The sequence below is a fragment of the Epinephelus lanceolatus genome, chromosome 15, assembly GCF_041903045.1.
Source record: "Epinephelus lanceolatus isolate andai-2023 chromosome 15, ASM4190304v1, whole genome shotgun sequence".
Lineage (NCBI taxonomy): Eukaryota > Metazoa > Chordata > Actinopteri > Perciformes > Serranidae > Epinephelus > Epinephelus lanceolatus.
Window position 1 is genome coordinate 39364124 of NC_135748.1, and position 144179 is coordinate 39508302.

General features: G+C 42.0%; 4 protein-coding genes, 2 long non-coding RNA genes and 1 other non-coding gene across 13 annotated transcripts; 3 read left to right on the plus strand and 4 right to left on the minus strand.

The window, feature by feature from the left end:
* Positions 1-795: 795 nt before the first annotated feature.
* mgaa (MAX dimerization protein MGA a) lies at positions 796-45181 on the minus strand. 6 transcript variants are annotated; one of them, XM_078175342.1, is made up of 28 exons: positions 45038-45181; positions 39154-40337; positions 32514-34362; positions 30745-30850; positions 30235-30345; positions 27388-27516; positions 27067-27189; positions 26120-26946; positions 24161-24437; positions 23643-23791; positions 22784-22909; positions 20538-20643; positions 20061-20419; positions 19442-19822; positions 18741-18993; positions 16713-16907; positions 15098-15400; positions 13887-15001; positions 13392-13517; positions 11875-11986; positions 11361-11539; positions 10718-10824; positions 8832-8940; positions 8546-8657; positions 8112-8378; positions 7779-8075; positions 7567-7695; positions 796-4578 (listed from the first exon to the last, which is right to left on the minus strand). In XM_078175342.1, exons 2-28 carry the CDS (start codon positions 40260-40262, stop codon positions 3617-3619), a joined length of 9918 nt encoding a protein of 3305 aa, XP_078031468.1. In that variant the 5' UTR covers positions 40263-40337; positions 45038-45181; the 3' UTR covers positions 796-3616. The 6 variants fall into 6 exon arrangements, with proteins under 6 accessions (XP_078031468.1, XP_078031466.1, XP_078031465.1 ...); XM_078175340.1 differs by having other exon boundaries at positions 7779-8378; positions 32514-34359; XM_078175339.1 differs by having other exon boundaries at positions 7779-8378; positions 30235-30342.
* Positions 45182-49365: 4184 nt separating this feature from the next.
* On the minus strand, positions 49366-90649 carry tyro3 (TYRO3 protein tyrosine kinase). Of its 2 annotated transcripts, none has more exons than XM_033641804.2 (19): positions 90216-90649; positions 82672-82855; positions 73599-73699; positions 73108-73278; positions 68324-68410; positions 68103-68218; positions 67815-67995; positions 66119-66261; positions 65589-65727; positions 65379-65502; positions 65122-65216; positions 62607-62702; positions 61156-61236; positions 60180-60272; positions 59957-60078; positions 58052-58161; positions 57395-57554; positions 56893-57029; positions 49366-55028 (listed from the first exon to the last, which is right to left on the minus strand). In XM_033641804.2, the coding sequence occupies exons 1-19, from the start codon at positions 90277-90279 to the stop codon at positions 54554-54556; spliced, it is 2679 nt and encodes an 892-aa protein (XP_033497695.1). In that variant the 5' UTR covers positions 90280-90649; the 3' UTR covers positions 49366-54553. The 2 variants fall into 2 exon arrangements, with proteins under 2 accessions (XP_033497695.1, XP_078031470.1); XM_078175344.1 differs by having other exon boundaries at positions 66104-66261.
* Positions 70180-71707, plus strand: LOC144467043 (uncharacterized). Its single transcript, XR_013493417.1, has 2 exons — positions 70180-70267; positions 71244-71707. It is a non-coding gene; the product is annotated as an uncharacterized LOC144467043 (long non-coding RNA).
* A 2975-nt stretch (positions 90650-93624) lies between the features above and the next one.
* On the minus strand, positions 93625-100783 carry lrrc57 (leucine rich repeat containing 57). The gene is made up of 6 exons (XM_033643242.2): positions 100625-100783; positions 100030-100330; positions 99147-99282; positions 97508-97776; positions 97187-97372; positions 93625-96594 (listed from the first exon to the last, which is right to left on the minus strand). Exons 2-6 carry the CDS (start codon positions 100111-100113, stop codon positions 96553-96555), a joined length of 717 nt encoding a protein of 238 aa, XP_033499133.1. The 5' UTR covers positions 100114-100330; positions 100625-100783; the 3' UTR covers positions 93625-96552.
* Positions 100784-100927: 144 nt separating this feature from the next.
* On the plus strand, positions 100928-104365 carry haus2 (HAUS augmin like complex subunit 2). Its single transcript, XM_033643243.2, has 7 exons — positions 100928-101142; positions 102232-102318; positions 102702-102800; positions 103032-103101; positions 103446-103578; positions 103841-103949; positions 104059-104365. The coding sequence occupies exons 2-7, from the start codon at positions 102232-102234 to the stop codon at positions 104170-104172; spliced, it is 612 nt and encodes a 203-aa protein (XP_033499134.1). The 5' UTR covers positions 100928-101142; the 3' UTR covers positions 104173-104365.
* A 26660-nt stretch (positions 104366-131025) lies between these two features.
* On the minus strand, positions 131026-132747 carry LOC144467099 (uncharacterized). The gene is made up of 2 exons (XR_013493462.1): positions 132672-132747; positions 131026-131876 (listed from the first exon to the last, which is right to left on the minus strand). It is a non-coding gene; the product is annotated as an uncharacterized LOC144467099 (long non-coding RNA).
* A 4506-nt stretch (positions 132748-137253) lies between these two features.
* On the plus strand, positions 137254-137359 carry LOC117267670 (U6 spliceosomal RNA). Its single transcript, XR_004502598.1, has one exon. It is a non-coding gene; the product is annotated as a U6 spliceosomal RNA (small nuclear RNA).
* Positions 137360-144179: the final 6820 nt, after the last annotated feature.

Genomic DNA, 144179 nt, shown 5'->3' on the forward strand with positions numbered 1-144179 from the left:
TCAGATGGAAGCATGGATCCATCCTGCCTTGTATCAACGCTTCAGGCTGCTGCTGCTGGTGTAATGGTGTGGGGGAGATTTTCTTAGTACCAACTGAGCATGGTTTAAACACCACAGCCTACCTGAGTATTGTTGCTGAGCATGTCCATCCCTTTATGACCACAGTGTACCCATCTTCTGATGGCTACTTCCAGCAGGATAACGCACCATGTCACAAAGCTCACATCATCTCAAACATGACAATGAGTTCACTGTACTCCAATGGCCTCCACAGTCACCAGATCTCAGTCCAATAGAGCACCTTTGGGATGTGCTGGAACGGGAGATTCTCATCATGGATGTGCAGCCGACAAATCTGCAGCAACTGTGTGATGTCATCATGTCAATATGGACCAAAATCTCTGAGGAATGTTTCCAGCACCTTGTTGAATCGATGACACCAAGAATAAAAAAGGGGGTCCAACCTGGTACCAGCAAGGTGTACCTAATAAAGTGGCCGGTGAGTATATTTACTGTATAAAGTCAGTATATAAAAATGAAATGTCAAGAAGTCAACACTGATTCAATTAATTTCAGTTAGGGAATTAATTGCTTTTAAGAAAGTTTTTATTTTACTTTTTTTACTTTTTTTTTTTGCTTCCATACAAAAAATGTCACCATGATGCGTTCAGGGACTATGTATAGGAAAGTTTAATATTTTGGCTCCTCTCTCAGTTGTCTAAGTCTAAAGCTCAAATTATAAGTTAAAACAAAATCTTGTTTTATTTGCGTAATTTAAAAACCAAGTCAAAAGTCAGAAGTTTGTATTTAAACTTTATTTATATTGAGTGTTGCATGTAATGTGAGGTGCCTTCCTTCAGAGAACATTTATTTACATCGGAGGTTCTTTAACGCGTACAAAAATACAAATTTAGGAAAAAAAGGAACCCTCGACCCAACAGAACATCTGTACACTGTACAAACAGCAACACAAGGAGAAGTAGCTTCATCTGATGCTTTTAAACACCAGACTGGTCCTTTAGTCGTCCAGGTGATGCGCCAGCTGTTTCCTGTAAACAGTCTTAGTATTTTTATTGTTTAGATACGAAGAACTGACCTAACCTCAGACTCTTTTTATTCCCCAAAAAAGAAATAAAACGTATTTATTCAGCAGTTTAGCGTTCAGACGATTAATAAAAGTGTTTTCTTTAAAACAACACAATACTTCATCTGAACATGACCGAGGTGTTTCTACTTCCTGTTTGACTTAACTGAAAGCATGTAAATGAAAATCCTTAAAATGAAAGCCCGTACACTCTCTCTCTCTCTCTCTCGCTCTCTCTCACACACACACACACACACATCTGGCAGAAAAACAAATGTAAGATTTAGTTTGAGAAACAGTGAGTCAGTGTTGCTGTAATATGACAACTTTTTAAACAACATCTCAACCTTCAACCCACCTCCTGCCTCAGATGATGCTACCTCTGCAACAAAAAAAGATCATTTTTCTTGTGATGTTGCAGGGTTTCACTGATTTGTGGCGGCCCGTCATGATTAAAACAACTGCCGCCACGTTTCGATTCTCTATCTCGAGCTGGACCATTCATCATAAACAGACAGAGGCAAACAGAAATTGAAACTTAACCGTTCACTGCGCTGGGTTTAAGTTTGCTTCACAAACAACTGCTCCTCTCATCCATTGATCTCATCTGAGCGAATCGACTGATCAATTATCCATTCGCGACTTAAAACTCCACAAACTGCTGCTGAGAAAAAAAAGGACAATTTCTGCCTGTGCTGCGTTCACGGGTACAACGTGATCCCACATCGCATTCCAGTACCAACACTGCAATCAACCAATCACAGCCCTCTGACAGCATCAGTGTGCTGCTCCTGTGCTTCTTCAGAGCTAAGCTGGTTTTCCAAAATAAAATTCATACAACTGAACAAAATCCTCAGAAACATTGAACAAAAACACTGTTAGCTACTGGAGGGTTAGCAAGTTAGCTTGCTAACTAGGTTGGCTATGCTAACAAATAAGCTTGCCTCAAGGCTAAAATATCAGCGAGTTAGCTTGCTAACTAGGAAGGCTATGCTAGCAATTAAGCTAAAATAGGCTAAAATGTTGTTCACTAAGAGTGTGGATAATTTAATATTTCAGTTGCAAATACCTGCGATTGACATTTTCCCTCCTTTTTTAGCCTTTCAAAAAGCCTTTTTTTTCCCTCCAAATTTGCAGAATGCTGTTTAATAAAAATAGCTTTAAATAGGAGGGAAATGTGTCCTTTTCAGGTCTTTGCAACTGAAAAATGACATCATCCTCACTCCTAATGTTAATGAGCAGTATTTTAGGCTATTGTCAAACGGACTTGTTAGCATAGCCAACCTATTTAGCAAGCTAACTTAATTATATTCCAGCCTGTTGGCAAGCTGACTTGTTAGCATAGCCAACCTAGTTAGCAAGCTAACTTGCTAATATTTTATCTAGTTACTGAGGATTTTTTTTCCAGTTGTACTAAGTTTAATTTGTAAAACTAGCTTAACTCTGAAGAAGCATAAAGCAACTTTGACAGAAGTGCAGGAGCAGCACACTGATGATGTCAGAGGGCTGTGATTGGTTGATTGCGATGTTGGGCCAGGAACACGATGTGGGTTGTTGATCCAGGAGCATGTCCTATTTGGCAAAATCACGACTTGTGTGTTCATGAACCCAGAAAAAACTCAGAATTTAGAGAGGGCACACAGGCAAAAAACCCAACAAAAAACAACTGAAAAGTTAAGCCGCCCCGTCAGCTGCCGGCACACATAGATTTTCCTTCTGTGGGAAACACTGATGATTTTTCTCAAAATATTTCCACTTGATTCTCCTAAGTGCTCCTGATACACAACAAACAAAGTAAACAAAAGTAAAAACTGCAGTTTGATTTTCAGAGTCTCTGCTTCAATAGAAAATATGAAAAACATAAAAGTTTAAAATCAACCAGAGCGGAAGCTACTGGGTTTTTACATTACTGAGGTCTGCACACGCGCGCGCACACACACACACACACACAGGTCTTTGGATACCACAGAGGCACTCAATACATCAGCAGTTGTCTGACTGAACGTGGACTCAAATTTCTTCTGGCAACAATCTTCCTATGAGACTAAAGAGCAACATTCATGGCAACTGAGAATCGTCAACGTTTCCCCAGAAAGTTGCCGTGGTTGCACATTGCTTCCTTCAGATGGAGCGTCAACTGAAACCCGAGCGGACGGAGCTAGACTTTAAATTCAGTGAAATGTAAAGACAAAAATAAATAAAACAAAGGTAGTGAACATAATCTCTGATCGTCTGTAAACATCAATAAAGTGTCGTCAAGGCAACAGCCGGCCGTCTGATTGGCCCTCAGGTGCGTCAGGTGTTTCTGCTCTAGAGGAAGTAACTCGACACAAACTGCCGCTGAAATGAAATTCAAAACAGCCAATCAGAGAACAGCTTGCAGGGGACCAATGAAGTCCTAACTCTGCTGTGACATCATCATCAGTCAGTGTGATGTCAGCTGATCCTAACTCTGCTGTGACATCATCATCAGTCAGTGTGATGTCAGCTGATCCTAACTCTGCTGTGACATCATCATCAGTCAGTGTAATGTCAGCTGGGTGGGTTTCCTCTCAGCCCCAGAGGAACCAGCCTTGGCATCGGCCTCCAGGCCACGCCACCCTCCCTCTTCCCCCCTCCTTCTCCTTCTCCTTCCCCTCCTGCTGCTTCATCACAGCTGGCAGGGTCCGCCACCTTGGCCCCGCCCACCTTCATTTGCAGGAGAGGGGGCGGAGCCAGGACACCACCTTTAGCATTGCCATTAACAGGTCCAAGCTGCGGTCCACCAGGTGTCATGTCTGTGTGATCAATAACCGCTGCCGCCCCCATCTCCGTGGCAATGGTTTCATCAGAGTCAGAGTCCAGCTCCAGGAGCCAGGGGCTGTTGGCGCGTCCATACTCCTCATCTTCGTCCATTACATCATCCCCTGGGGATGGTTTCCCTGATAAAGGCGTCTCTGCCGTGGTGACGGTCTGCTGGTTGAGGAAGACGATCTCGTTGAGGAGCGACGTCAGACTCTCGTCATCTCTGGTCTCCTGCTGCGGCTCTGCCCCCACAAGCCCTGCCTCTGTGACCTCAGCCTGACGGTCAGCACTCGCTCCTGGGCAAGGAGTGGAGGAAGGGTCCTGGGTGGAGGGTGGAGCCTCAGATGTAGTGTCAGTGTGGAATGGAGGCTGGTCCTGGTCTGTTATCAGGTCTGATCCAGCAGAGACCACCAGGAGGGGAGCAGGAGGAGAAGGGGGTGGACCCTCTGGGATCTGCTGCTGCTGGGGAGGTGGTGGCGGCGGCTGTTGTTGTTGTGTTTCTTGTGGTGGCTGTAGTATTTGTTGTTGTGGTGTTTGTTGTTGTTGTTGTTGTTGTTGTTGTTGTTGCTGTTGTTGTTGTGGTGGTGGTGGTGTTTGTAGGATTTGTTGTTTAGTTTGTGGTGGTTGTTGGGGTTGTAGTAGTAGCTGTTGTTGTTGTTGTGGTGTAGTTGATGGTTGAACCAGCTGCAGCAGGTTGTTGAGGTCTGTGGCTGTAAACAAAAACAGTGAAGATTAGCCAAGGTCAGAAAATAAAACCAAAAAACATCTAAATGACCTTCAATAAGTTAACGAGTCAATCAGTGAGCTGGTCAGTAATAATCAGTCAGCAGGTCTGTTAGTAAATTTATTTAAGTTAATGAGTTGGTCAAGTTTAGTTAGTTGGTTAGGTTTGGTTAGGTTAGTTAGGTTTAGCTAGGTAGGTTTAATTAGTTGGGTTTAGGTAATTATGTTTAGTAAGGTTAAGTTGATTGGGGTTGGTTAGTTAGCTTTTCGTATGTAAGTTAGCTAGTTAGTCGGTCTGTTATTTAGTTTTTAAGTTACTTAATTAGCTAATTAGTTTTAGTTTGCAAGTTATTTATTTACTTAGTTGTTTTGTTATTTTGTAAGTGTGTTTGTTATATATACTGAACAAAAACATAAACGCAACACTTGTTTTTGCTCCCATTTTTCATGAGCTGAACTCAAAGATCTAAATCATTTTCGATATAAACAAAAGACCATTTCTCACAAATATTGTTCACAAATGTGTCTAAAATCTGTGTTAGTGAGCACTTCTCCTTTGCCGAGATAATCCATCCCACCTCACAGGTGTGGCATATCAAGATGCTGATTAAACAGCATGAATATTGCACAGGTGTGCCTTAGGCTGGCCACAGTAAAAGGCCACTCTGAAATGTGCAGTTTTGCTTTATTGGGGGGGTCTGGGGGGGTCAGAAAACCAGTCAGTATCTGGTGTGACCACCATTTGCCTCACGCAGTGCAACACATCTCCTTCGCATAGAGTTGATCAGGTTGTTGATTGTGGCCTGTGGAATGTTGGTCCACTCCTCTTCAATGGCTGTGCGAAGTTGCTGGATATTGGCAGGAACTGGAACACGCTGTCGTATATGCCGATCCGGAGCATCCCAAACATGCTCAATGGGTGACATGTCCGGTGAGTATGCTGGCCATGCAAGAACTGGGATGTTTTCAGCTTCCAGGAATTGTGTACAGATCCTTGCAACATGGGGCCGTGCATTATCATGCTGCAACATGAGGTGATGGTCGTGGATGAATGGCACAACAATGGGCCTCAGGATCTCATCACGGTATCTCTGTGCATTCAAAATGCCATCAATAAAATGCACCTGTCTTCATTGTCCATAACATATGCCCATACCATAACCCCACCGCCACCATGGGCCACTTGATCCACAACGTTGACATCAGCAAACCGCTCACCCACACGATGCCACACACGCTGTCTGCCATCTGCCCTGAACAGTGAAAACCAGGATTCATCCGTGAAGAGAACACCTCTCCAACATGCCAGACGCCATCGAATGTGAGCATTTGCTCACTCAAGTCGGTTACGACGATGAACTGCAGTCAGGTCGAGACCCCGATGAGGACGACGAGCATGCAGATGAGCTTCCCTGAGACGGTTTCTGACAGTTTGTGCAGAAATTCTTTGGTTATGCAAACCGATTGTTGCAGCAGCTGTCCGGGAGGCTGGTCTCAGACGATCTTGGAGGTGAACATGCTGGATGTGGAGGTCCTAGGCTGGTGTGGTTACACATGGTCTGCGGTTGTGAGGCTGGTTGGATGTACTGCCAAATTGTCTGAAACGCCTTTGGAGACAGCTTATGGTAGAGAAATGAATATTCAATTCACAGGCAACAGCTCTGGTGGACATTCCTGCAGTCAGCATGCCAACTGCACGCTCCCTCAAAACTTGTGACATCTGTGGCATTGTGCTGTGTCATAAAACTGCACATTTTAGAGTGGCCTTTTATTGTGGCCAGCCTAAGGCACACCTGTGCATTATTCATGCTGTCTAATCAGCATCTTGATATGCCACACCTGTGAGGTGGGATGGATTATCTCGGCAAAGGAGAAGTGCTCACTAACACAGATTTAGACAGATTTGTGAACAATATTTGAGGGAAATGGTCTTTTGTGTGTATAGAAAATGTTTTAGATCTTTGAGTTCAGCTCATGAAAAATGGGAGCAAAAACAAAAGTGCTGCGTTTATATTTTTGTTCAATGTAGTTAGTTTGGAAGTTACTTGGTTGTTTTGTTGTCATTTTGTAAGTTTGTGAGTCTGTTTTGTTAGACAGTTAATTAAGTTAGCATATTAGTTTATATAAGTTTGTTCATCAGTCAGTCAGTCAGTCAGTCGGTCAGTTAGTTACGTAGTTAGTTAAAGTAGTTAAGTTAAATAGCTTTTTGAAAGTTAGTTAGCTGGTCTCTCACTTAGTTTGTAAGTTACTATTGGTTAGTTGTTTTGTTTGTCAATTTGTAAGTTTGTGTTTGAGTCAGCTAGTTTTGTTAGTAAGCTAATTAGTTTTTTTTGTTTATTTGATATGTTTGTGAGTTAGTTGGTTAGTTTGTCTGTTATTTAGAGTGTACATTAGTTAATAAGTTAGGTGATTGTAAGTTTGTTTGTGAGTGTGTTAGGTAGTTAATCTATAAGTTAGTTATCTGTAAAGATTGTTAGTTGGTTACCTGTGAGGGTAGATAATTAATTGAAGACGTCTCAATGATCTTCAGTTAGTTCATAAGTCGATTAGTTAGTGACATAGTTGATAGTAATCAGTTAGTAAATTAATTTAATTTTAAATACATTTAAAAAATGTATTTTTGTGTTGGTTAAGTCAGTTGGTTGGTTAGGTTTAGTTAGTAATTTAGTTGGCTTGTTAGTTGAGTCACCTGTAAGGTTAATTAGTTCGCAAGTTAATCAGTTAATAAGTTAATTAGTTGGTTATTCAGTAAGTTGGTTAGTTAGTATCTTGAGTTAGTACATCTGTCAATTAGTAAGGTTAGTATGTCAATCACTAAGTTATTTCAGTTACCTGTAAGGTTAATTTGTTGATTAATTCGTTGAGTAAGTAAGTTAGTTAGTTGAGTTACCTGTACATATAGTTAGTTAGTGGGTTGGTTGGTTGGTTGGTTGGTTAGTTAGTTAGTTAGTTAATTAGTTGGTCAGTTGAGTTACCTGTTAGGTTAGTGATGGTGAGGGGGGCAGAGCTGCTGTAGATCTTACCGGTTGGGGGGTGGGGCAGTGAGGTGAGGTGGATCTGCTGATTGGCCAGATTGGAGATGTTGAGGGTGACTGAGGCCACGCCTACAGACAGGAAAAGGATGTGTGTAACTACAAAATAAAAGCTTATTGAGGCAGAGAGCAGAATGACTGTGAGGGATCAGTACCTGGTGTAGAAGAAGTCTGCAGTAATGTAGGTGCCGTCATCATTTGGCTGAGGGTCAGGACTGGTTGCCCCGGCAACGCAGTACCGACCAGGGACAGAACTTCTGCTGGTACCACGGCCTTAATGGATTGTGATGCAGCTGGATTCTTACTGCGAGACAGGATGTTGGGGACCGTCCTCGGCCTGTCCCTCACCACCGATACACTGTGGGACACACCAGGAGGAGCGAGGATGGGCCTTGACACTTGCAGGACCCTCTGAGGCTGCTGGACAGGTGCTTGGACAGGTGTTTGGACAGGTGCTTGGACAGGTGTTTGGACAGATGTTTGGACAGGCGTTTGGACAGGTGTGGATGAAGGTGTGCTGGTAGGTGGGACAGAAACAAAAGTGGGAGGAGCCTGTGGAATGCACTGTTGCTGCAGGCTGGAGGATGTGATTATGATGACGTCATCAGTCGAGTCTTCTGTTGGAGAATAACAGGCTCCACCCCCTACTGCTGCTTGCAGCTGATTGGCCGCTTGGAGTCTCTCCTGCATCTCCATCTCCTTCTGTTTGGACGACAGGCGCTGAAGCATGCTCCGGATTCTCTCCTTGCTTTTACCTGCAGCCACAAACACACACGCACAGGTTACAGCTTCACCTTCTGACAACACGTCACACAGGAGTCATTTCTAACAGAAAAAAAGATCCAACAGACAGCGCTGTCCAAGACTTAGGAGGCATCATCACTATCATCTTCATCAACCTCCCCATCACCTGAATCCTCACCTGATCTCTGGGAGACCTCTCTGATGTAGGCGTCTCTCTGCTGGTTCAGACAGATCTTCAGACTCCGCAGTCTCCCATTCTCACTCTGGAGAGTCTGAATCTCCTGATTAGCCTGAAACACAGAAAAAACAAAAAGAGTCTGCTGTGAGGACGCTGTCAGTGTTTGAAAGAACTTTCGTCTCCTGCTGATATTCTGTGTTGAATCAGTTTCCCACCGTGAACTGAGGAAGATATTTATTGAGTGTATTCACAGCCTGAAGCTGCTCGTCTGGTTTCTGTCTCGTACCTGCTCCAGCAGAAAGCTCCTTGAAGTGTTGTTGGTGTTCATGACTGATTGGAGAGCTTTGAAGGCGTCTGCGAGGCTCCGAACATAGGCCAGCTTCTTCACGCTGCTTCTGTTGAGAGAAAACAATCATACACAACATGTCAGCTGATAATCACCTGTTTATTCTAGAAGGCTCACTCTTCTTGTGTGTCTTAAATATTTACTGAGATACATTATGTTGTCTTTACTACAACTAGAAAGCACTCTGTAAAGTTTTAGTTGTTGTCAAAGAAAATACAGCAAACAACATTCTTAAGAAAAGCTTTTAATTTCTAACTGTAACAAACACCTAGAGGAGGTCTGCTACTCTCATCAATACTCCGCATCAGTCCAGTGCTTTATTGATTCACATGGTAGTTCTTTATAACAGTGCATAGAAATAATTTATTATAATTTTATAAAATAAATATTAAAGTTTCCTGAGTAGTAAACAGAATAACATCTCCCTTAAAAACAAATCTAAGTAAAAATTAAGGATGTTCCTGACATCAAAACAGTGAGTCGAGTTTTAAAAGCAGGAGGCAGCATCACAGCTGCAATTAATAATTACAGTATGTTGGTTACTGATTTAATCTGTAGATTATTTTCTCAGTTAATAACAGAACAGTTATGACAGTGAGAAAAGCCCGTTTGAATATCCTGGAGCTTAAAGTGACGTCATCAAATGTCTTCTTTTGTCCAACCAGCATTTCCAAACCCAAAATATTATACTGACTTTAATGTAAGACCAAAGAAAGCAAACACATTTCTCTCATGTCAGAATATGAAATTATCACAGTTGTTGATATAACAGCTTAATGAACAACTTAAATCTTCAATTGATTAATCAAAATAGTTGCTGATTAATTTTCTGTTGATCAAATTAACAATTACTTGACTAATCATTGCAGCTGTAAAACGAATGTAAGGTATGTATCACCTATTCCTAAAATTAAAACTTACCACCACACTAATTCAGTTTCTGGGGTGAAATATTATTTTTAAAGGATTTAAATATATGAAATTAATATGATTTCTAAAAATTTTTGACCTGTTTTCAGTTCAACTTCTAAACAGCCTTGTTTCAGACAAAAAAATCTCAACTTTACACAATTTAAAAATGTGTTAAAAGCCTTCAAAATCTAAAACTTACTGCAGTACTGATAAAATCTGTGTAAAAATGTACTGATAAAATCATCTTTTTTTCATTTTTTTTTGTGTGTGAAATTTTGGTTCTCTAAAGACATGTCCCAGATTTTTGTCAACAACAAAAACATAATTCAATCAGACATAAAAGGCGTCAGCTACATCACAAGGACTCCTGCTTCACTTCCTGGTTTCCTTAAAGGCAGAAAAGTTGCTGCTCAAGTTGAGGTGAGCTTTTTATTTTTTGATAAGTTCATTACATTATATTGTTGTCAGATGTGTCTCAATCATAACACGTCAACTCTGTAGCCCTTCTAAATCCAAACTAAATAAGAATTATGGTTTGAAAATGAGTATTTTGATCAGCAGTAAGAGAACTCTTAGCAACTTTGAAAAATAAAATGGCTCCTCACTACTGCTGTGACATTATATAACTTTTTGTCACCTCCGTCAGATCTCACCTCTGAAATCCATCATGAGTGCTATTCAAGAAAAGACTAAATCACTGGAGGGTCGGCCTGTTACAAGGTTTAACAGTCAAGACTTTGATCTTTTAAAAGTATATTAAATTTACTTTAAGTCTGTCCCTCTACTGTTTTAAAATGTAAGAAAAGGATGATGATCATAACTGTGGTGGCAGCTGGAAACTGGATCACGAAGGAAGTGTGTAAAAAATGTGTCAAAGTGTCAGCTGATCAGACAGGAAGTGCATCAGTTCTTACTCTGAGTCCTCCTTCCTCAGGATCCTCGCCAGCTTCTTCTGAGCTGCATTCAGCCGACTGCTCTCCTCCACCGTCTCCACGGTAACGATCTGAACCTCATCCTCCGCCTGACACACACACACACACACACACACACACACACAAACACAACATTATCAATAATCTGTGTAATCAAAAATATATAAATGTGACAATAATGTGAAGAAATAAAACACAGCTCATTATCATGAAATGTTACTCCATCAGCTTTATTTTCATAATAATACAATTTTTATTGGGGGCAGAATTATTATTTTTAGCTGTGATCAGCAGCTCTGTCAGACGATCAACAAAACTTTCCCTGCCATTTGGCGAACACAGGTTTTGCCTGGAGGCTGAAATTTGACACGAAGGTCACAGCTCCTCAAAATTCACATTTCTTTAGACATTTTTATTTAAAAATGTCCTTTTGCAAAAGTCATACATCATAAGTCATAAGACTTTTTTCAGCAACATTGTGAAATAAAACCAGACTTAAAAAAACAGACTAAATACTGATAAAACTAAGCACACTGAGTTTTAATTATTTCCCCAACATTTCATTATTCATATATTTTCCAGTTTATCTCTGTCTATCTCAGTAGAGAATATAACCAATTTGTACCTCTGAGACGGTGACTGCGTTGGTCGTCTTGGTAACAGGTCTCTCCTCCTCAGACGAGTTCTCCGGCTCGTCCGTGTCGTCCAACAGATCCACCACTTCTATGTCCTTACTTCCTGTCCCTCCTCCCTCTGACAGCTCAGGTGATGTCTGACGTGTGCTGCTCACCTGTTTGCTCTCCTCTGAACACAAACACAAAGCTGATGTCAGACGAGGAGGAGGCTTCAAACTAAATATGACCAAATCTACTCCTCAAACAGACTTCGTGAGACATAAAAGTCCGTCTCTGATAAAAGCCTTCTTTAAACAAAGCTGGTCTCTCTGCAGCTGAGCTTAAAAAAAAAAAAAAAAAGGACACTACCTGAGATTTTACAGTGTCTCGGTCTCAGGTATAATTGTTGATGTGTTCGGTGCCTCTGCACAGACAATTTTAAAGCTAAATCTTCCTGCTGTTCCTGAGTCACTGACTAATGACAGTGAACAGAGCGTTTCTGGTGACACAGTTCAGTATTCATACCTGTTATTGGAGCGATGATGGCGAGGTAATTATCTCTCCTCTTGAGTAGTTTCTCCTTCTTCTTCTCTAGTTTTTTCTCAGTCCTCCACAGCTCCTGGATCACCTCCACCGACTGCAAAAAACACAACACCTGTTTGTCTCCACACTGTGATAACAACATCAACTAACTTAAACTAACACACTAAGTGACTAACTTAAAAGCTAACTTGCAAAAAATCAACTTTAAAACGAACTCACTAACAGAGTTGATAAGTAACTAACTTACAAACTAGCTTAGAAACGAACTTACTTACTAATAATTTACAAACTGACATAAACTAACATACAAACTAACAAACTAAGTGACTAGATTACAAACCTAACCACTAACTAAATTACCACTTTATTAATTTTCAAACTAACTTACAAACTAAAAAGTTAACTTGCAAAAAAACGTACTTAAAAATCTAACTCACTAACAGACTAAGTAACTAGATTACAAACTAACTCAATTACAAGCTAACTTCCAAACTTAACTAACGAATTAACCAACTTACAAATTTACAAACTAACAAACTAACTTAAACACTAACAGACTCACTAAGTAACTGACTTGCAAACTAACAAGCGGAGTAGCAACTTAGCAACTTATTTATTTACAAACGAGCTAACAAACTTACAAACCAATAAACTAACAAAGAAGCAACTTAAAACAAACTAACTTACAAACTAACAAACCTACTTGCTATTAATTTACAAACTGACATAAACTAATTCACAAGATAACTTACAAACTTAACTAACTCACTAACTTATTTACCAACTTACTAATTTACAAACTAACTTACTCATGTACTAATAATTTACGAACTAACATAAACTAATGTACAAACTAACAAACTTACCAAGTAACTACATTACAAACTAATTTACAAGCTAACTTACAGACTTAACAACTAACTTATTTACCAACTTACTGATTTACAAACTAATTAACTAACAATCTTACTAAGTAACTAGATTAGAAACTAACTTACAAGCTAACAAACTTACTAATTAACTAACGTAAAAGCTAACTTGCACACAAGTAATTTCAAAACAAACTTATTTACAGACTTCGTAAGTAACCAACTTACAAACTAACTTACTAATAATTTACAAACTTACAAGCTAACTTACAAACGTATCAACTAACTTATTTACCAATTTACTAATTTACAAACGAACTTATAAACTAACAATCTCACTAAGTAACTACATTACAAACTAACTTACAAACTTAACAACTAACTTAACAACTTACTAACTCAAAAACTAGCTTATAAACTCAAAAACGTACTAAGTAACCAACTTAAAAACAAACAAATTAACCAACTAAGAAACTGGTAACTGGTACAATGTGTAAAAAGAAGGAAAAACTTGAGAAGAGAAATGAGGACTCAGATAAAAGAAGGGAAAGAGGCAGCGGAACAAATGAACGTAGGAGAGGTGGAAACTTTTAGTATTAACATGTGTTTGTGTTTGTTGAAGAGTTGAACCTTCTTCAGCGTGGAGACCTTTGACGTCCTCTCTTTGCTCAGTCCCACTTCTCTCCTCAGAGCTTCGAACAGCTGCCATAACTTCCTCCGACGCTGCTTCTCCAACATGTTGTGATTGAAACGCAGCTGACAAACACATCAAAGATAAACTTAATATATTCACATCTGTCTGACCAACTTAAAAACATGATGAATCTCAGGCAACTTCTGCAGTCTCTTTTTTTTATGATTTCAAAGTGGATTTATGGACGTTTATTCTGGACTGACATCAGATATTAAAAGGACACTGGTGTTCACTAACTGTAAGAGAAACATTGCCAATTCTTAAATATATATGTTCCTTATTTTTATTTATGATTTTATTTCTATCTATTACAATTTTATTGTATTTTTATTTGTCTCTTGTATGTTTGTATAGTGTTATAATTAAGTACTGTTTATTTTTCTTGAAAATCTGATAAAGTGTGTCAAATGTTTTTAACCTACATCTCTTACCTGGATGGGAGTCGGCTCTTTCTCTTCTTCGACCGCCGACTCATCACTGAAATCTGACGAGTTCTCCGTCTCGCTGCTCGAATCCTTCACCTCCACCACATCCGGTGGCTGCTTCACCTCGCCCCCTGTTTCTGTGGCGTCAAGCTCTTCCTCGTAGTCCACACAGATTATGTCCAGGTCCAACAGGTTGCAGGCCGGCTCCGGCTTTGGTGGGGGGGCAGGTGTCACCTCTGACTCTGGTGGTGCTGGAGGAGGAGGTCTGTAAGGGATCTGGACGGCAGGTTTCTGGTGGACTATCACCCCATCAGGACCCACTGGGACCGCAGATACCCCACCAGGACCCACTGGGACCGCAGACACGCCACCAGGACCCACTGGAACAGCTGATAATCCACCAGGACCCACTGGGACCGCTGATACCCCACCAGGACCCACTGGGACAGCTGATAACCCACCAGGACCCACTGGGACCGCTGATACCCCACCAGGACCCACTGGGACAGCAGATACCCCACCAGGACCCACTGGGACAGCAGATAACCCACCAGGACCCACTGGGACCGCTGATACCCCACCAGGACGCACTGGGATAGCAGATACCCCACCAGGACGCACTGGGACAGCAGATACCCCACCAGGACCCACTGGGACCGCTGGTACCCCACCAGGACCCACTGGGACAGCAGATAACCCACCAGGACCCACTGGGACCGCGGACACAGTCACTGTTTTGACCCCGAGCTCAGCCCCCTGACCTGTGGAGGGTTTGAGGGAGATGAGGTTCACTGGGGTCGCGTTGGGGGGTTGAGGTTGGAGCACAGTGAAGGAGCCTGGAGCCGACACCACCTTTGGAGGAACTTTAGGACAAGTGATGATCATTGGCTCCATGTTGTTGTTAGCGGGGAGGATTTTAAAGGTGCACGTCCCCTTCTGAGACAGGAAACCAGAGGCAGGGCGGAGCTGGGAGGTGAGGGGGGACACCTTGAAAGACTGGAGGCCAGACAAAGGGGAGAGGGAGGTGAGGGTGGAGGTGGCTGTGGCCGGAGGTGGTTTTTGGTTACCAGCAGTGACGACTGGAGGTTGAAGGGATGCAGCAGGGAGGACTGAGGGCGAGGCTGGAGGAGGAAGGAGACAGTAAACCATTAAAATGAAACCACCTGATTGGTCGAACACAGACCCAGCTGCCCCCCCTGTCAGTCCTGCAGACTCACCTCGTGGAGTGGACTGGTTCAAGTTGACTGATCTCAGCTGGCTGAGGGGAACCAGTCGGACCAATTTACCGTCTGGTTTGCGGTAGTACTGGAGTCCTGACGCCATCTGGACCGGCTGCAGGACGATCCTCTGACCAGAGGAGTAGGCAATGGAGGAGGAGGAGGGGGGTGGTGGGCCGGGTGGCTGGGCCGGTACAGGTAGTTTCCCAGGAGCAGGAGGAGGCGGGACCTGAACCATGAACACCTGAGAGCCTTTAGGAGCTGTTGTCACAGGTGGAGCCGCAGAGCTGCTGACCTGAGAGTCTGAAATACACCAGAGACCAGCAGGGACAGTTAGTTACAGATCTACATATCATGGCGAGTTCAGTCAGTCAAATGACTTCTTCTCTGTTTGGGCCCAGCTCTACAGGATGTAAAACAGGAAATGCAAAATAATCCACAACAACTATAACAACAGTAATAATAATACAATAATAGTAATAATAATAACAATAACAACTTTCTATGTCCACTATGTGGCGCTAAAGAACACACATACTAATTATACGTCATGTTGCTGTATATCATGTGTAGACCACACCACAGCTCCACAATACAAAAAAGCTACGCAATTAGCATCGTGAAGGCCTTGAGATTCTGCTGCCCAACTTTAAGATGGATCTGTTGAATCCTCTAAGAATAGTTGTTTCATGACTGTGAAGTACCTAAAATGGCTTGTTCTCACATGACCTATGACATCATTGTTCAAGCTATTGACTTTTCCTTCATAGTTTACCATCAAATTAGTCTGAAAGTTATACCACCCAAATTTGAAAAGAATCTGATAAACCCTCCAAGAAAATTTTGTAAAGGCTATAATAAAATACACAAAAAATGCATAAAATTCAAAATGGCCGACTTTCAGGTACGCAGAGCCGAATGTGCACGCCAAATTTTGTGAATATCGGAGTAACATTGAGGCCTTCCAAACGTTAAGGAGCGTTATGGAGACCAATCGCTGCATGTTCACGTAAAGTTCATAGGTGTCGATGAGTACGCCAAGTTTCTTGAGTTTTCGAGCAAAGCAAGACGTCAAAAATGGTTTCAAAGGCAGAGAATACATAATGGGTGCTACAGAGCTGAAATGCCAGGCACAAGCCCAATTACACCGCCAAATAGAAGTAACTGCTAGTTCAAACACGCATGCAAAGTTTTGTGAGTTTCTGTGCATCCTAAAGTTGCACAAACAAACAAATTTCCCACTTAGGAGAGTAAAATTTATCTTATCTTATCTTATCTTAGCTTAAGTCCCCAAATGTTCATGAAATGAAATTTAACACACAAAATCAAAGGTGGATGACTTACTAGCAGGTGAAAAAAAACAAAAGATGGGAACAATGATCCACTAGTAATGAGAAAGAAAACAATGATCCACTGAAATTTCGTGAAAATCACAGGAACTTTGTCTAAACCCTTGCTAGTGTTTGGGGTGCTAGCGAGCCCGCTGGGCACACGTGCCAGTTTTCATGAGTGTTTGAGCATCCTAAGTCTCTAAAAAATGCATCTGCACACTTTCACTTCTTTCATGCTCGGGCCTTAATACCTCTAATGATGATTTTGTCCTCATTAAACTGACCTTTAATATTACCCGACGCGGGGGCGGAGCTTCCAGAAGCTGGGGGTATCACTCTGAACTGAGTGCCTCCTCCCCTTGAACGCGGGTACACCTTCAAAGTGACGACCCGGGTCCCCACCCCCTCAGGTGCTTCACCTGCACTCTGGTCAGAGCAGGCAGCTGATTGGTCGAGCTTCACTGCTGCAGGCTGAAGAACTGTGACAGATAGACGCCCAGTTTAAGATTTTAAAGCTGTAACTTCTGTTATGTACCAATGTATTACTGTCGTTAGAGCTTAAGTATTAAGGTATTTCTGTTGTTACAGTTCACTGGAGCATTCATTAATAAAAGTATTACTGCAGTTAGAGTTGAATTCAACATATCAAACACCAACAACCTCCTCAGTGGATGTTTACCTGTCCTGTTATAGATTTAATTTTCACTGCCATGCTTCTATGAAACTGTGTTAATTGATCTAATGCTAGCACTCCAATGCTAATAACTCCTGTCCCTTATTGACGCAGTAAACTCACTAGCTGACTATCATTAGCTTGCTACCAGACATGTTAGAAAATGGACTTAACCTGTCATATTGCTATAGTAATAAGTTGTTATAAAATAAGTTTTGTGTGTAGCCGTAACTGTTAATTTCTCATGAAAAAAGTACAAAGTTTTGCAGTAATGATGTGTTTTTTACTGGCTGACCAAGATGTTACCATCACCCTGGTTCCCTCGACAAAAAGCCTATGGTATTTTACCACTGGATTTTGGATTACTGCAAAAACAACAACAACAACAAAAAAACATTCTTTATGATACTTGTTTTGTTTATCAAGATAATCCTCACAAATTAATACCACTTTAATGATGTCTGAAGCATAAATAATATTTGAGTTACTAGGCTAGCTACTTGGCTAATGCACAGAGAGCCAAATCTGCTAGTCAACTTCCATAATGTGGTTTGGGTTTTCTGTCTGTACAATCTTGTGGTATAATGCTGTTTCACCTAACTAATGCTAGCTCCCTAATGCTAACTAACTCAAAGTAAAAGTGCCTAACCTACTTTTCCAAACAAATAAACTCAATAACTGACTATTGTTAGCTTGTTAACCGTTAGCTACTAAGTTATCTGTGTAAGCCCATGAACTACCAATAGCTATTGTTAGCTAGTTAACCGTTAGCCACTAGGCTATCTGTGTTATCCTGTGAGCTAACCAACTAATAATTAATCCTGCTAGCTGTTTGTATTTTATACAGAAACATATTATGTATAGTTTCCATCATTGATCTTTATAAAAAGCAAAAACATTTGTCAGTATGATCTGTACAGAAGCATTCTCCTGAGGCAAAAAAGCTCTGTTTTTCTGAATTAGTGAGATTTCTATGTTGTAAATTCTTTGTTCTGAATAAGCAAGATTATTATCTCTTTAATTCAGAAGAACAGAATTTTTTCTTCACGTTAATGCATTATTTCAGTTGATTTAAAAGTATAAAAGTAGCTATAATGCTAACAAACTCATTAGCAAGTCAACGTAACTTAAAGAGCAGGTAAACTCACTAACTAAGCTAACTGCTGTTAGCTTGTTGGCATGGAATAAAAGAAAGCTGTTTTGTTCCTGTTTTTAATAAAATGTTTGTGTGGCAGTTAATGTTAGTTTGACAATCTACGACCTGCTATAGCTAACATTTGCATAGCTTGTCTACATTGTTTTTATTATTATTGCCCGTTAGCTAGCTTATTAACACTGCAAATAATTGATAAATTATTAATTCAGAATAATTACAGTATCTTACTAACATTTTTTTGGTTATAGTTGCTGAATGCAATAATATTTTTGTTAAAAAAATGTTTAGATGTTTTTAACAAGAATACTTAAATATTTAAACACTGCGTCTTTCTTGAAAACAGCTTCAGTGAAATGATGCTGGTTTACTTGATCTATCTAACACATTATTTGGGTAGAGTCTGTTGGAAAATACAGTACATCTGCTGTACGTCCACTGAATGGCAGATACAGGTTGTACAATAAAAATGTTAAGTATGTTTACCTGTCAGGGAGGTTGGGATGGTGGCTGACGGCTGAGATTTGGGTGTCGGGGTGGGAACCACAGAGGAAGATGAGGAGACGGTTGGGGCTGAACTCTGGTTCTGAGGAGGTTTAGATGGTGAAAAAGAGGAACTTTGTGGCTTCTTGTTTAACGCCACCCGACCAGTGAGATACGCTGCCAGGCGGTTCGCCGGATGGAGCGCACCCATCCTCCCCAGCTGGATCTTAGCCAGAGGATAGAGCTTCCCATTCACCTGTTCAAACAAAAAATAATGTCAGAATATCACAAAACATCATTTATTTATTCCAATGTCCCAAGCTTTAACAGTCTGATGACAAATTATTGATTGATTGATTGATTTGATTGACTGAAGTTTATTTTGAACATATTAAAAATAAAAAGAAAAAATAAAAGAGGTAAAGAATACAACAACAAATGATAACAAGTTATCCATGTTCAAAAAGGAGTGGGAAGAAGTCGAAACTTATCTAGTCCCACCCCTTCTCCTACACTAATGATTTACATATATATCATATCTATCCTACTTCCCCAATATTGCTACCACTGATAATAATATTAATCATCATAAAACAATGAACTAAAAAAACATAACTTAGTCACATTATTTTAATTTTTTTAAAACCTTCACACTGTGATTAACACATGTAGACTGCAGTAAAAACCATACGTGGTGTTCTTACCTGGACCAGGTGGTCTGTTCCTCCCTGCTGCTTCTTATTGGCCGAGAGAAAGCCGGCGGGGGAGATTCCTGTCAGGAACGGCAGAGCCATGCTGACCATCATCCTCTTCGTCTTCTTTGACGTCATATTCGTTTCCTCTCCGCCACTCTCTCTCCCATCATGCAGCTGGTGATCTGTTGGCTCCGCCTCCTCCTCGATATCGTCTTCCTCCACCTCTCTCTGCCAATCTTCAAGTGGCTCTGCCTCTTCCTCTTCCTCCATCACCTCTCGCTGCCAGTCTTCAAGTGGCTCTGCCTCTTCCACCTCTTCTTTGTCCTCTGCCACCTCCTGCTGCCAATTATCAACAGGCTCCGCCTTCATGACAACCTGTTCCAGGTGTTCCTGCTCAAAGACACAGGGACGTTTAAAACATCACACAGGAGCTGTGATCAAATAACACCCATCACTCATCATCACGCTATGTCATCACTGACAGCTGTGGAGTCAAATGACCTCTGTATGATGTGACACAGTGCATTGTGGGGTAGCAGACTGTTGAGGACGTGTTGGACTCTACTTTCTTTATACAGAATAAATGAACACTCAGATAAAATGGAGGACGGTAGTTAACGTGACCAACCTGCTGTTGTGTTGTCTCCCTCTGTTTCCTCTGTTGTGGTGGCTTCACTGGTTTCACTGGTTTCTCCGGCTCCAGCAGGGGTCTGGAGATGTGGATCTTGTACTGGATGCAGCGGTTGCCACCACTGTCCTCCACAGTCTGACTAATGGGACTGATGAGATAATTTTTGATCCAGAAAGGTTCGTCCAGTCGGTCCCACGCCATCGCCTCGCACAGATTCTTCAGCACCAGGCTGCGGTCGCTGTCGTTCTCCCACTTACACTCCGCCAGGATGATCAGACGCTTCGACGGCTTCGGAGGCGGCTCGGACGGAGGACTTGGAGACCGGGTGGAGGGATCCAGAGGCAGCAGATCAGCTGCTGATGATAAACACAGAAACCTTAATCATCACTTCTGCCAAGTCTGCAGAGACGGGTTTCATAAAGACTTCACAGATTACTGCGGTGAGTCGGGACGAGCTGACGTCTGTAAACCCACCTGGTGGAGGACTGGAGGGTTTGATCTCTGTGCTCTTCAGTGTCAGGTCTCTCTGTTTCAAAGGCTTCAGCCGAACCTTTTTAGACTTTTCATCTTTAGACGTCTCCTGGAGGACAAATATCAGACTGTCAGATAACAGCATGGTATTAAAACTGTTAAAGGCTGAGTGATACAGATCTTTGGGACATTGAGTTTGTTTCGATTATTTCCAGTTTCTGTATTAATCATCTCTGGTTCTGTTAATCCTGCAACAGCAGCAGCAACTTCCCACCTGTTTGTTCCTCTCCTCCCACCTCAAAAAAACAAATCAATTCTTAGCTGCATCGTAATTCTCTCTTGTAAGACTATGCCACGATGCAGAAAAGTCAGAAACTGATCATTTAAAACCTGATTCTTGACATTATGATCACCTGTAACAACTCTTTAAGACTGGCTCTATGTTCATTAGTGATGAACCAACTGGATCGATAAATGTAACAGACGTAAACATGTCCGCTACTTTTTAGTTCTACTTATAACTGATTGTATTAATAAAAGATAATGGAAGTAAACTCAAATACACAGTTTTAAAAGTAGTCGTACAAGGAGAGAAAACAAATCCGGTATAGATATCAAAAATTTTGACGCATCAAGATGCAACAATGATCGTTATAATCACCTCATCAGCATGGATGTATAAAGAGAACTGGATACGGCATCGGAGGGCGGGAGGGCCCTGTTTTTTCCTATGAAAGTTGCTCAAAAAAACTCAATTTCCACAGTATGAAATTACCCAAATTGTCCACTGGCCAAGCAGCTAACTTGTTTAGTGCTACACTAACTTAAATGGGGATACAATAATTTATCTGCTCAGCTCTTCTAGACTTTCTAAATGTTATCAGATTCAATGGATCAAATTCTGATAGTGAAAGAGTCATTTCAAAGGCACTGTGATGCACTAAATGACCATCTCTGTGAGCCACTCTCTTCCTGCTCTCTCTGTCCGGTTATCACCAACTAACAGCAGCAGTGGCTAACATCTAACATGAGCTGTTTAAAGGCCTCAACAAACTCCCATCAACATCGAAATGGCTTGACTCTGTCCCAGACACAGAGCTCACACTCTCTCAGCAGTAGTCTCATAATAAACAGAGAGGGAGGCTGAGGGAATCAATACACTGCATGCAGCTCTACAATGAAAATTAAATTAGATTTTACCCGCCCTTCCATGCGCATACAAGGAAGGCCTGAGGCAGAGAGAGCAGCAGCAAAGACCCCCCAGAAACAGAACAGGGCAGCATCAATGAGAAACAGAAATGACATTGATAAGTTAGACGCAGCATGACAAGGAGGAGCTGGGGTGGAGGCAGGTTGCAAAGCGACTTGCAGAGGAAGCAGCAACAGTTGACTGAGCTGTTTGAGATCAGCTGATGCCGCTGAGATGTTAGCTGAGCTTGACATCGTGTCCTGCCTGAACCATTCTCGGAACCCATTGGCTGTATTCAGCGTCTGACTTCCGACAGACAGCGATACAGCCTCTGGGGGCAGACCCCCGATTTTCTGGCATTCCGGTTTGAGGAGGTGAATTTCTGTTTCCGACTTCCGTTTATATATAAGTAAATATGCTGAACCATTGCGATGGATTCAGAGTTTGCAGTGATGCCAATTATGTTCCACCTCGTTAGTTCACCGCACGGACCGTTTAACCTGGCAACAACTGCAGCCGGCTCAAACGTGATTGATCAATATCACGCGGACTTCAAACAGCCTAGCACCGGAAACCAGGGCTCTTCTGCTCTTCTCCCGGAGGCAAGATCTCCGGGGTTTGCCTACAGACTCTACATTCACTGAATGTAGAGTCTGTATATAGAGACTATGCCTGAAATAACACTAGGCTCAATTTGTGACGATCGATTTGTGACAAATATCACAGACGCCGACCTTTTCAAGAAGGTGGTTGAAGGGATGGAAGAGTGAGGCTGTGTTCACACAATCCAACAAATCTGTCAATGGTGGAAAAAAATCGTATTTTGATGCTCCAGTTCTTCCACTTTTCAATAGTATGCACGGTTGCATGTGAACAGAAATAATAGTGGAATATTCATTTTCATTATTTAACCGCTTAACTGGAACATTGTCTTCTATGAAGTAAGGGCAAAAACTGGAATATGTTTGTGCAAGTGAACATAGTCAGTCTCCTTCCTAACAGCTGACCTGACATCAGCTCTCATGACTTGTGAATGTGACACACAGACTGAAGGTGTTACCGGTGGATCGTCCTGACTCTGCAGTTGATCCTTTGTCTTCTGTTTCCTGCTGCTCGTCTTCTTCCCTCTGTAAGCTCTGACTCTGGCACAGCTGCTGCCGCTGCTGCTGCTGTCCTGTCGTCTCTCCTGCAGACAGACACAGAGACAACACTGTTATCAAACTTCACTACAATGGAAAAGGCTGTTTGTGTTGGTTAGAAAGAAAAATGCTGTGTTTCATACTGAAGTAAATCTGCAGAGATACTTCATGACTTTACAGGTAGTCACCAGAGGGTCATTTAATTACAGAGAAATTAAACAACAGTGGGGTCGTGGAGTTCATTGACACAGAGAAGAAAAACATAAAATGTTCAGACTGTACTGACTGACTCAGGACATGCACAAGTTCAACATGGTGCTGGTTTCTGGCTGGAACATTTTGAATCCAGAGTATTTCTACATTGTGGTATTACTACTGTTACTGAAGTAAAATATCTGTTATAACTCATTTAACTTTTTTAATTCATGTTTTGGACTGTTGGTCAATACACGAGGCATCAGAAGAAGTAAAACTTGGACTCTAAAAGACCGTGAGGGAAATTTATTCTCTCAGTATCTGATGGCATTTTAGAGTCTGTTCAGTTCTGCTCCAAACATCCACAAGATTAAAAGATTTTATGCGTCACATGTTTTCATGTTACTTCAGGGAAGTAAAAAGGCCAGTGTGCAATAATTATGAGTAAAATGAGAGTAAAACGTGAGGATTAGAAAAATAAAACAATACAATGTATTTCGAGCTGTTGTTGGAGATGTTACAGGTGTGATATTAACATGTCACATAAATGTCAGAGAGCTGTGAGGCTGTGTATCAGTATCATACCTGAGGCCTTACAGTTTTCACAGGGGGGCGGGACAGGGCTGCTGGTTTAGGGACGTTGATCGGGTCTGGATCCAAGTCTCCGCTGTCCCTCTTCCAAAGCACCCGGACCCGCTCTGCAGGCTGGGAAACACTGTCCGCCTCCTTCAGGACTACAAGTTCAACACAGCAGAGACAAACAGCAGCTGATCAACATGGAGGCTTTTTTATTTCACATGATGTCACATGATGACAGAGTGAATCAGGGATGCAGTTCCCTAAAGCCAACTGTAAAATTCTGGGCCAGTGCAGATGTTTTTATATTGTCCATTTTGTTTTTGTTTTACTTCTCCCTGCTGACAAGAATTTCAGTGCATGACCTCCTGAGCAGCAGCACCCATGAGCCTCAGCAGCCATCTGTGACTGCAGTCAGAACAAACTCAGCACCACAGCCGCCGAATGGATCAAAACATGTTCAGAGTGAGCCTGAAGCTCTCTGATTGGATGAATCATTAATGAGGCTGAGCAGGTGATGGACTTACTGTAGGCCATCTTCATCCTCCTCTTCCTCTTCTTCTTCTTGACGTTCCCCTGCTGGGAGGGACTGGAGTCAGAGGCATCCAGGTTCTTGAGGAGGACCACCTTCTGTTTGAGGCAGCTGCAGCCCAGCATGCACTGGGGCCGGCCACAGTGACTAATCCTGACGCAGTGGGACAGACTGGAGCACACGCAGCCCAGCCGGCAGAACTCGTTCAGGCAGAGAGGGGCTTGTCTCCGCACCAGCTGGATGGGAGCGGTTGGGTTCTCACTGACAAAACCCTGAGGGGGAACCACAGAAACAAAAGAACCACATTAACAAGAGGAATCACATTCATCGGAGTAACCAAAGGAACCAACTCAACCAGAGGAACCACATTAATCAAAAGAACCACAAGAACCAGAAAAATCACATGAACCACAGGAACAAAAGGAAGCACATTAACCTTACAAATACAAATAAACCACATGATCAAGAGGAACCTGAAAACCCACATAACCAGAGGAACTACAGGAACCACATTAACCAGGGGAACCACAAGAACCAGAAAAACACATTAACCATAGGAACCACATTAACTACAGGAACCACTTTAACCAGAGGAATCACATTACCAGGGGAACCACATTAACCACAGGAACCACATTAACCTGAAGAACCAGGAACCAGAAAAACCACATTAATCAGGGGATCCACAGGAACCAGAAAAAACACATCAACCAAAGTAACTAACTTCACCAGAAGAACCAAAAGAACCAGAAAAACCACATTAAACCTGAGGAACCACATTAACCACAGGAACCACATTAGCCATAGAAACCACATTAACCTGACAAACCACAGGAACCAGAAAAAACACATAAATCTGAGGAACCACGGGCACCACATTAACCATAGAAACCACATTAGCCCGAGGAACCAAAGGGTCCACACTAAACAGAGGAACAAAAGGAACCAGAAAAACCACATTAAACCTGAGGAACCACGTGAACAAGAGGAACCACATTAACCACAGGAACGACATTAACTACAGGAACTACATTAGCCATAGAAACCACATTAACTTGAGGAACCACGTGAACAAGAGGAACCACATTAACCACAGGAACCACATTAACCTGACAAACCACAGGAACCACATTAACCTGACAAACCACAGGAGCTACAAAAAACACATAAACCTGAGGAACCACGGGAACAAGAGGAAACACAGGAACCACATTAACCACAGGAACCACATTAACTACAGGAACCACATTAGCCATAGAAACCACATTAACCTGAGGAACCACGTGAACAAGGGGAACCACATTAACTACAGGAACCACATTAACCATAGAAACCACAGGAACCAGAAAAACCTACGGGAACAAGAGGAACCACAGGAACCAGAAAAACCTACGGGAACAAGAGGAACCACAGGAACCAGAAAAACCTATGGGAACAAGAGGAACCACAGGAACCACATTAACCATAGAAACTACATTAGCCTGAGGAACCAAAGGGTCCACACTAAACAGAGGAACAAAAGGAACCAGAAAAAACACATTAACCACAGGAGCCACATTAATCAAATTAACCAGAGGAACCACATACCTTAAACCATACTTAAGTACAGTACTTGTGTAAAAGTACGTAATTACTTTCTATAATTGCATTTGTGTGCGTCTGACTGATCATGTGCAGTACGCAGATCGTATTGCAGCTCTGGAACATTCATTCAATTGATAAGTCAATCAACAAAAATAAAATGAAAACAAAAGTTACTTATTTTGGTCATTTATGAAGAGAGAATGGATCTTATCTAGTTAATTATATCCTTCCGACTTTTAAAATAAATCTATTTTTAATTTTCTGTGTGTCTTTATTTTAAACTGAAAATGAGAACAGCAGCTTTATATTTCTTAAAGTAAACACACTCAGGTTGTTGTCAGCGTGGACACCTGCAGCTGTGATCTCTTACCATCAATGTAAAAAGTGATGTCAGAGCAACAGTGGCCCTCTCCTCTGTGATGCTGGTCCTAGGTCGCCCTCCCCACACAACCTCGTCCTCCAGGTCCTTCTGCTTCAGCATAGCTCGGGTCATCGGCGGCCCGTTCTTCTGCCTGCTGCTCTCTGTGTTCTGATCGACAGCGGTCCCCAGTTCAGAGTCAGACTCCAGCGGAGCCATGTCCTCTGACACGCCACGCTGGGGGAGGGTGGACTTGAGGGGACTGAGGGTCTGGGACAAGGTCTTGGGTTTGAGCTTCTTCCTCTTCTTGGGTTGAGAAGAGAGAGTAAACGGTTCTGTGTTGTCCAATTGGACTTTCAGGCGGTGTTTCTTTGGTGTGTGAGGTTCAGTGACGGGGGATGTGTGTTCTGATGAGAGAGTGGCTGTTGGGACTGTGGATTGTTTAGTGAACAGGTTTGATTCAGCTGGACTGAGTGCAGCTGTTAAGCCTGGTTCTGCACTGTGTTTGTGGTGTTTCGGACCTTTCTGCCTCATGTTTCCTTTCCTTGATGTTTTGGTCTCTCTGACGGGGAGTTTAGGTCTCTTGGACGGGGGGACAAACCCAGATATGAGGTCTGAGGTGGGGAAGCTGCTGGGCTGTTTCTTCAGGACACTGTTGAGGGTTCGAACGTAGCTGGTGCTCCTGGTAGGCAGCTCATACACTACCGGTTCCACCTGAGGCTGAGAGAAGCTGGCGGCTCGCTCATCAATCAGCTTCCCTTCATTCTCAAGATACTCATCCAACATGTCGCTGCAGAACGCAGACAGGTTCTTCTTTGGCGGATCTGAACTGGGACCAGCTACAGGACACAATACAAAAACATGAACTCAAAGTAAGTATTTATACCATGTATGTTGAAGTGTTCCACTATCTGTGTTCTTGATAAATCCTTTTTAATGTTGTCAAAGCTGTGAGGCACCTTCAGGTTTGGTTGCTGTTGGAGGGGGAGGAGCCTCTGATGGAGTGAATTTCCCTCTCCAACCTTTAATCTGAGTCACATCTGTTGTTTTTCCTGTCCGTGACACAAAAGCTGCAGAAACACCTGGAGACAAAAAACAGAACGTTACTGAGAGTCAATGAGAGGAATACTTCTATAGTATGATACTGCACTACACGTTATGACAGAATCAAGAACTCAAGCTTCACTTTCTATGAAATCTGTAAATATGTAAGCTGCCAATCAGCGGCAGGAGCTCCATCTTTCTCTAAACCTGAGTGGGGTAAGTTTGACAGTAGTGACCTTGAGACGGCGGCAGCTCCTGGGTCAGTGGCTCCAGAGAGACTCCAGGAGGGGGGATGGGCAGACGGACTCCCAGGTACTGCAGGTCTATGGCCAGAGTCGGATCCAGCAGGCTCAGCTTCAGACCAACTGAGTTTACAGAGAAAAACAGACTGAAATCAGTTTGGGTCTGTGGGACATCAATCTGTGAACCTATCCGCTATCAGTTTGATGATGATTTGGCATCAGAGGGCAATCGCCAATATTTTGGGGGTTCTAGATAAAAGATATCCGAGCCAAGACATCCTCTTCTGAGCATCAGTCTTTGTTTACAGCCTAATTAGCATCTTGAGATGCTACAGAGTTATGAACACTGAGCTAAGAAAATGCAGGGGTACTTGTGGTTCCTTGAGTCTCCAAAGTTTAATGTGGGCCAGAGCATTCAGCTATCAGGCTCATCTTCTCTGGAACCATCTTCCAGTTTCAGTTCGAAAGGCAGACAAGAATAGACACACCAAACCAACTTCAGAAAGCTATCGGCAACAAAGGCCTCCTGTTGCGTCACCTGATGACACTGTGTCTCAGCCAAAAAAGCTGCACATTAACACACTGCAAAGACTACAGCCGACGGTTGACCATCACGTACGTTCCGTGCGTGCATGAGAGGAAATAACCCTCTACACCAGCCGACAGCAGTTGTCTGTAATTGTCATTCAAGACCGTGCACGTTAGCAAGCATACTAACAACAAATTTCCAAAGTTGAAAGACCAGAGCACAATACTGTGTGCTACTGAACAGTAACACAAACCATCATAAAATGTTTTTGCTAAAGAGCTCAGTGGCAAAAGAAAAATAATCTTACCCAAGTAACAAGTTTGTTTTAGTCTCACTCCCCCTGGACTTTAGCTCTTTGTTTACTTTCCTCAATTCTGTTTGTCTTCTTGTGCACTGAGCTGAACTGCCAGTCAGAGTATTCCTTTGGCCAACATGCTGCGTTGCCAATTCAACATGCTAAATGGGCCATAAAAAGCTGATGAGGGGTGACAAGGTGATACAATACTGAACAAACCACACTGACGTGGCCGGCAGACGCTCACCAGCAGCCCAACTTTGACCAACAACCAACTGTCAGCTTAGTGTATCAGGCCCTTAAGACTTTCCTCTTTGATAAAGGTTATAGTCAGGGCTGGCTCAGGCTTACCATTGACCAGCCCCTAGTAAGGCTGGTATAGGCCTATTTTGCTGGGGGACTACCTATGACACAACAAGCTCCATTCTCCTGCTCACTCTCTCTTTATCTGCAAACATTCACGTTCTATTAATGCACGTTACTAATTTTTTCTCGGCTCCTTTGTGCCCCCTTGTCTCGCAAGTTCTTATGGATCACAGTTGCACTTAGATCATGGGTCGTGGTTACGCTGCTGCCGGGCTCCTGCCTGATGCCTAATACTGCTGCTATCATTATTAGACATACTCCCACTATTAGTATACACTTTTAATTAATAATGTCATGCACATAAACCATCACATTGGTTCCCAACTTGTAGGTCGCAGTCCAAATGTGGGTAGCAGGTCCATTCTGAATGGGCTGAAAGGGACTCAGTTCCTTACATTTGTGCTTATCCAAGGACAGAGGGATGTAGTGTGCTGTAAAGTGTCCAAAGTCAGAGTACAACTTCATATTTTGTAGTTAAGTTCTATGGCAGCTGCTGAAATAATCAGTTAAAACTGAGGACCGAATTCACAAAGAATGAACTGCGGCCGCTGATAGCAACTTGAATTGCACTTCACTTGCACCCGCAGTTTGCTCCGTCTTAACGTCCTATTCACAAAGGATATTGCGCTAATGATATACCAGCGCAAACACGCCCACAAAGTTTGCCAGCTGAGTGCAGTTTGCCCCTGATTTGGCTTTGCGCCAAGAACACCATGGCAGAACAATGGCAGACTTTGTTTGGCAAAGTACTGAATACTGTATACCCTCATGTAGTGATGTCTGCTGGTGAGTCAGTCTAACAGTGTCGGATGGGTTGAGGCTGTGGATTTGACCAAGTTTGACCACTTTATCACTATTCCCTCTCACTTGTAGCTGTTTTTTCATTATCTTTTGAATTTAATATGAATTATGGAACCGTTTTTGTTCACGTTTGTTTCCCCCATTTCGTAAAATAAATTATCTAAAGATCCTTTTGAAGTGCGTGACAGAAGTGCATTTTGAGAACGACCGCAGACTATCACCTGTTCAACGCATCAGTATCTTCGGATGCCATTAAAGTAATAATGATTATAATAATAATAATAACGTCAAAATATTATTTACAGACTGATTTAACAGACGATTACTGCTGCCACAATCACTGGAAAGTCTGGGCGAGAGGCTTCCACAGAGGAGCACCCAGTTTGCACCAGCTTTCTAAAGATGTTATTTACTTCACTCAAACTGCGTGTGGCTATTAGCGCTGGTGTTAGTGAATTAGACGTTGTTTATCAATGAGGCTCATTTGCATAGAAAGAGGCAATTTTTGCGCCAAATATATGCATATTACCTCATTTAAATACAGGCAAATAACACCGGAGCACCGAGACGCAATCTGCTTGGCAGCGCAGTTAGTGGAGCATTTCACCCTCAGCGCATGCTTTGTGAATTAGACGGTATCTGTTTGCTCCATTTTTACCGGTTTAGCGGCCGCAAAAGCCACGCAATCCTTTTGTGAATTCAGCCCTGAATGTATTACAACATGTCAACAACCTGTCTGAACCTTGAAATAACTTTACTGTCTGTACTTTCTGCTCTCTGCCCTTAACGTGGAATACGAACATTAAAATGATGGTATTTTCAGCATTTCTCTGACTACAGTTGAACATACCTTCCTGCAGCACAGGATGGATCACTTGTCTGTGTCTCATCAGCTTCAAGTCTCTCAGAAGAATCTTCTCGTATGCAGCGATCTTCTCCTCCAAACTCTCTGCTGTCTCTACTGAAGACAAACAACCTCATCACATCCACTCTCCATTAAACATCACATCACACCGGTTTGAGCTTGCTGCATTGTCCAGGATGTGGTTAGCTTAGCTTAGCTCAAACAGTGAGGGCAGGCTGAAGAGTGCTTCCAGGTCGGGCCAAAAGGGCGCTACATCATCAGTGTTGTATTAGGTTTTTAGCTATTGACTTAATATCTGCTACAAAAAAATTAGCATATCTTATAATAGGCTACACTAGCTGTTTGATTCTAGTTCATGTCACGGTAGCTAAAAATGCTAGGTGATGATATTAGTAGTTATCTGTGGCTAACCAGTGTGAGTTAATATAAGAACAACATCCTGCTAACTAAGCATTAGCCTCTTCTTCCTGTTAACTGTACTAGCATGACCGTTACCATTCTCAGATGCGTCAGCAGTTTCTTGCAGTTGACATTCAGGTGTCGTCTGAGGCTGTGAGACCGTTCCAACAGAGGAGTCCGCAATGTGAAGTTTGAGGGCCTCCTGAAATATGAGTTTTGGATTTTCTGTATGAGTACATTGAGTAAGATGCTTTATTAGAAACAAGACTATCAGTCAAAAGCTCTGATGTTCGTAACACCTCACAAAAGGAAATGCCTAGACAGAATGAAAAATATGTTGACCATAAAGCTGCGGTATTTACAATTAGACAATTTATTAATCTTTCAGACTTCCTGCAGAAGATGAAAAAATTCTGACTCTTAGCCTTGTTAGCATTACTTTCATTTCTTTACAGTTCCTAGATAAATAATGATTCACGGCAGACGTTGGTTCGTGTTCTCACAGCAGCATTTACAAGCGGACCAGATCAAATGCCTTGAGCGAGAAAGCTGCTCTTGATTGGTCAGAATTTCCATGTTGGAAAAATCCAGGAAGTAAACAAAACGTTGAAAAAGAGTACACTTGGAAGATAAATGCAACACTTTTTAATTTCACAATGGAGGGACAACTACGCAGGTTGATTTTAGTGCTGCTCATCGTGGACTATATTGCTGTCATTGTTCATTTTAGTCAAACCATACAGTTTGAAAACGAGGCGCGGCTCCAACTAGAAAACAATGTTTTGATGCATTGGATGTGCTGAATGTGCATATTAAGGCAGTACAGGAGGAGGTGCACATTAATAATCCTCCAGGACTGTAACATGCTCATGTTTATCCCAAACAATGTGTCATGTGACTGCAGTTGGTTCAGATCCAGGTCGGAACACCTTCTCACCACAAACGAACCGCACCAGAGTTCATTTGTAACCAGACTGAGACCACCTCTTCAAGAAGGTCTCAGTCTGGTTGTTTTGGTGCACACCTGAGTGTGATTGCCGTGTTCACACCTGCCCAAGCAAACCGCACTGAGGGGGCAAACAAACTTGAGTTTGACTGAATCAAACCAAACAGAGCAGGTGTGAAAGCACCCTTAGATTCATAAAATATCTTGGACGAAGGGAACTTCAGCTGCAGGGGCATATCCATTGGGATAGAGCTTTATTGCATCTAATGATGGAGCAGATGATAAGCGGACGTAATATTATGTTTTGCCCAGGATATAGGAGTGGCTGCAGCAAACCGACAACTGGATGTCCACCACCATTGAAAAAGAAATATTTTGAAATTTTGGCACACGCAGTCCAGAGAGAAACTGTCTGAGGAAAGAGTGCGCACATTCCTGTAGCTCCTCATCATAATTGCCAGAATAAATGATCAAATTGTTCATATCTGCAAAGCACAGATATTTGACATTTTTACCTCATTAATGAATATGTTGAAACTTTACCTTTCAACAATGCTGGGGTTAATGATAGGAAAAGATTGGTTTGGCTTAAAATACCCACTTTTGGTGGTACAATCATGGCTGATAATGCCCCCGATATCCTGCTTTAAAAAAAACAGTGTAGTTGCTTGTTGGTCTTGAACAGTGGTCTGCAGCTGGCAGCCGCCTTAAACATATATAGTGATGTGCGCACATTTATACTGTGCAGAACCCCTAAGCAAAAATTTGTTCCTGTGGGTATGATCATAAACTGAGAGAGTACTTTTTATGTGTTAATATATAGTTTTTTAGGATAATCCTGCGTAGTATGCCTTTACTAATGTGCTACAGATAAATTATTGTGTCACATGAAAACAGATTATATTTTATTTCATTTTACCTTTGAGGTGAATGAGATAAATAACTGTTCCTCAACTTCCTCCAAGTTAGGCCTCATGTTAGTGTAGGTGGCAACATCCATGTTCTGATCTACATCTGTCTTGGCAAGCTTTTGCCGCTGGGACTTCTTTTTGCCCTTGCAGGGTTTTTTGGCTGGTTGCACCTGCTGAGAAGGCTTGCGTGTATTTGCCTCTACTGCACTTGGAGGTGGGCAGGGAGCAGCTACTGCCTCTGTGTTTGAAAACTCCACCTCCATCCCAAAGTCATCTTCGGTGGAGAAAAAGTGCACAAGGTCTGCGATTGAAGGCGTGGGTGACAATGCATCTCCATCTAATGAAGAAAAGGTTGGAGACAGCGGCAAGTGAAGTGCAAGGGGGGACAGCTCTGCAGGGAAGGGCAGGGATTCATTTTCTTGAAATGATGGAGCAGAATCAGGGGGAGGTGTGGATGTGGATGTGGAGGTGTCGAGAGTCTGTGGTTCAGAGTGGGAAGGAGACTGGGAAGGCAACAAAGGTGACGGAACAGACTCTAAAGGAAGAGTCTGTGTTGTAGGTTGAAATGTTGTGAATGAAGTGTCCATGTACGGCCTACTTTGAGGTAACACTGTGTGCCATTTAAACACAGAGGCAGCAGAGTCTTCACTTTGCTGCAACTCTTTGGGAGATACTGCTTTTGGAGGTGGTTCAGAAGTAGTGGAGTCAAGATCTAGAGCTAACAAGATGGGCAGGGAAGGTAAGGGTTCTGGAGAGCTTGCAGGGGACAAAGGCTCAAAGCCAAATGAAGAACACTCTGGGTCAGGTAGCAAAGAATCAGACTTCATAGTTGGTGAGTCTGAAGGTAGTGTGGAAGACTCAGTGATGGTTGGTGTTTGTGGTGAGTTTGGGGCAGGTAACACTGTGTCGAGGGTTGGTGACAAAATGAAAGATGTAGAAGAGGTAGCAAGAGTTGAGGAAATGGTGGATACAGATGTCCCAAGGGTACAAGATGGCTGATCTGAGTTGGGTAACACTGGTGTACCATCTTGTACTGCAAGCTCTGAGCCTGTGCTTTCAGCAACTGAAACAGAGTCCAAGAAATTAGTTCTTTGTCCCTTTCGGTCTGTAGTGGCAACAGGACAAAATGGACTGGAAGGCTGATTCAAAACCATTTCATCTGGTCTAGGAAGTGCAGCAGCATGTCCAGAGTCCTGGTTGTTGGACTTTGTGATATATCCAGTTAGGTCCTTCCATGGACCAGCTGCTTTGCGGTCTTGATCAGAAGGCGAACATGCAGGATTTGCAGCAGAACTCTGTGAATCAGACAGAGATTCCGATGGGAGTGCTGCAGGAGAAGAGTCCAGCTTGCTCTTGGCTACTTTAGATTTTGCTGAATGCTGCTTCAAAAAAAGAGCAAGAGCTGGCAGAGGCAGAGGCGCTGGCCGTTTATGTTGCTTTACTTTCACCTCTGATGGAGCTTCAGTCTTACATTGTTGGTCTGAGTCACCAGAGGAGTTCTGGGACACTGCTGGAGCAGCAACATTATTGACTTCAGACTTTAGAACTGTCCCAACATTGTCTTTGCAATTCAATGAATTCAAAAGGTCCTTATCTCCCTTAACTTTCCTCTCTGATACAACAACTTCACCCTTCTTTGCAGGTGATGTTTTGCTTTGTGTTTTGACAGATATGCTGTCCTTTTTGGGATTATCTTGTCCATTGCTTTTCAAAGCTGTGGTTTTAGTGTTGGTTCGCTCAGTTCTGTGAGACGTGCTGTTAGTGAATCCCAGCTCCTCCATGTCACATCTATGCAGTGAAACGTGAGCCTCCCGGATCAGTTCAGAAAATAATTTCTGAGCTGGGTGTGAATTACTGCTGAAGGAAATCAAACAATAAAAACATCACATTAGTACCATCAGTGTTATTGAGCATCATTCATTACGTTTACATGCACAGTTAAGTCGAGCTGTGGTTATAGCTTGACTAGGCCATTTAATTGGACTACTGTCCTTGTCCCAGGATACAAGCATGGGAGGGGAATTGATTTATTGACCAAAGTATGTCTGACAGGTGGATATATGCCCCCTTTCAGCTTTTTAGTACTGGACACTTTTTCCAGTTGACCTATTACGTCACATACAAAACAATCAACAAACAAGTTAGCTACGGTTAGCTTGCGGCAAACTGGTACCATGGTGAACAACTTTACAGCTCTGTACATTTCATTTGTCCAAAAATGCATGGCTTTGGATGTAGATTTCGCCATGTTGTAACCAGCTTTTTCTTCTGTTACGCATTTAATGCTATTCGACTTCCAGGTCAACGCCCGGGCCGAACGCTGCGGAGCATGCGGAGATCACCTAAGCCAGTTTGGATCTGATATGGGTGCGTTAGTCTGACTTTGAGAAATCTGATTTAGTACAATATCAGTCAGACCAACATGTTTACATGTATTTTGAAAGTCTGGTTTTAGTCGGACTAGCACAATAAATCAATATTCTCTTATGTCATGTAAATGTATTGATTTATGTCATGATATACTCCAGAGCTTAATTATGACATGCCATCCACTAGACTCATGAGTAACAACACAATAGATTATTAAGTCAACACATTAATGCTGCAACTTTATACCCCCATCCATCCCAGCCAAGTTTCCCACATCTGGCTAATGTCTGTTGTCACAACAAGTACTACCCCTCATTCACACAAAAGGCATGTTTCAGTCAAAGAATTTGTTAAAGTACCCTTAATACCTGAACATAACCCATATGGATAGTACCTAAACCCTGGATCTGTTTTGCACTTCCACCACAGCCAGTACTCTTAAATGTAGGCATGATCATTGCCAGATGGTAATGGCCCCTTCAACGACGTAAGCAGTGTGATCATATCTAACACAACACAGGAAACGTGACTCAGTAAATAGACACAATGGAGAACCTTAAAGGGCCACTGTGTAAAATGGGTTGAAAACCGTTGAAAACAGTGACATCAGTGGTCAAATTCTAGATTGCAAGGCTCACTCGCTCACCCTTCCCGTCAGGTAAATGAAGGTGGCCTCGTAGGGACAAAAAGCCTTGCGCAGACACGAGTTTTTCAGGAGTAGGTCTATCTAGCGACGAGGTAAATGTTTATTTAGTAATCTAAGCCATGTTACGATATTGTAATGAATCCCTCATGCGCAGGAGACCAGAGGAGCATTCGGGGAAAAGGCCCGTTTATTTGAGTACTCCAAAAACTCCGGTAACACTCCAGGGGGTAAAAGACTCCGTCCCAAACTCTGCCTAGCGTAACACACACACTCCATACACACATACTCATTTACAATACCAAGCGGGTACCCCCTCCCCTCTCTGCTCCACCAATCTCCAGCCCGCACACTGACTGACAGCGTAGCCTGTAAACAGAGCTCAACTGTTTATTTAGCCTAGCAATATCTCCGGACTATAGTAGCTGCAATGGACGACTTTGAACATGATTTTGAAGAGTTTCTTGTAGCGGACACAGACCCAGAGCCATACCTGTTTGAGCCGGAGCATACAGATGAGGAACTTGGATGCTGAGCGGGCGAGACGAGAGGCTGAATCCTTTGCTCCCATTTGGCTGCACAGAATGGGATTCGGTGCTACCATTGTTGGGGAGTTCATTCTCTCCTGTTGCGTGGTAAGTGTGGTCCATTCGCAAACTTTATAACTAAAAAAAACTTTTCACTACTCTCTATCGAGGAACTACTAACACTCTGCTGTTTCCTCCTCCTTCTTCCTTCCTTCCGCTGTCTTCGTTGGTTCATTTATACACGCGAAACACGTTCTCTGGCTGGCTGGATTGTCCGCTCGGTCTGCCTTACATACATGGCAGCGCAAGATGGCGACCTCTCTAAAGCAAGGCCCTTGCTATATATATATATGTGTATATATATATATATATATATATACAGTACAGGTCAAAAGTTTGGACACACCTTCTCATTCAATGCGTTTTCTTTATTTTCATGACTATTTACATTGTAGATTCTCACTGAAGGCATCAAAACTATGAATGAACACATGTGGAGTTATGTACTTAACAAAAAAAGGTGAAATAACTGAAAACATGTTTTATATTCTAGTTTCTTCAAAATAGCCACCCTTTGCTCTGATTACTGCTTTGCACACTCTTGGCATTCTCTCCATGAGCTTCAAGAGGTAGTCACCTGAAATGGTTTCCACTTCACAGGTGTGCCTTATCAGGGTTAATTAGTGGAATTTCTTGCTTTATCAATGGGGTTGGGACCATCAGTTGTGTTGTGCAGAAGTCAGGTTAATACACAGCCGACAGCCCTATTGGACAACTGTTAAAATTCATATTATGGCAAGAACCAATCAGCTAACTAAAGAAAAACGAGTGGCCATCATTACTTTAAGAAATGAAGGTCAGTCAGTCCGGAAAATTGCAAAAACTTTAAATGTGTCCCTAAGTGGAGTCGCAAAAACCATCAAGCGCTACAACGAAACTGGCACACGAGGACCGACCCAGGAAAGGAAGACCAAGAGTCACCTCTGCTTCTGAGGATAAGTTCATCCGAGTCACCAGCCTCAGAAATCGCAAGTTAACAGCAGCTCAGATCAGAGACCAGATGAATGCCACACAGAGTTCTAGCAGCAGACCCATCTCTAGAACAACTGTTAAGAGGAGACTGTGCCAATCAGGCCTTCATGGTCAAATAGCTGCTAGGAAACCACTGCTAAGGAGAGGCAACAAGCAGAAGAGATTTGTTTGGGCCAAGAAACACAAGGAATGGACATTAGACCAGTGGAAATCTGTGCTTTGGTCTGATGAGTCCAAATTTGAGATCTTTGGTTCCAACCGCCGTGTCTTTGTGAGACGCAGAAAAGGTGAACGGATGGATTCCACATGCCTGGTTCCCACTGTGAAGCATGGAGGAGGAGGTGTGATGGTGTGGGGGTGTTTTGCTGGTGACACTGTTGGGGATTTATTCAAAATTGAAGGCACACTGAACCAGCATGGCTACCACAGCATCCTGCAGCGACATGCCATCCCATCCGGTTTGCGTTTAGTTGGACGATCATTTATTTTTCAACAGGACAATGACCCCAAACACACCTCCAGGCTGTGTAAGGGCTATTTGACCAAGAAGGAGAGTGATGGAGTGCTGCGGCAGATGACCTGGCCTCCACAGTCACCGGACCTGAACCCAATCCAGATGGTTTGGGGTGAGCTGGACCGCAGAGTGAAGGCAAAGGGGCCAACAAGTGCTAAACACCTCTGGGAACTCCTTCAAGACTGTTGGAAAACCATTTCAGGTGACTACCTCTTGAAGCTCATGGAGAGAATGCCAAGAGTGTGCAAAGCAGTAATCAGAGCAAAGGGTGGCTATTTTGAAGAAACTAGAATATAAAACATGTTTTCAGTTATTTCACCTTTTTTTGTTAAGTACATAACTCCACATGTGTTCATTCATAGTTTTGATGCCTTCAGTGAGAATCTACAATGTAAATAGTCATGAAAATAAAGAAAACGCATTGAATGAGAAGGTGTGTCCAAACTTTTGGCCTGTACTGTATATATATATAAAAGCATAATTATAAGGCTACGAAAACCAAACAAATTTTATTTTATAGCGATTATACACTTATATAAACATATTAATGGGTAGAATATTCAGATTCAGATTCAGATTTGACAATAAACCATGCCAAATATTACACACTGGCCCTTTAAAGGAGAAGTCTGGTATTTTGCACTTTGGGCCCCATTTCTGGGTTGTTTATGATGAAAAAGAGTGGCTAAGACCAAAATAGTGACGACTGCTCATTTTCTGAGAATTTGGCTTTGCCCTGCCTGGCTTAACACTGCTGCATATGGTCATGTGTGAACCTGTCCTAAAACCACCCTAAACGTTCGTTTTCAAAGCCATGAAACTCACCAAGTGGTCAGTGGTGTTCCTTGATGTTTTGACATAAAAATCGTGGCAAACTGTGGTTTCCATCTGTGTTTTCATTATTCATCTCAATCGTGGAACTACTTTTTCAGCTGCCTCACACCCGTGTGTAAACTTCCGCTTGATCATTTGTTTGACACTGAAGCGTGCGGGCTGAAAGTGGGCCTTTGAACATGGCCTTTGTAAGGACATGCAAAGATACCCATCATAGTGCAAAGTTGTATATTATGAAGACACCAATCCAAACCTATGCTAAAACAGAAACACAGGGCACTGATTGAGTAGATGGTCTATGATATATGGAGCCACTTATGGTAAAGAGTAATCAAAGAACAAGCGATGAAGTAGCTAACAAAATACTATCAAGTTATAGGGGGCATTGCCATGAAGAAATACTTCAAAGAAGTGGTGTAATGGTAGTTGATGATGCAGGAGTAATACTTGGTAGGTGGGTAGATTACTGAGGAGGAAGTGGGTCTGCTGTCCTATATTTTTAAACGGCTTTTTGGCTGATAGGTGGGTATACTGTAAACTGCCAGAAAAAAGTGGGCATTTCCATATAACTGCATATACCCTCCGCTACACCACTGCTTCAATGTATTCCGAATTATGGCGATGGACATTTAGTGGGTCTTCATTCTTGTTCTCCATTGCAAACTTTAGATTTGGTACAAAGGAATTTGAAGAGCATGCCATCTTCATTGTCAAAGTAGATCTCTTACCGCAAACATTCCCCAGTGACATTGGCAGCTGACTGATCTTTGTTTGTGGTGGAGTTTTTCTGGAGGTCAGCTGACCATGAAGGCTTCTCGTCCACTGCTTTTGAGCTTCTAGGTTTATGGTTTGCGAGCAAAGACTTCAAGCTCTTCTTCACAGGATGTTGCTCAGTGGTTGTTGTGCCTCCTTCTTTGTGCAAGTCTTTGCCAGAGTTCAATTTAAGCTTTAGGCCCAACGAACTAGAGCCCTCCTCCTTCAGTCCTTTAGCAAATGGGTTGTAGTCAACTTTAAGCTGAGAAAACCGTGAGTTCTGGTAAGCAATGACTGCCATAAATTCAGTTTGGGGGAAAGTGAATGTAACAACATTGGGATTGTTTAGTTTTATGTCTTTAGCAGCTTTATCAGTTTGGACCACGTGCAGCCGTGGTAAGTAGCGGTGCATAGGGTGCAGGATGGTGTTCCCCTCTTGATCTGAGATGTTGTTAGTGAGCTTCAGTTTGTAAAAGGACACTGGATTCTGCATCCAGTGTTGACCTGTTGACGGGGACTCTGGATGAGCGAATGGTTGACACTTAACATGGCACTCTGCCCTTCCAGCAACTTGCCAGCTCTTGCCAGTCCACTTGTAACGACTGTTGTCCAAAGGTTGAATGTCCATGATCAGAGAGTATTTCTTGGAGGACTGCAAGCCAGAGATGCGAAAGCGGCAATAGGGGAACATCCTGCTGCCTTGCTGAGTCAGAATCATCTCCGTTTTGCATCTGAAAAACTCGTTCCACATGCTGTTGTTGTCCAGTGTCACTCTGATGCCATTGCAGATGCTATCAGGTGACAGGTTGTCCAGCTGAGGGTTTAAACTGGTGGAATGTTTTGCAGCGGGAAGTCCACCAGATGTCCTGATGGACTCTTTCGATGGGTACATATTGGGTTTCCCCTTCATACCTGTCTCTTCATTGGTTACACAGGTGCTTCGTTCCATCCCACCTTCACTTGCCTTCCCTGGTTTAGGAACAACAAAGCGGGCCGTTGGATGGTCTGCGGCCAGTGCCGCTGCAGGGGTGGTAGCCCCTTCCTGATGGAACACCATTCCTTTCTGCTTCTTCTTAGAAGCCATGAACAGGCCCCAGACATCTAAAGGGCAGGAGGGTCCTGCTTTTTATACACATGTACGATGGTTCAAGACAGCATCCTGAAAAACAAAAACAATAAAGTTTATTCATTTGGCATAGTGCATGCCATCAAAACAACAAACGCAAGACAAAAATGTCACGTTTTTATTCTTATAGTGCTTATTTTTGTGGTTTTTTGTAGGGCTGGTTGATTATTTGGTCGATATGCTCTCATCTGACCAAATTCTCATTGGTCGAATAATCGCCGTGTTACTTTCATAAGGAGAAAAGTGCTACATTAATAGCTTTCCAGGATTAATCCATTATTTCCTGCGGCAGAAGGGACAGGCTAAGTTACCTGTGAAAATGTGAAAACACCCCCTTTGTTTACACAACATTGAACTCGCCCACCCTATGCTCAGTGTCGCGGTGACGCAGGCCTCCTGTCTGTTTCTGTATTGTATACTGACACCATTTCCCTCAGTGGAAACAAAGCTTGTACTTTTGGTTCACAGATAAGAAACAACAAATTGTGAAGACAGTAAAGCCTCCACTAAAATAGCATTTTAAGTCTCGTGTGTGATCTATCATTTCGGGATTTATACTTAGGGATTTATCCTGGCTTCATATGAACAGAAGAAATCTCCACTCACCGCCAGGCTAATTTATACAATGTAAAATGCCATAGGCTGGCACTAAGAACATTAGCATATTTGCTTGGAAAACGTGTTTAGTATAAGACAGTTGTTTTGGCAGTGAACCTTGTGAGCTGTAATGGAGCCAAATAGTGTGCCGTTACCTTTATTAAATTTTGCTGCTGTCCCTGGTTTTATATGAGAAGTGCGAAAGACCGCTAGCCACTAGGCTAATTTATACAATGTAAAATACCATAGACTTGTGCTAATAACGTTAGCATATTGTATTGGTGGGGGAAATGTGTCCAGATAAAGACAAGTGTTTGTCTCTCAATTCTGCGATTTATAGTGAAGCCAATTTGCATACTTTTGTTTGACATTGTCTCTATTAAGCCATATTTAATGTGTGTTTTGAATCAACTAAACTTTACAGCACTTAACACAGTCCTCCACCGCTGACTAGCATTTTGGAAGTGTAACTGCAGAGTGACACAGACACACCACTACAGAAGTGAAAATAACGTGCAGATTTTTTTCCCCCCACGACTAACGGGTTAGTTGAAGATTATGTACAACTTCAGTTGACCAAGATTTTCCTTGGTTGACTACAGCCGTAGTGTTTTGTCTGCGGGAACCTTGCTTTGATCTGTTTCTAATAATGATAACCACAAAGTTCTTCAACACAGAGCAACAGAAGGCCATAGCCATATTATAGGGCTATATTATCAATAGTATTTGGTTGATATACTGTGTTTGTTCCTCCGTTTGGTATGTGGATCTCAGTTGTGAAATCAGTTTTAACATATTCAGAGCCCTTAAAAGGGATTTGTAGTTGTTAGTGTGAGAGTTATGGTGTAGCAAGAGACCATACGAGTAGCCACTTAAGCAAACTGTAGATGATATGTGTCTCCTCAAAGAGCTAACTTGTCCGGGCTATGGCAGAGAGATGCTACATGAAGACAATACAAACTGTGATTGGTCAGCTTGATCAGCCTTTGTTTTCTCCATAAAGTTTCTGATGACAATAACAATTGTAAAGACTGAAAAAAAAAAAAAAAAAATCAAGCTACTTGAAGAAATAATCAGTAATGTGCTGCTTTTAACAAATAGCAAAACCATGAAAGAACGTAAACACGATTACTTTGTCTATTGATTGCATGGCAGTAGTCTTCTTTTAAGTAATGAGACTAAAGCCCCTTTTACACTGCTTCTCCATGGTATTGCTCTGTTATGCCACCACACCATTCTGTATAAGGTACAACGTGGAAAGGAGGGGACAGAGTTGTCTCGCCTTTAAGCCGCGACAAGAGGTAGTAACAGCACAGAAACAATGTACGTATTAGGACAGCCAGCAGGACAGCATCATGGGTGGCACAGTTGTGATGTTTTGACAACATGTTATGTGTACAATCCAATGTGGGAGATTTATAAAGTAGTTAGTAGCAGTTAGCAGCTAACTCCAAGAGGAAGAACAGCAGCCGAAAATGTCCACAAATTGGGAAAACAATGAGCTTTGGGAGCTGCTTACCCTCTGAGCAGAGGACAAGATCAGTCATATAACAGTTGGTCAATAATTGTTATTGTCGTGTTACTACCATTGTTATTGTTTATAAACAGCTTCGGACAGGCATGGTGGTAGTGGCCCTATAGCGCAATAACTGTGTAAACACAGCTAATGTGAACTGATATATCACTGATGAATCTGGCGCTGAATTATAAATCAAAACCTGTGTTGTCTTTATCTATGAAGCCAAAACATCTCAATTGCTCCCTGGTGGCTGGCTGCTGTACAGGTCATAAACGTGATCCATAAATGTTAGTGGAAGGGACATTGGCCAAACAAAAAAGTCAAAGTACATGATATTTTTTTCTTAAGGTGATTTCTGTCATTTCAAGTTGTCACACTGATGTTTGTTCAAGTGTTAATTTTTCTGATAAATTTGTTTTTTTGGGATGTGACAACAAGATTGACAGCTGTGTGTGCCAACTGGTGCACTTGCAATCAATGGCTCTGCTCATGACTGGTTGGATGGGTGAACGGGCAGGAAGTCAAGACCACAGAGATCGACACTGCGCAGTGCCGTATGCAAGATGTTTTGACTTCATTGTTGCACAGTGGGAGGAAGTAAAGACGTGTCGTCCATCTCTAACAGTCTTTGGATTTGATAAGCAATTAACATCCAGCAATTACCTGTTAGGTAATCACCACTCACCAAACACACACATATCTCTATGTTGTCACTCAAAAAAAAAAAAACTTTTTCCAAGGCCAACACTGCATCACATTTAGTCATTACAGCTTGTTTTCCACTTTGACAACATTTTGATTAACTTGAAGTTCCTTACTAAGTGAGCTTCCTGGCCAAAGCAGAACTGGCGACGTTGTTGTTGTTGTTGCTGCTGTTCTTTCTACATTGTTTATGGCTATTTGCCATAGTGGCGATTAACGTTAGCTATCGTCAGTGCTATCAATGTCTTAGGTTTTGTGCAACATGAGTTCCACAGTTGTGCTTCCAGCTGGAAAGCTGAAAGACTGCTCCACTAGCGATATGTTTCCAAGCTGGTCGAAAGAGCGGTTACAGCAGTTGATAGTGTAGCAAATGTTTACAATCCCACCACGTTGTCAAGCTGGATAAGACATAAACTCCACCACCTTGTCTATTTGAGTAAGTATAACTGCAGCTGGACCCAGCTACATGACTCGTCTACCAAAACCTACACGCCAGTCTACAATCAGCCCCCTTCGCTCCTTGGCACAGAGCTAAAGTCCTGACGAAACTGCTAAGTTAGCGATTAGCTAGCTATAAAGTATTGCGTTAAAAGAGAGGTGGTTACGGTGAGGGTAAGGGTATTGAGAAGGCTGCATCTCGTAACTTATGCTAATGCTAAGTTAGTGACTAGCTACAGTTAGCTATTGAGTATTAATTTAAAAGAGAGGCAGTTAAGGTTAGGGTAAGGGTAATGTGAAGGGTTACGTCTCATTACTTATAAAGTGAATCATGTTTTCGTGTATTATGAATTATGAAGTGGATTATTGCTACATTTTGTCTCCTAATTGATTCCTCATCAAGGTTTAGATAGCCATCACATTGGTGGGTTTGTTTTGTGCTAGTGGTGGGCGCGGTCTGTGGGGGCGTGGCGTGTACACTATAAACAGAATGTGTCTCCATCTATTAGTAGCCTACTTGTTCTCTAACGCAGCTTCTGTGTGCTAAATTCCCAATGCTTTGTGCTACTCACTACCACGTGTCACAATCCTGTTAACTACAGTGTTTCATTTGGATATTTTGCTGCTGGCTACACAAAACACAAAACTTTGGGTACATTTACCAGTCAAATCGACACTGTATGTATCTACTAACAACTTTAGCGTGTGTATCTACAGTCTGATATTATTTCCTCCTCCATTGTTGTTAAAAACACACCAATGAGCTACACGGTTGCATTGGTTGACATGTTTGTTAGAATGAATACACATACTGTAGTTTCTCGCTATTGTCTTTTTTTTAATAAACTGCAAACCCCATAATTTTTTGTGGAGCTAACAAACGCAACAAGTCGCTACCTGCCCACTGCTATAACCTCACAGTTCAACAGTCACCATGTCCTTTTCAGTTTAAAATGTGCACTGTTCAATAGTTGTTTTGTTTTACTAGCTGTCACCTTTTCAAGACCAATTATCATGCAGCAGTGAGTAAATTCCCAAAGGTGGCAACCTGATTATCACCACAACACACCAAACTATTTCCAACCAGTCCAATGGGAGTCTGTTAGTCCCATGACCCAAATCTGCGACTTCAACATGTTGACTAAGAACTATAATCCCCCAATAATAAAAAACAATGTTACATTTACCAGCGGCATGCTAACTAAACCACATAAACAACATATTACTGGTTCGGTTCAGTTCGGGAAAATTGGTCTAGTTACAGTAAATAACCATCTCGGATTAGTTTCATCTCTAAAAATGTATCTTTGGCCGCAGCAGATTAAATATGGTCTGTAAAGAGGCTGTAGCTAGCTAGCAGCAGCAGGCCTGATGCTGAGCACAGTAATGGCTTCCCACTCAACACTTTGCTAAACCTCCCGGTCGGTCTGAGTGCACCCTCTGAGACCATGTGCTCCGGTCACGGCACACGGATTACCTTCTGCGTGGGCGAACACATCAAGTATTTCGACGGTGTAACATTAATCCGTGCGTTATCGTCTGTTTTCCGTCGTACAAACCCCGTCGACATCGTGGATTTTTTCCTAACTGTGGGGGTGAAAGCATGCGGTGTCTTTGCACGTAGACGTCATCGCCCCGTCTTCGTCTTCTACAGTACTGCGCAGCCTCCGACGCCATCTTGCTGCCGCCACCTGGTTCAAAACTCGCCCCGGTTGCTCTCAGCACCGTCACCGGAGAATCTACCGTCCGGTATCTGCAGGGGTGTATCTGAAGAGCAGCGGGACGGTGCGCTCTGTTGTGTACGTTTGCATCTACCTGTTGGACTGTTTAATGGAGTATTTAAACCGCCTGGAAGCTGGGGACAGACGCCATGACAGATCAGACAGACAGGAGGACGGACGGATGGCTGGTCTCCAGTTTTCATTTCTCTGGGATTTAACTGAATCTAAACCGAATTTAATGGACTCAAACCTGCGAGGCTGGTGGATGAGTGTCCGGGACAACATCCGGAGCTCTATGATCATAATATAGGGACTATTTTCCTGTAACGAGCCAGACTACAGTCAGATACACGAATCATGTGGAGCCAATGGAGATTTAACTGGTGATCGATGGGATTGATTAAAGATCAGGGTGGGTTTACATAGACACATTCTGCAGTCTTCCTCCAACATGGCGAAGAAATGGTTAACTTAACTTGTACACGTAAATCGCTTCTTGCCGTCGCTTCTTGTTTGTCAGAACTGTAATTGATGGTGTCGCTTCCCAACATGGACTCAACGTGAAAGAGTTCATGACAGTTTTGCTTGTGAGATTCAGGTTGCCGTGTTTCACTGCTCATGTTCGGTCACTTGTTTAGTCACAGCACAGCAGCGGACACCATGATGGTTTCACCGAGCGAGAAGCTCATAGAAACAGCGGACTACTGCGTGAAAATGTCGGCCTTATTTCACGTAACTTCTAAAGTGGACTCATGCAGGGAAGCGATGCGATTATATGTGGTATTCTGTGTTGGGTAAATGGCCGGATATCCACGCTCCGCCTCGGGTAAACACTCAAAGGTTCCCCCCTGTAACAAACAAAGGGTTTCAGCCATGATGGAGCTGCTGGCTGTAGTTTCAGAAACCGAACATTTATTGAACCCAGCAGTGAACCGAACCGCTGACCGGATAGAGGTCGACCGTAAGAGTCAACAGACATGATTTAGTTTAATACGGACTGTATATAGTCAGTGAATAACGACTTTATTACGTTAACAGTTGAAATTTAACGTTCGTCGCCACTAAAGAGGAGAATTTATCGTTTTCATTTAGTAACAGCCGCCATTTTGGGGTCATACTGATGTGTAACTTCAGACTAAAGTCAGATTCGACCGTTAAACCTCCGTTCTGTTTAAATGTACCACGCGCGTGCACGTTTGTGCTGCAAGGGCGCGGAATAAGGCGCATGCGCCCTGCGTAGAAGTTATTGAACGTTAACATGGCGGTGTTTTTTGTTTATTATTTATCATCTCTAACATCTTACGTGATTTTCAGTCCAGTGCAGATGGAGGTGAATACAAAATGAGCTGCTGCTGTTGCTAGGTTAGCTTCCAGGCTAACACGCGGCTAACAGCTGTGATTTTCCTGTGCTGTGGGGAACCAGGCAGTTAGCCAGGTTGCGGTTAGCCAGGTAACTGTCCGCTTATTACAGTGTGATGCGGTTCTAACGTTAGATCAAACACTGGACCGTCCTGATCAGGTCGAGCATAAAAGGATATAACTAATAAATCCACTTGAGCTCATAACTCACATGCCTGTGTGTGTGTGTGTGTGTGTGTGTGTGTGTGTGTGTGTGTGTGTGTGTGTGTGTGTGTTATAGTCTAGTCAGTATTCTTTAACTTACACAAGCTAAATTCGCCAATCACTATTTTTCGTCAGGGCCTTTGATAAAGATAAAACGTTTATTTTGTGACGCATTAATGAATTAATTCGCCTTAAAGGGCAGCACGACTCGTTAAGAGCTGTCTTCAGTGTAACATGGAGGGCTGCTGAGACTGGTGGGAGTGTTTCTCGGCTCCATCTTGACTGAGGAGAAAGAGCTCTTTGTAGGACGACATGTCGAGTTGACCCAGTTTTTTTTCTCCGGAATTCAGCAGGAAAAGAACAACAAGTAAACACGAATGATGTTGACAAACAAATGGGCTGTAAGCAGCAGGAGCGTTTTATCCAGTTTCATTCATCTTACATGTGAATGTGTGGGTTTATAATGAATTATATAACAAGATAAAAACGATTCAATTACAAGTCTGTGATTCAGATTATAATGGCAGTATAAATAAATAGGTTGTAGTTGTAGAAACAGTACTTAAGTACTGCACTAAAGTACAATTTTGTGGTGCATGAGTATTTCCATTTTATGCTACTTTATAGCTGCACTCTACATTTCAGAGAGAAATGTTTTTCCTTTTTGCTCCACTGTATTTATCTGTCAGCTTTACTTACTGTATAGAAAATATTTTACCAAAGAACATGTTCAAAATGTGTTTATTGTTGCTAGATATGTTCCCAACGACTAATTTCACTGACAAATAAACAGAAATTTAAACTTACATAAGTTGATTAGAAAGACAAGAAAACACACAGATAATGGTTATAAATTGGGCACAGATTAATCTAGAAAGTTAAACTATGTCCAGGGGAAAAAAACAATGTTTTTATGAGAGGAATTTAATCACATTTTTTAATATCCAAATCGTATTTTAATGGCGCTGAAGCGTGTTGCACCTTATATCGAGCATAATGAACACATAATCCTAAAAAACGTAACGACAGCTCACTAAATATTAGTTGGCAAATGTTATATTGAAAGCAACCCTTTATAGGAAAATAAATCTTTGGGAAAACTGCCTGATTATTACAACAGTATTTTCATTTGGTGAACACAACTGCATCAAATAGTAACTTAATTATAATAAGTTTAACAGACTCATTTCTTTAGTGAGGTTAGCAACGTTTAACCGACTAATCATGCACATGCAGTGTTACTGATTAAAGTTCTCAACAGCACATAAAATCAGCTCCACCTTCAACAGTTACTACAGTAACACGTTAGTATTAACAGTCAACTTATAGGAGAAATAACTGTTGTTTTACTTTTGTACTTAAAGTACATTTTACAGACAGTTCCACTGTACTTTTACCCAAATAAATCTCAGCTGCAGACATTTTTACATATTGGTAGTGCTGCTGTAACTCAAGGGAACGATTCATAATCAATAGTAGACTGATGTGATTTGATCATATTGATCAGTTTTTACTTGACTGAAGCTCAGGTTACATTCCTTGTAGTTTGTCATGACACGATCACATTTAAAGGACTTGTGTGTAGGACTTAGGGAGACTTGGTGGCACCGATCAGTGAGGACTGCAGATGTCAACCAGCTGAAACTTCTACTGGTTAGAATTCCTTCAATGTTACTTGTTCACGAGGTTCTTAACGGGAGCTGAGTTATCCTCAGAGGTCTCTTCTTCTCCAAAACAAACAGATTACATGATTAAAAGCGGTAAAAACACTGAATAAAGCAGTTTCACATCATAAAATCGGTGTTTCTCTGATGCTGTTTGACACAGCAGGGGCTGGAGCTGAGTTGCTGCTAAAGTTTGCTCAGCTTGTTTCCCTGATAATGTATGAATTAGACATTTAGGAGGTTTCTATTGGGAGCCAAATTATCATTTGAGGTCTCTTCCTCTCCAACTCAAACGGACCAGGTGACTTAAACGGGTAAAACACTGAAAGACGCAGTTTCACGTTAAAAGTCAGTGTTTCCCCAGTGCTGTTTGGCATGTTGGACACAAGCTTTTAACTACAGTGGTCAACGTGAAAATGCAAATGTCTGGATCTAGAGCCAGTGTTCATTTTGTCCATTCTTGGCTACTGAAGAAACATGGTGGTGAACGTAGCGATCTCTGTAGATGAGGACTTGCTCCTTGGCTCATTCTAAGATAACAAAACAACTATTCTTATTTTCAGGTGATAATACACTAAATAAAACATTGTATTTTATTCCATCTCCACCAGTATATCCCCCTTAATGCTACACACTGGACCTTTAATTTGCAGTCTGTCAGGAAACTTACATAACTCTTTATACCTTTTTGTTTGTAATGTCTGACGCTCTGACCTGTTGTTAATGTCTTTGTAATGTGTCCGTCTCCAGTAGTGACTGGTGTATTATTTTCCAGGTGACGGCTCATCAGCTGACCGTGCTTCTCTGCAGTGGATTAAAGCTGCTGGTAACAATATGGAACCAAAGAGAAATCAATGTGATGCAAATAACACTTTATTCCTTTGTCAAAAGAGTCTCACATGTGCTCTCTGTACAGATCTGAAGTCAGTGGTAGACAGACAGGTAAGGACGTGACATCAGCCCCTGGGTTTGACCTCTACGAGGGTTTTATACATCAACATACAAAACATGAGATACATTAAAACATACAGTCAGTCCCTTGATATCCCGATACGAGTGGTGCAGACAGACACATCAAGGCAAAGTTAAATTCAAACATCAGGGCAGGAAATTAACATCAGACACCAGCAACATATGAACCGGTTAACTTCACGCCCAGGATCAATAAAACATCCCAGATTTCTAAAATACATAATTACATCTTTATAGTACATCTGACTCGAATATACAACATCTGGTTTAGTGGTATTCTAAAGGAGAACGTGTCTAGTGCAGTTTTTACAGTGTTCCCATGAAATGCTTCAAGTAATTAAAATCTTATTAACAGCTTCATTTTGATGTTAGACAGTCTGGAAATGTACAAGTAGAGCAGCAGAATTCAAATACACAACATTATATACAGCAGGGCTGGATTAAACCACTGCAGGGGCCCTGGGGCAACAATGTGCCATGGGCCCCCAAAGACCCCCCTGATCACACCCAACCTCTGTACACTGTGTATTTATTACACAAATATGTATTTACTGAAATGCACCATATTAGCACAAAATAAACTCAAATAATTAAGGCCTTAAAACTTAGTTTTAATTTAAGATAAACTGAAGGGACTATATTATTATATGGCTGCAATTCCAGCTGGTCACCAACATCATTAGATGATGATGATGATTTGAATTTAGGTTGTGACATCAGGTGACCAAAATTCAACTTCAAAACATCTACTGCCAATGTTAATGTGATGTGGAATACTGACGACAGATGACATTAATATTTTGTTGGTTTTAAGTTGTGTTTTTTGGTAACCATGACCCAACGTCTTCTAAGCACCTCATGCCAACATCATCTATACATAGAGTAACAACATTTAGTTACAATGTATGAGAACAAAACCCCAAATGTCTGTAAAACATCATGCTAATATCCACACAACATGAAATTCTAACGCTGTTAGACACTCAAAATATCCTCGACCCAGTTTTCATTCTAATTGAAATTTTACATCTGTCCAGCGTCTTCCTGATGTCTGGTGCCAGCTTGTATGATAATTTTAATTATCATTTAACTAATATGTCTAGAAGTGTAAATTTTCTATTGTTTTCGGCCAAGAGACGTCCTCAAATGTTTGTTTGTTTTTTTGGTTGTTTGTTTTGCCCAGAGCATCTAAAGTTCGTCACCATTCCACCATGGCAGGAAAAAACAACCCTGCCTATATTCACATTGAAACTAAAACAGAAGCTGGAACCAGCAACATCTTGACAACTGTGCTTAAAATAACTTCATTCATCATTTGTCCCCAATTATTATTCTTAATTAATCTCATTGATTCTGCTCTACATATTAAAGACAAGTCATATCAGCAGAGCATTTAACCATATAAAAATTATTTATCTGTATTCATCAGTGTCATAGCTACAAGAGCGGTGACACTTACAACCCCAACACATCAACACAAACACATGCTGCCTCAGACGGTCTGTTATAGAATAGTTAACAGTTAACCTGCAGAGAAGTCTTTCAACCTGTTAAACGTCAGTGTAGAGGTCAATTCTAATACTCTTCAGTTTACTGCACTGCACACCACCCAGGTCTGGTGGGAGCTAATGTTAGCTAGCAGTTGGCAATTACCGCTATGAACACCACCCCGAACCAACACTATTGCTGTGGAAACATGGTGGCCACCCTCCGGTCTCACCTCAAGTCGCCCCAGTGAGTGAGCAATTTCGTTTTGAGCTGCAAAACCCCTTCAGAATTTTTAACTATCACTGTTAGCACCGTTAGCAGTGTCAGCACGGCAAGTGGCTCTAACATAGTTAGCCATGCTTAAGTTGTTTTGCAGCTCAAAATGAAGCTGTTTACTCAGCGGGGTGACCTGGGTGAGAGCAGAGGGTGACCACCATGTTTCCATAATCCCCCAACAAGTAGCTCCACTAGCTAGCTCCCGCCCAACATGGCTGCTGCTTAATGCAGAGCAACCGAGGCTAACATTAGCCAACCAGTGGAGACCAGAGGGTGGGCAGTGGGCACTATGGTTCCATGTGTTAATGTGACTGGCCTGCTGTCTGTCAGCAAAGCTAACAGAAAATATAATAAAAGGCCAGACATACATTACAAAAATTAAAATTTCACCAGTGCGAAAAGGTTTGAAATGCGACGCTAATGCTCACTGAGTCAATGGTGCGCCAAGCTAAAATAAAGGCTTCCTATATTTCACATCATTTTGCATTTCTTTTCTTAATAAATTAACCTGTTAGTTACCAGTTAATGGATGTCGGGCTGTTGAAAGCAAAATCAACCAAAACTGACATCCCTAGTCTGGTATGACCAGCAGCTTATGTGGCCAATGTTAACTAACGTTAGACAGATGTATGTTGTAATAGAGTCTGTTTGACTTTTGTTACCGTTATATCGCGTTTTACCGTGAATCATTGACATGTAATCATCACTCAAGACCAATACAGTCACTGTCAGTCAGCAAAAGTTACATAATCTCACTTTAAACCTCCAATTAAAGGGAAAAATCAGCATGTTCACATGTTTTTATCTGAGGGCACGTTACTGATTTTCAATGTAGCCTAATGTAAGACAAAGAAAAGCTCCTTTTTATAGCAGAGAAGCTGCAGTCAGCAAATTTAAAACATTTACTTGAATGATTAATTGTTTATCAAATAGCAGCAGATTAATTTTCAGTTGATTCATCAGTAAATTACAGAGAACCATCAGGAATGCTGTGATTCAGACTATAATTCTAACCTGCTTCACTAACAAAAGGATAACTTCTGTATTTTTTAACCTGGATTCTTTTTTTCTTATGTTTTTGTGACTGATGGGATCAACAGTTATGAAACTGATCCAGTATAAAGAGTGAGCGCTGAAGCTGTGTAACAAGCTGCAATGTAACCACTTAGGTCATGTTCACACTGTCAATGTACTTCTTTTGAAAGTGTTTTTGTCACTGACAGGATCAGATAGTGATTTTAAGTGTCTGAGAACATTATGGAAAGGATCCCTACAGAGATAGACCTTTTTGTTAAGGAGTAAGATCCTTTTAGTTTAACCAGAAACAGCCCCAAAATCACCATCACCAAACCCACCAGACTCCATTTAAATAAAGAGGAATTTTATCATCATAAAAGACACTTCATTCAAAGTTGACAGAAACTAAATAGAACTCACAAAACAGTCTTAGTCCATCTTTTCACTGTTCCATTAATCACCAACTCTTGTTTGGCTTAAATTAATCCTTAATTCACCCAGTTAGATGTGAAAACATGCTGCCACTATACATGCTAAAATTACAGTTAATTTAAATGGAGTCTGGTCGGTTTGGTGATTTCATTGCTGTTTCTGGTTAAACAAAAAGGATCTTACTCTTTAACACAAAGCTCTATCTCTGTTGGGATCCTTTCCACAACGTTGTCAGACACTAAAATAACAATCTGAGCCTGTCAGTGACAAAAGCACTTTTAGTGGACATACACTGATGGTGTGAACATGACCATGCTGTGCTCTCTCAGTACTGGACCAGTTTCAAAAACAGTTGTTCTCATTAGTCACTTTGACACACAAACATGAGAAAATAGAGTCCAGGATGGAAAATACAGAAGTTTGACGTACAGACGTGAAACCTGACTAACGCTGCTGATCAGAAATTTGAATAAAGCTGAATAAAGTTGTATGAAAAAAAATACTGTCAAGTTATTTGTCTGTGAAAAGGTCACAAATCCCCTCAACTCCTGACACAGAACAGAAACACTCATCATGTGACCCAAGTATGAAATAATAGGCACATGGGAATGTGGGGAAGAAGACCAGAATCTGTGCCAGACAAAAACAAATAGTCTACCTCAGTGGCCCCTTCACTTCCTGTCAGTATGATCAGATAATAATGCAGGTGATGCCTTTAGGGCCCATCATTTCAGTTTATAATGTGCTTTAATGGAACACAGTATTAACAACAAACATTTAAACACTGTGTCTGGAGCCAAACTTTGTTTAGTCGACAATTTCAAAGTCCCAGCACGTCAAACAGCTTCAGCTAAACTTGCACTATAGACCAAATTAATTTATGATTTCTCCGCAGTCAAATTGTGGAGTCATCTGACGGGTTAGACATCTGACGGGTTTGACCTCCATCAGTGACCTCAGTGTCAGACTGGAAACAGTCACATATTAATACAGATACATTTACATTTTAAAATATATTACAGACTCAACTCCTCTGCTGTGAAGCTGATTCACAGCAAGGCACTCGACACTTTTGATGAGCGACATTCCACATAAATTAGTGAGGTTTCAGTCGTCTCCATTGTAACTACATGCCACCTCCAGCTGGCTTGATTAATTATATAATTCTGATCGGTATGTACACATCTCCTTCTGACAGCTGTTTGTTTTCTGTCTATATTTGTGCTACTTTGTGTCAGCATTTCAATAAAGGAATGATATGACAAAAAAAGCGAGTTAATATAAGAGGAAGAGATTTTAAACTCATTTAGGGCTCATCTATAAAGTGAGCGTCCAGATACTTTTGTCCACATAGTGAAGCTCAATGAGTGATCCACCTTCAGACTGAGGATTTAACACACAGCTGGCTGCACCCAGACGGTCAGTGAGGGGTTAAATATCTGCTTTATAAGAAGATTTATTAGCTTTGACAGAGGCTAACAGTTTCCCCCTGCTTCCAGTCTTTGTGCTAAGCTACGCTAACACGTCACAGTGACATAAAGTTTAATTTAATTCACTCTCAGTATATATTAGTACAGTTACCACAATGTTACAGTATTCCTTTGAAAAGACATCTCAAAGGAAAGATGAGACTGACCTAAGGAAGTACCAGCTGTAATCAGAGTATCAGCAGTAATCAGAGTACCAGAGTATCGGTGTGTATTCCAGGTACTGATTGTGATGAGTGACAGTTTGTACCTTCATCAGTCTCCACCCGCCTGCTGCTGCTCCGTGCCATAAAGTGAGCGTCCCTCTCTGATCAGCTGACTAATGAGCTCAGTTAGATGTCCTATTGGGTGAGAGGAGGAGTGCTGTGATTGGTCAGACATTAATGACCACATCATCCTCTTCATCTCTGACCTCTTCCTGTAACGTGTCCATCGACTCCCCCCTCCTTCCTCCTCCGCCAACACCTTCTTCCTCCTCCTCCTCGGGGGCCCCACAGGGGCCGATGATGTACCTGTAGTCTCCTCCGATGGCGAGCGCCGCCCCTGACCCCACCATCAGCCAGTCCTTCTCCTCGTCCTCTGCCTTGCGCTGCCAAGGAACGCTCCAGCTTGTGGGCCCGGCTGCTGTTGTCGCTGTAGCCTCCTCCGGCCCCGGGGCCCTGACCCCGACCGCCCCTCCTCCACCTGGCTCCCCGTCGTCCCCCTCCAGGTTGACGTAGAGCAGAGGCTCCTTCAGCGGGGGGGTGGGAGACAGGCTGAGCCACAGCGCCTCCAGCTGGATGACCAGATGTTGGAAACTGGGACGACATTTGGGGACGGGACTCCAGCAGCTGTGCATGATCTCATAACTGACACAGAAGAAGAAGAAGACGTCAGGTGATTGGTGTCATATATGAATATTAACTAGATTTTTGAATACAAGATGGCGCCTCTTTACTCCAATAAAGTTGCTTGCTTGTTTCTAGTTTCCGGGTTTACTTACACGGTATGCGGCCCACCCATTGTTACCGCTTGGTTTAAAGACTTGACGTTGTGATGGCATCAAAGATTTAAATCGCTTTTCTCAACTTGACTAAAGTTTTACAAACAAAAAACCATCATTGATCAAAAATTCCTAACAGACATTCATAATTGACCTTATTTGCAATTCGAGGGTGTCCTGTCAACAGTTTTACAGACGTCTCTCTTATAATGGAGGTCTATGGAGAAAATGCTGTGTGGTTTGTTTATTTTTTGTTGGTGTAATACCGTGAGTGGCCACTGGGAAAAATTGCCTGCAAGCCTGAGCAGCATTCGGTGGCCTGGTTCCTGTTCATAAAAGGGCATCTTTAAATGAACATCATGTGATGATAAAACTAATAATTAATTATCCAACTCATTCTCAAACACTGTAGAGCATTCAGGGATGTTGAAAACAAAGAGGCTATGAAAAAAAGGGTTGAGTCCAGGACTGCTTTGAATTTTGTCAGTACTACCAAGAACAGATTCACGTTGTATCAGTTGGAGCCAAATTTTGGTGCCTGAGAGCTCATCTGTGTGAGTGTAGAGAGAAAGTCAGAGTCAGGGCGATGACTCATGTAGTTACACTTTTCAAAACTCAACACTGACAGCACTTTTCTGAGACACACCAGAGCGTCTGGAGACGGACTGACAGGCTGCTGGTTGAAGGGATGAGTTTGGAAGGTGAGAAGTATTTTTTTTTTTGTGTGGTGTGAAATGCTCTGAATAAATAATGCTGACATTAAGAAGTTTGGACTTATTTTTCAAAACTGAAATGTGAAATGGTACACAACTCTAAATAAAAGTGATTTAGCATTAACAAATATTAATATTATAACATCATACAACATGAAAATTATGATATATGAGACACTGACTTTCATTAGATGTACTCATCAGCAGAACTCGGTAAACAACAATCCGGACTCCAACCTGCTGTTCATGGTTTTAATATATAAATAAAATTTACAATAAATAACTTCTATTGAACAATCTGCTGATGGGAGGGTCAAATATCTGAGATTAGCAAGAATAGTTTAAATATTTTGAGGTGAAAAAGTCAAATGTTAGAAGGATAAAGAAATAATGATACAAGTGAATTTTTTTTTTTTTTTAATTCTAGCCTACTGTCCTTCGAATGTGAAAAATGTCCAAAAATAAAGTAAAAAAATATATAAATATAAAAGTTCAAAGTTGTAATATCATGAAAACAAGCTGTGTATTAGGATAAAGTTGTAATTTTAATTGGGAAAAAAAGGAGTATTATCAGCTATTACAGTAGTGGTACTCTATCACAGTAGTACAGTCAGCTGACGGGTGTGTAAGCATAGAATTATCACTGAAATTATGTCACCTGATGATGTCATGAGTTCACTTCCTCTTTTATTCTCATGACTTTTTTTCTTTCTACAATTAAAACTTTATTCACACAACATTTTCTAACAGAGACTCTTACTCTGTCTCAGCTGCTGTAATGATTCAGTACAGAAATGTCCTGTGGGTGTTTAAGCCCTGAGTCACGCCTCCCAGGCAGCGTTTCCTCTCAGGCTGTATATAAATTTCACGACCACTTGACCTTGACCACGACCCTCACTTTGACATCAAACAGACTGTGACTGGCAGGCAGAGCTGAGGGGTGAAAAGCCCTGCACAGTGGATGATGTTCAAATGTGATGCAGTGAGAAGTGTGTGTGTGTGTGTAAATGTACTCACATGTCATCTCTGCAGTCTGGAGGTTTCTTCAGTCGCTCTCCTTTGATCAGAAACTCATAGATCTCCGAGTTCTCCACGCCGGGGTATGGAGTCTGACCTCGGGTCATGATCTCCCACATCGTCACGCCAAACGCCCACTGAGACACACACACACAATCAGAGACAAATCGTATGTAAAGATTCAGCTGTCCTGTGTTGAGAGGTAAAGATACAGTGTGAAGTGAAGACAGGTGTGTGCAGGTGATGTAACAACAGGAACTGAGTGACTGTAGTTTGTCTGCTTCAGTTGGAGTTTTAGGATCATCACAGGAAACACTGTCTCTACATCAGCTGAAGAGACGCTCTGCTTCTTTACATCGTCCACTAAAGTTCAAACAAGCCAGAAAACTCAGCGAGTCATCAAAAACAAAAAAACACAAAGAGAACAGCATGTTGTATTTACAAGTGTATTACATAAAGTGTGTGTGTGTGTGTCTGTGTGATGTGTGATGTGTGTCAGTACCACGTCGCTCTGTGTGGTGTACACATTGTCGGCGAGACTCTCCAGAGCGATCCACTTGACAGGAAGTTTAGAGACGGAGCCCTGTCTGTAATAATCTCCACTGTAGATCTTCTTAGAGAGGCCGAAGTCCGCCACACACACCGTCATGTTCTCGTTCAGCCTGGAACACACACGCATTCAAATAGAACATAAAGAGTTAAACAAAAACACTGCTGAAATTAAACCTTTACATTTAAAATCAAGTTAATAAAAGTTTGAAAAATCAAAGTTTTTATTGTCTCTGTGTTTCGCTAATATTTATTTCGCTGTGTTTTGTTTCTTTATCGACCAAATCTCATTTAAGTTGTCGCTATTTTATTTCATTTTGTCGCTGAGATGCCTTCAGGAGCCCATCAGAGGTTTTTAAGACATTAGAAAAATCTCTGTTTTTATTTATTTTGTTTTTATTGATTAATACAAAATAACTCAACTGAGAAGCTGAAGTTTGAGAAAATTCAGAGAAAAAAAATTAGAAATATTCAAACTGAAACTCATGATTAAAGAAATAAAAACTAGTTTTTATCTGTATGTAAATGAGGGGGCGGGGCCTGAGAGACACCGTTCAGGTGTTTTTAATATTTGTAATGTTTCTGCGAGCTTATTGGTGGAGTGACTCACATGCAGTTTCGGGCAGCGAGGTCTCTGTGGATGATGCTCCTGCTGCTCAGGTACTCCATCCCCCGAGAGATGTCCAACATGAACTGCAGCAGCGTCTGCAGAGACAGGTCCTGGTGGAGGGACACAGAGAGACAAGTCTTCTAAGAGTCTAATGTATTTGCTCAGATTAATTTTAAGTCACTTTTCAACCATAAAATCAAACTTCATCCTAGTTTTAGCTTCTTAAATCTCACGATTTGCTGCCTTTCTTTGTCATTAATCTCAGTAACTGAATATTTTTGAGTTTAAAGTGGGATTTATACTTGTGTGGCAGACCCTACACCATAGCCTACGCCACTGTGAGCATTTATACTTAGCTTGGTGTGTCTGTGTCATTCTGCAGTTACACCTCCAAAACACTAGTCAACTGCAGGGTTTAATTGATTCAAACACACATTAAACACACATTAAACACACATTAAACATGGCTTAGTAGAGAGTTTCAAACACAAATCAGCTTCACTATAACTCGCAGCATTCACAGACAAGCACTTGTCTTTATCTGGACACATTTTCCCCACAAATATAATATGCTAACGTTATTAGCACAAGCCTATGGCATTTTACATTGTATAAATTAGCCTAGCAGCTAGCAGACTTTTCCTCTACTCATATGAAGCCAGGGACAACAGCAACATTTAACAAAGGTAACGTTACAAAATTCAGCTCTATTACAACTCACAAGGTTCACTGACAAAACAACTGTCTTATACTAAACACGTTTTCCAAACAAATACAACATGCTAACGTTATTAGCACAAGCCTATGGCATTTTACATTGTATAAATTAGCCTAGCAGCTAGCGGACTTTTCCTCTACACATATGAAGCCAGGGACAACAGCAACATTTAACAAAGGTAACGTTACAAAATTCAGCTCTATTACAGCTCACAAGGTTCACTGACAAAACAACTGTCTTATACTAAACACGTTTTCCAAACAAATACAACATGCTAACATTATTAGCACAAGCCTATGGCATTTTACATTGTATAAATTAGCCTAGCGACGAGCAGAGATTTCCTCTGCTCATATGAAGCCAGGATAAATCACACACAAGACTTAAAATGCTATTTTTGTGGAGGCTTTATTGTCTTCACAATTTATTGTTTCTTATCTGTGAAATTAAAGTAAATCAAAGCTTTGTTTCCACTGAGGGAAATGGTTTCAGCTTACAGAAACAGACAGGTCTGCGTCACCCTGAAGTGTAGATACACTTCTTGGGAGGTGCATGTCAGGCTACGCAAAAGGTAAGACGTAGGCTCTATGTTGACGCAGGGTCTATGCCGTAGGTACGGCATCGATTTGATGCGGAAGTATAAATCCCGCTTAAGACTGTTGGTCAAACTAAACTAAACATTTAAAGATGTCGCCTTGGATTTTCAAATGTTTTTACAGACCAACCTCTGAATGAATTAATCAAGAAAATAGTTGACAGATTATTAATAATGAAAAAGAAAATGAAAACAATTATTAGTTGCAGCTCTACTGTTGCCAGTTAAAATAAATAAATAAATTTGCGTAGATGAATATTCTACTATTAAAAGGAACAATTATTCTCAGTGAGCCTCTGGAAGACTTTTAATGTGAAACATCTGCAGGAAGTGTTTAACTGAAGTGGCTTAACGGTAACAAAAAAACAAAGTATAAAAGACTGCTGGTACAGTACACTGGTTAAACAAGTTGCTGCTGTACTGACATAAATAAACATCATACTCAGTTTATTCAGACATGTTAACATGGAGGAAGTGTTGAGAATGAACAAGTGAAGTTAAAGGTCTCAGATGAACACCTGGTTCTCTGTGAGGTGTTACTCATGAGGCTAAAACTTTAAAAATAAAACAGATCTTTTAGAGGCTGTCTTACAAATGGATGTTCTCCAAGTCGAGACAGCAGCAGGAACGTGTGTAGATCTCCATGTTTCATGAACGGAAGAACCACCATTGGGATTGGCAGCCGCTGACCAGGACGTCGGTGAAGACTCACTCCTATTGGAAGAGAAGAACTGTCAGTCAAACTGCCTGACCTTTGACCCCTGGTAATGCGATGTGTGTGTGTGTGTGTGTGTGTGTGTGTGTGTGTGTGTTACCGATTAACTGGATGACGTTGGGGTGGTGGAAGTCCTTCATGTAGGCCGCCTCCTTCAGACACTGCTCGATGTCACCTGACGAAGTGATGTCAGCTGCAGGAGGACACACACACACAGAGTTCATCCAATGACACTTCAACTAGCTTCAGCCTGAACAACTCAACCAACACTTCAACTGATTCTTGCGTTTAATGTGTGTTCAATGTGTGTTTTGAATCAACTAAACTTTACAGCAATTCACAGAAACCTCCACTGCCGACTAGTGTTTTGGAGGTGTAACTGCAGAGTGACACAGACACACCACACAAGTATAAATGCTCACAAAAGCATACGTGCGTAGAGCTGACGCACAACTATAAAGCCTTTGACGCTTTTACTATTTTCAGGTTACACGCTTCAACAGAGAGTCAAATTGCTTTTTCTATTTACAGTTCAACTGATATTCAAACTGCTCTTACTCTTAATTTAACTTACTCTTAAATCAATGAAGGCACTTCAACTACTTTGAGTGTTTACTCATCAAGTGACAGCCCCACTGCTTTTAACCTCAACCAACACTTCAACTGACGCTTGAGTTGATTTTACTGTTTACATTTCCACTGCTCTCACTCTTTGAAATCAAATATTGAATGTTTTTTATCTTACACTTCAACTGCTTTCAGTTTGTACTTTTTTTTACATACATATTTACACATGTTTAAATACACAACATTTTTATGCTTTAATGATTACACTTTGGTTTTTGGCTTTTACACTTCACATGACACCTCAGCTCCTTTCAGTGTTAACAACACCCTGACTGGCACTTCAACACTTCAGTTTCAAAATATTTCATGACATTTGGACTTGTTTACAGTGTTTACAGTGTAAATGAGCCCACTTCAGTTTTGTTCAGTATGCTGAGACTTGGCTTCGCTTCTGCTTCATCACCTTTTAAAACAATGAAACACCAAAGAAGAAGAAATGTCAGACTCACATTTCAGCACTTTTACCGCCACCTTCTGGACAGACGAGTCCTCCGTCTTCAGGAACGCCTCACGCACCGAGCCGAACTCACCTGCACAGGTAAACACACTTAACACTTGTAACCTGATTTCTATCAGACAGAGTTTAATCAGGCACATTTAAGCTTTCATTTTTAGACTTGAAACTTTCTGAAGCCAAATTATTTAAGTAAATCAAAGTAATACAGAAAGCTATTGACTGATTTGGTAAATTTGATTTTAAAATCATTCTTCAAGCAGAAAATCTAAAACATCGCTCTGGTTTTAGTTTCTTAAATGTCACAATTTTCTCCTTTTCTTTGTTTTATATCTCAGTAAACTGAATCTTCTTGAATTTGCTGGTAGACCACAACAAGACATTTGTCACTCTGGACTCTGGTAATTGATAAAGAGTATTTATCAATATCTTTATAGACCAAACATGTCCAGTTTATTAGGAACAGCTGGTTCAAACTGAGTTGGCCTGTACGTGAAGCTTTAAATCAAACTGACATTCAGAGAGTTTAAGGTGTGTCAGCACTTTGTGCGTGTTTCTGTTTTGTACACATACACACAGCAACACTGAGCCACGCCACCCCTGTGTATAACACACCCACACACACACACACACACACACACACTGACACAGATGTCAGTAAGGGTTAACAAAGTTCAGTTTTTATGCTCCACAGATCTTTTTTAAATCAGGGCTCAAATCTTTCCTTTTGCATTTAATAAAGTTAAACTATTGATTCATATCTTTACTGCACTGTAAGTTGTATTATTACTTATTACTTATTTACTTTGTTTTAATCCTTTTAGATCCTTTTGTGTTTTAATATCATTTTGTGTTTCTCGTCTTGTTGCCTTCATGTTTTATGTGAAACATTATGAATTGTCTCGTAGTTAAAAGCTGCTGAACACAAACTGCTTCCTGCTCCCACACACATCCAGCTACTAAGCTAAGCTAATGCTATGCTAATGCTAAGCTGGCCTTTTATCAGGTTTCTATAAAAACATTCAAAAGTCACCAAATCATCTGTTTAAAGTCTTAATGATCTGCTCTGAGCTCTTTGTGTGCAGAATAATTTCTATCTTCTCACCTTAATAAAACCTTTTTTTTAATTGACTGTGATTTTATTTTTTGATTTTTCAGTTTTTTGTTATTAGTTTCCAAAATTTGTCAAATCAGACACCAAATGTTGTTGGTTTTTTTTAAAGAACGAAGATAAAACAACTCCTCAAGTTAAAAATCTTGTTACCTGTTTGTTAGTTTGTTTTGTTACTATATAAAATAATATTAAGACTTGGTTTTAGGGTTCAGGTTAGAATTAGGTTTTGATCACAGTTAGGGTAAGGGGCTAGGGAATGCATTATGTCAATGAGGGTCCTCACAAAGATAGAAGTACAAGGATGTGTGTATGTGAGTGTGCTGTTGTGTTACCTTTCCCCAGCATGTGACCCAGTGTCAGCAGCCTCTCTGGGATTAGGACGTCCTGCAGTTTGTTCTTCAGGTCATCGTTTATACCGAGACTATCCACTGGAGGGAGACACACACACACACACACACACACACACACACACACACACACACACACACAGACGAAACTGTCAGACTCCTGATCGACAGTTTTAAAATATAGAATCTAAATCGATGCAGTGTAACCAGAGATACTGTCAGTTTTTATTCCACTCATTCTTCTTCCTTGTCAAAGCCTGCTGCCTGCATTACCCACAGTGCACCTCTCCCTTTGACAGCTATGTGATCGACTGTGCTGTGTTACCCAGAAACACAGAGGTCTCACTTCTTTCTAACTCCACACCTCCACATTTTTTTACTTTTCAAACTTGTAGTCTTCAGCCAACACTGACTCAAGTGACATCACTCGAGGACATTAATCAGACGTCACACATGAGTGACTAAAGACTTTATACTGCTGTTAATACACCTGGAGTGTGTCTCAAATCGCAGACTTCCCTTTGTACACTTAGGTGTGTGCACTGATTTCAACAGGGTGATGTCTCATCATACACTGCTGTTTTTGCACATACTGGAAGTGATGAAGGCTTTTTTTAACCACCATTTCTTCTTCTTCTTTGTCTTGTTTTTAAAAGGCGAATTACAAATAGACGGTGGAGCATTATTGCCAAAATTTGACTACTATCTCCGCCCCCATATATACACCAAAGTTTTGACACAACGCCAATGCTGATTAAAATATGCCACCATGGCTAGGAGCAAGTTAGCTAGCTTGCTAATGCAAAAGTTAGCTAGCAAGCTAACATTAGCACTGGCATTATTTTTTACAGTACCAAATCATTACAACGTCCATTCAGAGTGGACCCATGACCCACCAGTTGGGAATCACTGTTCTAAACCATCTGTACAAAGAGTTTGTCACGCTGCTAACCCAAATTAACATTTCTTTGTCTATTTATTTACATTATTTTGATGTTTTTAGTCGACCTCAGATTTGTGAAATGTTGCCCTATTTGTTAAGCATTTGTCTCGTTCTGACAATAAATGATAGTTTAAACCACAGTAACCTGTGGAGTATCTTCAACTTCTTTTCAGGGGCAAAAAACAGCCTTTAAACTTAAAGGAAATAATGATTTTAACTTTTTTAGATATTTATCGATATCAACTGATACAAATTTTTTTATTGTGATGATATTTTTAGCCATTTCGCCCAGCCCCAGTGTTTCGTTTACAAAGAATTAAATACAATCAATTAAATTAAATTATTTTGTTTATTATTTAGTATAATTTTCCTCGTAACGTCCAGTTATCGCCCGTGTTTTTGCCTTGTTCGAAGAAGCTACGTAACATCCACCTGTAAATTCTGTTGCAGGGGACGGCAAAAAGTTGTATTTTAACTTTGAACAGCAGTGTCGTCTACTGTTATTGCTGCCGATATTTTCAGCTGGACTCACCTAATCTGTCCTGCTCTTATCCACTAACATGATTCCCGGTTTGTCGTCTCCCTGACGCAGCATTATCAATCAGATTCAGAGTTACAGGAAGTCAGTGTGTTGTGTTGTTGTTGTTTTGTCAGATGAATGATCTAGTTGGGACGTAGAGGAGGCTTTGGAGTTGAGAGGTGAAGGACATTAACTCATTTTATTATGTGAACATGTGCTGTACTCTGTCCCTTATACGTGACCGTATTTCTACTGTAATTTAGTCTCATGCTCCTTTTTCATGTCTGATATGATGGTTGAGTTTTCACCTAAAAGGCTTTTAATTTATTTGCATTTATTATTAATGTGAATTTTCTTCATCCTCTTCATCTTCTTATCATCATTAGTAGTAGTATTTTATATAATGTCATATGTTCTAATCAGGAGAGTTCTTACATGTGTGTATAACCTGTTAAATGTATAAAATCAATAAAGAAATGTTGGCAGATGATCCGATTGGCTGAGAGGCAGCAGGTAAATACAGGTGAAGTCCTCCAATACAGGCAGCAGTGTTTCCTGTAAACAGAACGCTGAAGGACATTCTGACTCTGACTCAAACTTTACTGAATAAATTCTAGTTTTTAATGTTTATTTTTTGGCGGCACATCAACACGTCAGAGTCGCTGCAGAACCTCCCTGAGGACCATCATGTTTCTAAGTTTTCCTCCGCACACCAGTCAAGTTTCTCTCACAGTTTACAACCATGCGAAAACATGGATACTTCACACACAGAAGATCTATACAATCAGCACAGTTTCAAAATTAAAGTCACCAACTCAATGTCTAACCAAATACCACCAAAAACTAATCAGTTCATCGTTGAGTCCAGGTGAACATTTGTGTCGAATATAACCAAAATTCCTTTGAGGCATTCTTGAGGTATCGTGTTCACAAGGACGGACGGACAACTCAAAATCATAATGCCTTCGTCCACAGCTGTCGCCAGCGCAGAGGCATAAAAATGACAGTTTGTAAATCAATATAATCGTCAGACTCACATGTGGACTCCTGCAGCTCAACACAGTTTCTGTTGAAGGATCGAGCTGCCGTGAACGAGACGGAGCTCTCAGGACCTGGAGGCTTGAAGGCCGAACTGAACACAGACAGACAGACAGATACAGAGTTACAGCCTCTTTAAACTTCTCAGTATCAGTCTGGTGTTTTTCTACATGTTTATTATCAAACCTCGTATTCAGACTCAAACCAACAAATGAACATGAGGTCAGTTGGTAAATGTGTGTTAAATTTTTTGTACCCAAACTGCGTCTCTTTGCCGCGGCGGTGAGTGATGATGGTGAGCAGCAGTCCCACGATGGTGGCCACCAGCAGGCCGAGCAGCAGGCCGACCCACATGTGGCTCCGCTGCGCCTGGACCTGCACTGAGGGGTCGACCACATCACAGAGTCAGTCGATAAACTGAACACAGATCAAAGCAACATCACGTCTCTCAGGTGTGTTTGTTTACCTGAGGCGGGCAGCACCAGCACCGGGGGGCTCCAGGGTCCACAGCCCACGGAGGTGCACGCCGACACCTGGAAGGAGGCGTTGAAGAAGCGTCCTCCTCCTGACAGCTGAGCCCAGTTCTCCTTGAACAGCAGCGGCTCCTGTGCACAGAACATGATCATGTAGAGGAGTCAAAAATCCCTTTTACACTTTCTCAACAAGGTGTAAAAATCACTCCTTTATTCTGCCTTGCCGTTCTGTGTAAGGCTGTCATCACGATCTTGCGATGAAAGACAGCCTGGGATGCACTAAACTTAAAAGATTTATAAAATCTCACAGTCTGTGGGAGGCTTTTATGCACGATTCATATGTCTGCCTTAAAATCACACACTGGAGCGCCATGATGCCGCCATCCTTTGGTGCTGTGTAAAAATCCAAAGGTGAGATGAAGAACGGACTTCGTAGCGGCTTTATTATGTGATCTGTGTGAAAAGGGCTACAGTCTCCACCTGACCCACATCTGATCTGACAACTCACCCTTTGACCTCTCACCTGTGGCTCTCCTCCCAGAGTCCACTGCACCTTGTAGGCCAACAGTTTCCCCTGCAGCTCCTCCTCCTGCAGCGGAGCCCACTTCAGAGCCAGCTGCTGCTCCGACAGCTCAAACGTCAGGTTCCTGGGGGCCGCCGACGGCACTGAGGACCACAGGGTTAAATATTGACGTTATTATACAGCAGTGATGATGATGATGATGATGATGTAGTGACACTCGAGTGTTCACTGATGATCAACAGTTTATTTTACATCATAGTGTTAAAGAGAAACTGTTTAACATGCAGCTCTCTGTCTCTGATCATCTTCAGCTTCTTCCTTCGGACTCAATGAACCTCCTGAAGCATCAGATCCGTCTCATGTGGCCTGAATGTGTCGGACAGACTGCGGCTGGTCTGAGGTCAGTGTCCAGTCAGCCTGCAGGGGGCGCTGCACAGAGAGCCCGCAGGCTGCAGCACAGTCCTTTCATATGGATCGAGGCCACAGACAAAAGCTGATTGTACGGAGAGGACTGGAATTTACTGGAGCCCATCCAGCTGGACCCAACACACAACAAACACACAAATACACAACACCAACAACAAACCAGCTCTCAGCTCAGAGAAAACAGGAAACCAACAGACAGCAGGATCTCTGTGGTTCACTCTCATTGAAACTTTTCATGCTTTCTGTGGAAATAAAATATTTATTCAAACTGTTTAAACTGGTTCCCAGTTTGATGCCGTTTCTCCACTGGTGTGTTCACTCCTTGTGTGTGTGTATTCATAAATATGTGCCTTAAATGTTCTGTGAGTAACTTTCAGAAAATCCTTTTTATTAGGGACCCCTCTCTCTGCTGTGAACGAGCACCTGGGCATCAATTAAATCAGTGACAAACATGAGACAGTGATCGACTGTCATTATGTTGATAAAATGCTGTAAAATTAATTACAATCATATTTATAATAATGTTATTTTTTTGTAATGTTCCTATATTTCATTTGGACCATTGGCTCCACGCAGAACCCCCAAAATTACATCATTTATCACAGTCAGAAACTCTAATAACAGAAATTATTGTTGGATTTTCAAATTTACGACGGTCCACAAACACATCATAGGGTTTCCCACACATTCATTTATCTGTGGCGCCCGCCACAATCAAAACATCTGCCGTCACAAATAGATTTTCTATTTTTGGAGCTGGACCGATCTTTCGGGGGGTTGTTTAAATATATATACCATTCCATATTTATAGCACCACACTGTTGGAGCACAGAGCGTCTCTTGGCACAGACGGAGCAGCAGAACGTCAGGAGCGTTGAAAGTGAAACTTAAAAGTTCACTCTCCTGAATTGATCTAAACTTGCCTCTGCAGCAGCTGCCTCTCACATCTATTAATCTGACCAATCAGCTCTGAACAGACCGACAGATCAAATATCATAAAGTGCTGCAGAGGAAACAAGAAAAAAGAACTCATGAAGAGCTTTGCCTGCGCTGCGTTCATGGACCCACAAAAACGTTTGTATTAAAAGATGGGACATAGAATGATACAAAGGGACACACACATTTAAAAGAACGTTTTTTTAGTATTGAATGATCCAAACCTTAGAGCACGATTATACCCTGAACTTGGCCAAACCTAAGATTGAAAACATGCATATGAAGGTTTTTTTCATGTTGAATGGTCAGTATGTTGTGTGATGTCGTCTCTCACCTGACTCAGGCGTCAGGAAGTGAAGCCAGGGGCTGAAGGGCGACGCCCCCACCTCGTTCACACAGGACACTCTGACGCTGTAGTTGGAGTGACTCCTCAAACCAGACAGGACCTGGAGGTGAGGAGGAACCTGAAACTCCTGCTGAGGGAGGTCCGACCTCCGCACTGAACGCCTCGACAGCTGAGGAGGAGAAGGAGATTTAAACAGCTGCTGATTGATATCATTTTGTGATTGATTGATTTACGATCAGTCCATTGTGTGTGTGTGTGTGTGTGTGTGTGTGTTACCTGGAGGACGCAGGTGGACAGCTCAGAGTGTCCTGTGAATCCTGGTTTCCATGACAATGTGACGTTGTTGTCCACCATCCTCAGGACCTGCAGCCCGACCGGTGCTGCCGGCAACACTGAGACAGAGACCCCGCCCCCCTCAGAGAGTCATCATCCAATCACAGCTCAGCAATAACCACAGTGACCGGTCACATGACGTCAGCAGTAAAAGACAAACTGACCTTTAATGTGGACAGTTCCTGTTCTGGAGACGGAGATCCCTCTGGTGTTCTTCGCTTCACAGTAAAACTTCACACTGCTGTTCACTCCTACAGACAGACAGACAGACAGACAGACAGACAGACAGAGACATTAAATCTTCAATACTTTGTGTATTAGATATTTTTCTGCACAATGAGAACGAAAGACCGCTAGACGCTAGGCTAATTTATACAATGTAAAATACCATAGGCTTGTGCTAATAACGTTAGCATGTTGTATTTGTGGGGAAAATGTGTCCAGATAAAGACAAGTGTTTGTCTGTGAATGCTGTGAGTTATAGTGAAGCTGATTTGTGTTTGAAACTGTCTCTATTAAGCCATGTTTAATGTGTGTTTAAAAAAAAGTGTGTTTGAGGACAGAGATATGGGGGTCCACGTAAAACTCCTGGTCTACAGGGCTGTTGTCCTCCCTACCTGTCCTACCTACTGTATGGAGCTGAGACTTGGACCACCTGTGGCAGGCACCTGAGAGCCCTGCAACAATACCATCAGAGATGCACCAACATCAGCGTTCAGGAGGAAGCAAACATGACCAGCATCACCACCATGATAACACCGCACCAACTTCCATGTACAGGCCATGTCATCTGCACATCTGACACATGACTGCCCAAACAGACCCTGTACTCCCAGCTGAGGCAATGTCAGCGAGCCCCTGGTGGGCAAAAAACTGCTTCAAGGACATTATCAAAAATCCATCCATCCAACCATTTTCATGCACTCATCCGGGGCCTAGTCATGGGGGCAGCAGGCTGAGCAAAGCACTCCAGACGTCCCTCTCTCCAGCAACACTTTCCAGCTCCTCCTGGGGGACCCCAAGGTGTTCCCAGGCCAGATGAGATATATAATCCCTCCAGTGTGTTCTGGGTCTGCCCTGGGGCCTCCTACCAGTGGGACGTGCTGCCCAAAATAATCAAAACTAATCTAAAAAATATTCCACATCACTCTGAGCAACTGAGAGCACACTTCACTTGATGGGCACTGCATGAAGACATCTATACAGGAAGGTGCTGCACATGAAACAGAACTCAAATGCGCCGCAGAGACAAAGCGACAACACTGCAAGAACAGGCTCAACCACCATGACGTTATCCTGCTCCTGCTGCACCAACATATGTGGATTGCTGCCTCTGCAGCCATCTGTAGACCCACAATTAGACAAGCCATCATGGAGGACAGTCATACTTGTCTGGAGTGACTGTGGATGATGATGACTGTGTGTTACAGTGCGTGTGTGAAGGTCAAACTGTTCATACAAATCGCCCCTGGTGGGATTTATAGTCTGAATCTGAATCTGCAGATTGTGGCATTAGTGTTCTCTTCACGTCTTTGATGTTCTGACAGTCACAGCACATCTCTAAAATCTGTCACAGTCATAAACTCGTTCTTCACGTGAATGAATCTTTATCATAACTCAGCTCAGTCGGAGCCGTGCTGCAGCTGCTCCACGACATCCTGATCACAGCTGTGATGTCACCATGATGATTAATAACCGAGATCAGTTTAACTCTGATGTATATCTAAGATACAACTTCCTGTAAAAAGACACATCTCACTGACAGGAAACACTGCCGGTGTGTGTGTGTGTGTGTGTTTCCAGGAACAGACTGATGTGGAACAGGATCCTCCAATCAGCAGCAGCAGCTCAGATGATGTCATCCTGCATATAGGCAATCAATATTGCTGAGTGTGCGTGTGTGTGTAGCTGAATTCAACGTATAGTCTGCTCCGCTGGAATGTCATCGCTAGGCAACAGCTGGAATGCATATGTACTTCCTGTCAGATGATGTCACTCACATAAGCTGCATCCAAACTCACACACTGTGCTCCACATACCCAGCATGTGCACTGGAACATACTTCGGTGTGAATGAACAGTAGTGTCATCCTGAGGGAATCTTTACAGGTAAGAGATGCGTAACCATGGCAACCCGTGCCAACCTTAGCTCTAATGGTAGCTTAAGAATAATTCGTAAGTAAAATCAGTTATCCTGGAGGCAGCTTGTCCAAACATCAGTTCAGCAGTACAAATCTTACACTTAAACCAATGCATAATTGACGTTACAGAACATCTTGGTTGCTGTTCGTCATGAAGGTTGTGGACACTAGCGACACTATGATGTCATAAAGACGATGTCATTCATCAGCTTTCATAAAAACATAAACTCAAACCTTAACGGTCTAACAGTGTCAGACTGAACCAGCTCCACCCGTCAGGAGTGACCTTTGGCTTAATTCAAACGCTCACATGCGTCTGACTCACACAGCTCAGCATGCTCTGTGTGTGTGTGTGTGTGTGTGAACATAAATACATTACAGTGAGGCAATATCCCTTTCACTGACAGCACACACACACCCACATACACACAGTGACTCAGTAATTGATCAGAAGCAAAGACAGAAACAGGAAGAGAGACAATCACCTGTACCAGTGGTTCTCAGCCAGAGGTCTGGGGACCCTCGGGGGTCACTGAGGGAGTGAACGATGTGTTATAGTTTATATTCACTGTTTACTTCACCATAGCAGTGAGACCAGTGTGAGAGTCATGAGAGAGACTATTCTGATCACAGGTTTCACTTCCTCAGGGTTCCCAACACATTCATTTACATCAGCATCTGAACCACATATTGATTTTCTACTGCTGGAGCTCCACTGTTCACCCAGAGTGCTGCTGGAAGTGTGTACATATATATACATATATATATATGCATATGTACATGTATTTAGTTATTCAGAGCCCACACTCTCAGAGCGCAGATCGACTCTGGGCACAGACGCAGCAGCAGAATGTGAAACTTAACTGTTTATTAATTCATACCTTAATAGAACTCTCTATTAGATGACAGTGCTCCCACTTTGGTGTTTTCCCTCTTTACTTAAGGTGAAACCAGCTGCGTTCCCGTGGAAACCATGCACCCCACACCCTGCAGCGCTGGGTATGAAAGTTTGCTGTCACTCGCCTCTGCAGCAGCTGCTCCTCTAATCCCTCAATCAACACTCACATTCACACCTACGGACAAGAGTCACCAATTGACCTGCATGTCTTTGGACTGCGGGAGGAAGCTGCAAACTCCACACAGAAGGGCTCCCTCACCCCGAGTTCAACTGTGAGCCCACCATTGGGCGCTGATTTACACCAGTGTTCTCTCTTCCTTCTGCTATCTGTGTGTTACCGTTTCCAGATCCCCTTCACTACAGAAAACAACAACCTCTGAGTTAACGACCCACAGGCTGAAAATGTCACGTTTTGATGAAGACTTGAATCGTGCAGTGAGGCATGGCTGCTTTGTTGTTTCAGTAAAATGTTGTTAAGATCTACAACGAATAAAACAACTTGTGAACGCACCTCAGGAGAGACCAGACTCTGTCGTGATGTTGATCTGACACGGCCAGTCGGAGTTGATTAGTCACGTCTTTTTAACGTGGCAGCTTCATGCACCGGTGACACTGACCATGACGCCAGTGTACTGATCCATGTCACACAAGCTTCTGTGATATCGTCATAATATTGATCTGTTATAGCCACAGACAGACAGCAAATCATCTGTGGTTATAACAGGTCCACTGAGCATCTCCAGAGCTTAAGAACAGTCAGGCTTCACCTCCAGGGCTCCGATTCTCAGATCATGTTAGCCTGTTTTTTATCAATCAGAATTGAATGTCTGTTTTGTTTTGTGGGGCCATTTTAATGACAGCGCTCGCTCGCCTCCTAAACTGCAAATGTTTCACCAAAACAAGCGACGCTATTTTGCAAAAACACTGTTGCTGCATCCTGGCCAAGTGGACATTAGAGGAACTGCAGTTTTTGGTACTTCACGTTGGCTTCATTTTTCCGAGTGACCTGCCCACCATAACCTACACGTTAATCCACAACAGTCCCCCTCGCTCCATGTCCCGGAAGGGGAAGCTATGAAGAAGATGCTAAGTTAGCGTTTAGCTTACTATGAAGTATCAGGTTGACACTATCCACACCACTGTTGAGATTTTCCATCATTTATGACACAACGCTTCTCCACCATTGACAAGGTATTTTGGCGGTCTGTGTTTTCACTGTTATAAGATATCTTGTGAAATAGAAAAGCACTGCCGTGGTGCCACTTTTGTTGCCACTCTTGCCACTTTTTACTCGACAAACCTCCAAATTCAGACGATACAGAATGCAGCAGCCCCATCAGGGAGGGAAGATGTCTCATTCTGAGGCTCTATAAACCAAATAACCAGAGGGTGCAGCACAGCGAAGAGGCAGACTGCAGCTTATCTTGACGTCATCCACAACAGACTTACAAACAACCATCACAAAGACCATCTGTGAATTATATGTTTCCAGAGGGCACAGTCAGAGAGCACTGTTATTACAAACTGCTGTAATTATGTTTGTGAGCTTAAAAGTCAGAAACACCAGATCAAGTTCAAACTGACTCCGTGGCAGAAAATCAACGTCTACAAACTTTGTACTGACTCAGAGAGATTCTGCTGCTGATCACCTGAGATCATTCATATAACAGGAAGTCAAGTCATCTGACGTTCACATCAGGACAATGATTATTACGTTACTGTAAAGTTGTTCATACAGAGAGAAGTGAAGTGTTCTTAAATCAGACAGATTAAAACCAGAACGGTCCAAATCTGAACAGCAGGTGGAGAAACACTGGATCCTACGTTTCCCATAATGCACCTATTTGTGCATCTCTGCCTTGTAAACAGCCTCGTCTTCATCGCACACTGAGAGCAGGAGATGTTCTGACCTTGGACGTGGAGGACGGAGGGGGACGGTCTGGGCTCTCCCTCCTGGACTCCACCCAGCCACCACAGCACCTCCACAGGCTCGGGGGGGCCGACGGCAGCACAGGTGAGGTTGAAGGGGACGTTTGGGAACGTGGCCACGTCCTGCGGCTCCTGGATGAAGTGAGGGACACCTGCAGGAGACAGAAAGCAGGAGTGCATGATGGGAAATCTGCTGTGAGGAGGAAACAACTCTGAGACAAGAAGAAGAAAAAAATCGATGCAGATAAGACGCAGCAGTGATGGAGGTGCATTCAGGGTCACACAGGAGGACTGGTTGTCAAGGTTCGCACTTCCAAATCAATTTACATTTGGATGAAAATTAGGACAAAACAAAATTTAGGAGCGGGAACCAGAACAGAACTTATTCTATATCGGTTGAAAAGCTGTATTAGAGGCGTTCACTGACTTCAAATGTAAACAGATAAACAGGTGGTGCGTTCAGGGTCCTCACCTTCCACTGTGATCCAGGCTCGTTCAGAGGAGAACGTCAGGTCGTGGAACTCAACCTCACACCAGTACTGACCCGCGTCCTGCTGCTGGACCGACTTCACACTGGAGACACAAACACACAGAACATCAGAACCTCAACAGGAACCAGACACACTTAGTCAGAGTGTTCACAGTGTGCTAAAGCAGTGGTTCCCAACTGGTGGGTCACGGTCCAAAAGTGGGTAGTGGACCCAATCTGAATGGATGGCAAGTGACTCACGAACGTGTCATGTTTGTAAAAAAACGCATTTCATTTTTAAAAAATTTCCTGCGCAGAACTTTTATTTTGAAGTGCCGTGCAAACTGGCTCGACGACATGGCCGAACGCAAGCATGACGCTGAATATATTAAACTCAGCCCCTAGATATATCTCTGACATGCTTGAGACATATGAACCTTCTAGGACCCTGAGGACATCTGGGGCCGCCCACTGATCATCCTGAGAGTCACAGCAAAACACGGTGATGCAGCGTTTTGTTATCACGCAGCACAAACCTGGAATAACCTCCCAGATGTTAGACAGCCCCGACTCTGAACACTTCTAAGTCAAAGCTACAAACTTTCCTCTTTACACTGCCTACTTCTGTATCCTTCATAATGTTGCATTTCATTGCTGTGTAAAGCACTTTGAGTTGCCCTTGTGTATAAAATGTGCTGTACAAATAAAGCTGCCTTGCCCATGGCCGTAGGCTTTATCTGATAAGATAGCACAGGATTCCTTCAAAGTTAAACCAAGTGAGTGGGTTTCAAACACCTCACTCAAAGCTTTAAAAATGAGATGATGTTTCTCAGGCAAGTTCTGCAGCCTCTTTCTTTCTGTGATGAACATCAGAGATAATGAGACGTCACACTGAATGAGGTCAACATGTGTTTCATGTCTGTGTGTTTCATTTTACTGAAGGATGAAGAAGAGGAGGAGCGTCAAAGATGTGTCAAAGTTCCAGTGTGTGAAATAACAGTCAGGTCTGCAGATTACAACCAGATGAAATGTCTCCTGGTTAAAATTCTTTGTGTTCATTATTCAGGAGGTTTTTATCGGTAGCCCAACTATCCACAGAGCTCTCTTCCTCTCCAAACTAAATGGACCAGGTGATTTAAACCAGTAAAAACACTTAATAAAACAGTTTCATGTTTCAAATCAGTGTTTCTCTGACGCTGGTTGTTGAAGAGACGAGGTGCTATCCCACCACCTGCTCATCTGTGCTCAGCTTTTTTCTCTGATGAGTTAAAGTTTCTGCTAAGAATCAGGTGCCGGTTGCACAGAACACTTCAAGTTAAGATTTTCCTTAAAGTTTCCTCAAAATAAAATCGGTTGCACAAAACACCCTTAAGTCTTCTCCTTAAGGTTTCCTTCACATAAGTATTCATGGTTTTCTCCTTGTCTTGGTCTTACACTTAATGAGTCCCCGGACTGTTGCACAAAAGACCTTAGTAACCATAGTCTCGCCACCAGACAATCAGAGATCTCCGCCTTCTGATAGTCTGGGGACACTCCTTTCTAAAGTGTGTTTAACAACAAAGCAATGCCTCTTGCATTTTTGAAAAGGATACGCCTTCTCGGAAATGTGCGCTCCTCCTTTTCTCGTCCGCAAGGAAACAAACACACAGAGAGCTTGAAAATGGATGCCGAGAGATTTAACTCCGTTTTATCAAACGTGTGCTCATCCGTGAAGAAAATATTTTTCCAGCGGATGTCTTAGTTACAACATGATTGAGCTAACTGGAGTAGTTTCATGTCGTATCCGACAACGGGAGGCTTTTAACAGATGACGTCCTGATGTTAGCTTTGCTGCTAGTGTTAGCTGTCCCTGTCAGCTGCAGCCACTGATGCTTTCTAGACATTGTGACTTCCCAAAACTGAATAAATACCACACATAGCAACACAAAACTGCTTTGCTAGCTCAATCATGTTGTAACTAAGATATCCGCTGGAAAAAATATTTTTTTCACGGACCATTTAGTGAGTTATTACCTATTACAGACACCGCTAACGGCTAACAGGGCTAACAGGGCTAACAGCTAACGGTTAGCCCAGCTAAACATGCACACAGAAATAGTAATGTTTGTTCAATCATTGTGTTTATAGACTTTACAAACAAAAAATGTGATATACAGTACAGGCCAAAAGTTTGGACACACCTTCTCATTCAATGCGTTTTCTTTATTTTCATGACTATTTACATTGTAGATTCTCACTGAAGGCATCAAAACTATGAATGAACACATGTGGAGTTATGTACTTAACAAAAAAAGGTGAAATAACTGAAAACATGTTTTATATTCTAGTTTCTTCAAAATAGCCACCCTTTGCTCTGATTACTGCTTTGCACACTCTTGGCATTCTCTCCATGAGCTTCAAGAGGTAGTCACCTGAAATGGTTTCCACTTCACAGGTGTGCCTTATCAGGGTTAATTAGTGGAATTTCTTGCTTTATCAATGGGGTTGGGACCATCAGTTGTGTTGTGCAGAAGTCAGGTTAATACACAGCCGACAGCCCTATTGGACAACTGTTAAAATTCATATTATGGCAAGAACCAATCAGCTAACTAAAGAAAAACCAGTGGCCATCATTACTTTAAGAAATGAAGGTCAGTCAGTCCGGAAAATTGCAAAAACTTTAAATGTGTCCCCAAGTGGAGTCGCAAAAACCATCAAGCGCTACAACGAAACTGGCACACATGAGGACCGACCCAGGAAAGGAAGACCAAGAGTCACCTCTGCTTATGAGGATAAGTTCATCCGAGTCACCAGCCTCAGAAATCGCAAGTTAACAGCAGCTCAGATCAGAGACCAGATGAATGCCACACAGAGTTCTAGCAGCAGACCCATCTCTAGAACAACTGTTAAGAGGAGACTGCGCCAATCAGGCCTTCATGGTCAAATAGCTGCTAGGAAACCACTGCTAAGGAGAGGCAACAAGCAGAAGAGATTTGTTTGGGCCAAGAAACACAAGGAATGGACATTAGACCAGTGGAAATCTGTGCTTTGGTCTGATGAGTCCAAATTTGAGATCTTTGGTTCCAACCGCCGTGTCTTTGTGAGACGCAGAAAAGGTGAACGGATGGATTCCACATGCCTGGTTCCCACTGTGAAGCATGGAGGAGGAGGTGTGATGGTGTGGGGGTGTTTTGCTGGTGACACTGTTGGGGATTTATTCAAAATTGAAGGCACACTGAACCAGCATGGCTACCACAGCATCCTGCAGCGACATGCCATCCCATCCGGTTTGCGTTTAGTTGGACGATCATTTATTTTTCAACAGGACAATGACCCCAAACACACCTCCAGGCTGTGTAAGGGCTATTTGACCAAGAAGGAGAGTGATGGAGTGCTGCGGCAGATGACCTGGCCTCCACAGTCACCGGACCTGAACCCAATCCAGATGGTTTGGGGTGAGCTGGACCGCAGAGTGAAGGCAAAGGGGCCAACAAGTGCTAAACACCTCTGGGAACTCCTTCAAGACTGTTGGAAAACCATTTCAGGTGACTACCTCTTGAAGCTCATGGAGAGAATGCCAAGAGTGTGCAAAGCAGTAATCAGAGCAAAGGTGGCTATTTTGAAGAAACTAGAATATAAAACATGTTTTCAGTTATTTCACCTTTTTTTGTTAAGTACATAACTCCACATGTGTTCATTCATAGTTTTGATGCCTTCAGTGAGAATCTACAATGTAAATAGTCATGAAAATAAAGAAAACGCATTGAATGAGAAGGTGTGTCCAAACTTTTGGCCTGTACTGTATATATATAGCTAAAAGCTCTGCTGGTTTTCTACCTGGAAATAGGCTATTTGTAAACAACAAGGCGATTCCCTCTATAGTCCGGCCAGACGGATGAGTCATGGCCTTGTAAAAGATAATGTTTGTTTCTTTTAGTTGGCGAGAATGTGTCGCCGCAAACGCGACAAACATCCACTAACTTTGACGGCATTTTCTGCGAGCGCGTCTGAGCCATTTTGTACCGCTATACGTGTTTCTAGTGGGACTCTGTTTACAAGCACAAGAGTTCAGCAAGCCACCGAAGGACCGCTCTGCAGATTTACTACTGGTTCCGCCCATCTAAACACAAAATCAGGGAGAAAGTCATCAGTCTTTAGTTAAGCAAAGCGTCTAAAGACTGACTTGTGAGTCTATAGTAACCAAAGCAAGATAAAAAAAAAAAACTTAAGGTCCCTCTGACTCTGTCTTAACTGCAACATGACTGAGTTTATGGTGATAAATGAAAAAACTAACACACCCTGAGAAGAGTGTTCAGCGACCATGAGAACCCAGTGGATACACTTCTGTTTTTACACTTTAGATCTGACCGAATTCATTTTTGTTGCCTCTTCCTTCAGTCGTTTTCTGGTGTTTGGTATTTGTTCCTCCAGAAGTTTAATCTTTTCCTCCTCTGACCAATATGGTTTTCGTGTCTTCTTCTCCTCTGACATTTTTTCACTAACTTACTATAAGCTAACTTTGTGAGACGGTAACAGGCGTCACAAGCCTGAGTCCAAACAAACAAACAATCTCCATGGAAAGTTTTACCACTGTAAAATCTCTTTCAACACAGTAAATGAGTTTTTCTTTGACTAAGGAAACCTTTCAAGGGATTCTCTGCAACAGTCCCTTAGCTAAGGAGAAATTAAGCCTTAAGTGTCACACTTAAGGAGTGTGCAGGTGGTCCCAGACATTTAGAAAGTTTTTACCTGGAGCCGAATTATCCACAGAGGTCTCTTCCTCGAAACAAAACAGGTGATTTAAACCGGTAAAAGGCTGAATAAAGCAATAAAGCAGTTTCATGTTAAAAAGCTAATGTTTTCTGACACTCTCCTCGCACTACTGTGGCAAATGTTAAAATGCGAAAATGTGATTTTTCCCACATGGAAATTCTGACCAATCAAGAGCAGCTTTCTCACACAAGGCATTTGATCTGGTCCTCTTGTAAATGCTGCAGTGAGAACATGAACCAACTCTAGGCAATTATACAACTTTGTGACAACATGAGTCCCTGATTCAGACCAAAGGAGACGACTCTAGGACTGACAGCAGCCTTAAAGTATTTTATTCTCCTCCATGATCTGTGTGTCTCTGCTGCAACTTCACCTGCTCACAAACTACACCAAACTAGCTTCCTGTTGCACTTGTCTCTTTCACTTCCCACGGTATATTTGTCTCACCTCAGAAACTTCAGGATCTCTGAAGCTCTCAGGTCAGTAATAAACCATGAGCTGTGCAGTTATAATTTTTCGGTTTCTCTGACCTTCACTGAGTTTTTTTCTTTCTGTCCAGGAATCTGAGAGTAAAGCCGATTAACCAGCCGCTGCTCCCCGAGCCCGACAGCTCTGAGCTCAGTTTCTCAGGCAACATTCAGGCTGTTTAAACAAAGACTCCTGATCCCAAACCAGCCATCAAAGCTGATATATTTTTACCCAGAGGACCCTGGGAGCTGCTGAATTCCTCGTAGTTGACTTGTCTGAGTGTTTATGTCACCGTGTTTCTGATGAATGTAATGACTCATAATAAAGTCTGCATGTGGACGCCTGCAGCACCGAGCAGCTCAGGATTACTCCACACTTACAGATCTGCAGTGTGTGTACTCAGGATTTGACATTTTAAGTTTAAAAATGCAGGTTATGTAACTTAAAACTGAAGTTCAGCTGCGTGTCAGACTTCAAACAATGAAACTATCCAGTATGAAAAGACATTAAATATTCTGATGGTTTAATTTATTGTATTTAACTGAGACAAAGTTCTTGTTTGGCTAAAATGACGCTGATGCATTTGCAAAGTTTAAATGTGGTCTAATCTGTCCTTGGGAGAAGGAGTGAAGAGACAGAGGAGGAGGAGAGCGTCAGTCTTCAAAGCAAACAGCAGCTCTGCCTGTATTTACTGTCGATGAACTGTTTAACCATCAAACAGAGCAGAAACACCAACAAACCAACACTGACCTACACACACACTCACTGCCTCCACCTCCACACTGCCTTTACTGAGGGGCCTCAGATGCTATTAGACAACCAGACAGCACTCTGACTACAACCAGACTTCATGATGTTATTGGCTGATTTAAGATCGTTAGAAGTCGCTGCAGAACACACAGAGAGAGTGTGTCATGAATGTAAGATCAGACTTTATTAATCCCAAGACAGGGAAATTCACACGTGTTGGATGTTTTGAAGTGAGCTAAAACAAATACTTAAATATAACTTCACTTCACCTCAATGTACAAACTTCAAGTTTAGATGCTGCAACAACCAAAAAGACTTTATATTTATTTTTAAAATGTATCTTAAAACACAAATCTGTTATCAGCTGTTTAAATTAAACTGACATCAGACTTCGAGCAGCTGCAGGACTTTTACTTTAAAGGAGCTGTGGGACTTTTGTTATGAAAGAGCTGTAAGACTTTTATTATGAAGCAGCTGCAGGACTTTTACTTTGAAGCAGCTGCAGGACTTTTACTGTGAAGCAGCTGCAGGACTTTTACTTTGAAGCAGCTGCAGGACGTTTACTTTGAAGCAGCTGCAGGACTTCTACTTTGAAGGAGCTGCAGGACTTTTACTTTGAAGCAGCTGCAGGACTTCTACTTTGAATGAGCTGTGGGACTTTTACTGTGAAGCAGATGTGAAGCAGCTGGAGGACTTTTACTTTGAAGCAGCTGCAGGACTTTTACTGTGAAGCAGCTGCAGGACTTTTACTTTGAAGCAGCTGCAGGACTTTTACTGTGAAGCAGCTGCAGGACTTTTACTTTGAAGCAGCTGCAGGACTTTTACTTTGAAGCAGCTGGAGGACTTTTACTGTGAAGCAGCTGCAGGACTTTTACTTTGAAACAGCAAGATGACTTTTACTTCAAAGCAGCTGCGGGACTTTTACTGTGAAGCAGCTGCAGGACTTCTACTTTGAAGGAGCTGCAGGACTTTTACTGTGAAGCAGCTGCAGGACTTCTACTTTGAAGGAGCTGCAGGACTTTTACTTTGAAGCAGCTGCAGGACTTCTACTTTGAAGGAGCTGCAGGACTTTTACTGTGAAACAGCAAGATGACTTTTACTTCAAAGCAGCTGCGGGACTTTTACTGTGAAGCAACTGCAGGACGTTTACTTTGAAGCAGCTGCAGGACTTTTACTGTGAAACAACTGCAGGACGTTTACTTTGAAGCAGCTGCAGGACTTTTACTGTGAAACAACTGCAGGACTTTTACTTTGAAGGAGCTGTGGGACTTTTACTGTGAAGCAGATGTGAAGCAGCTGGAGGACTTTTACTTTGAAGCAGCTGCAGGACTTTTACTGTGAAGCAGCTGCAGGACTTTTACTTTGAAGCAGCTGGAGGACTTTTACTGTGAAGCAGCTGCAGGACTTTTACTTTGAAACAGCAAGATGACTTTTACTTCAAAGCAGCTGCGGGACTTTTACTGTGAAGCAGCTGCAGGACTTCTACTTTGAAGGAGCTGCAGGACGTTTACTTTGAAGCAGCTGCAGGACTTTTACTTTGAAGCAGCTGCAGGACTTCTACTTTGAAGCAGCTGCAGGACTTCTACTTTGAAGGAGCTGCAGGACTTTTACTGTGAAACAGCAAGATGACTTTTACTTCAAAGCAGCTGCGGGACTTTTACTGTGAAGCAACTGCAGGACGTTTACTTTGAAGCAGCTGCAGGACTTCTACTTTGAAGGAGCTGCAGGACTTTTACTGTGAAACAGCAAGATGACTTTTACTTCAAAGCAGCTGCGGGATTTTTACTGTGAAACAACTGCAGGACGTTTACTTTGAAGCAGCTGCAGGACTTTTACTGTGAAACAACTGCAGGACTTTTACTTTGAAGGAGCTGCAGGACTTTTACTTTGAATGAGCTGTGGGACTTTTACTGTGAAGCAGATGTGAAGCAGCTGGAGGACTTTTACTTTGAAGCAGCTGCAGGACTTTTACTGTGAAGCAGCTGGAGGACTTTTACTTTGAAGCAGCTGGAGGACTTTTACTGTGAAGCAGCTGCAGGACTTTTACTTTGAAACAGCAAGATGACTTTTACTTCAAAGCAGCTGCGGGACTTTTACTGTGAAGCAGCTGCAGGACTTCTACTTTGAAGGAGCTGCAGGACGTTTACTTTGAAGCAGCTGCAGGACTTTTACTTTGAAGCAGCTGCAGGACTTCTACTTTGAAGCAGCTGCAGGACTTCTACTTTGAAGGAGCTGCAGGACTTTTACTGTGAAACAGCAAGATGACTTTTACTTCAAAGCAGCTGCGGGACTTTTACTGTGAAGCAACTGCAGGACGTTTACTTTGAAGCAGCTGCAGGACTTCTACTTTGAAGGAGCTGCAGGACTTTTACTGTGAAACAGCAAGATGACTTTTACTTCAAAGCAGCTGCGGGACTTTTACTGTGAAACAACTGCAGGACGTTTACTTTGAAGCAGCTGCAGGACGTTTACTTTGAAGCAGCTGCAGGACTTTTACTGTGAAACAACTGCAGGACTTTTACTTTGAATGAGCTGCAGGACTTTTACTTTGAATGAGCTGTGGGACTTTTACTGTGAAGCAGATGTGAAGCAGCTGGAGGACTTTTACTTTGAAGCAGCTGCAGGACTTTTACTGTGAAGCAGCTGCAGGACTTTTACTTTGAAGCAGCTGCAGGACTTTTACTGTGAAGCAGCTGCAGGACTTTTACTTTGAAGCAGCTGCAGGACGTTTACTTTGAAGCAGCTGGAGGACTTTTACTGTGAAGCAGCTGCAGGACTTTTACTTTGACGGAGCTGCAGGACTTTTACTTTGAATGAGCTGTGGGACTTTTACTGTGAAGCAGATGTGAAGCAGCTGGAGGACTTTTACTTTGAAGCAGCTGCAGGACTTTTACTGTGAAGCAGCTGCAGGACTTTTACTGTGAAGCAGCTGCAGGACTTTTACTTTGAAGCAGCTGGAGGACTTTTAATTTGAAGCAGCTGCAGGACTTTTACTGTGAAACAGCTGCAGGACTTTAACAGATTCAGAACAATATTGCCTCAGATTCTCGTGCCCTTCCACTGATTGACTGATTGATTGATTATTGATATATAAATATTGATGAACCTGTGGTATGTCTCCCAGTGCTGCTCTCCCAGTGTGATGAACATCTGGTCGGTGCTGTAAAGCTTCTCTCCGTCCTTCATCCACACAATGTCCGGCTCCGTCACTCCCTGAACGGCACAGCCAAGCCTCACGGCGTTCCCCTGAGTGACCGTCTGATTGGACGGATGCTTCGTGAACAACACACCTGCAGGAGAGACGACAGGAAGGTGAATGAACGACTACATTACATCATCAGGGTCTAACAAGAAGTCATGAAACACACAAAGGGTCAAATGATGGAAAACCATGTCGGAGGAAACATGATGGAAAACAGTGTCCTCATCACTGCTCACACACACCTCATCATTTCAGCTCTTCATGCTTCATGTACGTCGTCATTTATTCAACCAGTCTGGTTCTGCTTTTACCAACACATCTACTGTAACACCTCAGACAGGAAACACGCTGTTTAAAATACTTTTCCGTTTCTCTACTCAGTGTTTTATGTCCAATGTGAAACTGTGCATTAAAAAAGGATGTAAACACACTCAGATTTCTTCAGTTTGAAATCACGGTTAGCTTCGGTGTTAGTTAAAGCTCCCTGTGGAGTTTTCTTTCTCTGTTTGCATTCACTATGTCTCAACTACAGTCACTGGCCCAGTCCCAGTCCAGCTCCTACACCCTCTCCCCATCTGCTTCCACTCTGTTTGCACGTTCTCGTGGAGGATCCGCCACATTAAGTGCCATCCTAAAGCAATTAGCAGAGAGTGAAAGTGCATTGTGAAAGCCTCTAACAGTGAGTCTACATCAATGCTGACTCATAAACCACCAACTCCTCTCAAGTGCAGCATCTTGTTTGTGTCGAGGACGGAGGAAACCCCACATAATGTGAGTTCCGTTCAGTTATTTCCAAAGGAAAGTGAAAAGTTGCCACCTCACACAGACATTTAATAGACTGTTTTATTTGGCGCACACATTACAGAATTAGAGCAACGACACACATGTTGAACTGATTTAACTTGAGTAACTGTGTCGTCTAATTTCAGGGACTGGTGGAAAGAAAAGGACCAGATCAAACTGAGAAAGGCAAACAAAAAAAAAAAGAAATGCAGCCAAAGAAGCCTGGGAGTAAGTTTTATTTCTGTTAATTAATTAATTTATGCTAGAAGTCTCAGAAGTAATACGGATAGAGGACGAGACATACAAGATCAAAGCTGTGAACCAGCAGCAACAAGGAAGGTGGACAGACTCGGAGGCAGTCGCCAACAGAGCCATAACCTGGGCCGACATGTGGAAGATCCCTCAGGCAAGACGGAGCTTCCTCATCAGGTCCAACACCCTCCCAAGCCCCCAGAACGTACATCTCTGATACGGCTCGGAAACAAGCTGCAGTCTCTGTGATGTCAGTGAAGATTCTCAGTCATCCAGGTCATGGTAATCTTAAGTGCTATATCATAGGTAACTAGACTTGCTTTAGTTTCTTGACGACGTTTCACTTCTCATCCAAGAGAGTTCTTCAGTTCTAACGGACTGATGTGGAGTCGCACACTTTAAACTCTGTGTGGGTGTGAACTCTTACAGAGTCATTAAGGTCACATGTGAGTCCTTGACCCACCTGGCCATCTTGTATGTCGTTTGGGTTAGATGGGACAAGGTGACAATGGGTGTTTGTCTGGGGAGGGATCCCAAGACAGCATTGTAGGTGGGTGATAAGTGGTGTCTGTTTGACGATGGTCGTTCTAGTTTGACGTGATGGCTTCTTTCACTCCCCATCTGTCTTCTCTGGCAAAGATGTGAACATTGCTGTCCTCGAAAGAATGTCCCTTTCCTTTAGATGTAAATAGACAACTTATACAACAGACACAAAGTCTTGACCTGAGGAGTTGTGCAGCTAGGTGCTTGTGGAGTGGTTGTTTGGTTTCCTCTATGTACAAATCTGTGCATTCCTGGCTGCATTGACCTGCATACACTACATTACTCTGCTTATGCCTGGGTGTTTTGTCCTTACGGCGATCAAGCTTCTGCCTCAGAAACTACTGCTGGAAATCAACTTTGACCCAGAGCCGGTACAGATGGCGCCACGATGAAGTGCTCCAAAAACTGGCAGGTGTGGGAGGAACACAGGCTTGAAGCCGACAAAGCCTGTTATTCTCAAAACCACAGATACACTTCATTAGGTGAGGAGCTGAAGCGGAAACATCATCGGAAGGAGTGGTCTGTACTGACACCTGGATGTGAGTGGCAGGTGAGGATTGACCTGAACCAGCAGCTTAAGTTTCCACCTGAAATAACACCAACTTCCCTACAGCTAGACATCGTCCTGTGATCTATCTCTGCCAAGACAGTGATCATGTCAGAGCTCACAGTACGGTGAGAAGAAGTGACGGAGGAAAAAGGAGAAGAACGGTGAGCTTGCACTGAAGCAGGGTGGAAGGTATGCACCAACCCTGAGGAAGTCCGATGCAGAGGTTTTGTTGGAAAATCCACCCAGAAGCAACTAGAACCCCTCAGAGTCACTGAGTCCAAGCAAAAGAAGGCACTATGGGAACTGGCCGAGGAGACAGAGAAAGTGAGCTTCTGGCTGTGGCTCAAAAAAAGAGACCCAAAATGGGGAAACAAGAATCCGAGGGCCAGCTGCAGGGAGTGGTAGGGAGACAGTCCTACCACTGCCCCACCACCTAGAGATGTTCTGGGGTTCAAGGGGCGAAACATCTGTAAAGGGTGGCTCCCAGCTGATGACCCTGCGTCTGGCCTGCTGGCACCAACAGAGGTGTGACAGGCAGAAATGCCTTGCAGGTTACGAACACCTGTGCTTTCATAAATTCATTTACCGATTGATTGGTTTTAATGAAAAAAGAATAATATACAAAAATTAAGCACAACAGCAGCACATACAAACAAAATAAAAGGGATTCAAATAGGCCTGCAAATGAAACACATGAAATGAGAGTAAGGTTTATTTTTCTCCATGGTTACGAAAAGTTACAACAGTTCCTGTTCCACTGGAGAGAAGGAAGTTCGTCCAGACGCTTGCAGCTATATTTGTATTAGGTCTGGGCCGATTGGACGATGTGATCGCTCATCACTGATAGCTCTGAGTCCAATGATGATTTTAAATTCTCCTGAAGGTCCCTTCTGGCAGACATCCTTTCATTTTAACCCAAACCTTAACAAAGAAATCCCTCACTGGTAGACAGCGCTATAGGTAAACTTCTCCCAACAAACGTACACGCCAACATCAGGATGCTAATGGCGTTCCTTCTGTGCTTAGAAAGTTACAATTCTGATTCACTTCAGATTCTATTTAATTCAATTCAATTTCATTTATAAAGCCCAATATCACAAATCACAATTTCCCTCAGACTGCTTTACAACACACGACACCCTCTCTGTCTTTGGACCTTCACAGTGGATTAGGAAATACCTTTAACAGGAAATGACGCCCTTGTCTCAGTCCAGACAACTGTGCTACTGTAATGAATAAAGGTGGTGCTCCTTGGTTCAGCTTGGTTAATTAGTGCATATCTTTGAGTCGTTGCCCCCTCCCAACAACGCTGTTATCGACAATTGTGATGTTTCACTAGAACCTTTTACACTGCCTCTTCAAGACAGGAGTTCAAACCGTTATGCCGCCTTGTCATTCTGTATAAACGGTACAATCACGGTATGGCGGGACAGAGTTGTTCTGTCTTTGAGCCGGCATCAGAGGTCATAACAGTGCCACAAGGACCTCTGTATAAAATGGACAGCCTGCAGGACAGGATCATGCAGGTGATGTTTTGACGATGCACTATGCATGTAACCGACAGTGGGACATTTTAGAAGTCGCTGGTAGCAGTTAGCAGCTAACTCAAAGAAGAACAGTGGCCAAAAATGTCCACAAATTTGGAAAACAATGAGGTCTGGGAGCTCCTTATCCACTGAACAGAGGAAGAGATCAGCCGCCATATGACAGACACGGTAAATGCTTGTTATTTACATGTTATTGTTTAGGTGCTGCCCTTCTTTTGCTTCCCTGATACCAGCATGCTGTCTAAGATCACACACTGGAGCAGCATGATGCCGCCGTCATTTGGTTCTGTGTAAAATACAAAGGGGGCATGAAGAAGGGACTTTGTAGCGTGATCTCTGTGTAAAAAGGGCTACTGAGAGCAGTGTCAGGAGCCAATTTGGTAGACCAACCCTGATTCATACCCTTCACCTTGATAAAGGGAGCTTCATTCAGCTGTGATTGTGACAGAGTGTGACAGAGCGGGAGGCTGTTGATGTTGGATTGGAAATGGGCCATAGTGTGAATCACTGACAACAGATCCCAACATGTCCAAGACATATTTTTTTAAACATCATGTTGTTTCCTAGCTAGCTAACCGTCTTCTGTCTTTGTTGGCACGTTGCAGCATTTCCTCTTATGTTACTGCCACCTGCAGGTCAGTGGAACAGTGTCACACCATTGGTAGGACTGTGTATCGCATCACGTGATCAAGACAAACCAAACAGGGACTGACTCTCAAAAAAGCAGCTCCATGGAGGAAACCTTTAATTTCCAACCAGCAAACAGTCTGACTGACTCCTTTACAGAACAGACAGGCTTTTATTACATCTGTCTGAGTGAAAACTGAGTCGAGGGGTCGGAAACCTGCAGCTAGTGTCCGACTTCAGGACCCAAAACTTCACGGACATTAAAAGCCACACACCTTAGAGGGAGAAATTTACATCACATCTTCCTACAGTCCAACATGAAGTCTTCAAATGACGTATATTCTGTGTGAATAACATCCAAAACACCAAAATATTCAGCTTAGTCTTTTAAGACAGGAAAAAGCAGCATTATCTCACATTTTAGGAGCTGAAATCATCAAATATTTGGTATTTTTGGTTTCAAAAGTAACAGAACAATTATCCAGTAATCAGCAAAGCTCCTGAATATTTTTCTGTCAGTCGACAGAATCGCTGCAGCTCGTCTCTGGAGACCCTCTGGACATGAGAGCAGCTGATGCTCAGGCAGCAGAGGCATGCTGGGAAGTCATAAACATCTAAATCTCTGCAGCAGGGACGTCCCAAGGCTTTCTAACGTCACATGAACGCATCATCACAGAGAGTGGCGACGTCATCGACCATCATCTGATGTCTCCGACCTTCAACAACAGAAGGTTACATCACTTCCCTCAACTCGTGGCATCTTGAGATGTAATTTCCCTCCACTGACGACATCATCACGCAGCAAACGCAGAGTTGGTGATGTCATCATTTGGTGCATTGCGTTGTCGTCATTGTGAAGAGAAACAGGCACCCTCAGGATCAGTGATGGAAATATTTAGACTTTATTTTTTCTTATTTATAGGGGACAGTTTGGCCCCCTGACTGTGTTCACACTGACACCAGAAGCTACCCAGTTCTCCCAGTCTGACCAGTTAAAACACTCTCACATAAACAATGGACTGTTTTTGCTGACACATTCTTCTTCATTGTTATGGTTGCACAAAACACCCTTAAGTTTTCCTTAAAATGTTCACTTACATTTTCATGGTTTTCTCCTTGTCTTGGTCGTATATTTAAGGAATCCCTAAACTGTTGAACAAAAGACCTTAGCAACCAAAGCAAGATTAAAACAAAAACTTATGGTACCTCTGACTCACCCTTCTTAACTGCAACATGACCGGGTTTAGGGTGATAAAGGAAAAAACTAACACACGCTGAGAAGAGTGTATGCCAACTTTGTGAGACGACAACAGGCATCACAAGTGTGAGTCCAAGCAAACAAACAATCTCCATGGAAACTATTACAGCTGTAAATCTCTTTCAATGCAGTAAATGACTTAACGTTTTCCTTAACTAAAGACACCTTTTAAGGGCTTCTGTGCAGCTGTGTAAGTCCCTGAGCTAAGGGGAAATAAACCCTAAGGTGTCATACTTCAGGAGAAAACTTAAGGTGTTTTGTGCAACCGGTCCCTGTGCTTACATTACCCACGATGCAACTGGACTATCAACAGTCCTGTCAGAGACTCGTCTGTTCAAAACCTCCTTAACCAGACTGGGAATTTAAGGTTCCTGTTTCCCAGTTACACACTAATACAGGCAGTAAATATATTCATATCTATAATGTGAAAGAAATTAGATGTTAACTTTAATATGTAACTAAATTAAACTTTGAAAATTAAAGCAAAATGTTCGTCCAAATATTATCAAGTAATAAGAAAACAACATCATACAAATATAAAACAATGGGAAAAGTTTCTCGTTACAACAAGAAACTGGGTGAAGGTTTGTTTAGTACAAGCAGCAACACGCTGCAAGCATTTGGTTTGTTGAAGCAGCTCTCTGTGCATTGCATTGTGGGACAGCGGCGTCCATCAACAGCTCACTCAGAGTTTAAAGTTTTTAGTCTGAGATTTCTCACAAAACTGAGACACAGCTTCTGTGTGGCGACTGAACTGCAGCTGCTCACTGTGTGTGTGTGTGTGTGTGATAACAGTTGCACACACACACACACACACACACACAGTGACCTTCTCCATCACACTGACTGTTCGTTGTTTAGTAGAATTTCAATGTCTTATAACAGTGTTTTTCTTTGTTTTACTATTTTCTCATCTTCATTTTCATTTATAATTGTCACGTCACTTTAATGCGACCTTTGACCTCTGGCCTCTGACCTTCAGGTAGTTTGTGATGTTTCTGATCCAGAGTCTGATCCACAATCACAGTTTGTTTTTTCACATGAAGAAAATTTCAAATGTCACATTCAGGTATTAAGGTATAAATCCACAGATCCGCTGACTGACGTAACACTGACTTGTATTTGTCTTATTTCAGGTCAACTGATTCTGTTTGTCTTTATTTTACTTTTTGAAAACTTTTCGCTGTTGAAGGTCACAGTGATGTGTGTTTCCTAGAAAAGATGTGTCAGTGACTTTGCCTGTGTAACTGGTGGATGATAAAGGCTGTCTGGAGCTCACATTCTCTCATGTTCCCTTAGTGAACCTGCACTTTGCCCAGTGGGTGCTGATAAAGCTGTGCTGCGAGGGACCTCACGCCAAACTCCATTCGAAAAATAGCGAAAATTAAGATATCACTGCTTTTCAGCTCGTTTCAGTATTAAAACAGACAGATGTTTGACTTCATACAGTCGCACGAGTCTCCTGGTTAATTCGGCACACCAATGAGCAACTTAGTTCAGCAAGAGTATTAGGTTTTTACTGATTCAGGTTGCGCACAAACAGCTTTCTGCAGTGCACTTTGACTGGCAGAGGCAACAGCAGAGCGACACAAAAGTTGCTCTTTACTTTAGATAACGTGCAGTTTGGTGTGTAAGTGTATGCCGAATGCACCACATGCTCTCTAAAATGTATTTAAGAGCTTTAAACGAGTTTTATCAGTTGTGAATATTTCACGCATCGGTACAAAACTTTAAATTTAAATATTTCCAATGGAGTTTGGTCGGATGCGAGACTGAAAAGTAGCATCTTTCCTTACACTTTGATGAATGTGACCAGACTCCAAAACACACAAACACGATTTCACTTTGAGTTTTGTCTTCATGATGTGATGACATGATGAACACTCACCGTTCCCACAGGTCCCTTCATGAGTCCCCAGTAAAACCAGTAGGATCCACAGAAGCAGCTTCATCTTCTCATTATTTCTGACGGAGGATGTTTTTAAACCGTCGCTCACATTAATGAACCGGGTCAGCTCGGCTCGGTCCGGCTCGGCTCGGCTCGGGCTCCCACTCCCTTCACTGAAGCCTCATTTCCAGCTGGACAAACAGGATTTCCACCGGAGGAAGGAGCGAGACTGGAGGCAGCACTTTGGAGGATAAAGGGCTGAATTCATGGAGGAGAGTTTTTCCCACCGGAAACAGAGAGTTTATAAAACTGATAAAAACTAAAGTTTGTGTTTCCGGCCGCAGATTAAACCGCACAGAGTTCATGTAAAGTTTGTTATCAGACCGTGAACACTTCCACACATTGAGCTGCTCAGCGGCTCTGAGGAGGGAAAGTGACGTCAAGCTACACACAATGAAACACGAGCACACCGGAAGTGACGCCTTCAAAATAAAAGAAAAGCGCATAAATCCTTCAATGTAAACTTATAAATGAATGAATAAATAAACAAACAGATAAATAAATATTAGAAAATAAATTCATAATTTTATACACAGCGAAAACAGTTAAAATCAACCCCCTAGTTCACTGGATTGTTTTTTATTTATTCATTCATTTATTATTTATTTATTTTAATTGAAAGACTCTTAAACATTTAATAAAACCGCCAAACTGTACAGTGAACTCTTCTTATTCAAATGTGATATATTTTATATTATTAAAATTTATGAATCCCAAATTTTATAGCCTATATATTTAATTTATTATTTGTAGATTTATTTATCTATTTAAATTCATGTTCTCGTTTCTCTGTACTATTTCATGTCTGCAATATTTATATATTTATTGTTTTTATTTCAATAAAAATGTGAAGAAAGAGCATAAAAAGTCGTTTTTCACATTTTGCATTTTATTTTTTCTATTTTTTTGTATTATATATTTTATGTTACATATATTTTGTTTATTTATTTATTTATTCATTCTTTCATTCATTCATTTATCTATGTATGTATAAAATCATTTATTTTAAAAATGGTTAATTCATTCAGCTACTTTATTTTCAATTTTTATTTTATTTTTTTATTTTCACTTTACTTCTTTTAATTATTTAATTTTCTCAAGAAGCAGGCACTGTACTCATATATTTTGACACATTATGTTTAAATTAAATGCTAATTATTGCATATATGAATCCAGTTCAGGTCAAATGTCCCCAAATCAAACATTTTCCCATAGTCGTGATTAACTGAAGTCTAAATTATATTAAACTGGGCCACCAGAGATTTAAATGAAACCTCCCATTAATAAACTCTGGTGTTTTTTCCCAGAGTCACATCCTCTGAGATTTTGTTTATATTTATTTGCATCTTAGGATAAAGTTATTGACAGGGGTGTGCAAACAATCTCACAATAACAGAACCATATTTGTTTGTTAATTACATGTTGGCCTGTATTTTATTTCGTGGTAGATTCATTCTGTGTTTATCACCGTTATTTCTTTTTACACGTGTTTATATATTTATATATTTCATTTTCCAGCTGGAAGCTCAAGTGTGACACTTATCACAGTAACTGACACAAAAAACAACGACATGGTGTTATTATTATTTGAACAATTATTTATTTCCTTATTTATCATTTGAGGTAAACATTCAGTAATTCAATAAAATCACGTAACCGGAAGTGCGTGTTACATTCTGTGTGGTTTGACACTAGTTGGTGGTCTCGCTCCCTGCGGAATGTGGAGGGGGAGGAGGTGTGTGTGTGTGTGTGTGTGTGTGTGTGTGTAAAAGGGAGAAAAGGACAGAGGACTCACTGCGCATGACCGCCACCAGCTGGTGTGACATAAAATCAGCTTCACTATTTTTTTTACTGCTAATAAAAACACAATTAATATTGAAGATAATCAATTATTAGTGATTAAAAAGGTACATTAATAAGAGGGCAGACACTGCAGGGCTGGTTGGTTCAGGGGTTACAGATATTTTGTGTTCTCTGAAGGTCAGAGAGACAAAACTCTAACAACAAAACATTTGCTTTCTTCAGCTGTGCTCACCTATATTAAAACATTAAAACATCTCAAAGTCACTAACTTTATAGTTGAAAGTTACATTTCATTGTAGTGAAACTTGTGTTTCATAGAGATATTGGGAAAGTGTCCCTTCTAATGAACAGACAAAAGGAATCAGCAACATTTTGACATCAGATTTAGAAGTCTGTCTGACGTCATTTCATCACAGAGTTGGGTCTAATGTGAGCAGGGTTGGTTTGGACACTGATTTTAGAGTTTGTGTGAACCAACTGTAAAATAAACACTATTTTGAAAGATTAAAAACAACTTTTACAGCAGGGACACTCATCTTGCTTTGCACAGGGGCCACTACGTTTCTAGGAGCTGAGGGCATTGGGAGTTTAGTCCAGACCCATTTTCAGTGTGTCGAGGGTCCTCCTCTGGAACTTTGTTGAACAAGAAGTTCTACTTTGATGCTTTTTAATGCACTCTGGCACCATATCTATGTTTAAAATACAAAATACAAAAAAAATCTGTGCTTTCTAATCTAAAAATCAATCTATCTAGCCTGGTGATGGAGGTGTATTAGTTCAGGTCAGGCCTCCGGTGAGCTCCTGCTGCAGGTTGGTTGGTTGATGTCAGGTGAGAGGTGTGAACGTGGTCTCATCAAACCTGCAGTAAAACACATTCAAGCTGTCGGCCTGTTGATGGGTCTCTACAGAGAGGTCGTTGGCTGAAAACCTGTTTTTAAGATTACAAAAGGAGCTCCTCTGATCTCCTTCATCTGAGTGTTTCTGTCCTGGTTGTACAAGAGTCTGTTCCCTCTTTTCTAAGCCTCCTCCTCCTCCTCCTCCTCCTCCTCTTCCTCCTAATGAAGCTGTTGTATGTGCAGGAAGGTTTAGTCCACACACACACGCATGCTCACAAAAAGTGATGTGATGTCATCCAGGTGATCAGAGCTCAGGTACAGAAACCAGTGATGGGAAACAAAAGTAATTTTCCTCATGTTCTGTGACTCAGCACAGATCTGAGGGTCCTATTTACTTCAGAATTTCTATTTCTGCTGCTTTATTCTTCTACTCCACAACATCTCAGAGGGAAATGTACTCACTTATACACATGTATCTGACAGCTTCAGTTACTTTTCTGATTAAAATTTTATACATCAAAACACACAACAGTTTATAAAACATTACGTTGTAGATGGAACCATCCAGCTGTGTCTACAGAAGGTAAAATGAACTCAACATTCTGATGATTAAAACTCAGAAGTAAAATCCAATAAATCTAAAAGTCAATCTGCAGTGTGAGAACTTCTACTTTTGGTGCCTAAAGTATAATTAAAAACAGTTTTCATTGTGATATTAATACTTTTATTTTAGTAAAAGATCTGAGTACTTGTTCCTCCTCTGATCAGCTGGACACTCAGAGGACGTTCTCGTCAGGACTGAAACAACTTCAAAAAGTTTTTTACAGTAAAATCTGTTCAAATCAACAAAAATCCTTCGAGATATCAACTCGTTAACAGATGATAAAATATCTGTAAGTATGGAACATGCTTTAGTACGTGCTTTAATAAAAGAATAAAGACAATCTGTCCTTTAAACATGCAGCTGACAGGAAGTCTGTGAGTTAGAGTTTAAGATTAAAGACAGGAAACAGGAAGTCCCAACATGGTCAATAAAACTTTAACGTGTGTGTGTGTGTGTGTTAATGTGAAATGATCCCAGAATGTTGATACATGATTAAAGGTCTTAAAAATGACAAAAGTATCACTAAATAATTACAGGAACAAATCAATTAATACAGAAAAAATAAATGCATAAATAATTCAATAAATACAGACATTATGATCTCCGTCCTCTCGGACACAGACACACAGATATATCTTTTAAAAAACATAAATTAATTTAAGACATTTATTTTTTTGCATCCTGTTAAATTCAACATTTATTTCTGAATTAAATGTATTATTTCTATATTCATGGATTTATTCCTCTAACTTATATTTAATTATTTATTGATACTTTAGTCATTTGTAATCCTCCATAAAAACTATAAATTCCTTCAATTCTCTGACACTAACGTCCTCTTCTTCCTCCTCACTGAACTCTGCTCATTATTCACATTATAAGTGTCAAACTGAGCTGAGATCAGATGAAACAAACTCATCAGCTGTTTCACACTGAAGCAGAAACTTTACAAACCTTCGTCTCAAATCCAGAAACATGAAAGAATAAAACACAGAAAGAAATTATATTAAACACCAGCAGAGAAAGTGATGTTGTGTTTGTGCGTCTGCTCTCAGAAGGATTTTAATAAATTAAATATTAATGCTGTTTCAGTTTAAATTCAGGATTCAGACGCTCAAACGTCTCTGCAGGAGCTCGTTTCCACCAGGAGGAAAACAAACTGGAGGAAAAATCAAATATATTCCAACAGTCCTCCTGCTCTGTCTTCACAATATATTTTTTTTTACTTTAACTCAACATGAGTCACGTGAACGACGTTCATCGTATGGAAATCTTTTCTGGTTTTTGCAATAACATGCAACAAAAACACTAAATTTTGAATTATAGATATTCTTCACAGCTAAAGAAATAAACCTGTTGTTTGAGAAACGAAAATTAAACCTCTTATAGATTATATACAATCAATTCCTCTTGGGCCACAATATTGGATTTTTTGCCAATATATAACAACTCATTTGGCTGATAACCAATATCAATATATCCACTATTTTTCCACACCTAATTTAGTGATCATCAAGTCTCCTCTGTAGTGGAATTAACATCATATTATACATACATGCTCTTATCGTGACAGCCCACCAGCAGATGAAGACGTGAAATACTTTTCAGTGTCTGTAATATTCAGTCATTGTGTAAAGTAAGAAAAACCATGTTGGCCGATTCTGATCGTTCATTTTAAAGCCGCTAACGATGACGTGCCGATGTTACCGTGCATCCCTAACTCCTCTCAAACACATCGACTGTGTGAGTCACATTCTATCATGTAATTTTGTTTTAATACACTTTTGTGCTGCAACGTTTCATCTAAGTGTTTCTTTTAATCTGTCTTCGTCACATTCAGAGCTTCTTCGTCTTCATGTGTTTTTGTTTCACATGAAAAATGTTCAATTATTAATAAAAGCAACATGGAGGAAGACGATAATATTAGCGTGTTTTTTCCATGATGTTAATAAGTGGATCAATAATCAGAGCTTGTTTAACTACTTTGTCAGACTTTTGATTTTCCAGAAAACATGCTATATGGCACTATTTACAGATGCTGCAAACTACAATTAAATACACTAAAAGATGATTTTATCTGCTTCTATTCACAAAGTTAAATTTTTTCCTAAGTGCTGATTATTTTCAAATTCATCTGCTAATTATTGATTAATGGTGTAAAAGCTGGGAAAAAAAGTCCAAAGTGACGTCTCCACGTCCGACCAACAGTCAAAAACCCGACTGTGAAACCAGCAGAGAGTCTGGTTTGTTTTTTGTTGCGTTGTTGCTTAAATATTGACTTTAATTCATCCTTTCAGCTCTAAATCATCTGTTTTCCTGGTGGAAACAGGCTCCAAATGTTTCACAGAGATGTAATGATGAAGATGTTTCCCACTTAAATAAGACAAACAGCATGTTGGGAATCAGTTTACATTCATCATCATCATCATCATTAAACTCCTCTGTGTCCTCGTCTTTAAAAACTCTGTTCAGTCTCTAAACATCAGAGTTTGTGTTTTTATTCCCAACTGATGAAATGTTTGTGTTTAAATGTTTGTGTTTATATTCAGAGGAAGTTAAAGGTTAAAGGAGACAATAAATTAAAGAGACAAACATCAGAGTGAACGTTAGTGAACGTTGTGTTAACGTGAACGCGTCCCTGAGTCTCTGCTGTCGATTGGAAACACAGTGAAGGTTCACCACCTTCATCATCTCCTCCTCCTCCTCTCGTGTTAAATCTGTTTCTTCATGTCGTCTGTTTCCATGTGAAACTCCCAGAGACCGCCATGTCTGTCCACCTGTCTGTCTGTCTGCAGGTTAAATGAGTCAGACAGGAAGCAGCTGGTCTGTTCTTCATCCAGCAGCAGCAGCAGAAGGCGAGGGTGGGGGTAGAGGGGTGGTGCTGTAAGGAGGACTGTCCCGGCTGTATGAGGTCCATTATTACTGTTTGTTTGTTGCAGCAGAAGAAGCAGCAGCAGGGGTGGTGGTGGGCGGAGTCTCAGCTGACCCCGCCTCCAGGTTGGGCTCTGACGTTAAGACTCGTCATCGAGTGTCTTCAGGCGAACTTCTTCTTGGTGGCTGTGAAACGTTCCATGTACTGAGGAGAGACCAACAGAGACCAGCACAGACCATCAGAAACCAGTACAGACCATTATAAACCAGCACAGACCATTAGATACCAGTAGAGACCATTATAAACCAGTACAGGCCATGATAAATCAATACAGACCAGTATAAACCAGGATAGACCATTATAAACCAGTACAGGCCATTATATACCAGTACAGACCATTAGAAACCAGTACAGGCCATTAGAAACCAGTACAGACCAGTATAAACCAGTACAGACCATTAGAAACCAGTACAGGCCATTAGAAACCAGTACAGACCATTAGATACCAACAAAGACCAACAGGGACCATTGCTTCGTTCCATATCATTATAAAACCATTACAGACCATAATAAACCAGTACAGACAATCATAAACATTATTAAAAGACAAATATGGCCCACTATTTTATTATTAAAGACACTATAAACCAGTACAGATCATTATAAAGCATTTAAAACCAGTACAGACAATTCTAAACCAGTAAAGCCAACAGAGACCAGCAGGGAGCATTCTGAACAGTGCAGCGTGTTCTCTCCCACGGGCCCTGAATGCAGCGTGACAGGAAGTGGTCCTCACCTTGTCGTAGCCCTCCAGGTCTCTGAGGGTCTTCACCTCAAACAGGTTTCCCTCCACAGAGAACAGAGACACCTGCGAGTCCCTCAGGATGGACTGGGGGATGGACGACAGCTCCAGACAGTTCTCCTCCAGACGGAGGACCTTCAGACGGGGACACTTGGACACCTCCTCTGACAGCATCGAGATCTGGAGGAGGAGGAGGAGGAGGAGGAGGAGGAGGAGGAGGAAGCAGAGTCGATAATTAATCCATATGTTTGACAGTACGAGGCGTGCCTGATCTGTTTATCATTCCGTGGCGTGGCACTTCTGTACTCATGGTACCTGGTTCTGGTTGAGGTTGATCTCGATGGCCTGCAGCTCTGACACGGCTGCGGGGACGTTCTGGATCTGGTTGCGGGACAGGTCCAGCAGGTCCAGGTGCCTCAGGGCTCCAAGTCCTGCGGGGAACTCAGAGATCTGGTTCCCGGACAGGCTGAGGGTCCGCAGGGCTTTGAGCTGGTTCAGAGTCGGGGGTAGCTGCTGGATCCGGTTCCCATTCAGACTCAGAGTCTCCAGCTTCTTCAGCTTTCCGATTTCACTGGGAACACTGGCTGAAATACAACATGTAGGGATGTTAACGGGTCACATGACGATCCGGATCACACCAGAACCAGGTCTGATGATGACCTCAATGTGTTTAGATCTCACTCTCTGAAAAGTGTTAGATCTTTTTGTTTAACCAGAAATCAGCATCACACCAGACTCCATTAAAATAAACAGTAATTTTGTCATCATAAAACACACTTTGTTTAAAGTCGACTGAAACTAAATAAAACTCAACAAAGACTTCTTGGTTCATCTTCCGCTGTTCCAACAATCACCAGCTCTGGTTTGGTTGAATTAAACCCTTAATTCACCCAGTCAGATGTGACAACATGCTGCCTCTGTACACGCTAAAATGACTGTTTATTTGAATGGAGTCTGGTGGGTTTGGTGATGGTGATTTCAGGGCGGCTTCTGGTGAAACAAAAAGGATCTTACTCTTTAACACAAAGCTCTATCTCTGTAGGGATCCTTTCATAATGCTGTCAGACGCTTAGAATAACAATTGGAGCCTGTCAGTGACAAAAACAAACACATCTTTATTTAGATGAATTTTATCTTTATTTTAACCTTGTTTTATTTTTTATGTAGTTTATCTTTATTTTTTATCTACTTAATCTTTTGTCTTATTTTATTTATACTGTTTGATATTTATTTTATCTTTATTTAATTTTGTATTTATTTATCTTATTTTATCTTTAATTATTATATTTTGTTTTGATTTTTATCTATTTTATCTTTGGTTTTTAACCTTGATTTTTTTTTATCTACTTTTGTTTTTATTCATCTTATTTTATCTTTATCTAATTTTATATCTATTTATCTTATTTTATCTTTAATTATCATATTTTTATCTATTTTATGTTTGATTACCTTATGTTATCTTAATCTAATTTATCTTTAGTTATCTTAATTTGTCTCTACATACATTATTTTATCTTTATCTTACCTTAAGTCTTTTTTTAAATCCTTATTTTTTAACAATTTCATCTTTATTTTATATAACTATATCTTTACTTTTCTTATTTTATCTAATTTTATCTTTCTTATTTTTTTTGTCTATTTCTTTATGTAACTGTATCTTCATTTATTTTTTCATATTATTTTACCTCTATATTATTTCATTTTTATCTTATTTTATCTATTTCATCTTTATTTTTATTTAATTGTATCTTTACCTATATTGTTTATGCTCACTGTGACTTTTTCTGTTATTGCTGATCTGACCGTGTCTAATACATGTCGCTATACCTCTGACCCTGTGTTAACCTACATATGACTATTAAAGTAAAACTTAAACTAAACTGAAGGTCGTAAGTAGATACATCTAACTTTTGTATTGTGTCTTTTTCTGCTGTTTCCCACATCAAACACTCACTGAGTCTGTTGGAGTTCAGCGTCAGACTCTTGAGCTGCAGGAAGTTTCCAATGCCGGCAGGAAGAACCTCGATCTTGTTCCCTGACAGGTCGACTGTCCGCAGGTTAGCGGTGAGTCTCTGCAGCTCCTCAGGAAACTGAAACAACACAAGCAGCAGGAAACACTTCAGACTGACCTGAAGATCAACACCACACAAATACTGACAGACAAAGAGCTCAAAAACAATGAGGAGAAAGTGCAGTTCTGTAGCTTCAAATCTACTTTATTATATTTTCATTTTTTTATTGTTTCATGTGCATTGGTCACAAATTGTGAATTCATTTTTGTCTTTTTAAAAAAATGTTTTTATGGTGCACAATTGTTCTGTTTATCAGCATATCAGTCATCTGTGAAGCACTTTGAACTGCACTAATGTGTATTAAAGGTGCTGTACAATTAAAGTTTGATCGATTGAAGTTTGATATCGAGAAGAGACAGAGAACAATCTCTTAATGCACACGACTAATCAATATATGATGTATAATAGCTTCAACAATCACATCTATATGGCACTGAGTCTGTAACGTGACAGCTGACATGATTTTGTTTGGAGATATATTTACTTAGAAGTGATCAGGCTTTAATAAATGCTATGTATTGTTAATTTGATCTTTTCTGTCTTTTGTCACATGTCAGACTGTGTGTGTTTTGTTGGGTTTTTGGTGACAAACAGAATTAAAATCAGAACAAACATAGTCACATGACGTGTCGTGACTTTGGTTTCTGACTGTTTTTGGTTTAAACAGCAGATTATTTCTGAGCCTGGAGCAGCGTCATCACTGCAAATCTGTTTAATACTGAACCATAAACACAGTGACGTCATGAACAGGTGTGTGTGTCTCACCTCCTGCAGTCCCTTCGCTGTCAGCTGGAACACCCCAGTCTTCTGGGAGGTTTCCAGGTGAGACTTCAGTGCACTGTTCCCCATCTGGACCCTGCAGCCAGGTGTCGGTCTGTCTGTCAAACACAGTGGTGATGCAGCTCCACTCTCTATCTACTGCAGTAAAACTGGAGCTAAAGTGAAGCTAATCTCTGCGTTCATATCCAGACAGGATGAATGTGAGTCCCGGGATCAGCTGACAGCTTTACAGGCGCCCCTCTCCTTCTTCTTCGGTAGGTGTTAATGAGATCAGGCGGTGAAATCCCTGCAGAAGAAGAGTAATCAACAACAACAACAAGCAACAGGCTGGAGGAGCTAGCTGCATTAGCTTGACAATAATGTAATAATATCTTAATAATAATAAAACATATGGAACACTGGTGTGATGTTTAACCAGCTAACAAACAACCCGACAGCTCTCAGTAAACACACAGTAAAAACACACATTTATGTTTGTGGGTGTGAATCAGGAGCTAACGTCGTGCTAGCATGCTAACGTTAGCCTGCTAGCCGCCATGAACACAACTAAACAAACAGGAAACGAGGCCGTTTTACTTACATGAAAGCGAACACTTAAAATGGCGCCTTTTGTCCAAATGTTTCCAACACTGTTTAATAAAATATTAGTATAAAACTAAAAGTGAGCAGAAAGAAGACGCCCTGCTACACTGGGGACTGAACGGCTGCGTGAGCCAATGGGAAGAGCGGAAAGCGTTACGTCACTTCTTCTTCTTCTTTTGATTGTATTAGCGGTTTGCAAACAGCTTCCGGTGCAACACCGCCACCACAGCAGGCCTCACTGAAGTTATAAGATAGGGCAGTAAAACGTACAATATTTCCTTCTGAGATGTAGTAGAAGTATAAAGAGGCAGAAAATGGAAATATTTAAGTAAAGTAAAAGTATTTCAGAGTCGAAGTGACGTGAAAAGTACCGGAAACTCTCTAAAAAGTCCAGAGGGTGGCAGTAACGGGCACAAGCTGCCATTAAACCTCAAAGAAGAAGAAGACAAATCGCAGGGCGGGTTCAGTTGGAGCCGTTGTTGATGTTTCAGAGAGGAACATCCTGCTGTGTAAACGGTAAGAACAAACATTAAACTCTTACTAAACTGTTTGTGGTTTTGTGTACAGCTTCATATCATCTAACGGACTCAGTGTTACCGTCAAATTACACTCTGTGGCTGTCTTCATTACCCGCGCTGTATCCTCGCCAAGTCGCGTTTAAAAATCGCTCACTTTAAAGTTGTCTTGTATTTTGTTTTAACATACAGAACTTTTAGAAGAAAATTCAGTGAGATTTTGAGTCTTTAAGAACCAGACATCAGTTCGGCATATGTACTGTACAACACAGAACATCTGAGTAGAGAAAAATCAGGGTTACATATATATACACGTTTCCTGTTGTTGGAGTCGTCTTCCTCCATAACATAAGCTACGTGTGGAGCTTATTTGCTTTAGCTTCTTTACTGTATTTCTTTTTTAAAACTATGTTTTTGTTGGGTTATCAATTCTAAAAGATATTACATAAAGTAGAATAGTCAGTCTTGGCAGCAAATTTGGTAAATCACCAAATGAAAAGGCAAAAAAGCATGAAAACAGAGGTGAGTAAACAGATGTTAAAGTGGTAAACAGTAATCATGAAGTACACATGGGCTACTGCACTTGCCCTGCCCCCACTCCAGTCTTTGGTTTTATTAAACATTATAAACACTATGTTTCAAAAACTCCATGAAGCTCCCCAAATATTTTTCAAACACTGTCAGCTTTCCTTCAGTAGTATATGTCAGTTTTTCCACAGCAACACGTTGATAAATTCTTTCTACACTGATTCATACTTGGTTTGTTCACATCTTTCCATCTTATAGCTATTACTCTTTTAGCTTGTGAGAAACACAAGTCTATTAGTGCATGGTCAGTCTTCTTGTAAATCTTTTGGACAAACACTTGCGATGCACGGCTTTGGCTGACCAGGGATTTCATTTTGTTACCTGGTGAATCATGTCAAGAACCTCCTTTCAAAAACTTGATCACATTACATTCCCACAAGCAGTGAAAGAGTGTTCCTGTAGCATTAAAGCATGTGTCTGGCATATTGGAATTCAATTTGTGTAGTTCTGATGGTGATGGATATGTTCTTCTTTACTTTATTTCTGTCTCTGTGTGTTTCAGATGGATCAGTGGGATTTGTGTCCGTTCTCAGTGACTCCAGCTGCCAGCCTGCTGTCCAGATGTGTCTCTAGAGGAATTTTGTCTCAGGTCAGAGCAGGTTATATTCTTTCATGTAGTTAGAGATGCACGATAATATCAGCACGTCATTGGTATCGGCTGATATCAGCTTTAAAATAAATAAAGAATTGTCCAAAGTGCTTTTTCTTATTCATCACAATGAATGAATATTACATACATTGAGCCATATTGTATTTCATGTCTCTATCTGCTGGTGGACCGTCACTGTAAGAGTATATGTGTATAATATGTTAATTCCACTACAGAAGAGACTAAAATTAGGTGGAGAAAAAAGTGGATATAACGATAGATGAATAAACGTCACAGTCATGTTCCAACAGAACCAACTCTTTCCTGATTAAGTCTGTAAATAATGAAGATCCTCATGTTCTTCTGTCTCTACCTGTCCCCAGGAGGAAATAGACTCCGCCTCCTCCAGGCTGAGCCCCGCCTTCTCCTCTCACCTGCACGAGGCTGAGCAACGAATCAAAATGCAGAGAGAGCTGGATCAGGTACACTTCAGTCTGATGTCACTTCCTTTGTGTCCGAGCACCTGGAAATATTTAACATCATCAATGAACTGGACCTAAGTTAAAAGAGTTCAAAAACCTGCAGATTATTTTAATGTTTTTTATTATGAGTGTCCTGTTCATCTTAATCCTTTCCATGTGTGCAGTCAGATCTGTGTTTTCTAATCAAAGATAAACATTGTTAACGTGTTGAGTTATTGTTTGTTGCTGCAGCTGCAGCTGGAGGTGGAGCTGCTGCAGATGGAGAAGCAGAGTGCCGACGTCACGCACAGTTTCTACCTCAGTAAGTGTTTTTGTTTCACACGAGAACTAAACAAACGTCTGCTGATTTTTCTTTTTTACATGCATGAGATTTGTTGAGAATCAGAAGAATCCACAAACTTACCTGGACTTAAAACAAACTTCTCAACGTTTCATCAGTATTTTAAACATACACTGATTTGTGTGTTTCCTCCTCACCCACTGCTGAAGTTATAAAACTCATCACCAGGTGAACTTTTAAGATTTAACAGTGAAACAGGAGGAAATGTGGAGACTTGTTGGAACAATAACAAACCCAACAAACAGTCATACAAAAGCTGTGTCTAAAAATCTGATTGACCTCACACAGTTTGGTGTCTCCTGCAGCTCAGAGGTTCCAGATGTTACAGATGTTCTGCAGTCACCTACAGGAGCTCCTGAAGGATCAGAACAGTCTGAGGCAGAGACTGATGAAACCACTGGGTCGCACCAACCTGCCTGTTCAGGCTCACCTGCACAGGTAATGTCTGTCTGACACATAAGCTGCGTTGCATTTAACTCGGTAGCTGAAGCTGGAAATGATGCCACACCCAAGTTGATCGCGTTCCAGTACAAGCAGGAAAACCGAGACGTTGTTGGCAACACCAGTTGATATCCTGAGACCTGAAATCACCACCTCCAGCTCATATTATGAAACTGGAACAATACAGACAGAGACCAGTGTGTCCCATTTGTCCCCAGTATGTCCCCAGTTGGAGCTGTGATGGCGTGCTGTGTTTCAGGTTCGTGGTGGACGTGGTGAAGATGCTGCTGGACTTCATCGAGACTCTGGAGGAGAACCTGAACTCAGTCCGCTGCAGTCCCGCCGCCAGAGACCACCTGACTCAGCTGGTCAGTCACATGACCTCACTGTGTCCACTCACAACACATGATCATGTTTGTATACAGTAACTACACATATTTAACCCCTCTTCTTCTTCTTCTTTTCTCTGTATATCAGAACACCTCTCTCACACAGTTACTGGCTCACGTGGCGGATGTGGAGAGTTTGTCCAGTCAGGTCCTCCAGAGGAAGGAAGTCCACAGCAGCAAGCAGAGTGACACCTCTGCATGATGACCCCTCCACACCTCCTCCACACCTCCTCCTGCTCCTGCTGGACGGACAGGAATCAGTCTCTTTGGACAAACACAGAATCTCTACATGGACACTGTGTATTAGTTATTATCATTATTATTATTGTGTCAGATATTACAGACATGATAGACTTGATTATTGTTTTTGTAATAAAATCTGATTTTGGTAGAAACTTTGCCGCCGTGACTTCCTGTTTCTGCTGTGTCTTCAGCCGTGTTATAAAACACCAAGTAAGTTAAATAACAACATATTTCTAGATGTCTCTTTAAAACACTTTTTTTTTCTTTTTTAGGCGACTGATTTCTCACCTTCTTTGATTTAAATCTCTTCACGTGACGAGCCGCTGAAAAGATTACAGGCTGCCAGTGGGAGATGGATTTATCTGAGGATCTCTCTCTCTTTATAGATTTTAAATAAAGTGGTGAATTTAAAACGAAGTGAAGCCTTCTGTGTTAAACCTGTGTAAAATAAATTTTCTATCTTTAGAAGTCTTATTCCAGACGTCAGATTTGGACACTGATGGTGTGATAATCATCTCAAATATCAGGTCCAAAGATAATCCAAACCTGGCTGCTTCACATCACTTGTTAAAGATTTTGTTTTGGCAGAATTTTTAATCAAAAGACTGGTTTGTAATGTTAATTTCTAACTTTAAATTCTTCCGTCTCCATTTCAGTATCAAAGTGCACAGTGCTGTTATTGACCTGCACTCGAATGATCATCGAATCGTTCTGAAGCAAGAACACAGTCTGAGACTGAACCCACGGCTTGGCACAGGAGGCCTGTTTTTACTAAACGACTCAGAGTTATTAAAAAGACATTATTAACCGTCAACAAGGTGAAACATAAAAACAGCTGTTTTACATTAATGCACTGAATCATCTCCTGCCTGCAAGTGTGGTTTGATTCCTGAACATCATGTTTCTGTACAGAGCTCTCTCCCCTCAGCTGCTCTCTGACTAGATTCAGCTTCTCTGATCACCACTGATGGAAAACAACAGCAGCAATACAGTCACCTGTCAGAGTACTGCAGGTCTGTCACAACCAGGACACTGGTGCACACGTAAATATGCTCAAGACGAGAGACTGGAAGGCTGGACACTCACTTCACTGTCTGAAGACACCTGAAGTATTTACAATCCTGAAACTTACGCACACACAAAGCAGCTTTGAATTCACAGATCGAGAGGTCGAACTAAAGAGACACAGCTGTTTCCTCTACAAGACACTTTCAGTGTAAATTAAATTAAAACATATTTCACTCTGAACAACAGCAGAAAACACAACCTGTGTGTGCAAATGAAACAAAAGGTCCAGACACAGCAACAGGACATAAAGAGTCAGAAAGTGTTGTGTGGAGCTAACTGTTCTGATGCTGCCTCCTCTTCTCCTCCAACCACTCCCCTGCAGAGCGACCCTGGGCCTTGGAGCAGAAGTGTTCTCCTCCGTACTGGCTGTGACCGAACTCTTTGGTCTTTGGCCGTCCACACTGCTTACATGTGTAAGTCTCCATCATCCTCCTCTGCTGTATGAGGGTAACACCTCGCTCCTGGGCCAGACGCTGCTCCTTCTCCCTCAGCCTCCTCCGATAGGCTGTGCTGCGGGACCGTGGAGGAGGGTGGAGGAAGCTGCTGGGGTGGATGAGGCTGAAGGAGTGGAGGAGGGTGCAGAAGTGGAGGGAGCTGCTTGGGTGGAGGAAGCTGCAGGGGTGAAAGAAGGTGCAGAGTTGCTGGAGGCTGCAGGGATGGAGGAAGCAGAGGTGGGGGAGGCTGCTGGGGTGGAGGAAAGTGCTGGGGTGGAGGAAGCTGCTGGGGTGAAGGAAGTTACAGGGGTGAAAGAAGGTGTAGGAGTGGAAGGAGCTGCTGAGACAGGGGAAGATGCTTGGGTGGAGGAGGCTGCAGAGTTGTTGGAAGCTGCAGGAATGGATAAAGCAGAGGTGGAGGATGCTGCGGTGCCAGTTTCTTGCATGTTGTGGATAAATGGAGACAGGAAGTTCCTCTCCTGGTTGTTGACCCATCTTTGGTGCCTGCAGAGTAAAAACAGAGCTGACGGTTTTCTACACATGATTTTAATTGACGTTTTTATGCTAAAGTGAACATTACTGGTGTTTACTGTGCTGCAGTATTTTACATATCAATCATATCATACAGGAACACTGCTCGTCTACTCTGTCACTCTGAACCTGGATGTGCAGCTCCAGATAACAAAGATAAGACTGTGAATAAAGACGAGGCTCTCACCACTCAGACACGGTTTTCTTGCTCACAGAAAAAAGCTGGAGAGTTGTTCTGGACATGACTCGCGGGTGGGACAATACAGTGTCCCTGATCATTCTATAGTCCCTCAGAACTAGAGTCAAGCGGGGGATTAAACGACCCCTCTCCCTGATGCTGCTGCTCTGGTGGAGGACGCACAGCCGGACAAAGATGGCCTCCACAAGTCTGGTGGCGTCAGGCCATGTTCCTCGATCTCTGGGTGTTATGATGCGGCTGAAACCAAAAAGTGGTGACAGGGTTTAGTAGCATTTAATACAATCTGTTCATGTTTATTTTCAGAGACAATCATAGATCTGTTGGCTGTGTGATGGATCCAGGTATTTACTAACATGCACCCGGCTATCAGAACAGAATGCATTGACACCTACCATTTGTAAAAGTCTTCCACGACTTTGTAGCGTGGAGGGTACTTCACACGGGCCTTATCGACCTCGTCGAGATTCTCCCAAAGCTTCACAATTTCCTCCACTCCGCTGTCGTAGATGTACCCTCTTTTGCAGCGCTCCACTAGACACTCAGCAAGTCGCACCACTTGTTGGTAGCCAGGAGCTCTGTGAGAGTCGATGTTCACCTGTGACCAACACGTCCCACATCCGCTTTAACTTCATGATCAAACGATACACACCTGATCAATGACAACGCTTACATGCATAAAATATTACGGTTTTTGCCCTCTTTCTGAAAAAGACAATATATCTACTGAGCTGTTTACACGGATAATGAAAATGAATGTTCTACTAATGTTCCTGTTTACATGCAGCCCTGCGACTGATTAAAGTGCCTATCATGTCGTTTATCGTGTCAAAATCACAGACTGTATAAAAACTAGACGCAGCTTCCATGATGTCACCCATTGGTTCGTGGAATGCTATCACCATTTTGTTTTTTTGAAGCCAGAAGTGAACATATGTAGATGAGAGGTTGGAGCTGTGGAGGAGCAGATCTGACTCACACGGTGTAGTGACGCCTCACAGACAGCCTGTCAGTCAGAGCAGCCCCGCCCTTAAATATGTGTAACTTTGGGCCATAATAGAATGTGAACAGATTAGTCATATAGAATTTCACGCCCATGCAGTTGTAATAAATGTTGAAATTAACTATTGAGACCAAAACTCTTCCGTACCAGGCTGTGAACATGTTTATTTCTGCTGTAAAGTTGGACATTTCTACGTGGGTGTCTGTGAGGGTTTACTCTGTTTTGGAACCAGCCTCAAGTGGCCATTAGAGGAACTGCAGTTTTTGGCACTTCTGCATTGGCTTCATTTTTCAGCCTCGGAGAATGTCGCTTGGTCAAAATATGGCAGTTAGGAACTACAGGAGCTGCTTGTAACATTTTTCTTCTTAGTATCATAATAGGATTTCTTTTAAGTTTCACAAAGGCGGTGGATTTGTTGGAGCGCATGAACACAGCCTCCCTCTTTTATTCCTTCAACCACAGTCTGAGATCCATGCCCTGAATGCGCTGTATACTGTTCTGATAATGCTCCTAAAACCTGAATAATACCGCCATATCCCACGTCTTAATCACAAAATGCTAAATTCAGAAAAAGGCCTAATTCAGAATATCTTAATGAAATATAATGTTTATGACTAGTGTCAAAATCATAGTATTTTCTGATGTTAGAAAACTCAAATACAAACTGTGACAGCAGGCGGTTGAGGAGGAGGAGGAGGAGGAGGAGGAGGAGGAGGAGGAGGAGGAGGAGGAGGAGGAGAAGGAGGAGGAGGAGCGGATCCTGTCAACAGACAGAGACACAAAATAAACATCAGTAATTTATTTTAAATTCATAGTTATTGTCATAATTAGTCACAAGCTGCACACTACACAGCCTCTACTGGTACTGATAATTAAAAACACTTCAGCTGTTACTCAGTGTGGATAACATTTAACAGGCTGACTGAAAGAGACGATGATTCACACCTTCAGAGAAGATGATGATGATGATGATGATGGAGGAGGACCAGGCCCTGCTGTGGCCTGGAGTCTCCACTCAGGTAGAAAACTTGATTGTGGTGTATGATCCATTTCTAGAAAACAACTGAGAGCACGTCAGAAGCTGATAGTAAAGAACGACTATTATTTCTTGTTCCTGACTTTATTTTGTCCTGCGCTTTAAGATAAGTGTTATCATGGGTGGTTTATTATGGGTATTTTCATACTTTACCTTCCTCTCAGTGTTTAATATAATATAATTATATATATATATATATATATATATATATATATATATATATATATATATATATATATATATATATATATATGTATGTATGTATATAATTATAACTGTTTTTGGTTTTTTTCCCTTGTTAAAGGGGTTTTATGACCAGAGTTTTTCCTCATCTGCTGTGAGGGATGGTGTATACTGTAAAGCCCTCTAAGGCTAATTGTGATTTGTAATATTGGACTTTATAGATCAAACTGATAATTGAAATTGAATTGAAATTACTATTTGTACAGACCTTTGAGGCATGCTTTGTGTTTGGGCTACAGTGGACTTTGAATTGACTTATCTGTACAGCACATAGGGTATGAAATGTGCTATATAAATAAATTTGACTTGACTTATGTCTTTGAACAAGTACTATATGGGGTATTTTTATACATACATATACATATATTTTCTATATGTAGGTATTTTTACATACCCTCCTCTCAATGCTCAATATTGTCTTTGATATAGTTTTTTGATATATTACTGAGGGTGATTCCTTTGGAAGTTTACCTACCTCTGAATATTTAATTTTAACTCGACTGTTGGATCATGCTTTTTGAGTATTCTCACTTTTTAGGCCCTAGAAGCTTGTTGTCCAATCACATATGTATTTATACGTAAATACTATTTTTTTTTTGGGGGGGGGGGGGGGGGGGGGGGGGGTCAGATTTTCACTTCATATCATGACATTTTTCTTATTTTCTGTCATTCTGTGTTGTGTCTCTTAAAAAAATCATTAATAGATGATTATTAATAAGATTACATTTTGTAGTGCTTCAGTCAAAATAGGGCTAATAAAGTAACCTTAACATTACACTCTCAGTAAAATCACAGTAATGTTATAAAATCTTAAGAAACTGTAAGGTACAACAACAACTATTCCAAAAAATGTTTTTATTTTTACCAACTACGTCTTTAAAATATCACTGGAGTAACTGCAAGTTAAAATATCTCGCTAAAACTATCAAATCGCCATTTTGTGAAAACTCTGATGACAGCTGCATCTCAATTACGGTGACCGGAAGGTCGCCATCTTGGCGCCGTCTCCGACCTCAGTGCTCCGTGATTTGTTCATGAGCTCCCGTGGAAAAAGTTGAAACGATACGTTTTCCGTGTTCCCCAACAGGTAAGGTTGTTACAGAAGGTTTTTCGTGATGTTTAATAAGTTTAATTTCTTTCTGGAGTCATAAAATGTGGTCAGTCGCTGCCGCGGACCGTTAAAGTTAAAAAGACTGAGGAGCGGAGCAGTCTCAAAATGTCGGCCAGAAGTTACAACAGCGGACCATCGCACAGTAAGAAATACTGAGACAAAAGCTAAAGCTAGCGAAATAATTTCACTGTGTGATTTCTTCTTAAATATTAAATTAATCTGGTAATTAACTGAGTTAGTTCAGATCTTACCTGTTTAATTCTGCGGCTGAACAAACGTCTATTGGTGAAATAAGCCAATCAGAGAGGCAGGAGCGAGGTAACGGACTGTTCTTAGTCCCGCCCCTTAGTTACCGTTGCTAACGCTGTCAATGTCAGTCTAATGTTAGTACAGCACAGTTCAGTGACACTGGTGGAAGATTTACACAGGAAGAAATTCACTGATCGTTTTTAAACAGAAAAAAATGAATGAATAAATAAATAAAAGCTTATATAATATTTTTCTTAGCTGTAGATTACTGGCTTTACGGTCAATAAACATAGCAGAGGTAAGATTGTGGGAGTCTTGCTCGTTTCCTGTTATACTGACACCAATACTTAAATAATAATTTCACTCTGCCTTTTAATAAATGACTCTTTCCTTCTTTTTATATGTTTAAAATTCTGCCTTATGTTTTTCTAACCTAATCATGTTGCAGGCAGTGGATTTATGTGTTTAGATAAACTACAACCTCTAAGAGACTGTGGTCTTTATATTTACCCTTGTTAACCTTTTTGTTTTTGTCATCTGCTGTATTTCTGTTTAGTATTGAGGCCAACAAAACAATCAGAATCTGTTTTAGTGCCATGTAGGTTTTCAAATAGGGAAGAGCAGGGCACAACCTAACACATTTCAGTTTTGTCTAAATGCTATTAAAACTGTTTGAGATTATTTTTTTGTTTTGTGTTATTCTAACAACATGCGAATCTCTGCCACAAATGAACAGATTTTTTTTTTTAGAACTTACCTTTCTTCTATCATTGCACAGAGAAGTGGCAAAAGTGAAATGTCACAATATACAGGGTTATGGGGTTAATTGTAACAGGCAGAGGGTTGGCTGTATCACTTGCTGGGAGTTGATTACATCAATCAAAACAGTGCTATGTTTTAGGCAAGAAGACAGATATTAAGATGATTTGTGGTTAGATTTGGTGGCTTAAATAGACAGCTCAGTGATGAGAAAAACAAAAATTGGCTGAAAACATTCTTTGGCACTAACCTCTGCTAAAACATGTCCAATCTCTGGAATTTTGCGGGTCACAGTAGTGTGGTATTGTGGTCAACTTGCCAAAAGCATGAAAGGATTGACCCTGTGTAACCACTGAAAAAGTCTGTGTTACACTTTACCACGCATCAGGTTGTGCTCTCCCCTACAAGGGATGTGCATTGGTATTCTGGTACATAACACAAACAAAGTAAGAAGATAAAAAGCCAGTTTTGTTAAAAGCAAAATGTAGACATTCTATAAATAAGTGTTTCAGTTCCCTCAGATGCTGACAGACACCACAGAAGAAGAACTCAGTTTTCTATATTCTTTTTCTGATTTAAAAGGCACCGATCGAGAAGAAGGGGGAGCTCGCCAGCGAGTGTCTGGTAATCGGGCCTTGGGCCATGGGGCCTGGTTGGGCTCAGCCCAAATAGATAACATGGAGCCAACACCCTGTGGGCCCACTACCTGCAGTGGCAGGATTCAGGGCTCGGTGCATTGTGTGTTGGGCAGGAGGCAGGCGTGCTGATCCCTGGTGTCGCAGACTGTGGTAAACAACCACACACAAATCAGAGCATAAATATGGAGATAATATCCTCTGTATATGTTCCATTTGCTGTTGTTGTGAGTTTACACTTTAATAAACCTCTGTGTGTGTTTTACTTTGTGTAGCTTCACCATGGGACAACATCCCACCACGTGTCTGTCCACGGTGCAACAAAGACATCAGCATCATTGAGCACTTTGTGTACCTCAGAAAGACGTACTCCCACACCACGTCTGGGCCAACCCTGGACCAGTGGATGCCAAAGCACACTCCAAAGATCACCAGGTGGAGGGGTGAGGGTCACACCACCTGGGCAGGTCCTGGTCAAACACCATCAAAAGACTAGGACCTGTAAGTCATGTGGTCAGAGGTGGTCACAGCAGACAGGTCACAGTTTCCACCGCCCTTCAAAACAGACATTCTGTCAGACCACTGACCCCCAGAACAGGACTGCCTGATGCGGACAAGGGCCCTGTGGTGTATTAAAGATTAAAGTCCCACTGATTGTCACACACCTGAGTGTGTGAAATTTGTTCTCCGCATTTGACCCATCCCCTGAGGGAGCGGTGAGCAGCATTGGTGCCGCGCTCGGGAATCATGTGGTGATCTAACCCCCCAATTCCAACCCCTTATATCCATCATGCTACAGGGCCCAGCTGTCCAAGACCTACGCTCCTAACACAGTGGCCTGTCAGGACTGGAGAGCATGAAACAGTACGTGTTTACACAGTTCTGGTGTGTTCACTGTCTCGCAGCCACAGTGTAATTTCAGTCCACTTGTCACTCTCCTGTGTCTGGTTACAGCCTGCAGGAACAGGCAGCAGACCCAACACCAGCCGGCTGGTGGAGGCCATCTTTATCCGGCTGACTGTCCTCCATTCCAGCAGCAAGAGGATGATGGGGACACTGTTTCTGAGGGAAACCATCAGGTACGTCGTCACCACGCACGTTGCCCTCAGAAACAGCACCACCTTCCAGCTGTTTGCCGTGAACCAGGCCACCCTCTCTCAGAGGTCAGACTCTTTATTTAAAAACTTGTCTCACAGATGATCATCTCATTTGTCTTCAGCAGCTGCTCCTGACGCACCAACATCAAATATTTATTGTCACCATTCAGCACTAACAGCTCTGTGTTCACTCTGCAGGCACAAAAGGTGGACAGCTGCCCAAGAGAGGAGCACCCTTGCCTCTGCCCTCCTCTCCCTGCAGGACCCTCTTTGGGCAGGGGAGACCCAGCCTGCCATGAGCCCCTCCACTGATGACAACATGTTGCGGCTGCAGGGAAAGGAACAGGAGCCCACTGCCGGCCCATCTGGGGCTGCTACTGCTGCTGCTTACAGATTTTTCCACCTGTGTTTTGAAGCTAAAGTTAATGTTGTGCAGTAGAGTTGTTTGTACTCAGGGTGATTTGCATGTGTGAAGGTCAGAGCTGAACTTTCTGTGACTTTCACACTTAGAGCCTGTTTGTTCAACACCTTACACTGCCACTCTGAACTCTCTCTCTGAAGTCTTTAAGTGTGTGTGTGTCACTGACTGACTCCACTCTGTGAAACACTAAATGCTGTCATGTCTTTAAATGTTAAAATATGTTTGCACTGACACAGCACTCAGTGTTTAATCCGATCTGCACTGTAAATCATTCAGAACTATGGACAAACCTCAGCACATACTGGACATATAACACGATTAAAGACATTTCTCTTTGAATAATTTACTGTTAAAAAAGTTTTACTGCCTTGCACTTTTTTGTTTGTTGCCTCTTTTGGTTTTGCATTGGTATTATTTTATATTTAACTTGTATGTTATTTATGATGCTTATATTTGTTATTGAAATTTGATTAAAAAATAAAACATGGAGCTCAGTAACACTGTGTGTATCTGATATCAGCCTCTGGTTCTGTTGCTCTGTTTAATAAATTCAGAGGTATTTTCAGCACACCTTTTTCCTGTCTTTCATCTCTGCTGATCACAGTGATGTAATGATGTCACCTGTATTGGTCAGGTGTGTGAACACAGATAGTCTGACTTCACTTAAAAGTTGCTGTCAAAGTTTAAAGACACAGAACTATGATAAAAATATGTGTATACTTAAATATATGTAGAGAGCAACACAGTGTCTGTTTCCAAGTGTCAACCTTTGAATTTCAACTTCTGTCCGCCCACTGGCTGCTGAGGAGCTCCCACACTGAGGGGCTCCAGGAGATGGCTGGGCGATCGACAGAGCTCACGTCTGATTGGTTGATCAGCAGGGCTCAGATCTGATTTGTTGACACGTAAGGATCAGAGGTGAAGAGATGCTGTAGGAACATCAGCTGTCACAACTGCTGTCTGATGCTGCTGGAGTCACAGGTCACAGCACCTCTGTCTTGTTCTATAGTTTCTCTACACTGTGTGGTAAGGCTCTTCTCCTTTTATAACTTGTTGATGTTACTGAATGTGCAGCTCAGTTTACTTTATTTCTGTTTTGTCCTCATGTAGAGATGGCTGAAGACACAAAGGCCCAGAGAGACCGGTGGGCCTCTTACAAAGAAGAGGTGTGTAAGTGGAGAGCTGACAAAAAGTCGTACATCCCTCCACCTGAGTTCCGCTTCATGAAACCTTTCTGGCCTCCTCTTGAGAAAAGAAGAAGAAGAACAGGTGTTTTTTTTGTCTTTTATTGTCAAAAATACTCAGTTTACATGTCATCTATCCAGTTCACATAGTATATGTACAAAACAACAACAGAAGCCTAAATTGAAATTGAATTGAAAAAAGTTTTCCAAACTTAAATGCTAAATATCTCTCAAGTTAAAAGGGTAACTCACTTAAATAAAAAAAAATAGGGTTGAGATAAACTAAATGACTAAAATCTTAAAACAATGGGGAAAAAAGAAGGTTGGTACTAATTAGAGCGTCCTTCCTGTGGGCTACAGCAACACTAAACCCCTGAGCTTGCCTGAGAAGGACTAAATGCTCAAAGCTGCTATTTTTAAATATCCCATGGAGAGAGACTCTCACTGCAGCCTGTTCTATTTTGTTCTGAAAATGTGGGCGTGCAGCCTCGTTCTGTGGACGATGAACCAGGTGCAGACTTCCATCTGTGTCACAGCTGATGAGGAAATACAGCGAGTGCTGGACGAAGCAGTGAGTGACAACAACCCCGCCCACATTTAAGAGGACTGTCTGAACACACCGAGGGTCTAGGCACCATGTCTGAAGGGTTACTGCTGGTTCCAAACGTACCATACCAAAAGGGGCTTAAAATCCACTGTGGCACTTTATTACTCTGCTCAAACAAAACAACTCCCTAAAAGTTGTGACTGAGCTAAAAACGATCTTGTATAGAGACACTTGTCATTTTGCACTTTAATAAACCTGTGTTTTTTCTCTGTATAGATTCATCCAGACGGTCTGGACAGAAGGAGACCCCCTCGACCTCCAAGACTCCCCCCACCCCAGTGACTCCTGCTCCTGCCACACAGCAGCCACAGCCAGGGACCTCCAAGAGCCGCAAAGCTCCCATAATGTGCCCTGCTTGTGGCAAAGCCACCACCATCCCCGGGCACTTTGTCCACAAATCCAAGACCTTCTGCCCGTCCACATCCGGCGGGGTCTCCCTGGAGGAGTGGATGAAGGACAACGTACCCAAGACCACCCGCTGGAGGTGGAAGGTGAAGCAGAAGCAGGCTGAAGCCGGGCAAGTCCAACCTAAGAAGGAGCACCACATCTGCAAGCAGTGTAACCTGAGGATGACACGTGAGTCTGGACACAGCGTCCACCGGGCCACACGCCAGTCCTTCTGCCAGGCTACAGACCCCCTCTGTAGGACGGTGGAGGAGTGGCTGACGGAGATCAGAGGCGGGGTCTCCACAGAGGAGTTTGTAAAGGCTAACCTGAAGAAAAGATGGCGCCGATACCACCAGAAGCCTGAGGTCAGGGAGAGGAGGCTGAAGAAAAGGAGGGAGGAGTACCGGGAGAAGAGGAGGAAGGAGGAGGAGAAGAGAAAGAAAGAAGAGGAAGAAAGACGAGGAGGAGGAGGAGAAGAAGAAAGAGGAGGAGAGGAAGAAGAAGAAAGAGGAGGACGAGTGAAAGAAGAAAGAGAAGGAGGGGGAGAAGGTAAAGGAGGAGAAGAAGAAAGAGTAGGGGAGGAGAAGGTAAAGAAGGAGGAGGAGGAAGAAGAGGAGAAGGAAGAGAACAACAATAGAGTTTAATGCTGTTTCTTGCATATAGTTTTATTTGTTTGGTTATTCTGTTTATATTTTACTAATTTTTTTTGTTTTTTGTGTAGTTTGTTTTTTGTTTATGTAGTTAAATATTTCTTTGTTCTTGTGTTTTATTACTTTATTACTTTTAACATATAGTATATAGTTTTTTGGTTATTTTTTTGGTTATTTTTTGTTCTTGTCGTTAGGGTGAAATAATTTCTTTGTTCTTCTCTGAATAGTTAAATATATTGTTGGTTTTTGTTCATATATTTTGTTATTTTTTTGTTGTTTAGGGTTCTTTTGTATAGTTTATTCTTTGTTGATATAGTTAAAAAAAGTTGGTTATTCCATTTTTATTCTAATATATTGTTGGCTTTTGTTCATATATTTTACTATTTTTGTGTTAAGAGTGAAATAATTTGTTAGTTCTTTCAGGTAGTTTAATATATTTGTTTTTTCTTTATATAGTTAAATATGTCTTTGCTCGTGTGTTTATAGTTAAACATGTTGTTGTTTTAATATATTTAAATATTTGTTTTGTTTTGTGTGTAGTTTAGTGTTTTGTTTGCCAAATAAAAGCATTTTTTGAGTGATATTTGACTCTAGCTTCATGTGTTTCTACCTCCTGAGCCACAGAGGGCCACGGTGAGCTTTTTGAGTACTGGGGGAAAGTGTGGCTGCATGAGCGCTTCAAGACGCACTTCAAATGTCAAACTTAAACACCTTTTCGTTACTGCCTGCTAAGCAGGCTCCTGTAGGAGGCCTGGAGCTGTCTGCAGAGGGCCCCAAGAAGATCCAGCCCTGTGTAGTGTGTGTAAGTATTCTAAGCTCAAAACCAGACTGTATTTAACCTCAAAAGTGTAGCATGTTTAAGTGTTTGTGCTTTTCTTTTATTGTCGGTGCTCAAATTATCTCAATTTTAGCTTTCTGCCTGTTTGTCACAGACTGTGGAGCTGTCGCTAGAGTGATAAACGAAATGCAACAAGCTTCAAAATGAATGAATAAATCAATGAATTAATTACTTTACTGTCATTAATTTAGATACAATGACATTACACATGGGCTCTTCTGATGTAGTTAAAATGAAGCAAATAAATAAAAGCAGTAATGTCAGGCCTGCCAGAAAACAGCAGTCATCACACAGCGGCATAATATTTAAAATAATGGAGGAACACATTCACAAATGTAGTGAGGTTGAATGTTATAAATATTAAAAAGATGCTGAATCTTTGTTTATTTATTGTATCCTGGTAGCTGAGGTAGGTGGGTGTCACACAGTCTGTGATGTGTGTGTGTGCGTGCTCACAGTCACTGTATTCTGATCTATGGTTGGGCAGTGAGGGTGTGATGATCAAATGGTAAATGTAGGTTTAAAATAGCACATGGTTCCCCACAAATAAAATGAATAAATCCCGGTGGGAATAAAGTGACAGATAAGATCAGATATGATAAGACTTTATTAATCTCACACCAGTGAAATTCATGTTACAGCAGCTGTAGAGACAGAAACAAGAGACAAAAAAGAAAAGACAAATGACCAAGTGCTAAAATTGATTAAAAAAAAAACAAAAAATAAAATTGATATGTACATATACATGTGACTATTTATGAGTATGAATAAACAGAATACAAACTGCTCAAAAAAAAATACAGGAACACTTAATGGTCACAGTCTAACAGGAAGTCAGTTAAACTTCAGTGATATCAATGTGTCCATTTAGGAAACACAAGTGATTGTGAATCAGTTTCAGCTGCTTTGGTGCAAATCAAAGTGACAGCAGGTGTAGTGGAGAGGCAAAAGCAAGACAACCCCCAAAAAGGGAATGGTTTTACATGTGGTGTCCACAGACAGTTGCTCTCTCCTCATCCTTCCTGACTGATTCTTCTCCAGTTTGGTCTTCTGCTATTGTCCTTGTCACTACTGGTAGCATGAGGCCGTACCTGCAGCCCAGTCAGGTTGCATCATATATGAAGGTTGCAAGACGGTTTGCTGTGTCTCCCAGCACAGTCTCAAGAGTATGGGGGAGATACCAGGAGACCGGCCGTTACACCAGGAGAGCTGGACAGGGCTGTAGAAGGGCATCAACCCAGCAGCAGGACCGGTATCTGCTCCTTTGTGTGAGGAGGAACAGGAGGAGCACTGCCAGAGCTCTACAAGATGACCTCAGTGTCCCCAGTGCCAGGCCAGGAGGGCTACCATCAAGGAAAAGCGGGAGTACAATCCAATAGAGGTAAATTACATATGACATGCAGTCAAATCTTTCAATCACATCAGTAGTGATACTGCAATACTCATGATTGTTTCTTCCTCCCCAGGTAACCGAGCCTCTCGAACTGGTTGGAATGGACTTGGTGGGTAAACTCAATGTAACAGATGGTGGCAACCAGTACATATGTGTCATGGTTGATTATTTCACCAAATGGGCAGAAGCATACCCACTAAAAAGCAAAACAGCAGACGAGGTGACAAATTGTATTCTTGATTTTTTTTCACAAATTTGGTGCACCCAAAAGGCTGCTAACAGACCAAGGCTCAGACTTTCGCAACAAGGTGTGGTGATTATGCAATATGGATCACCAACATGTAACTTTTGCTGTGCTGGCTCAGCTCATGTTCATTTGAATGGTCATTTCAAGGTCAACTACAGTCTGTGTGAGAGGCTGGGCATCAAGAGGAGCCTGTCCTCCCCTTACCATCCACAGACCAATGGCCTTGTGGAAAAGCCGAATGGCACGATACAGAGGTATAGTTTTGTTGTCAGTACTTGAACTTGAGCCCTTAATAGCCTAACACACTTATGTCCTGTTCCAGTCTGAACAGGTAATCATTAATGGCACTATCTGGAAATGGGTTTCATTATCATACACGACAACCCAAATTATCTTCTGCCTCCTCGTGCATGTACCTGAATTCTGCATTTTAAGGTCCCTGAACAAACTGGTGGCTGAGCACCCCAACTGTTGGGACCAGTATCTCCAGCCAACAATGTTTGCCCTGAGGACCAAGCAGCAGCTGACTATACAATACAGCCCGTATTACCTGATGTTTGGGAGGGAGGCCAGGTATCGCTCAGAGGTCCCACTATTCTCCCAAATCCACTATTGGCTACAAGATGGTGACAGATATCGGGAAAGCGATGTCAGCTATCCTGACCCTCTCCACGCAAGCTCGGATTATGGCATGGCAAACGATGCTGCAGCGGAATATGTGGCACCATATGTCCCAGCTCCCGGCACAGATCAGAAGGGAGCTTCTGGACGGCCCCATCAGCTCCAATGGACTGTTTGGACCGCTCCTCCAGAGCGCCACCACGCACCTCCAAAATGCATCCGAAGAAGTGGACAGAGTGAGGAGACACACCTCATGGAGCAGAGCTGCGTCGCGCCCTCAGCGAACCCAAGGCTCCTGGCGCCCACCTTGGTTTGTTTGGTTTAGGTTGATTATGTTGAGTTTAGCCTTGGTTTCCTTTTACACATAGCTTGTGTTAACACCCACACCACTGATTGCTGCCATTAGTTTTCCTTTAAGTAGTACAAGAAATTATTAATTTAAAAGCTGTCGACATCCCTTCTTTGTTATGCTCCCCAACGAGCTGGGCATAACACATATGACATGAGATCTGTCTGTAATTACATTATGACAAGTTTAATCTCATTCTCTCAGTTCTAACCCCGGCGGTGAGAAACACACATGCCTCCATCACCCTCTGTTGTTGGATAATATCAGTATAAAACAAGCACAATGAAATGGCTTTGACATTACCCTCCTACACAGGAGTTCACTCCTGCTGAGGAGCTGACCCTCTCCAACAACAAGGGTCGCCCCTTAATGGAGGGAGTGAGGGGGAGTCTCCGCATTTGTACAAGGTATGTGTCTGTGGGTAAATGTTAAACTACTGGGTTGCTAATAAAACATAACAGGTCACTGATATAGGCTCAGTACTGTGGGCATATTTAGCATGTACTTCCTGTACAGTTGACGGGGAGACATTTGTGTTGATGCCACCACCCACATACACACTGCCTCATACAGAGGTGTGTCATCTGTGGTCGCTGATCATGGATTAAATGGGCCACTTGTTTTCTCAGGTGGAGGACCTAGATGATGACACACACTTCAGTCCTCTGTTACTCATTGTATGCAGTTTTCAATCTGCTCATGCTAACACAGATGGTGTGAGAGTGGACACCTGGCTGTGACTGATTATCTTGAATAATTTGCTGATGGTGGTGGTGGTAGTCTGCAGATCTGACTAATAACAGTTTCAATTGCCCTCTGTCCTAAAGTTAAATCAGTTGCTTGCATTGCTATGTGAAAAATCTTCCTCCTCCTGTTCAGGTGTTCTTTGATATTCCCTCCACTGAAGGTTTCAGAAAGCACAAACTCTCCCTCAAACCGAAAAGCAAAGAAGTCTCAAAAACACAGAGAGCAGTTTGTGTCAGACTGCTACAGGATCAGAGTGACTTGGGTGTTAACCTCCTCACCTCTCTTAAGCCCTCAGAAGGGTGTCGTCACACTCTGATTGGTCCAGAGGAGAAACACTCCAAGCTGCTCTCAATTCTTCCTGAGGAGTCAGAACCCACATCTGCACCACAGGTGATCTGAATCACCTCCAATCAACTCAGGGGGACTGAGACAATCAGCTGAAATGAACTGGGGAAAATAAAAGCAAGAGAATGAGGGACTGCTACAAGTTTTTATTCTTCTTAAATAAATATTCTATATTTCACATTTTCTTGTGAACATAGACACAGTAGTTTGGGAGAACATAATGAAAGATCAGAGAATAAGGAACAACAAAGACACAGACGGACAACACCAGGGGTTACAAACAAATTGTGACACAGATGAATAAAAGATATGCAATAAAATTATACCAAAGTTCTGCTGCTCTTTCTTTAAAGGTGCAGACAAAGGGGTTTGATTTTTAATTCCTTACGTTTATCCCAATTTCGTTGTGCACAAGTATGACTTTACAATGACAATAAAGATTTATCTTTATCTTATCTTATGGATATGAAACTTGACCAGCAATATGAGGAGATTACACAGAAAAAAACATTCTCTTGTTCTTTCTTATAACTTGTAAACCCAAACAGTACATCCTTAAAGCAAAGTACATAAGCATCACAGATACAGTCCAGTATAAAGCCACAGATACTTTGCCACAGTTTGTTCGCAAGTCCAGAATAAATTGCAGACGGTCTGACTAAAAATGACTTGACAGAATAACAGTGATGAATGAGCTTAAAGGAAATCTCTCTAACTCTTAACCAGTAGACATTTATCAGGAAGAGACCACATTTTTCCCAACATTTCCCAACTTATACTGTCGTAACACCTGAACTAAATTTGGAACGACGCAGAGAAGATCGGTCTCCGTCATTTGCGCCATAGGGTTGCTAATGTTCGGGGTCCACTTGTCCCAGTTAGTTCCAGTTACGATGTCCCTCCCACGGGTCTACTCTGTTGCTGATTGCTCAGTTCCAGTTAGGGGGAATAATGTAGAACGCTCCCATTGGTGGTTCCAGTTAGCCTGTGTCACTGCTATTGGTTAATGGGCGTGTCGCTTTTTTTCCCGTCACCCGCTTAGTTTGAATGCAGCGCCATTAACATTATCGATGGTAGCGACGAAGAGAGAGGTAAGATGTGTTGTATTATCGATTTCTGTCACTGTAATATGAAGTCAGTGTTATTTTACTGGATAAAATGTCATGTTTCGCTGGCGAAGTTACATCATAAGCGTAATACGAAGCTAAGTAGCCACATTATAAGCTCGGAAATGGCGTAATTATTGTGGGTTTAAAATCAGTACTGCTACTATATTTAAGCCCAAAGGTATCGCGTTAACGTTAGCATGTTAAAGATTGTATTTGTGATTTTCTTTTGTTGGCTGTGCCTGAATTAGCTTGGTTTTAGCAATCTGTCGGTTAACCGCGGCTCTGCAAGTTCAAGGCAACGGAGTAAGTATAAGTTCATGCTTAGTGACCTGAATGAATGAATGAATGAATGAATGAGAGAGAGAGAGATATTTGCTATCATTAAACACCGGTCCAATAACATTTTGCATGGCTTATCTCCACATACTGGTAGTTATAATAAAGTAGTTAAAAGCATTAATGTCGGACATAGACACAGAAAACAGCAGTAATGTCATAGCAGCATAATTAGGGTGATATCAGCTAAATTGAGCCATTAACGGTTTGAGCCTCCTAGTTTTTTAAATTTCAACAGCCAATGGCTGCACAGTATTTCAAATTGTTGTTACAACTGTACTTGACAAAAAACACAATTGAATTGATTAGTCTATGGTTGCTGTGGTGGGTGGGGCAATGCTTCACATCCAGCCTGCTGAGGAGAACTGTGAGGAGAGTGGCCTGGCAGAAAGCAAACTCCTTAAAATGATAAGCTTGATGAATCAGTAAAAGACGGCCATACTTCCAAATGAGTGGCTCATTTTACCAGAAAACTACTCATCTCAAAAACGTGGGACAACTGATGTTTTTTCTAAGCTATAGGACCTGAACAATAATGTCAATTCAACAAAAAAAAAATATTGTACACAGTCCATATTAACTATAAAAGCACAGTTCAGTGTCACACATTGCCTTTTCTTAGTTTCCTAAGTGATTTGCTAAAAAGTGGCTCAATTTAGCTGATGTCACCCTATACAGTAAAATGATACATTCATAAATGTACTGAGGTTGAATGTTATAGACATTAATTATCAAAGCTAAATCTTTGTCTATAAATCTGAGTAACTGAGGGAAGGAGGGTGTCACAGTCAGTAATAAATCCTGGTGGGAATAAAGTGACTGTTACAACCTGACATCTCAGGTGAGAGTGTCCTACTGGGCTGAAATCAGTCAGAACAAAGAGATAAAAGGCCAGTCAACAGCTGTTTTCCCTTTGTCAGCTTGAAACTGCCAAATAAGACTGCAGTTCACATTTAAAGGTTTTCTGACTCCCAGCTTCTTACTCCCTCTTGTCTTTTTTCAGAATGAGCTTTACACCAGATTTCGTATTCCTGCCTGGTACCACCCAGCTGCAGCTTCAGGCCAGTCCTGAAGCTGTCCAGGTGGCCCAACAGAACAGCAGATCACAGCAGACCACAGCCAGACTGCCAGTGACGGAGCAGAGGGCAGAGGCTGATGCCAAGGCGAGGGTCTCAGCCCTGGGGAGGAACCCGGGTGACTGCAGGCAAGTCCTCAGTCAAATGGAGGTCTTGTTTGGTCAGTACCGGGGCCAGACCTTCCAGTGGCTGCTGACCCACGACACTGGCTATGCAGCCGCTCTGCTGGCCAGCCACGAGGCAGAGACTGAGTGGGGAGATGGCAGCACCCCACTCGTGTCCAACAAAGACCGGCTGCTGGAGTATGCCCGCCTCTTTCCTGCTATGGCAGCCGCCATAGCAGACAAAAGGTGCACGGGCACTGAGGCAGAGGGTGACCGGAGGGTGGGCTTTGGTAAATACTGCACAGGGACGTACCGGCAGTTTTATGAGACCGTGGACGCAGAGACCAGCAGGGGAGGCAATGTGTAAAGTAGTTTTTACATTTCAAAGGTGTGCAGACACAAATGATGTGATGTTAAATCAAGGTTTTGTTTCAAACTCTCAGCTACAGGAACTGGGTTCGGCAGCAGACTCCAACCAAGCCCAACTCAAGGCTGGCGCAGCTGAAGCAGTATGTGGTCAGGAGGGACCAGGAGTCGAGGCGGACTGTCACCACCTCTGCTGCTTCAGCTGCCACCACCTCCTCAGCTGCTGCCACTGTTACATCATCCCAGTCTTCCTCCACCTTCCGGTCCCCTTCAGCAACACTGTCTCAAACCAGCAGCGCTGCACCCTCCACCTCCTCCTCCAGCACTTCATCTGTGTCCACATTGAGGAAGAAGAGGGTTTATGTCCTGTCAAGTATGTATCCAGTCATCTTTTCCATTCATATTTACACTCTATCAGAAGTTGTTTTCCCGTCTCATGTTCATCTCGTAGAAGTGCTGCCTGCTGTGTGTTGATTGAACTGTTGATTACTGTGTCTCCAGGTTCCTCGGAGGATGAAGATGACATGCTGATGGTGGAAGCTGCTGCTGATGCTGAGCAGGAGATAGCAGCTGCAGGTGAGTCTGTGTGTGCCTCATACAGCTGTGTCTCAGGGCAGAGCCAGTGTTGTGTTTAACTTTATTGTAGGCAGTACAGTGGGAAGTGATGGCTGATGGCATGTGAGCTGTGTAACAGTGTGGCTCGTATAATAAGCTACTGTTCCATTATCTTAGAATGTGATGTGTAAAGATAAATATAATGCAATACTTTTCTTTTTCTGTTGTTGACAGCATCTTCTCCTGCACCACCAGCACCAGCACCTCAGCCCCGCCCCTCGTCATCTAGTCCGAGGAAGAGAAGGACCACGGCCCTCTCAGGTATTTTTCCAGTTGTCTTCTTAATAATGTAATAGTGTCAGGAGAAAACAAGACACATCTTGGGCATTACATTTCTTTTACTGTTGTTCACAGCATCTTCCTCTCCACCACCACCACCACATCCTAAGCCTGCTGCTCCTGTGGCAGGGAGAGCTCCACCTCCTGCTCCTCTCAAGCTGGCTGCTCCTCGACCGGAGGTTTGTGCCGTGGTCGTCGTTTTTGTGAACATGTGATAGGAGTGTGTTGTTTACAGCTGCAGGTCAGTGAACTGTACGTGTTGTTACAGGTCCTGCTGCCTGCGGCGTGGAGGAGCAGCCTGCCTTCAGCGGAGCAGGAGTGGGTCGCCAGGGCTCTCTTTGTAAAGGACCAGACAGGGAGGCCAGTCCTGTCCCCTAGGCTCCAGCTGTGGTACCACCCGCCTGGACCACGGCTGGTGTACAACCAGCGCCCCTCCTCCCCTGACGCCTTCTTCCAGCGGCCCTTCTTCCTCTGGGCTCCATACCGCATGTGGCAGTACCACCTCAAGTGTCCAACCTGCGGTCACAAACTAACAGGTGGCGGGGTTTACAAGACCGTCCGCAGAGTCCTGGACCTTGATGGCTGGTACTGCATGGGCACAGAGTACCTGGAGTGCAGGTACTGTTGAATTAAAAAAGGTTATTTGGTTGTCCTGGTGTCTGAGGGAAGGGAGGATGATAGTTAAAATGTTTCATAGATTTTCACAGAAGCTCTCTCACTCACACACACACACACACACACACACACACGTCTCTACACTAAGTGACGACTTTGGACACTGAGGTCACTGAGACGCAGAGAAAGTGCAGCAACTGTGTGTTCAGTCCTTTAAAAATGCATTTCCTCACACAGGTACTGCGGTAAGAAGTTGGCCGCTTGGTCGGAGTGCGTCAGGAAGCAGCTGGACTTCGACCACCAGCTTCTGTTCCCTGCAGTGCTGACGTACAGGTAAACATACTGAACTACAGGTTTCTGTACAGCCCTGTGTGACACAGCGATGTTCACAGGAAATGAATTACATGTCAGATGAGCCACATGATGCTCGTATTGTTTAACTGTGAAACTGTGTTTCTGCTGCAGGCTTTCTTGTGACAAGAAAGTGCTGGCTCAGCTAAAGGGGCGCACACTGGGGAACAGCATGAGCTGTCTGCACTCCCTTTTGGAGGAGCAGCACACGGCAGAGTGGATGACGCGCTGCATCCACTACCTCAACACCTGCAGGAGGTTTGAGGTTCCTGGGGTGCAGATGCCCCCTCCTGCTGATGTGCCGAAGATGGAGGCTGTACCCAGCTGCAGCTGGCTGCTCTCAACTTACGCCAGGGATGCGTTTACTCGCATAGAGGAGCTGAGAGCCAAGGTCACCTCCACCTTCGGCACCATTCTTAAGATGGACTCAACCAAGAAGGTGAGAAGATTTGAGTCTGTGAACTCCAGGTTAATGTATCTGGTATCTGACACTGCTGCTTACAGAGCTGCACCTTTACTGATGGATGAAATATGCCTGTCGTCTGCAGATCACCAAAAAGCTGGCTGGAGCGGATGCTGGCACCGCCCAGTGGATGACCAGCGTGGGCAACGAGCTGGGGCAGGTGCTCAACTGTGTCCTCACAGCAGCTGAGGGCTTTGGGCTGAGGGACACGGCAGAGGGCCTGCAAGACCGGTACCAGCAGGCAGGGCAGGAGCCGCCGCAGGTCCTCTATGTGGACAGGGACTGCTGCAGGAGGGACGGAGGAACCTGCGCTGCAGCAGCTCTGTTCCCTGCGTGGCCACAGCTGACCGTCAGGTTGGACATCTGGCATTTTATGCGCAGACTGGCGGCAGGTGTGTGCTCAGAGAGCCATCCCCTCTACTCTGACTTCATGCGGCGTCTCTCCTGCTGCATTTTCGAGTGGGACCCTGAGGACCTGTCCCGCTTGACTTTGGCCAAGCAGGGAGAGCGGTCTGGACGGAGGAGCATTCTGACCATCAAGGAGATGGCTCGGCACTGCAGGCGCCGCATGCGTGGGGTGCAGGAGACCGAGCGTCTCCTTTATGAGACAGTGGAGGTGTTCATGGGTGCCACCGACGCCATGAACATCCCACTGCTGGACCGCGGCCGCATGGAAAACATCTGGAACACCCAGAGGCAACATGTCGAGTGCATCCAGGTAGACTGAGAGAAAACAAATACACACAGTAACTGACCACAACCCTGTGAGTCATCCAACTAGCTTGTGTTAAGTTATTGATACAGACTAATATGATTTATGAGCCGCTCTGTATCAATAATCAACACAAGCTGGTTGGATTTGTGTACTTTAGTTGACTCACAGGATTAGGGTGAGAATGACAGATAGACTGAAATGAATATTTAACACATATTTTCTCAGTATTATAACCCTAAGACCAAACAGTGAATAACCATTATCACTGTACCAACTTTCCCCTCGCCACCACGTCAGGATCCTCCCGGTGTCCAGCTGTACACCAGGACCAGTCAGCTGACCAAAGGCGGGGTGGTTCTCCCAGTCTATCGCTGCGCCCCAGGGTCGACATCGCTGGAGTCGTTCCACCTGCACCTCAACAGGTTCATCCCAGGTGAGTCACAACACACGCACAACGTGCACACACTAAGTGTGTGTCTTCTTCAAATTCTGACTTTTCTCTCTCTCTAATCTAATTGTGTTGCAGGCACTGCAGCCAGCGGTTGCTTCTTTCAGATGTACCTGTTGGAGGGCCTCACAAGGTGGAACGAAGATCGGGCCCAGGCGGCGGCGGGCGGAGCGATGACTGGGAAAAAGTGCTACAGTGGCCAGGGGCAGCACACTCTCAACCAGCTGAGTCAGCAGTTCTTCGGGCTGATGCTGGTTGAGAGTTACACCAAGCCGCTGGAGTGCACAGGTAATAAAAACAAGCAGGAAGGAAAAATGTTAATCAGAAAATTCTTCAGCCTCAGTTCATATCAGAGAGTATAAAATGTTGTCCACTCCAACTTTCAAAAAATTTCAACACAAGGGAAAAAATGCAAAGAAATATAAATTCATTTCATATTTTTCTTCTTCAGGGGAGCTGATTGGAATCAGCTACCTCTACAGCCAGACTGGGCAGACTCTGCAGGACTTCCCTGATGACCCGGAGGAGCCCGACGGCAGCGAGGAGCTCAATGTTGAGGAGGAGGAGGAGGAGGAGGAGGAGGAGGAGGAGGAGGAGGAGGAGGAGGAGGATTTGGCTCTGGAGGAGGTTGTTGATGAGGGATTCCATGAGTTCCTCTTGGATGTATTACATCCCTCACTGCAGCCACCTCAGCTCCCACCTCGCCCGACACTGCAGCCAGTGTCACCACAGCAGCAGCCTCCACCTGTGCCCTCCTCCCAGCTGACCACTGCATTGTCATCCACGGTTTGTACTGTTCATCATTAGTGACACTACACTCTCCCACTGGTCAGGTTGTTTTTTTGGCTGATCCTGAACTTATCAACTGACGTGTGACCTCTTATTTCTGTGTGTTACAGTACAGTGATCCTGATGGAAGGCCGGGGTACCAGCACGTGGTCCTGCTGGCTAACAGACTGGTGGAGCTCTGCAGGAAGGGCTTCATCAGTAACACTGAAGCTGAGGAGATTGTGGGCCTTTGGCAGAACCTCCCTGCTGCGGACAAGGGTCCTGTGGTGTATCTGTCACGCTACAGGGCCCAGCTGTCCAAGGGGAGGTTTAAGAGGTCAAAGACCTACGCTACTAATGCAGTGGCCATGCCGGGACTGGAGAGTATGAAGCGGTACGTGTTTGCACAGAGCTGATGTGTTCGCTGTGTAACAGTCACAGTGTATTTTCAGTCCACTTATCTCTGTCTCTCCCTCTCTCTCTCTCTCCTGTGTCTGGTTACAGCTGCGTTGTGGGAACGGGCGTCGGGCCTGCCACGTGGCCTGACACCAGCCGGTTGGTGGAGGCCATTTTCATCCGGCTGACTGTCCTCCATCCCAGCAGCAAGAGGATGATGGGGTGCCTGGTAAGCTGCTGGACACTGATTCTGAGGGACTACAACACCATAAGGAACGTGGTCACCACGCACCCTGCCCTCAGAAACAGGACCACCCTCCAGCTGTTTGCCATGAACCAGGCCACCGTCTCTCAGTGGTGAGACTCTCTTCTTTATTTAAACTTTATTTACAGTTGTGCCCCAGATGATCATCTCATTTGTCTTCAGCAGCTGCTCCTGACGCACCAACATCAAATATTTAATGTCACTGTTCAGCACTAACAGCTCTGTGTTCACTCTGCAGGCACAAAAGGTGGACGGCTGCCCAAGAGAGGAGCACCCTTGCCTCTGCCCTCTTCTCCCTGCCGGCCCCTCTTGTGGCTGAGGGCACCCTACTGCCAGCAAGAGAGAGCCAGGAAGAGGAGACCCAGCCTGCCCTGGGCTCCTCAATTTATGAGGACATGCCACCGCTGGAGGGAGATGAGGAGGATGAGAAGCCCATTGCCGGCTTATCTGGGGCTTTTACTGCAGCTGCCACCTCTGCCCCTGCTGCCGCCACTGTGGCCACCACCTCTGCAGCTTCTTCTTCAGTTCCTCTTCCAAAAACCACTGCCTGGAACAGGAAGAGGCTGCAGGAGGCACAGGCAGAGGCAGCAAAGCGAGGACAGACTCTAAAGGTCAGAGCCCCTTCCATCATTCGCTGCAGCCATTGTGGCCAGCGAAAGGTGAAGGAGACAGGCCACAAGCTGCTGACAAAAAACAAAGGGCAGAGGGTGAGTTATTGTGCGGTGGCAGCAAACAACAAAAGCCCAGAGGAGTGGCTGGCCTCCCTGGACTGAACAGTGTGTGTGTGTGTGTGTGTGTGTGTGTGTGTGTGTGTGTGTGTGTGTGTGTGTGTGTGTTTTAAGTTTATTTTAAGTTTATTTTACTTTATTAATCCCCCCTGAGGGGAAATTCAATGTTTTCACTCTTGCTTGTCAATTACACACAGGTCCAAAAGACACACACATGCACAAACAGGACCTATACATGCACAAAGTGGAGAGATGTCAGAGTGAGGGGGCTGCCCTTGGTGAGGTGCCCTGAGCGGTTGGGGGGTTCAGTGCCTTGTGTGTGTGTGTGTCTTTCCTGCAGCATGTACTGCACTATGTATGCACCAACATATTTATCCTACCGCCTGTATATCTGAGCTACAGAGTGTTCACGTCATACCTCCAGCTGTTTATTGTGATGCAGCTGCTGCACTTTGTTCTCCTGTTCATAGTGTATTTATCTTTGTATATCTCCCCCTCACTCTTAATGTGGACATCTGTACATCACTCTGCACTTTACTGATTTTTGCACTTGTGGTTTGAAGCCATAGTTCATGTTGTGTCAGAGCTGTGTGCAGCAGAGTCGTTTGTACTGTGATTGACTGTGATTTGCATGTGTAAAGAGGTTCAGAGTTGAACTGTCGCTGACTTTCACACTTTGAGCATGATTGTTCAACATGTTGCACTGCCACTCTGAACTCTGTTTGGAGTTTGAAAATGTGTGTGTGTCACTGACTGACTACACACTGTGAAACTATATAGTGTCATGTCTTTAAATGTTCAAATATGATTGCACTGCCACTCAAAACTCTGTGTGAAGTTTGACTGTGTGTGTGTGTGTGTGTGTGTGTGTGTGTGTGTGTGTGTGTGTGTGTGTGTGCGTGTCACTGACCAACTCCACTCTGTGAAACACTAGATGCTGTTGTGTCTAAATGTTTAAATATGATTGCACTGAAGCAGCACTCAGCGTTCAATCAGATCTTCGCTGTGAAACATGTGGAGCTCAGTAACACTGTGTGTATCTGTTATCAACCTGTGGTTCTGTTGCTCTGTTCACAATCAAATTACTTATTCACTGTTTTAAAACAACACACTTTAATTGATCATCAAGTTGCACTTGAATAAATTCTGTGGCATTTTCAGTGCAGTCTTCTTTCTGCCCTCTTTCATCATTATTTACCCTCGAAAACACAGGTAGTTGAGACTGTGTACTAAACAAATGTCAGAACCCTATTATTCTGACAGATGACAGAAGTGTCAACCTTTGAACTTCAACTTCAGTACCAAAGCAGCATGAAGTCTAACAGTGTCCCAGCCTCAGAGGGGGGTCAGCCTGTTGACCCTGATGACCCACACCCTGAGAGGCTCCAGGAGATGGCTGGGTGATCTTCATCCATCGTTCTCAGAGGTGTGGAGATGGTGGATAAGAGACGACACCAGAGCTCCGCTGCTGCTGCTCCCACACTGAGGGGGGTCAGCAGGACATGGCTGGGTGATCAACACAATGGCTGCTTGATCAGCAGGATGGTCGGGTGACTGACAGGGCTCATGTCTGACAGGTTGACACATCAGGAACAGAGAGGTGTAAAAATGCTGTGGACACTCGATCATCATCTGTTTTCACATACTGGAGTTTGGTAAGTTTGCTCTCCTCTGATTCTAACTCTGATGTTGCAGAATGAACATCTGACATGTCACATCTCTCTATTTAATGCAATCCTTCCTTTAATCCTTAATGATATACAAATACTTGTTAATATCTCAAAGCCATTCGTGTTTTAGATAATCTCTAAGTAGGAGTAAAGCAGAGAGAACCCATACCACTGTCAGAGCTCAGTACCCACCAGCAGCTCTTCCCTGCAGACTCAGTGAAAAAACATGGCATATTCTTAACTTGTCATATGCTGTGAACTGTGCGTTCAAATTACTGCTCCCTGATCAGGCAGTACAAGGCTGACTGGACCACAGAGTTTCCAGCTGCTGTGCGCATTAAACTAAAGGACAGAAGAGCCATTTAACTATTTATTATTAGGATTAGGATGATTTTGTCTGCACAATTAACAAACATAAATCAATATATTTCCATGCATCCCGTCACCAAGAACAATTATTATTAACCTAAGAAAACATCTGTGGCTCATACTGTGTGCTGATCAATGTGATGTAATGATGTCACCTGTATTGGCCAGGTGTGTGAACACAGACAGAGAGTTTGACCTCATTTTAAAGTTGCTGTCAGATTTTAAAGAACAATTTACAGGATGATAGAACACAAAAGCAATATTGACCGACAGCACAAAGTGTCAGTATCCAAGTGTCAACCTTTGAACTTCAACTTCAGTACCAAAGTAGCATGAGGTCTGACAGTGTCCCAGCCTCAGAGGGGGGTCAGCCTGTTGACCCTGATGGCCCACACCCTGAGAGGCTCCAGGAGATGGCTGGGTGATCTTCATCCATTGTTCTCAGAGGTGTGGAGATGGAGGGTAAGAGGGGGGTCAGCAGGAGATGGCTGTGTGATCAATAGGCCTCACATCTGATTGGTTGGTCACTAGGCCTCACGTCTCATTAGTTGACAGGTGAGGCTCAGAAGTGAAGAAATAGTGTGGCAACATCTCAGCTGGCAGAACTGCTGACGCACCAACAGGTAAGTTTGCTCTCCTCTTACTGTGACTTGACTGTGTTGCTGAACGCTTGGCTCAGTTTACATTAACTCTCTTTAAATTGTCTTTGTGCAGACATGACTGAGAAGAAGGATCTGAGAGCATTGAAGAAGGTGGAGCTCCTTAAATGGAAGTCTGACCCTGTGTCTTACAGCCCTCCACCTGAGCTGAAATTTCAGAAACCCTTCTGGCCTCCTGTACTGAACACAGGGAAGATAGGAAAAAAAGGTAAAACATTTCTTCTTGTAAATCTTCTACTGTCATAAAATCTTAATTTGTAATATCATGCATCTCACTTTCATTAAGGAAGTGCACACGTATGAAGTACGGGTGTAGAGGTTCTTTAAACAATGATTTAGCTTACTAAGATGCTGACAGACACCAGAGAAGAAAAACTGTTGAAAATTATTCTGTTTTTCCTGATTTGAACACACTGAATGAGAAGTTTTGCTCTCCTCTGATTTGCAAGCTGGGGCTTCTTGGTGAATTTGTTGAATATGTCTTTTAAAGCTCTTCTTAAAACCCATTTTTATAGACTTGCCTTTCTGTGATGTTGTCTTTTTATCTCTTTATTTATTCTTTTTGTTTATTCTTTTCATTTATTATATTCTATTCCTTTTAATTGTTTAGTCTTTGTTATTTTATTGTCATTATGCAATGTTGTCTTTTTATCCTTCTATTCGTTTGTTTCTAGTACTTAGAAATAATAGTTTTATTGCCTTTATTGTTCTTATCTCTTTTAACATTCTGTCTTATCATTCTGTCTGTGTTTTGCTGAACTTTACCTCAATTTGAGCTTAATTATGTCCTGCTTTTGTTTGCCCTCACTGTTTTGAGTCTCTTGCTATAGATATTCCTGCATTTGCTTTGTTTGACAAAGCACTTGGTAAACTTTTGTTTTTAAAGGTGCTATGTAAATAAAGTTATTATTATTATTATTATTTATTATTATTATTATCATTATTATTATTATTATTATGTCATTAACTTCATACCATTTCTCTCTGATTTGTCCTCTTGCAGAGCTTGCTGAGCGGGCAAAGGCCAAGAAACAGTACAAGGCCCTCGTCTGTGAAAACAAAGGGACACAAGGTTTGTCAATCCCACCAGCATGCACCCACACACACACATACACACACTCTGACACACACACACACACACACACACACACTACTGTGATTAAACAACTATACAAAACTCAGAGCATAAATATGGAGATAATTTCCTCTGTACATGTTCCATTTACTGTTATTGAGACTTTGCACTTAAATTTATCTCTGCGTGTGTTTCTTTGTGTAGATTCACCGTGGGACAACATCCCACCACACATCTGTCCAGGGTACAAAGTGGACATCAACATAATCGAACACTTCGTACATAATAACATTTATTGCCGCGCCACATCTGGGGTCACCCTGGACCAGTGGATGCGGAAGCATGTGCCAAAGACCACCAGGTGGAAGTGGGGGGTGGAGAAGGTGAACACCTTACCACCTGGTCAGGCACAGGTCAAAAGACAGAGAAAGACGAGGACCTGCAAACAATGTGGCCAGCGGTGGATTAGGCAGACGGGCCACAGCTTTCACCGGCCCACCAGACAGTCTTTCTGTGAGGCCACTGACCCACAGAACAGGACTGTGGAGCAGTGGCTCACTGAGGTCAGGGGAGGGGTGACCTCCAAGGAGTTCCACAGACTCCGCATGCAAAAGATTCGAAAATACAGGCGCAAGCCTGTCAACAGAGAACTGTTAAATGCGTGGAGGAGGCAGGACTACTCTGCAAAGAAGGAGGAGGAGAAGAAAAAAAAGGCGAAGGAGGAGAAGGAGAGGAAGAGGGGTAAACTAGCACATGTCTTGGTGTTTTAGTGTGTTTTGGGTTTTAATTAAAAATATTTGTATTAAAAGTTTATTTTGGGTGTTAATTTAAAATGTGTGTATTAAAAGTTTATTTTGGGTTTTAATTTAAATGTTGTAATTTTGTGTGTGTGAGTAATAAAAAGCATTGAAATCTCTCTAATCTCTTGAGTGCTCTGTGCAGAATTGCCAAGTGGGCTTTCGCATACACGAAATTTGATTTGGAGTTGTGGTGCATCACATAAACATGGTGAGAGAAAATGAAATTGCAAATAAAAGCAAGAACTGCAAAAACCAATAGGTGTGAAGTCAGAATAGATATATAAAAATGAAAAGTAAAGACCATTTCAATGACCACAATGAAGAGTTCTCAATGAGTGTTAATGAAAATGAGTAGAAAAGCAGCTTTTGAGACAGAATAAAACCCTCCTGCACCTTAGTAGAGATTCTGGATATGGATAAGTTCCCTGAAGGCCTCACCAGTCCTCATAGTAGTAGTAGTCCCAGGGTGCCTGAATGCATCAACCTGCTCCCACTTATGGTGAAAGTACCTGTAAAGGCGTAGCTTGCGCCACTGGGGGCCCCCCAGAAGATCAGGCCCCAGCTTTTGACGATGACGGAGACCGATCTTCTCTGCATTGTTCCAAATTTAATTCAGGTGTTACGACAGTATGAGGGAGACCAATCTTCTGTGTATGGTCCCGATTTCAGTTCAGGTGTTACGACAGTTGCAACACCTGAACTGAAATTGGGACAAGGCAGAGAAGATCAGTCTCTGTCATACTGTCGTAACATCTGTAAATTATCCATTAATATTTGCTGAATATCGGTAGAAACACAGTAAAGACTCATATTTCTGTCTGACATCAGTCAAACTGAGTTAATGAGGTGTTTTTATGTGAAATATCTGAGTGATGGATACAACAGTGTAACGTTACAGTCACAGCTTTACACTTCTTATAAAGTCAAACTTTAATTTGGTCGTAGTCATTTAACTCTGTTCATGTTCAGATCATGTTAATGCTGTTTTATTCAGCTCCTGGCTGCTGACATCACTAACACACTGCTGTGTCTGATTTATATAAATATTATATGATGTTATCTGCATCATTCATCTGTCATGATTATTAATGTAGAGCCAAGAAACATGAGACTTCTTTCATCAACAGATGTGTGCATCATAAAACATGAACCATCATGTTCTCACGGTTACACTGTTGGAGTGAAGTTTAAATAACCTGATTCATGACTGTTTCTATCTTTACTATTTACTGATTAATATTCTACTGCACCATTAAGTAAAAGTAGAATAGCTTCTCCATCTTTGCTCCAGTCGGGAACCGAACCGTCGACCTTCTGTTCCGCAGCAAATACACAGGAGCACAACCTCCTCCAGTGTCTTGTTTTATATCCCCTTTACAGAGAAGAATTACGGATCAATTGGACAGTATGACGGAGACAGATGTTCTCTGTGTAGTTCCAGGTTTAGTTCAGGAGTGTGTCTCACTGTCAGGTCTGAATTTAAACTGAGCGCTTGGTGGGAAGAATCCAAGATGGCGGATGGAGTTTTCGCTGTTGGAACAAATGAAGCCATCTGATTGGATGCCAAAAAGTTGGACACTCTGATTGGCTCCGCTGTTGGCACAGAGGGAGTTGCAGGCCTGTGAATTTGCTACGGAACAGAAGGTCGACGGTTCGATGCCCGGCTGGGGTAAAGACGGAGAAGTGATTTGGAACGATCGCTCGTCACCGACCTATGCTGTGGATTTAGATGGTTGGAAAACAGCACAACAACGGTGCTGAAAGTCACGATCTTGTTAAAATTAGAGCTCCTTGGTATGTTGGTTATATGCCGAACTTTCTAGGCTAAAGTCCCGATTAACATAAATCCTAATCCATTTATGTCAAGTTGGGAATTCTTTATGAAAATGCGAAACAAATACAAATTGTGAGATTTTCTCAATGGGATATGGTTTGGTGATCCACGCGCACAATATAACGGCATGTTCTGTGGAATTATTATTGCCAAAACAAGACAAACATTCATATTAAGGACGTATAAATAAATTCAGTTATTGTGACCAATGTTCAAACTGAATTAAGTTAATTAAATTGATGATTTTATGTGTTTTGCTGCAGCCACAGTAGAGCTGTATGAGGAGTTTATCAAACTGCATTGGAGTTTTTTTTCACTGTTCCCCTGTTTTGTGTGTCTTTAATAAATTATAGGGAATTTAATGGGTTATTCTTTGACTCATTCTGTAACCTTCCACCAAATTTCATGTAAATCAGGCCAGTAGTTTTTCCGTAATTCTACAAACAACCAAATTGAACTGAAAAGTTAACCTCTCCATCAAATGTAATGATGGTTCTTAAAAGTTACGAAAAATATCAAAATTAGAGTTCATTATTGTGTTGGTTATATGCCGAAATTGTGAGTCTCAACTCTCCATTCAAAAAAATCAGATGCCACGTTTGCCAAGTTGAGATCTATTAATGGAAAAGCAAAACGAATTTAAAATGTATGATTTTATTAATGGAATATGGTGTGGCGATTTCCTCGCATACAACATACCGGCATCTTTTGCAGATTAACTACTGTTAAACATGACAACAATGTTCAGCAAGGACACATAAATAAATTATTTATTTATATATATATATATATATATATATATATATATATATATATATATATATATATATATATATATATATATATATATATATATATATATATATAAATGAGTTGTTTTGACATATGTTTTATTCATTGAAATGTTTGAATGAATGCTCGCCACCGACCTTCTGTGTATTTAGATGGTTGGAGTACTTAAAGTTGCGATGTACTTAAAATAAGAGCTTCTTGGTATGTTGGTTGTATGCCGAATTATTGAGTCTATAATCCTGATTACAATGAGTCCTGATTCATGTTTATCAAGTTTGAAATTCTTTATGAAAAAGTAAAACAAATATAAAATGTGAGATTTTGTGAATGGATTATGGTGCGGCGATTTCCTCACATACACTATAATGGCTTTTTTAGTAGATTAACTACTGTTAAACATGACAACGATGCACACCAGGGACACATTTATATAAATAAGTTGCTGTGGCTCATGTTTTCTATAATTTTGTGTGTTTTCCTGCAGACTGATCTCAGCTCAACAGCGCCGCTCACTGCATACACTGGTCTTAGGCTGACACCTGGTGGTGAGTTTGTGAAACTGCACTAATTTTTTTTCAATGAAAACAGGAAGTAGGAAGGGTCTCCTCTCCTCCCGCGTCCCTCTCTGTCTCTCTCTGTGTCTTCAGGGGGGGGTCAGCAGGTACTGGAGCTCAGTGGGGGTTTCTGGGGGGGTCAAAGTCCCTCTTGGAGGAGTGCAGCCTGAGGAGAAGAGGCGGTGAGTCAGCCTTTCGTTCTCCTGCCTGCAGCACACCAATCCTGTCTGTGTGACGTAACGGCATTAATTTGCATATTTTCCCATCAGCCCTCTGTGCTCCTCAGCAGGACTCACGGGACCAAGAGTGGGTCAGAGTGGGTCGCTACACCCACAGAGCTCACAACACACACTCCACACCTCTCTACACTCTCATTATTGATGATTTAAAGATACCGAAATACAGTTCTCACTCTGTTACAGCGCTACTTGTCCTCCACCATGACTGAGACTGCTTCCGGAAACACAGCCCCTTAAATACTCCCCCGAAACAGGAGACTGTCGTGTTACTTCGGTAGCACATATACTAAAATTGGAACGATACAGAGAAGATTAGCATGGCCCCTGCGCAAGGATGACACGCAAATTCGTGAAGCGTTCCTTATTGCTCCCCTTTGATCCGTTTGTTTTAATTGTTTAAATGATTTATGAAAGATTTTATGATTTTTCATAATATTTTATCATATTTGGGTGAAACAGCGCCGCCGCTGCTGCTGCGGCCGGTGGCGTCACTGCAGCTGCGGAGCGGAGAGCAGCAGAGCGGAGCGTCTCTCTGCACAAACCTCATCATAAAACTCTTTAAACTCCATTTATCTGCGCAAAACTACAGTCAGACCTGGATATATATGATCTGTCATCACTTTGCTGTCCTCAGCTGTGGATGTTAAACCTTCATGTTCTCTGTGTGTCGGAGGAAATGAGCCGAGAGGAGCCGGGCTGCGTTTAATCACAGGTGAACTTGACATTTCTGCTTTAAACCCGCATTTAAACTCGTTATTTTCACCATTTCTGGTCTTAAATGTTGAATAAAACACCGTGAACATGCTCAGATTCATGCAGAGAAACTGTCCTTATAATAAACTGCGACACGTGAAAGTACAGATTCGGGTTGTCAGAGGAAAACACCGCGTTAAAACTTGTTATTTTCACCATGTCTCGTGTTGAATATTGTCTGAAAGCATCAAACACAACAACACAGCCTGTGTTAAATCATCGTGAACGTGTTTAGATCCCTGTAGAGAAACTATATGTATCGCTATGTGTCCCTGTCAGAGCTGTTTTTTCACATTTCTGCTCTTAAACTGCATTTAAACCTCCTTATTTTCACCACTTCTCATGTTAAATGTCTAAAAACATTCTGTACATGTTTAGATTCATGTAGAAAAACTGTTTCCTCACTATCTCAGGCGAAATGTGAAAGCTGGAGCTGTTTTCAGAGGTAAACTTCACATTTCTGCGCTAAAACCCCTTTAAAACTTGTCATTTTCGCCATTTCTAGTATTAAATATTGTCCTTAAAACAGCGTGTACATGCTTTGATTCATAGGGAGAAATTATCCTTAAGAGTATATCACGAAATGTGAAGGTCAGGACCGCAGTTTTCAGAGAAACTTTACATTTCGGGTCTTAAACTTCATTAAATCTCGTTATTTTCACCACTTGATAATACATGCTGTCTAGAAAACATTATGTTCATGCAGAGAAACTGTGTCCTTTAAAATCTGTCATAAAATGTCAAAGTCAGGACTCAGTTTTCAGAGGAAATCATTAATTATTTTAACTTTTAAATTCATCCAAACGTCTCTCTTCAGATGCTGATTCACTAAACTTCCGCCCAGATAAACACTTGTGCTCATTATTTTACTGTCTGTGAAAGATGCTGTTTCAGCTCTGTACTTCATTTAAACTCCTTATTTTCACCATGTCTGATTTTATGGTGTCTTTAAAACATCCTGTTCATGTTTAGATTCATGTAGAGAAACTATCCTGATTTTATTGGTCATCAAGTCTCTTCTGCAGTTATCATCATACTCCTGTCATCATGAACCACCAGCAGATGGAGACATGAAATACTTTCCAGTGTCTAATTTTATTCATTGTGCAGAAGATAAAGCATGTTGGCTGATTCTGATGACGTACAGATATCATCCTGCATCCTCAGTTAGGACTCAGAGGCCAACTTTACGTCTACAACCTCAAATTTAATTAAAAATTGTTATTTTCACCACTTTCATCACAAACTGTCCTGAAAACACAGCGACTCAATGTGGTTCCCAACTGGTGGGTCACGGTCCAAAAATGGGTCCTGGGTTCCTTCTGATTTGACCACATGTGACTCAAGAACATGTCAAGTTTGTGAAGAAACACTCTGGGTACAGAGCCTTTATTTTGAAGTGCCATTTCCTGCTGCAGAGTGTATGACTCAAACTGTGACCGACGAGAAATCTGGACCCTGTGGCCAGACCAGCTGGGTTTAGATTCATGTAGAGAAACTATCCTTTAATTATACAGAGAAATGTTAAAGTTAGAACTCAGTTTTCAAAGGTAAACTTTACATTTCTGCTGTAAAAAGGCATTTAAACTCGTTATTTTTGCCACTTTTCATCTCAAATCTCTATAAAACAAAAGATTCTCATCAGGACTCTGCGTCCCTTAAAATCTGTCAGGAAACGTAAAAGTCAGGACTCAGTTTTCAGAGAAAAAAATTTATTAGTTTTGTTTTGAAATTCATCAAAGTTTCTCTTCTCTGATGTTCATTCCCTAAAATCACTCCTCCATAACCGTCTGTACTTCCTATTCGTCTTGTTTCTGTTCATGAAATACAACATTAACATTAGTTACACTCAGGGTGACGATCAGGTGTGACGCTGCTGTTTCTGCTTTAAGTCTTTTCTTGTCTCAAACAAACTTCTCACCTCAGAAACTTGACCTGTGCATTTTTTTAAGGCTCCGTACAGATGTTAATATTTTTCTATGTATACATCATGTTATTTATTATCTAGCATGTGACATTAAGTGCTGTTTTATTCAATGTTCGTGCATGTTTTATACATACATGTAAAATACCTCCTAATCTTGTTGTTTTGCACAGTAAAGTTAGTCAGTAAAGTCTATTCTGTTTTATTCTGTTCATCGTTTCGTTGCTAAAATCTGTTCTACAACATGTTTTGTGTCTCACAGCGAAACTGACTGTGAAGAGGAGTCGTACACACTGTGAGACAAACTGTCTGTCCTCTCCACCAAACCTTGCTCTTGTTCTTTAACGTGTCTGTCTGATAAAATCTGGATTGACAACAAACCTGCTGTGTTTTGTAGAGAAACGTGTCTGAATGTGACTGAAGACACTCGCTGTTTTTCTGAAGTCTGTGTTTCCATAAAATCGACTGTTTCATGTCGAAGTTCAACATTACTGACAGTTATAAGACAGTGTATGGCTGCTCAGAAAGAAACAAAACAATGACACAAAGTGTGAATATTACTTAGTTTTTCTGTGACTGTGCGTTTGTTGAACTGAAGAGCAGCTCCGTGGTTCAGAAAACTTAAAGCTACATTCAGGATAATGTTTGTGCTGTAAAACAGCAGTGTCTGTATAGTGACAAATTAAATTAAAAATAGCTGATTTGAAATTGTGTTGCTTTGTTGAGTTTTAAGACAGCCTTAAAATGTAAAATAATTGAGGATTATAATTAATAGTATTATGTATTTAATTAATTTATTTCCTTTGGTTGATACAGGAGAGGCAGAAATAATCCTGGAGCTTCAGTCTGTCTCTTTTCAGTTCCTGACTGTGTACAAAAATTGTGTTAAATAATCTTTGTTTCTTCAGATATTTGTAACTGAAATGAAAACCATTCATTCACTCATTCATAGTAATTCAGTAGTTTCTGAGTGGAGTTCTGTTTTACAGTCTGAGATGATCTGTGAAGGTAATGCATTAAGACAGCAGACTTCCTGTGGCCTCCTTCAAAGTAAAAGCCTGGCTCTGACATGAGCACAGGATTCACACTGAAACACAAAATGAGCTGCACATTTTAAAAAGAGGCAAAAAACATAAATAATAAAATACAGTGCAGGAGAGGTAAAAACCCAGAGGGCTTATTTGAAGCCTCCGCCTGATAAAAATGTTCACAAAGTTATTAAGAACTCAAAAGTACAGGAAGATAAATGCTGCAAACAGAAGCACTGTGTGTATGATATGAAGACACTAAGATGAGTCCTGGATATTTGGGACATGATGACCTCACACAGTCAGTCTGCAGGCTTCGGTCTGTGGAGACAAACAAGGACAGATGTGCATCATCAGTAGCAGCCAATCAGAGTGTCCAGCATTTGGCCATCCAATCAGATGGCTCAATTTGGTTCATCAGCGAAATCACAGCCGCCATCTTGGATTCTCGCCACAGAGCGCTCGGTTCTAAATTGGACATATGTGAGTAAGTATTACTTAATTTATATTAACTATGAGCTGAAAACACTGTAAAAACTCAGATATCTGTCGGACATTAACCAAACTGAGCTGACGAAAAAACAAAAGCAATCTAAGAAAATAAAAGTTGCTCTGAAATGACCTCTATAAACTTCTGAAAACTGATTATTTTTCCACCTGGTAAAAACCTGTATCTATAAAGTGTTACAAAAGTTGTCTGAAAAACTGCTGTTGTGTGATGTGTTTTCATCCTCTTGTGTTACTGTCCATGTTTTAATTTGTTTTAATCATTGTGATGCAGTTTTACTGTTGATCAGGGGTCAACACAATATAAACTATTATCCCCCTAATTACACCAACATGGACTCACACATCACGTTCTCACGTTATGCTCTTAACCCTCCTATCCTCGGGTCTATATGACCCGACGGCCACATGGGGGCGCTATAAAAATATGGTTTTCTTCCATGTAATTGCCTGAAAATTACAAATGTCGTGTATAACTATTCACTTTTTCAAATAAAATTGATGATTACTACTTTGCATTGCATTATGGGTATTTTTCTAAATTTGCAACACCTCTTGTGTTCAGGTCTATATGACCCGAACACCACTAGGTGGCGCTATTGGATAAAAAACACTATTGTGCTTTCTAGCACAATCAACGCATCCAAACCCACGCTCACGCTTGTCCACACACACTCAGACCAACAAACACCCCGACGCCCACACACACACACCCTGGCGCACACACACACACACACACACACACACACACACACACACACTTACAGTTCTGTTTTTGTTCTGTTGTGTTCTAAGTTGAGAGATTTTTGGCAATAAATGTTGGTCTTTGTAAATATTTTTTTGTTTGGATTTGAAACAGAAACATTGCTCCCTGATATTTGTGAATAAAATTGCATCAGTCAGTTTTGATCTGAGAATATTCTGGCTAATACTTGACATATAGCAGCCTCTGATAATCCAAAATAAAGCACCAAAGTCGCAATACAAAACAAGCAGCATATGCTGAATATAACAGACCTAAGCTTCAAATATACTGCCAAATCTTGTTACTACTTTGTACCCCTAGGTGGCGAACATGTGCAGCTGCAATCCTGACGTCATTTGTGGGTGTGTTTCTATTTAATAAGTTTGACAAATAAGAGACACAGAGGGAGGGGCTGAGCGCGCAGCGAGCAGACTGAGAGGACACAGACAGAGCGGAGAGAAAGCCAGCAGGCACAGAGCAAAATACAGCAAAAACACACAAAATGCCTGAAGGAGTTTTCACTGTTGATGAGGTACTTAGTCAGTTACTTGCCGATTCTGATTCTGACGGGAAATATTTGCTCTCTGATGACGATCGGTCGCCGAGTGATGAAATCGACGATGCGTGTCAGGTGCGCCATGCGCAACACGCCCTGCGTTCCAAATCGCATACTTCTACTATATACTTTTAGTATGTACTGCAGCTGCCCTTAAAAAGTATGTAGTGTAGTATGCAGTATGCATGCTATTGGGACACACTAATTCTTTTTCTGGCATACTAAATAGTATGGTAGTATGGGTATTGGAATTGGAACGCAGGGACGGTTCTCATCCATGCCTGCACCACGCAGGTGCGCATGACTTGGGTAATTAGCAGACTTTGCCTCACTGTGGTCGGGGTGGCAGAAATTAGACGAGGAGGGGACGTGTTGGAGGAAGCAGCGGTGGTAAAAGCAGGGCTGTGAACAGTAATGATGGCTGGGTTTTATTTGAGAAACGAGGAGGTGGATCACAGGTGGATTAGGGACTGTTCACTATCAATGGAGACACGGATCTCACAAATTAGATGAGTGAATTTACTCCCATCAGATTCCTGTTCATTTATTTTGAGGATGAGATGACAAAACAACACAAAACAAAAGAAATCTACTGTGTAAATGTGAGATACTTTACACTTTATAACCAGTCAAATAAAACCAGCTCAGTGACCAGAGGTGTTATTATTTGCTGCCATTCAAAAATTTGCAATGGTTCAGAATTTTTTTTTTTTGACAAAACCTTGACAAATACCACTCTGTAAAAATCCATCACTTTATATTCAAACTCAGAATTCATAATTACTGATTATTACTGACTATTTTTACTGAAAAAATAGGTATAATTTTATGCAAACGAGGTCTATGATGTCATATGTTCCAAAAATAAGTGTAAAATTTAATTTAGTAAGTTGGAGTGAAGTTGACTAACAAGGTGAAACACAGAAATTGGTGATAATTTTATGTCACATGCTTTATATCAGTCAAACAAACTCGGGTCAATATGACCTGCGAATACCAGAGGTGTTATTATTTGCTGCCATTCAAAAATTAGAAATGGTTTCAAAAAAATGTTTTCACAAGACTTTGACATATACCACTCTGTAAAAATTCATCAATTTATATTCAAACTCAGAATTCATAATTACTGATTATTACTGACTGTTTTTACTGAAAAAATAGGTATAATTTTATGCAAATGAGGTCTATGACGTCATATATTCCAAAAATAAGTGTAAAATTTAATTTAATAAGTTGGAGTGAAGTTGAATAACAAGGTGAAACACAGAAATTGGTGATAATTTTATGTCACATGCTTTATATCAGTCAAACAAACTCGGGTCAGTTCAATATGACCCGCGAATACCAGAGGTGTTATTATTATCGAGGGTTAAATTAAAACTATTATTGCTGTTTAACGTTTTACTTTATCACTTATATTATTTTATATATTGTTCTTTATCTTTCTGTACTTTTGAGTTCTTAATAACTTTGTGAACATTTTATCAGGTGGAGGCTTCACATAAGCCCTCTGGGTTTTTACCTCTCCCTGCACTGTATTTTATTATTTATGTTTTTTGCCTCTTTTTAAAAATGTGCAGAAAATAAACTATAAACTGTCGTTAACATGACTCAGACCAATTCGGTCTTTGTCAGTCACGTGTCCTAACTGGCAAACACGCCCCCAGGCGCCATTT

Bases quoted from the DNA above. Each gene is read 5' to 3' on its own strand.
- mgaa (XM_078175338.1), bottom strand. From the start codon at position 40,262: ATGGCTTCTAAGAAGAAGCAGAAAGGAATGGTGTTCCATCAGGAAGGG. The intron at 27,517-30,234 runs GTATGTTCAACT...CTGTAAACTCAG, and splicing joins CCATCCTGTGCTGCAGGAAG to TTGGTCTGAAGCTGAGCCTG. The intron at 11,540-11,874 runs GTATGAATACTG...GTTTGTGTTCAG, and splicing joins CATCATCGCTCCAATAACAG to AGGAGAGCAAACAGGTGAGC.
- tyro3 (XM_078175344.1), bottom strand. From the start codon at position 90,279: ATGAAGCTGCTTCTGTGGATCCTACTGGTTTTACTGGGGACTCATGAA. The intron at 62,703-65,121 runs GTGAGTCTGACG...GTCTCCCTCCAG, and splicing joins TGAGCTGCAGGAGTCCACAT to TGGATAGTCTCGGTATAAAC. The intron at 57,555-58,051 runs GTGAGTCACTCC...TGTGTGTTCCAG, and splicing joins CTCGCTGCCCGAAACTGCAT to GCTGAACGAGAACATGACGG.
- lrrc57 (XM_033643242.2), bottom strand. From the start codon at position 100,113: ATGGGGAACAGTGCACTGAAGTCTCACCTGGAAACCTCCCAGAAGACT. The intron at 99,283-100,029 runs GTGAGACACACA...GTGTTGTTTCAG, and splicing joins CAGCGAAGGGACTGCAGGAG to TTTCCTGAGGAGCTGCAGAG. The intron at 96,595-97,186 runs GTGAGGACCACT...GTCTCTCCTCAG, and splicing joins ACCTGGAGGGCTACGACAAG to TACATGGAACGTTTCACAGC.
- haus2 (XM_033643243.2), top strand. From the start codon at position 102,232: ATGGATCAGTGGGATTTGTGTCCGTTCTCAGTGACTCCAGCTGCCAGC. The intron at 103,102-103,445 runs GTAAGTGTTTTT...TGTCTCCTGCAG, and splicing joins CACGCACAGTTTCTACCTCA to CTCAGAGGTTCCAGATGTTA. The intron at 103,950-104,058 runs GTCAGTCACATG...TCTGTATATCAG, and splicing joins GAGACCACCTGACTCAGCTG to AACACCTCTCTCACACAGTT.